General features: G+C 40.6%; 3 protein-coding genes across 6 annotated transcripts; 2 read left to right on the top strand and 1 right to left on the bottom strand.

The window, feature by feature from the left end:
• The first annotated feature begins 575 nt into the window (after nt 1-575).
• On the top strand, nt 576-8091 carry LOC117775486 (zinc finger protein 518A). 2 transcript variants are annotated; one of them, XM_034608681.1, is made up of 3 exons: nt 576-1203; nt 3464-5677; nt 5837-8091. In XM_034608681.1, exons 2-3 carry the CDS (start codon nt 3478-3480, stop codon nt 6520-6522), a joined length of 2886 nt encoding a protein of 961 aa, XP_034464572.1. In that variant the 5' UTR covers nt 576-1203; nt 3464-3477; the 3' UTR covers nt 6523-8091. The 2 variants fall into 2 exon arrangements, with proteins under 2 accessions (XP_034464572.1, XP_034464571.1); XM_034608680.1 differs by lacking the exon at nt 576-1203 and adding an exon at nt 1225-1667.
• On the bottom strand, nt 7886-28900 carry blnk (B cell linker). Of its 2 annotated transcripts, XM_034608682.1 has the most exons (24): nt 28666-28900; nt 28380-28442; nt 19706-19752; nt 16401-16466; nt 15862-15908; nt 14676-14719; nt 14473-14593; nt 13869-13972; nt 13623-13695; nt 13409-13489; nt 12575-12600; nt 12461-12489; nt 12293-12349; nt 12088-12115; nt 11935-11983; nt 11701-11761; nt 11568-11595; nt 11395-11425; nt 10573-10648; nt 10419-10447; nt 10202-10257; nt 10009-10092; nt 9743-9898; nt 7886-8397 (listed from the first exon to the last, which is right to left on the bottom strand). In XM_034608682.1, the coding sequence occupies exons 1-24, from the start codon at nt 28732-28734 to the stop codon at nt 8281-8283; spliced, it is 1542 nt and encodes a 513-aa protein (XP_034464573.1). In that variant the 5' UTR covers nt 28735-28900; the 3' UTR covers nt 7886-8280. The 2 variants fall into 2 exon arrangements, with proteins under 2 accessions (XP_034464573.1, XP_034464574.1); XM_034608683.1 differs by lacking the exons at nt 19706-19752; nt 28380-28442; nt 28666-28900 and adding an exon at nt 17709-17891.
• A 39-nt stretch (nt 28901-28939) lies between these two features.
• On the top strand, nt 28940-115602 carry dntt (deoxynucleotidyltransferase, terminal). Of its 2 annotated transcripts, none has more exons than XM_034608686.1 (11): nt 28940-28992; nt 37546-37720; nt 41055-41165; nt 53445-53615; nt 57963-58034; nt 58228-58351; nt 61284-61416; nt 71201-71303; nt 81532-81780; nt 82185-82268; nt 114566-115602. In XM_034608686.1, the coding sequence occupies exons 1-11, from the start codon at nt 28985-28987 to the stop codon at nt 114650-114652; spliced, it is 1317 nt and encodes a 438-aa protein (XP_034464577.1). In that variant the 5' UTR covers nt 28940-28984; the 3' UTR covers nt 114653-115602. The 2 variants fall into 2 exon arrangements, with proteins under 2 accessions (XP_034464577.1, XP_034464575.1); XM_034608684.1 differs by lacking the exon at nt 28940-28992 and adding an exon at nt 32664-32857 and having other exon boundaries at nt 82188-82268.
• Nucleotides 115603-144179: the final 28577 nt, after the last annotated feature.

Genomic DNA, 144179 nt, shown 5'->3' on the forward strand with positions numbered 1-144179 from the left:
TTTACTGAGATCAGGCCCAGTGGGCTTTTTTTTTTATGGCTGTTGAATAGTGGCACTTCATTGTGTGTTAATTTTTGAACTGCTGGACAGACCCAAAGGGCATCCTGCTTCTCTCAGACATACCAGAGGTACGATACAGCTTCACCTCCCATGTGTTGTGCAGGATAATGGGCTTTAAAATATACACTTTACCTGCCTGGGATTAATGGCAAGACAAACAAAAACACACACACACAAAAACAAGAAAAGTACATCAATTGCAAAAGATTTTTATATTGCAATGAATGAACGAATGAATGAAAATCCATATCAAAATAATTTTGTTTTGGGTTTCCTAATTTTCTATTAATGCAAGCTGCTTTCAAACATGAATCTAATCTAATCTAATCTGGACATTTTGTTCTGGAGTTCTATTCATTCATGGTCATAAATTTAGTTTTTAAGTATTTAATTATATAATACAGCTTTGTCCCTAAATATAAAATTTAAAACATACTCATAAGCAGGGGTGGATACAGGGTTGGGGCTGCTGAGATCTGATTGCCCCTGAAGTGCCCTTCTCCCGTTAATAGTATTTTTTCTTTTAAAAATAAATTAGTAAATTACTTACAATACCGACAATAATTATGACAATTTGGAAAGAAAAATGTATTCAATGATGTGTGGCTTTGCTAAAAGCTATCGAGTGAATGACTCAAATGTGCACCTTACCTTACTGATAGGAATTGTGCATGGATGTTGGATTTATAATTGTTGATCATCGCTCTGCACATTTACACACTGAAGTTTAATTTAACTGCGGGGGCCTTAACTAGCAGCATTTGTTTACATGCAAACACTGAATGCAGTTGACAATGACAGTTATTAATACATCAGTGCAGTAAAGGAATATAAGGCTACAAGCTGCTGTAGTCGGTCTCCACTGGAACTGGAGTAAAATGGGATTTTGACTGTATTTTAGTGGCGAGAGAAGTGAATGATCCACATGTGAATGAATGGCGACAACAATGCATTGAGATCAGTGTTTGCATGGGAAACAGCTCAATGTGTGTGAGCGTGTGTGTGTGTGTGTAGGCTCGGGACAGGACACACTCAGACAGAGGAACCAGGCTAAAGGCTAAAGAAGCTCAGAGGCTGTAATCCCCGGATGAAACCATCATGGCTGCCACTCGCTGAGCTGTCAAGCTCTCCACAAAAGAAAAGGTAAAAACCCGAGACAACTCTGAACTGCAGCCCGTGCGGTTTCTCCGCGGCTCCGCGGCGTTTGTAGCTGCTCCTCTCGCTCGATGCGAGGTGCGGGGAAAAGCGGGTTCGACGCAAACTTTGTCGCCATGCTTGTTTTAGTAATCTAAGTTATTTGGTCTTTGTAAGCTCTTGTGCGTCACGTTAATTCAAATCACTCCAGGGAGCAGCAGCAGCTAGCGCGGCTAACAAACAACAACATGTGTGTTTGTGTGGTAGAAAAGCAGCTTGTGGTGTTCTCACGGCGCCACACTCTTATCTTGAACTTCTCTGGTCCCGAAGGCTTTCGTCGCTCGCTGCGGAGCCAGTCTCATCACTTTGTTGTGGTCAAGTCAAACTGCACAATGGCCGCACGATTCTCTCGTTCATCTGCTGCTAAAACAACCGGCACCCGGCAGGATTGTAGTGTTTTTATTCGTGCATTTGTTAGTGTTGTTGTAGTTTTTTAATTGCACCACCTCCGCTCACTATAGCGGCTCTAGTTGTGTTTTTTAAGCAGCGTGTGAAGTTCACAACTGTGTGTGTGTGCGTGCAGGTGAGCAGCTCAGTGACCGATAACAATCTGAGTTCCTCCTTTCAAACGTGATCCTGGTGCGATGGATTAACATCTATCCACCGACACTGTGAACAATGGCCCGCAACAGGTGGACTTAAAGTGAAGCAGTCAGCAGAGGAGCAGCCTCTGTGTGTGGACTTGACATGAGACGGTGCAGGTCGCGGGCCACAGCCAATCCGTGAGGTGAAATGTATACTTTAGTGGTCACACTGTGGAGACTTGTCTTTGGCTCCACAGAAAAACATCAACAGATTATCAATAGAAACAAACAGTACATTGTGAGCGCTCCGAGTTTATCACAAACAGACAGATTACAAAAACAACAGAAATTCCACTGCCCTAGGTTTTTCTTTCTTTATCTTTTTCAAACAGTTCGGTGCCTAAATGATACCAAAAGTTTATTTCTTAAAAACACCCGGAAACTAAAATGAGGGTGAACAAGAAGAGAAGGTTTTTATTGCCAAGGCTATTGAACGTTGACATTTGAAAAACACGTTAACATTATTTTAGAATGTACTTAAATAAGTGTAAATAAATGCAAAGTGCAAAACTCTTCACATGATAAATAAAACCTAACACAACTACTATAATTTAAAACTAAATAACAATACACCAAAAATAGTCCAGCTCCAAACCCGTCATTACTTGTGTCCTCTCTGCCGGGGCCAGGGACGTCCACACTGCCGGCTGATGTGCTTGACCCCTTGTTCACGCAAACAGTCGGACAAGGAGCACCCCTCTGCTTTCAAATGTATCTCATGTATCGCCATGTGCTTTAAGTTTGTCGTGTTCCTCCCTTTAAACGGAATTGTTTTCAAACATTTGCTGCACGTCCCGGTGTTGGAATCCTTTCACATGAAATGCAGACACCCTTTTTTTTATTTGGTGGTCATGTCGACTCGAGTTTGAGGGAGCTACTTGCAATATGTAGCCTAATGTTATGTTCTGCCGGAGTCATGTAGAGAGAGTGTTTGTGATCAGAGTTAAATGTAATGTTAACTTGGCGCGTGGAAGCAGGGAAACTATATCAGCACAGAGCTCAGACAACGAAACCTGCATTGTGATCTTTTGTGTAATTCAGCTCCTACCCATCGCTTAGCTGCTATCTCTGGTCTCCATGTGGTTTTTCTCACCACATTTCTCACCCTTCACGGTTTCCCTTTACACTTGACATTCAACTATACTGTACCAAGGGACCATATTAAAAGAGGCTTCCCACCAGTTTCTTGTACACGATTTCAAGAGTGTTCTGACTCACCTTGAAGTCACTAAGCTTTCTGAGTGGGTATAATTTCTGCATAGGCATTTTATATACATATTCTGTGTTATCTATAAAATTACAGTGCCTATCTATATATTTCCTAAGTATTTTAAAACATCCAACCTTTTCAACAGGGTTACCTATGTTTTTTTTAAGGGGTGACATATGTCTGGCATGTAGTGTTTATTGTATATGATAATTTCTTTGGTCTTAGTAATATTTATCTCCAGGGCACTTGATTAAAACCAATTCTGAGTGATGTCACATGATCAAAGAGACACGAAGGCTGTTTTGAAAAAAATTCATAACAAGGGCTAAAGAAACAAGCACTTGTTGATTTGTTGCCTTTGTCTCGGAGCTGCATTAATTTTGAGCTGCTTCTTTGTGTCTTTCTGCCCTTTCAGAAAGCTGAAAACCCATGGATTCGATGGATCTTTCTGCAGCTACCTCCGCAGGAGATAAGAAACAGCGTTTCAGGAAGAAGGGCAGAAACAGGCGCAGAAGGCTCCCCCTCAGGAAGACTGCTGTTCAGCCCCAAACTATGCAAAGTGAAGATAAGTGTGGACCAAAGAAGATAGCAGAAGAGTGGGTGCAAAGCGAAGTGTGGCCTTCATCAAAGAAGACCTCCCAGGAAGCACAGCACAGCCAGCACGGGACAAACGACAGTGAGAAAACACTGAGGTTCACATGCTCTCAATGCAGCGACAACTTGGAATATGTTCCCAAAGACTTGGTGGGACACTTTGAGGACAAACACAGAGGGAGCCCGCCAGTCTTTTCCTGTCATACATGTACTTTTAAAACACATGAGTTCTCCTACCTACAGATTCATCTATTAAGCCACAAGGACACTTTTTCTTGTTGCAGCATTTGTAATGACGACGTTCAGCGCACATGGCCTGAATTCAGTGCACACTTGACTATGTGTCACTGCCAAAATGGCAAATATTCATGTCAGACGTGTCAGAGATTCTCCACAGGTGACGTTAAAGTATTTCTAGAACATATATATGCACATAATTTGGGCCTGGAAGGAGTGAACAGTGATATATCGCTGCGCACAAAAGACAAGAATCAGTTTGGGCCTAAACCAACCACTTTACGTTGTCAACACTGTGGCTATGAGGCATCTCAGAAATGGCTGATTACTAAGCACATTAAAGCTGTCCATGTTTGCCAGAATGGTAACCAGAGTCGGAGGAAAAAGGAGGAGGTTCATTCCATAGCAATGAAACCAAAAGACCCAATTCCAAAAATGAAGCCTAGATTAACAAGAAGTGCAGTTAAGGAAATGTGTTGGCTGACCCAGGACTGTCTGTCCCTGCCAGGCAGAGAGTTCCTGGATAAATACTGCCACCTTTCAGACCCACAAACAACACTAGAGGAGACTCAGCAGTTTTTGATGAAATCTGTCGCCAGGGAAACCGGTGACCAGAAATGGACCAAGGCTCTGAAAACCGTTTTGTCGAACGTCCCTCAAGACGTGACTCTTCATCCAAAGTCGGAGAATGGAATCATGTCGAACTCGTCTGACCTTACTGTCCTCACGGTCAAGAACAAGATAACTGTAGCACAGAACGGCGCCGCTTATGCCAAAAGGATGAGAAGGATGACGACATCAGATAAAGAGACCGTTTTCCCTGAAAGTGCTGCTGATGATGCTCGGTGTGCAGTGGACCAAAATGGGTGTCAGTCAAATTTGAATGACTGTCTACCTTGTCCGCAGACTGAAAGCAAACTCCACAACGACGTCTCGGTGTCAGCCCAGAGCGAGGCGTCAGGGTGCACGCAAATGCAGGAAAACAGAGAGAATCAGGAATTAAAGACTGATCAGGAAATGGAGGAACACGGGAGAAAACAGCAGGAGCCCATGCATGAGGATGTGATTAATATCTCCAGTGAGCTGAAGTTGACGAATGAGAGCGCGGAGCCGACATCCATCCGTAAAGTCCTACCAAAAAATAAGAGACGAATTCGAAGACGGAAAAGAAGGTCTAAAAAAGTGTATAAGAGATCCTCAGGACTGCCCTTGAAAATAGTGCTGAAGAAGAATCCCGTGAAGGAGAAGCAGTGGGTGTCACAAAGCTCTTTGTCTCCATCAGGAGGTGATCCCATGGATGACAATCATGGGCTGCCAACTCCTCATATAACAACAGAGAAGACAGCACAGGTTCTAACAGAGAAGAAATGGACCAGAGCTTCCAGGACTGATCTGCGTGAGCCAGCTGAAGCCATCACTTCAGATCCACAATCAAAGCCAGGAGAAGAGCTCAGCCCCAGTTGTGCTGCACAGCCAATGGGGTCTATAAATATGGACGTTGACGAGCCCGGCGTGCTCGTAAGCTCGTTGTCGATCCATCAAGAAATGCAAGATGATCCAGAGGAGTCGCTGCATTTCTCTGAAACAGATGTTGACGTGAGAAGTTCAGCTGGTAAATCAGGAGCTGTGGCAGAGACTGAGGTAGAGATGTGCCCCAAGAACTCACCGCTCCAAACATCAGGCAGTAGCGTGGACCGCCGTGAGCCAGACGATAAGACGATTTCAGCAGCTGATGGAGAGACTCAAAGCAGTTACACCAAGTCTTCCCCTGTTTCCCAACCGGCTATTACACCACAGGGTAAGACGGCAAATTATAGCTTCTACTCAGACATAGTGGTTAAAGATTAACACACGTTGGCTTTTTAACATTCAGTATATATTTAACATTCATGAACACCAGCATGTTGGTTTTTTTAAAGCATTTTTTAATAAGTATTGTCACCCTTTTTTCTTCCAGGTGAGGTAAACCTGGAAGACTCGAGCCTTGCTCTGTCTTCAGAGAAGAGTAACCATAGTGCTGAGGGGATGAGAGACAGAGAAGTGCCTGCAGACTCCTGCCCAGATCTCCTGCGCAGCACTCACTTGCCTGTGGGGAAAGCCATCCAACAGGAGCCCTCACCAGCCTCTGGGCACCGGTGTCAGCCGGCCCCTAAAACCCAGGAGAGGACCCTGAAGTTAGTAGCCATAAATCCATCTCAGTTGGTGAAGCGTCCGGCGAGAGACCAGCCTGTTGTGGTGCTAAATCACCCAGATGCCGACATCCCCGAGGTGACCAGGATCATGGAGGTCGTCAACCGGTACAGAGGAGAGGTGCAGAAGGTGGTGCTGTCCCGCAGGACTCTGAGTGCTCTGTCAGCCATAAACAGGGAGGCCCCTGAGACGTACGACCCACCAGAGGTCCAGTCTGACTCTGCGCGCCTCACGAAAAACTCTGTACAGGAGAGGTTTCTTTTGAGGTTGAAACTTCGCAGGTTGAGCAGAAAAAAGTATGAAGTAGTGGGCGCATTCTCTCCCAGCAGGAACGTCGCGACAAAGTTCCGCTGCTGGTTCTGCGGCAGGGTGTTTACAAGTCAGGAAATTTGGATTGACCATCGACAGCGACACCTGATAGAGTGGAAAAGGCCAAACTGTGAAAACTCTTGAATGTCACACACACTGGATGAAAAACACAACTAGTCTGGAAAAAAAGGATGACTTTGCAATACAACAAAACAATAACAGAAACTGTGATAGCCACTCTCCTTTTTAAGGTCTTAATGAGTGTTTCTTTTTATTTTATTTTTTTTGGAATCATTCTCACACTTCCTGGAAGGTTCACATTCTCAGGGTGATTAAAACATTTACCTTCGTCTCTCTCCCAGTATGAGTAGCTTGATGCAAACTCTTTGTAGATCAGTAATTATTTGTGCAGCCACAAGGACGTGGTGTCGACAACTTAGTTCTTTATATATTTTTGTTGTATAATGTCTACGCAATAGCTTTATTTAAGGTGATTTAAGTACACTGTCGTATGGAATCTTTTATAGAACACTGTAACATGTATATTTGCCATACCATCTGAGTTTTATGAATCAGTTTATGTACGGGTAGGCTATACAGTGTGGTAGCTATAATATTTATGTTTTTGGAATGGGATACAGAGACCCACAGGTTACTCAGATATACCAAAACTTTGTGTTAAAGAAAACAGACAATAAGCTGTTTTTATTCAACATTTATTTATGACGTTAGGTTTAGTCTTTTCATGCTTTTTCTCATTGCTTCTTGGGCCTTTGAAAAAAATCTGTTCATTTGTACAATTTTTGTATAATCTCAAAATTCTGTTATGGTTCAAATATGCTATTATCTTTTAAAAGTTATTTCCATGCATTATTCAGTTGGAGGATTTACTCCTAAAGACAGGATTAATTTAAAAGAGTGAACCATTGTTCTGTGACATCAATGAAATACTAACAAAATCGTTTCTTTTTGAAATCTGGATAATTTGCTCATGTGTTTGTTTTTCTCTCAACAAGTTTACTCTCTTTTGACTTGAAATGATCATCTTATCTTTTAATTGCACTATGAAAGGAGGATTTATATTCCCCGTTACCTCACCTTATCAGGCCTAAGCCTTTGACAATCTCGACCAGCGTCCCACTGTGGTGAAACATTTCCTTAAGCAGCCATGATCCCCGAGTATTCACAGCAAAGGGAACTATGGCTCGTCTTTATGTGTGTGACACTCAAGGAATAATTGGACAGATGTAAAATTTATTGTGCACGTACCCCCAGATCTGGAGTGTCAGTCACTCGCTGTGTGTGTACTCGCTGTTTTCCAATTTTGGTAAAAAAAATTATATTTGTATATAGTCCGGGAGGAGGTACTGTAAAATATTAGAATATAGAAGTTTCACAAAGTGCCTTGGCGTATCGTTATGCAACCAATGTGTATGAGTGTGACAACATTATTTGTTAAAAGGAGAATAAATCGGACTGTTTATTTTCTCATGACTGAAGACGTGAGTTGAGTTTTACAACACAAGAAAGAGTTTTATTAAAATCAAAAATATACAACCCTGTGCTTTTTGGCTTTCCGAAGTTCGGCTCTCGTAACTGAATTATGTGTCTACCTGCTTCCCTCTGCTACAGCAACACTGTCTCATTCCTTGCATTCATTTTGATACACTGTTTACTGACAGAGCATTACAAAAAAAACTTAATAAAACTTGAGTTAAAACGTCTTCTGAGTCAGTGCTGCTTTCAACTCTGCATGGCCAGCAGTGCAGGAAAGTTCAGTGCACGCTCCCAGCACCATGTGATTTTAATGGAGGAGGAGAGAAGCCTCACACAGCACTTCTGTAAACAGTCTGACAGTAAACACAGCGGGTTGGGATGTACAAGCCCGATCACTGGGACCTCTTAAGGCTTCATGGGGTAACGCAGCTTGGTGGCGTCTTTGCTGTTATTCTGGCCGTCGATCACCATCAGAGGATTCCTCTGGTGGTTCTCGATGATGTGGGAGATGCTGCTGAAATGCTGAGAACAACAAAACGAGGATGACTTAGTCCAAAGAGAAAAGTTTAAATTCCCTTCTCATGAAGTTAATAATCAGCTGAAATTTGTATCAAATGTTCTGGCATGACTTCTGGAAATGGTTGAGGTGATTAATGACAGTTATAAGGTCTGTGTTTGATGTCATCATTTTACATTAACAGATTAACTATAATTCTAATATACGATAAATAAGTAACTATATATTCAGCTGAATCTTTTAATTCAAACGCTGAATCATTTCCCAGCTTTACCAAGAGTTTCAGTCTTCCTACATTCTTTATCACCTGTGTTGTCTATTGGCTTGTTCCATTGTCAGGAAGAAACATATACAAAAATAATGTAGATTTGAAATGTAAACGTCACACCCCCAATTACAGCAGCCTTTCCATAAAGATTGTATATGAGCCCTTTTCACTGAAGACATTTTGACATGTCACTGGGAAAAGCATAGATGTCAATAAATCAATGACGGCTGATTTCATTTGCCCTTGTGGTTAAAAGGCTCAAGCACCATGAAGCTAAGGGACACAACTGATGACATGTCCCTAACAACCACTGGTGGTTAACTTATTAAACTCGTGTGGAAGACCTTCAAACGCACAAGAGAGAGACGTTCACTATCTTCTCCTATGTTTTAAACTAAAATGCCTGCCTCAGTTTTTTGGGTACTGTGGTATTGTGCGTGCTAAAATGACTATTTACTTTAATTTGTGTGTGCAAATTTAAAACTGTAAAATGTATGCTTGATATAAAACCTTAAAAAATGAGGTCAGCAGGACAAAAACAGGGTCCATGACACGTCTGATGTAATGCGTCATGTTTTGTGATTTTTACATTATGTGAAAATGACTGTTGTGAGACTCTACATCAGTGATGACGCAAGATGTGTCCAGCTATTGTCAAGGCCTGGGGACACATGGACAGACTAAAGTTATTAATTGGACATGTGCATTTCCTGCTATTATAAGTCAAAATGAAAAAAAAGGCCTATAACGCAGGTGAGGATATGATTTCAGCATAAAAAAGCATGTAGAAAAACTATACCTCGACTTTTAACGTTGTTACATTGACATTATTAAGTGTCTTGTGTTGCCTCGGTTATCTCAAGGCCCTTTCAAACTGCATATAATTAAATTCTGGACATTTTAAACATTATTTGGCAAAATAATATTGTTTGAGTCAAACAACAATGTGTCTTTGATTTACCTCAGCCACAGCCAGACTTTATTCCTAATTTTGTTTAAACATCATTATTCAGGAAAAGATCAACATGTCTACACAGACATAAAGAGTCTAAATGAGAGAAATGAAACGTCCTCCACTCTACCTCCTCTCCTTTCTTCTCTCTTCCCAGTGCATACTGCTGCATGTTTGCTATAAAGCGGATTGGTATGTTGTACACCCTGCCCTTGTAAAACACCACTAATGTGTAGGGCTGCTGTGCGTCATGACCGGAGCTCTTCCTCACCATAAACGCCCCGTCCTGAAACAGAGAGCACTCGCAGTCAAACCCAGCGGGGCATCATGGGAAATAATCCAAACACTGCTCGGTTGGATTAACAACATTGCTTTTCTAAGTAGGGGCTTTCTCACTTTATTTGAGTGAAGCAAAACCTCGTCAGCAGTCCTGCGGTCACAGGCGCCGGCGTACCAGGGCTTCTTACACATGTCTGCATCCTGAGGAGAAGTCAGCGGAAAAACAGAGGATATTTTAAAACACATTAAAAAAAAAAATTTGCTGAGTCATTTAAATCCTTTTAACAATGTCATGTTTCATGTGGATCACCTTATCTTCATCCTTTGACCGATTATCAGCAGAAACAATTCCTCTGTGAGTTAGTCCTGACACATCAGACACAAACACACACAGACACATTATGGTGTTTAGTTACAATGTATCTTTTATAGTAAGACCATTTTTTAAATAATAAAGCACCAAAATAAATATGGCACCATTTACAAGTATGTCTCGTATAGGAGACATAAGAAGAAGCTGTACTTACTGAGGGGGGTCAACTGGGGAAGAGGAATTCTGCAATAGAGACAACAAGTACAGCAGAATTGATTAAATCCACTGTTATCTAGTTCAACTTGAGTTTAAAAAGTGGACAGAGTCAGTATAATGCAAAGTGTAAACCTGCATGTTGCAGTTCTTACTTAGGGCGTATCAAGTCCAGTGTCAGAGCTTTTGGAGGAACTCGGTGGCCAGTTTGCATCACAGGCAGCGATTGGCCTGTGGAAATCCAGACAAACAGTGATTCAGAAATGTCTTAATAATATCAATAACTTAATTTAATAGCTTCATAAAATGAAGGAATGGCATGTTGTCTATATGCTTTCTATCCAATAGATCATTAAAAATATCACCTATAAATACGTGATTTTCAGTTGTTTTAAGAACAATGTCATTTATAATTGTAATATAAATTTCATCAATCACATTATAACAAAGATCAAACATATATCGAAATAATGCTTATGCCTTGTGCACAGTGAGGAGGTATAACACTTTTATATAACACAATATTGTTCTATCTTGGATGTCAAATGTTATGCTGTTTATCAAGTGTTTGTCATTTTTATAAAGAAAAGGTTAAAAAGAAAACCTTCATTCAGAAGCAAAAATCTGTTTTAAACTTATATAAAAAGTTATAATAAAGAAATTTATGAAAATAATAATGTGACATTTATGGAGATAATTATCTATAACTGCAACTACAACTGATCTGAAACAGTATATTTTGATTTGGTTTTTGGCCATCTCGTCTTTAGCTCATCTTGGGACACTACAACTGGTCATCATTCTTTACTAAAAGTCACTGAAATGTGTTCTGGTAACACATTAATGTGGGTTTCAGGGAAAGACATGAATTCCAGAAATAGATGTCGCTAACAGGTTATCGGCCAGTTAGTGCCATCTGTCTCCAGTTTGTAATAAAAAGTCTGTAACTAATGATGCAAATGAATGTGAACGCTTACTTTCAAACTGCCTTGGTCTTGAAGCCGGTTTCTGCAAAAGAAGTCATATTAAATGTTTTTCAGCATTATTCAACATCTTCATCAAATGGGAAAGTAAAATACAGTAAAACAAGGATGATCTATATGTACTATTATGTGGATTATTGTGGACTTGATAAAAAAAATATTCCTACCGGCTTTAAAGGTGGTTTTGGTGACCTCCTGTGAGAAAAACAATTAGATCAGATTATCAGCTTCATAACATTTAAACAGGTCTCCCTATATTTATATGTAATTAGAAACAAATGTGACATAAGTGATGCTTACTCTCTGGGCAGAGGTTTTGGCAAATGTGGAGGAGGACCCTCTGCAGCTTTATCCTTGGAACCTAAAAGAGCACATCGTCCAAATAAACAGGTGATCCACCACTTAGTATTCCAGTGCAGGGAAATTTATTACTCCCATGCCACTAATTTGCCTCCTGGTTTTGCACCTAGAATGATTCATGCTAGAAGTCTTAACACAAATCCAAAGGAAAACGAGGTTTAATTTAATACTCACAATCTGGATCACAAACTTCATATTCATCATCCTCTGTGACCTCCTGGACCTGCAAAATCATGAAACCCATAGTTTAATATCCTCCTAATTATGCAGCATATAATGTCACTGCAAAACATCTTTTGAATGTAATCTACATTTGTCATCACTTACAGGAGGCGGAGATCTACTCCTCTTCTGTCTAAAATCAAAAACAAATTATTATGAGTGTGGTAATAGCAAAGTAATGTAATGATTTCAACATTTGGATCTTTAATATTGAAACTATTCTAACAGACATAATAGAAATCAAGTAAAATTCACTTTGCAAGTGATCTCTTAGGTCTTTACATTAAATGACAGTGTTGCCAGTCAGTACCTGGGGCTGGGTTTTGGTGGTAAGGGGTGTAACTGTGTCTGAGACACTGGACACAGTCTGTAAAGTAAATACAAGGAGATTATTACTCTCAGATTCTATCGATAATTTCACTATCCAAGTTTATACAAAGGAATGATAGGACCTAAGTCAAGAGAGTATAAAACTGACCTGCTTGCTGGTGGAGGTAATGAGGTCTCCTGTAAAGATTCATTCAAATAAAATGTCATTCCACGTATAAAAGCACCTTAAAAATGCTTGTAAAGTCTGTTACAGCTTACTCACCTCTTTCTCTGGAACTTCATAAAAATCTGAAAAATAACCAAAGACTAAATTAGACACGTTTTCATGCGACAGTGGCTTTGGACATTTTCCGTGCTTGACTGTCTCTCGCTGTAGGATATTTGTAAAGGAAGCAGAAGTGGAGTTTACACAACAGAAGCTATTTCACAGATAGGTTATACACTGGAGTACGACTCCACAGAATAAAACTGTTGGAGGATTATTTGTCCTAAAGAAAGAAAAAAAATGAAACTTGAATATGTGACAGTTTTTGGTGAAAGGTATGAACGTTTGGCTCCTGTTCACATGTACAAGTTGTACAAGTGTACAAGTACACACTGGATACCACATTGTGCATTTTCAGTTATTATGGTAAGTATTATTACAGCGTGTGTGTGTGTGGGGGGGGGGGGGGGGGGGGGGGGGATATAGAGCTAAAGCTTCCTACTTCATTTGTACGAACATTCAGTGTGACATGTGGGAATTCTTTTCTTCTGGCATTGGCTGGAGATCAACTTTTTAGTTTTCAATTCATTGCATAACCACTTATTTCCAACTTTTGTTCCAACTTCTCAAGAAAAACAGCCTCGGAATCTCCCCCACAAAATCAAACTTGTGTAATTTGTCCCCCTGTCTTACATCACCATACTTGCAAATGGACTGTGATTCTAGAAGTATAGTGGGATCACAATGTTATATCACCCTTTGTTTCCGGATGGTGCATTCAGCACAGGGTTCGAAGGCATGGTATTTGAAGTGTTGATAAGGGATGATAATTATACAAATTGGCCCCTTGAGAACTTACAGCAGGTACAACATGTGTATTGTTGCACCTACCAGAACTGTGTTGATGCTCTGGGGGTGTTGGCAACATAGGGCGATCCATCCCTGTTCTGCGCCTACAAGGCATTATGGGATCTGAGGAGAGGCATAGAGAAGATATTTGTATTGTTATATATTTTTTGGAGTTGTTAGTCTTCACAGCAGCAGCATACATATCACGGGTTTTAGACTCCGTTCTTTTCTCTCTATAGGTTGTTGCGTGTCTTACTGGCAGGTTTATTCTCTTCAGGTTCTATGTAGTTGTCATCCTCGTTACTGCCGTCTGGACTGATGTAGTCTTCCTACAAAACAACATATTGTGAACAAAGGGCCACATCAGCTGTGCTCACTCAATTGATAGCACCAACACACAGGATATGGCAAAATTCTCCAAAGTCAATGTTGAGTGGAAGCCTCAGCAAGACACAGGCCTGCGCCAGAGTGTCTGTGAGAGCTTGAGTTCAGGTTGGTTTACTTCATCACTCCCAGTGGGGGTGGGTTCAGGGGGCAGTTGTTTGGAGGCTTTGGCCGGGCGGAGGGGCTTCCTGGGGGGCCGGGAGGGACGGTTACGACAGCTGTCTGGAAAGGAGAAGCAGAAGTAGAAACAGGATATCAACATTTGCATGAAGCACCAATCTGAAACATCCTGTGAATGATCAGTGCGTATCCACTGAAGGGCTTAATGTACCAACTCCATTCGGCAGAAATATGAATCACATGGAAACTAGTCTTCCATGTGAAAAGGACTCACCAAATTAAAGCTTTAAATCAAAGCTTATTCTACCTAATTCTGGTGTTTATTACTGTAATAGGTGGTCATGCCTAAATTTCTGTTACACATTTAGTGTTTTTAATTCGTTTATTAGTTCTTTAATATGTTTTATTCATGTTTTAGTATATTTGAAAAGCACTTTGTAACTTAGTTTTGAGACGTGCTATACGTAAATAAAGATATTATTATGTTATATTTGTTATTGTTATTATTAATAAAATCATACATAAAAAAGTTTCATTGTAAAAAAGCAGTGAATAACGTGCAGATATGAGCAGCTCTACAAGTCAAACAGCTGTTTACTGACCAATGTACTCCCCCCTTGGGAAGGAGGCAGAGGGAGTTGTGGTGAAGACTCTTTGGCCGGGAGGAGGCTCGTAGCTGCCGTCCTGGTCGTCACCTAGATCCTCATACATACAGTCGTTATCCTGGGAACGACATACTTCCAATGTTTCAAACAAATATATCAGACAAAAGAAATATTTTAACTACTAGCAATTTCCAACTCACGTAATCAGGTTCAGAGAGATGATCATCCAAATCCCCGTCATCATCTGTACACACAAACATTTACAGGGATGTAATTGCAAAGGGTGAAATATATGAACCAGAGATGGGAGATTTCTTATTTTGTGAATTCATTAAACCCGCAGTTGCATAAAAGATATTAAATACCAGCATTATATTAATCCAGGCAGATGTTCATTTTCTTATTTTAAATCAAAGCCTCATCTCTAGCCGAGCGTATCTCCTCCGGGTGTATATAGATATAGAGAAATAAATATGGCATATTTAATGTGGTATGTTGTGTTTCCCATTCACTTGAATAGGAGAGTGATTTCAGGCCTTTGGACCCCACTGTAAACTTGTTTCTAAAGCTCAGAAGCTCATAAGGCCAAGTTACTGACACGTCATTACAGGGTGATGAAATGAATGTGAAACAACGTGGGCTGAACCTGGTCAGATTCAGCAGCAAAAAGTAAACTGCAAAGTTTTAGGTATTATTCCATTAAGCAGCCGGCAGGTAAGAATTTACTCTGAGGCAGATGGTGAATTAAAAAGGATTAATTGTGTTAAAAGTGTTGTGAAAGAGAATAAACACCACTCCAGGTACAGAAGTTCTGCAAAGTTCAGTAACACGACGCGAGGGTCTGTGAAACCCACACAGTCTAATTCTAGTCTTGAGACATAATTGACACTTCTCAATACATACTGTCTATGTAGAGACTTCTCTGCTATCAGTCTTTTTCCAAATCTGTCTTGTTCACAGTTCTCATTTCTGCAGAAATTCACTCCAGGGTGAGCTGAAGTTGAAATGAGGCTTCAATAGTCGGACTTAGTCAAATCTTTCAGTTACAGTCCTTTTAGTGAGGAATTCCATTTTGTGTATCATGTTTCCTTGCTGAGTTTCGGTGTTTGGTGATATGAAGTGGGAATTTTGTTTAAAAAAAAAGTTGTAACTTTGCATAATATTCACTTGACATGGCAAATACTGTGAACCACTCACATATCAATAGTGCTCTTTGTGACCAGAGAGGTGGTCAGTAACTCATTCAATAAGGGCATTTGAGTGTTGTTACAAGACAGACATGAATAAAGAATAATTCCATGTGTCAATGTTGAATCAACAGATGGGGACTTCTTTACTTCATTAACACAGTTTCATTTGCAGCAGTGTAAAAGACACAGGCCTTACCTCTGTAATCTCTCTCAGGTACCTTTGGACTTGGTTTGTGTTTAAATCTGTAATGTAAAGAGATATTGTGATGCATTAAAGTGGAATTGTTTGACAAGTGATACTTTGTCTTGGTGCAGGACAAGTTTGCACTTAAATAAATATGGACCTCTCACACTTTTACAGCACTGTGCTGTAAAAGTGTGAGAGGTCCATATTTATTTAAGTGCACCTGGCTGACTGATGTGCATATTTTACAGAAAGGATGAGAACAAATACAAGTGTCGTTATAGTATCTATCCTTACACGTCAATAGAGGACTTATTTCAGGAAAGGAAAGTGAGAGAACAGACATCTGTTGAAGATATTTTGGGTTTGTGGGTTTTCTCTCTTTCTAACGCATGTGAAAGAGGAATTGACATCCTCCCCCCGATGCATATGTATATGCGAACAAACACACACACACAAGACATTGAGAATTTTTAGATCACCAAACTTCCCAGAGGTTTGTTTCCCATGTCACAATAAAAACATTTTTTTTGTTAGAATGCAGCACTGACCTTCTTAGTTTATTCAGAAAGCTGTCATCTTTTTTCTTGATGTCCTGAACGATCTTTTGAAGCTGCCTGGAAAACACATAAAATTGTATTGTTATTCAGAGACAAATCTTCAGATGTATGCAATATTTTAAATATTAGAAGATGAACAACATTTAAAAGTTAAAATATGGATATATTTTCAGTTTGCAAAGTTACAATCAAAACATTGGGGAGATAAATGCAGTATATCCACAAGACTGCTCTGTAATTTCCCAACTATATAAAATTGTTTATCATAATTTATAACATCTTTGTTATACCCAAATCAGGGGTAGGGAACATCTGGGCTGTATAAGGCCCGCAAAATAATTCTTAAATTAGAAAAGACACTCAGAAAAAAAAAAAGAACAGGAAAAATGATCTTGTGACAGCATTTTTTTCCTGCAATAAAAAAGCAACATGAACAGAAGACTAACATGTGGGACTAACAGGGAGGCTGGAAGTCTAACAGCTAGGACGCTGAAACCTCGTGCAGAAGGAGAAGTGGTAAGGGAGCCCTTTTGTTGCTGTGGAGTTGCTAAATCCAGAAGGAGGAAAACATTGAAGGACACAACAAGAAATATACATGTTGTTCATTTGTGTCCTGTGGTGAAACAACAGACATAACAAATATGGACTAACTTGCCATTTTTGTGATTGTTATCTCTGCAGAGTTTGATACCAGGAAAGATTTACTGACTTTATTTGCATTGAAGTACCAAAGGTGGGTATTTATTTGAACAAGCTGTTTTGGCTAAAACCAGCTAATGACTTCGGACTCCTCTCCAAACCGAAGCAGTTGCAGCCATCTCATCAGAGAGGTTAGTGTAATATATGTATTCAATAATTCAGTAAGGGCCTTGAAGGATGTTATAGAAATTGAGATTGGCCTTTGATAGGAAACATCTTCTCCACCCCTGCTCTTGATAAATCCCTACTTTAGACCTTTTTTACAGTAGCCATCTGGCATGGCACTTGGAAGAAACACTTGATTAGGCTAACGTGAATAATTAGTTACCTGCTACTTCATGTCATAATGACTTCATAATGACTTCTGAACATATTTTCTACAGTTTAAACCCCTTTGTCACTTTGTCAAAGAAAAAAAAAACATTTTTTTTACTGACGTTTTACCACAAAAGTCTTAATTAATTAAAAACATTCATTTTTGTCCAAGGTACCAAACATAGCAACAGTTTAGCAGATATTTGAAAGGATTTGCAAAAAGTGACAGCGTGTCATTGTCCACATACGTAGATACTAAAGTTCAAATAAAACTGGACCTCTTACCGAAACTTTGCCGCGGCCGGAGTGGTGAATTTACTTAACATATCCATATTCATGTTAAACCCGGCAGTTTACGTTTTTTGGCTGTTCATCCCTCTTGTGCATTAAGCCTGTGGTGTCAGTTTTTTTGCAGCAGCGTAAATGAATGCTGTTTGGCTAAAAGTCCCGTCTTTGTCATAGAGGGGAGGGAATGTGTTCATACCCGCATCTGTGAGAAAAATCACTTCTCTATTCCACTCCCTGCGTCACACACACACACACACACACACACACACACACACACACACACACACACACACACACACACACACACACACACACACACACACACACACACACACAAACCTCTTGCATCACATCTCACTCGACTCTAAATTCTACTTCCACCACTAACCCTAACCCAGACACTGCCATTTTAACTGCTACTCCCAACTAAATAGTGGCGTCCACTATCAAGTGGTCTCACACCTTTGGACCCCACTCTTTATACTGTATATCACCTGACCGAGGTCACTGGAGGAGGGCTTCGAGTCCATGTTTTGGAACCGTTTTGGTCTTTTTTCCATGTACAAAGAAAACTGCACAACTACATTTTAAAAGCTTCCTCTTTACAAAGGATCTTTGTCATTACTGATGTCACTACTGGGCACCAGGGCTGTTTTTAGTCTAGGTCTTTGGAAAAGGTCATGCTCGATGTGACATGGAAAGTACCATGTTGTAATCTTGAGTATTTTGTATATATAGAAGGGTCAATAAATGTGTGTTGATCCTTTCCTCATTCAGATGGCAGGAGGATGTGTGTGTGTGTGTGTGTGTGTGTGTGTGTGTGTCTGACCACCAAGGGGATTTTTTGCAAAATAAATGTCTGCTCTGCCTCTGATCACAGTGAACCACAGCAGAGAGGGATAAACCAAGACGCTGTCTGTGTTGAGAAATGTCCACAACTATTAAAGAATTAAAGAGACAACTCTGGATTTTTAAGGAAGCATTATGAGACAAAAAGCCATTTGTCACTATTCAGTCTGGAAATAAATGGGAAATTATTTGGAAAAACTACTGCACATGAGTCTTTACCAGCTTTCATACTGTAGCTTTGACCTGCACAGAAATGAATAAAAAACTAAATTCAAATTAAGTGAAATTTAATTTGCAAAGTTTGTTCAGGATATACATCAATAGTTTGATTAAAGTTTCACTTGCATGTTAACAAAATTCAGCTCATAATTTAAAACAAATGTATACTTTAAATATTTTTCAGTGGACTTGACAGAGAAATCCAACCTCACATGAATTTGAAAATGGATTAAAATAATTTTAATATGCATTAAACCATAAATAGAACCTTTCATTTTTTGCGATATAGACTTTCGAAGGAACAATGCTTTTTCAAACACAAATATCTGTAATTATGCACATATCAATTATAAATACTCAAATATATATAAAATAGATACATACATCACATAACTCTTTTTTATTTAATGGTCTCAGTTTATGTGAGACACACATGTCCACACCCACACAAGCGACACACACATGGGGATAAATGAAGAGGAACATATTTCACAAACATGAACACATGCTCACAAATGTGCAGGTGCAGTCAGACAGGCAGACCAACAATAACAAAATAACTGTATGCATGTACACCCACCTGTTAACTTATTTTATTTTAAGTATGAAGGTTTTTATATCTTATACACTGGCATAAATCACGTAACTTTTTGTCACCTGCTGTCATTTTGAATTCTTTACTTAAAAATGATCAAAACTGACTATCCCAATGGAGATGTATAGTATTGTGTATTTTGGCAATGACCTCAGTGCTCCTCCATGATGTTACACTAATGACAGTAGCAGCAGATGATTTAGGACACAGGTGCTTCGAATGATAGAGCGTGAAACATATGGAAAGAAAAGAACTGAAGGATGGAGAGAGGCTGAAGAGAAGTGGGTATGATGGAGGTGTGTGATGACTGATGTATTTAAGTGTTACTCACGGTTGGTGGATGAGACTAAACTTGCTCATGTCACTGTCAGACAGGTTCTGTGAAAGCATCAGAGAAATCAGTTTTAAACACATGAAAAACTGGAGACCACAGAGTTCACACTCGACTGTGATTCCTTGTAGCAGAGATGACCCTGCAACCTTGTCACTTCACTAAATACATGTGTTTGAGCAGAGGTGGTGGTACTTGTAGAAATGCAGTACCTCTCCGCTAACAGAAGAGGGCAGCATCTCACAAAGGGCCACTTTCTAATGTCACCTCATTTTATTTATGGAGAGCTAATAGTGAGATGCAGGGTCAGAAATTGTCACATACATCACAATCATGCATATATTATTATAATACCTTGCAGGACTTCACTTTCACACAGGCCATTATTCATGGCCAGATATTGCAGCACCTTTACAGAGACCTTGGAGGTTGGGTGCCTTGCTCAAGGGCTTACTGATGATATATATAGATGATATAAATATGTATATGGGGAACAGTAAGAACAGGAGCAGTAAGTCAAATCTTTTTATTTATGGACTGTTTGCCACTGATGTATTGCAACAATGACACCAAAAATATCCAAACACAGTGGGAGTCAATATCACGGAGAACGGAAAGGGCGGAGACTTAATCTCTTAAAAGAAAAGCACGGATACAAATGTGTGTTTTTTCCCCCATTACCCTGTTTCCCTCTTGCAAATATAAACTGTCAACTTTCAGGTGAAGAGCTTGTTCCTCTTTTCAAACAACACACTAACACCACAGTCACAGTTTTAATAAATCCACAAACCTTTAAAAAGTGTCCGACCTCTTGCTGCATTCAAATTTTTATTGCATTTTAGTGTCTGTGTTACAGTAAGACAATTGAGATTTGTAAATGAAAGGAAAATGATTACCATAAAATATGCAACAAATCCCACTAAATTATGTATCCCCCTCACCATTCATAATTCATCGCTCCAGGTCGTTACCAGCTCCGTCTCTCCTCTGTTTTATTATTATTGTAATGAAATGAAAATCCACGACAACAAACGTTTGTGAGAACGTGTGTATTGTTCTCCTGTGTTTGTAAGATATCAAATGAACAAATGGATAGAAGCTTGTTAGAAGGGGTTAATGTATGAGGTGTGGGTCTAACGTGGCTAGTTCATTTACACATGAGTAATGCATGGACGGCCCTTTATCTGCAGCGTCTCCTGTGGAACATGTGTAATGATGTACTGTTAATGCCCCTGCAGTTGATTGTGTGGTAGTTTTTCAAAGCTGCTTATAATGTATCCTAGACTTTCCACAGGGAGGGGCTTGAAAATGCAGCTCACAATACACCAGTGTGTGAAAATGGGCACTTCGGTGCAACAGAAACATGCATTATCTCTTTAAGCAGAGCTTTTGATTTAATCATTTGTAAATCAGAGAGTGAGATCACTTAATATGAAAGGCTTTACCTCCTTCAAAGAGCTGAACCTTGGCCTCACAGATACACTCTTGATCATCCCACTAGCTTACAGGGAAGAAAAAAAACCTGTCTGTATAAAATCAGACTTAGCCTTTTGACACCGAATAAAATATCAAATAGTCCGCCCCAGTGGATACTCTGGCATTGGTCCCACATTGAATTATTTATAGAATTGTCTGTGCTTGTTCGAATGAGACACAACAGTTTTACAAGCTGCAGCCTCTGTTTACTATAGACTCGAACCCTCACTCACAGTATAAAACACTCAGTCACATTTAAATTTGTACATGTTTTTATGTCTTATATTCAGTCCACAACAACAGAGATTCACTTCACTTCAAAGTCAGCTTTATTTCTTACTGGCAATGATCTGCATTTCAATTCATGAGCTGTAGATTATTTCTATATATGGTTTATTTGTCTATATTTTACATCTAAGATTTCTTTTAAAACCATCTTGTGTGAGATTTAAAAATGTTTGACTTGTGACACCATGTAAAAGTATAGTATTATATGGGTCTCTTCTGATGGGCAGGTGATGGATTTTAATAATATCTCTGCACTGAAATCAATCCCATTTGAGTGACTATATGGGTAATTTGTCATCCTCATCTCAATGGTAATTTCTGTCGTAATTACCAACTAGTCTTTTGGGGTATGTGCCAGTCCTCTAAAAACTTAAATCCTGTCTAGAGAAACATCTCTGCCTCCTAAAGTGAATATTTAACGTTCATTCCAAGTTTTTTCTCTACAGGGAAGAGTTGTTTTTTCTTCTACGTCTTTTTACAAAAATCGTCTCAGTGTGAAATTTGCCCTCATTTGCAGTCAAAAAAGTTTTTGCAAATCTGATAGACACATAGGCTGTTTAAGAACAAGCATGACAACGGATAACAAGGAAAGCCATCACAAACACCATGGAATCTGAAAATGTGTGCACCCTCTCTCTGGGAAAGTCGACTTTTCTCTCCACCTTGAGTGTGACTGTTTCAGTCAGATATAAAACTTTTGATTTCTGTCTTTTGATTTTCATGTGGTTACAAAACATGTATTATGAACTTACAGAGCCAAATACTTTCTCAAAGGCTACTGGAAATTGTTTTGCAGAAATACAGGATTTCTAAATTGTATGTTTTGGAAAATTGTCAATTTCGAACCCATCAGTTCAATAGCTGTTAACTAACTCCTAAGCTGTGAACTGACTGACCAACATTGCTACGTTGGGCTACGGATGTTCAGGATTATTTCTTTAGTTTAAAACCGATCACATCAGAGTAATTTATAAGATGCTATAATCCTATAAAAACTCTACACATAGCAGCTTCAAATAATGGTAGAAAATCCGCTTGTGACCACCCGAGGGCCTCAATTTAAGAATGTGTTCTTAAAATGAGGTGTGGTCAGATGCATTGTTGGTGCACTGTTGTCTTCAGGCAGCGGAAAATTATTTCACAACCAAAATCCCGGTCAGAAGTCAGTGACACATTGTTATTTTTAGGACGCATCATCAAGATAGTGCCTATGTAGGCAAGTGCACAACACATGTACACTCTGCGTGTTACACACACACTGGTGGTCTGCTCATGCTGGTTTTCACTTGCCTTTCACTTGTCTGCAGAGAATTGTTCTCTCTTATTACCTGGCAAGTCTGCTTTTATAATGGCGAGTGTAAGCACATCTGGCTTTTAATGGGAGATGGCATCCTGTGTATTGCAGGATACAACCAAAACACAGGCATACTATTATTAAGAAACAAAGTACAAGCCTTTAGAACCATGCACCTGGCACAGTGTCTTTTTCCTATACACTGTAGATTCAGTAGATTTTACAAAAATCTCCTGATAAAGCACATATCATTTGTATTTCAGTATTCCACAGCAGGTGTTTGATACCAACAACAAAGTCATCATGTGATACAAGTTGCCATAGATGTGTGCATAGGCTCCCCTCGTTGAGTGGCCTTTGTTTGTAGTGTGGATGTCAAACACACAAGTTGAAAGTGACTTCTTCAACCAGCCACAGTGTCACAGAGATGGAGGCTGACAGTTCTTTTGATCCACTACACACCTCTTTTAATCTGTCTACCAGTGTGATCGAACAGGCATCAAAAAGATGGAGATTACCTTTATCTGAGCTTAGCTGGCTCACTGTCATTCCCATCCACACTGTAGTACACTGTTGTGTATTGCCAGCCACCTCTCAACCAGAATGACCTATTTCTCCATTCATTCTTAACAAATGATGAGGAGATATTGTAGGTGTAAGGTGAAGAAGATGCATCCCAGGCAGAGCGTGGTGTTTTCCTCTGACAGCAGTTTAAAGCTGTGCTGCCTACTAACTTGTATCTACTGATTTTATGACCTTTGCTCCATCTACTGTATAAACTTCATATAAATATGCAAAGTAAGTCAAAGGCAAAGTTCAGGAGCGACACACTGGCTGCATGACATTCAGACCCTCTCTGCCCTTAGCACATAATGACCTTAGTACGTGATGACTCAATCCTCCTTTTCCCGCTGCAATTCAGCAGGCATAAGGTTTACAAATGTTTGTGATCATGCATGTATATGAAACTCACAGCAACATGTCTTAATCTTGCAGAAACATACAGTATTATATTTATGCATTTTTAGATATAATAGGTGAATGAACACTGGAGGTTTCAACATCAGACTTGTGTAGGTTCCATACTAGGGTTGGGCAATTGGAGGAATTTGTCGTCTACCTGCGAGTGGCTTAGCCCATCATCTGTATTTTGGGGGAGGGGGGATTTGGTTAATTTATTTTGTGGCCTGCCTCCTCAAAAATTCCTTCAACTCTATAGATAATTGACCGAGGAACTGGTACTTACTACAGTCATTCATTCAGTCCTTCATGACTCTATCCGCTCCTACTTGCAGATACAGCTGTCCTTTCCTGAAATGCTACAGCTTCTCAGTGTCCATACGATTTCTTTTGTGGCCACGTCACAATATCATCATTGATCACCACTTAATGGTCAATACTTTTCTTTAATGGGTCAGACTGTGAAAAACTAATTATTATACTTGTGTAAGAATCTTTTGCTACACTACACATTTACTAATTCGACATCTTACTTCTGTTAGGTTCTTCAGCTTGCCAGTTGTGTCAGTGTTATTATGCCAAAAATAATCACATCTCACTCGACTCTAAATTCTACTTCCACCACTAACCCTAACCCAGACACTGCCATTTTAACTGCTACTCCCAACTAAATAATGGCGTCCACTATCAAGTGGTCTCACACCTTTGGACCCCACTCTATATACTGTATATCACCTGACCGAGGTCACTGGAGGAGGCCTTCGAGTTAGTGCATGTATGTTTTGGAACCGTTTTGGTCTTTTTTCATGTACAAAGAAAACTGCACAACTACGTTTTAAAAGCTTCCTCTTTACAAAGGATCTTGGTCATTACTGATGTCACTGCTGGGCACCAGGGCTGTTTTTAGTCTAGGTCTATGGAAAAGGTCATGCTCGATTTGACATGGTACCATGTTGTAATCCTGAGTATTTTCTACATATGGAAGGGTCAATATGCCAAAATAGTCACAAACAGTCAAATTTATATTCTTCTTTGCAAAGAGCTCTTCCATGAACTTGTTGATACTGGCATGGACCCTTGTGCATGTGGGCCACACGCACACAAACACAAATTTGCAAATATATCGATTTGTGGGCTGGGTCTGGAACAGAAAGTGAAATTTCACTTCCAGATTCCACTGCAAAAGAGGAACTGGATATTTACAAAGAGCGACACTGAAGGTAAAAGCACCACCTACTGAGATACTGAGATAAATTGTGTCTCATATCTTCAGAGTAATGAATTTCGGAGATAAAAATGTCAAAACAAAAATCTGCGAAAATGCAGATTGAATATTAAGACTACATTATTATTACACACAAGTGAGCTGTGTGACAGAGACAAAATACAAGGTCACACAAGGACAGGACAAAACATGATTTATATTCAAAGTGTGTTTTTTCAGTTCAACTGTATATTTATACATTAATGTTTACCTCCACTTAATCTCTCACTATAATATACCATTTATACAAAGGCTTTTCCATCTTGTAGTTGTATTGATAATAATTTATGTTACTAATTGTACAATAAAATAGCGATGAATACATTACTTTGTAAACGATTGTATTATTCTGTAAAAATAGATCACATAAAAAAGTAATTAATCATTTGAAAATGCAATGGGGAATAAAAAAGAGGACTTTGAATTGATATATTAATATTAATGAATAAATATGAATTAAAAACAAATAAATAAATTCAGTCATTGAATTAAAAATGCAGATTTTAATTAAACATTGAAAAGGTCCATTTCCTTTCCCATTTGCATTCCAATTTCTCCTCTGTGTTTCCTTTTCTAATTAACTGTTTGATTTTCTTAGTTATTTGAGTTCTTCTCTTCTGTCTCCCCATGACACTTTTTGCTGACAGCTATCCGTAAACCCACGCTGTTATTGTGGCTACAAACAAACAGAAATTAGGTTGCCATTATGTCTGTAGTGTTGACTGAATAGGTTATACGCCACCCTGGGGAGGCATAGAGTCACTGCATCGTGGGGCTTGGATGAGGATAGTAAAATACGGAGTGAAACTAAGTTGATTTATTGATGGCAAAAAAAACAGTATTTTGCTGATGCTCTCATTAGTTTGTTTCAGCCGGTGAACTGCAATGTCCTGAAGTCTGAATTTCACCACTCTGCAGAGGGATTTTGATTGGTAATGACAGATACAGGAAGCAGAGTCATGTGACGACTCCCTGCTGCAAGATGAGAGAGGGAGGGGAAGAAGAGAAAAATAGAGAGAAGACAGAGGTGGAATTAACCAGCTAACACTAAGTCAGATCGATTTTTTCATAACCTAATACTCCTATCAATGCGTACTAGCACAGTGACCACCCATGAAATCAAACTGATAGAGTGTGACTAGGAAGAATTGTTAGAGCAAAGGTGTGTGTAGACCATTGTGAGGCCATGATGAAATATACTTGTTTAATACGGGCCTGTGTGTACCTGAGTTTAATAGAGCTCTGGTGCACTGGTTTAGCTATGGGATCTATTAGACAATACACCTACTATATATATATGTATTTTTCAGATCTGCACTGGTAACCTGCATGAAAGTCTCTGCTCTGAAACATTGATCAGTCTGACTGATACAAATCCACAGGGAGCATATTTTAGGTGGTGAATAATCTGTGGGACTTTGTGGGAGTACAGTATTTTAGTGGTGCATTATCCCACCTGAGATGGAATAAGTTCAGGGTCAGTGAATAATGAATAGAAGAGTAGATCCTTGCTCTCAGGAAGTGGCCAATAAAAAGATGCATATGAATGAATGAATGCTTTGAGTGGCAGTGCACAGGACGTATTACTGAGGTATTAATAGGATCCTCAAAATACCAAATATTAGGAAGTTATAAACCCATGCTTAAGTTATTTCACTGCATAAAATCCTCTTCCCCCTCATGACTGAGGCAGATTAAATGATACTTAACTTAAATAAGTAGGGATCACAGCTTTAATAGCCTAGTGACTCATTTCACAGTTCTTACTTTCTGTGAAAATGAGACGCTGACAGTTTTCTCCTGCACTCACTGTGGCAGTGTGCTTCTCAGAAGTATCAGAGGCCCCTCAGAGACTGTCCACATGTGGATCATGGTGTCTAACAGAGGTGTAGTGCTATTTGTTTAAGTACCAGAGTGCACCTATGATGCGAGTGCATCCGTGCGTGGGCACGGTTAAATTGTAGCTCATTACGTAACTAGTGTTCCTATGGTGGCAACTTTACCTAGATTGTATAAGTATATCTGAGACCTTAGACAGACATTTATCACACTGGGAATATTACCTGGCAGTCAGCCAAGCATCTTGAATATACAGTGGCTGTAGCAGGTTGTAATTAGCGTGGCATTAAGCAATAGAGGAGAATGAACACAATGTGCCTGGTTGAAACACAAGTGTAATAGGCTGGCTTTGTAATTTATTCTTACTAATGCATCATAGATAAACAGTCAGAAGAGGGGATGATGAATGAAAGGATGTTTTACTGCTGTAACAGCTTTATTAGTTAACATTACCTTGGTAAAGACGATCCTGTCATGAGTCACAACAGTTGCAATGCTCAGTAATCACTATTACAATATGGGTTGAGTACTCAGTAATAATTACTACATTATTAGATGAGGACTCAGTAATACTACATTATTAGATGAGTACTTAGTAATACTACACTATTAGCTGAGTACTCAGTAATCTAATTGGTTTCTAATCCTGACCTTAAAACCAAGTCTTAACCCTTAAACAGCCCTTTGAAGAAGTGACGACCGGCCAAAATGTCCTCACTTTCCAAAAATGTCCTCACTCTGTAGATTACAGGAACACACACCCACACAGACACCACACACAGACACCACACACACACACACACACACACACACAGACTTATAAGGTGAAAACAATACCAGCCCCACCGTCGTGACTGGTAAAAATAATTACATTCACTGTGCCACTACAGGCACAAATATTGTGATTCCACTGTTCTGATGTGCTCCTGCAGTTCTACACCTATGGTGACAAAAGTAGCGAGAGTGAGAGTCCTTTCAAAGCAGAAGTTCCAACTGACTCACTCACTTCCAGGTCAGAAGGCCCCTCATTACAAACTGTGTGTGGGAAGTCATGCAAGCAAGTTTACATGGGTACGTTTCATATCCTGCAAACTCTCCTTTGCGTTTCAACTGTGACAATTTCTTGGGTTGTTTAACATTTTAAGTTAACTTTATTCCTCAATTTATTCAAGAAATATCAATTAAAAGGTTCAGGATTTAGAAACACTTGTAGCTGAACAAGAGGGAAAAAAGTCCAAACTGCTGCAAACATATTTGACCTTAAAATAAGAGTGAAACATGTTTTTTAAGTAAATTCATTTTTTTCATTTTTAGCAAAATGGGCACAAATCAATAAAACTAATTGTCCTGCTGTTTTTAATACGGTTATCATAATAATGATAATGATTGCTTGGAAGGATTTGTCCATTTGAATGTAATTAGAATAATAAACTAAACACAACTACAACCACGATATTCTCCTTAACAGATTAGTAGAATTTGAAACTTGAAGAGGGACAGAGTATTTTCTGAGAAAGCAGGTCAAATATGAAAAATGTGAGGGATTAACTCACCAGGAATCGTTGTCCATTAATCCTCAGCTTTCTTACGGTGGTAGCACATTCTTGCATTTTGTTCTGAGGGCAGTAAACATTGATTTTAGTTTCTGAATTTACATGTAAACAGAGATCACTTGTCTTTATGATCCCTCTGTCTTAACATTTGCTTGAGCTGTGTATAGTTTGCATGAAGAGAAATTGTCAAACATGACATGATCCACTGTAGGTCAACTAACCTCATTTAGTATCCACTGGTTTTCTGCCAGTGCTTTATTTTTTCTCCTGTTTTTCTTGTACTCACCTGGCACATGAAGAGGGCTACCTGTCCCGGGTCCCAGCCCTCACACTCCTCTCTGGACGGAACGTTCATTTCTGTCTCAACAGGAAACCTCTGAGCGGGACTGTGCGTTTGAAAGTACAGTAATAGACTGACCCGTCGGCACGGAACGACACACCATCCAGCTTCAGCAGGGAGAAGTACACATGGGGAGGTCACCTCATTAGAGCCCAGACATATTATCCGTCTCTAAAAAAATCTAGCTTCTACTGTTATTACATTGAGGCATAGACAAAAGGGAAGGAAGGACTTCCCCAAAATCGTTCTATATAGAAGTGTCATAATGGTCAGGTAGGTTGTGTAATTTCTTAAACATTTATTAGTTTTGTTCTTGATTGGAAGTCATATGTATAGAGTTTGTGTTCATTTGAAGACTGTCATCTCAGATACAATACATATAAATGTGTCCATCTATGTCAAAAGCCAATACACCTGCAAGATCTAAACCTATGATAAACAACTTTTTATAATATTGATTTTTGCTGTTTTATCAGAGAGTCATACAGTGTTGGAGATGAAGATGACAAATTTTTCCGCATGATGTCCAACTCAAGAAGCTTATTACGCCACTTAAAACTTTTCTTTGTTCCTCAAATGTTTTTTTTTATGAAAAAATCCGCTCAGGACCTAAAAATGGCTTAAATGTTATACACTTTCCTTCCCCTTCCCCTTCCCCTAATTTTGTAACTGGAATATGATAATGTGGCCCCACCGTTGCTCCCTGTCACCCCAACCTCACATCTCACTTCAAGTTGAGGAGCCTACTGAGCTCCACCCACCCAAGTCTCTTTTTTGTTTGGTTTCTTAGTTTTGTGACATCAAAAACATTGTCTGCATCTCTTCTTCTTAGACCGGCATTTTGTTAAGTGCAGTGTTTATGTGGAAATAACTCAGCTGTGGAGTTATTTTGCTGAAAATTTTCCCTTTTATCATAATATGCCTGTTCACATATTTAAAAACTGGTCTATATAGAAGACTACAATTACTTGTTTTTACTTTTAGCATCTGTTTACTATTGCCGTCATGTTTATTTCCAGGGGTTTGCAGTAACACTGTAGGTGATTCTCAGATTCCTCAGATAATGACTACAACATAAAACACAGTCATATACCTCAATTCATAACAAATTCATGAAGACAAATACAAAAAAGGGAACTGTTACTTCTTTGTTAATGACTGATTTGTTAGAGGTGTGTTCCTCCTACACTGTCTTTTATTTTGTTACAAAGCATCCTCAACCTCAAATATTGATGATACAAAGCAGTAACTGTTCAGCAAGAAAACTGGATAATATGACTCACCTTCAGGCAGAGTTGTTCTCTCTTTTGATGCTCTGTTGGCTATTGATTTGAACATATTTAATGCAAGAAGCCTACTGGAGCTGGCTCTTTTTGACACCATATGGCAACAGACAAAAGAAAACAGTACTGTCAAAACAATGCTGTATCGCTCCAAGCATCGAGTCTTTGTTAGATCATATTTCATCCACCTAGCTATCTCTCCATCTATCCTTCCTTCCTTCCTTAAAGACTAAGCGCTCCTAATTCAACATTTAAAGAACACGTCTAAAGCACATAAAGTGAGGGGAAAGTTCCTGCAACAGGCACATTGGTTGAAAAGGGTTGATGTGAGTGCTGAAGGGTCCTTGGGTAGGATACTGAGCCTGGTGGTTGTGCTGGCAGTGATGTGTGATAGAGAAAGTGCTGCACATAGATGTGTGTGTAAACGGGTGAATGGCAAAATTGAACTGTAAAGCACTGTAAGTGATCATCAAAACTAGAAAAGTGCAACATAAATACCATTTACTGAGTCTTAATTAATCATGGGTGTTTTTTTGGCAAAACATTCAGTAAACTAATCAGAGTGCCATCTTTCATTCCATTTAGAAGCAGGTGCACACTGTGGTAGATTAGTGGCAGAGTTGCCAGGGAGTGACAGACAGGGCGTCTCTGCACAGGAGTGAAAGCACACAAACCAACCATCTGTGTGTGTAACAAGCAGAGTGTATGCTCTCTGTGCACCCCGTAATGAAGGTGCATAGAACCTTCTTGATGATGTGTCCTTAAAATAACAGTAGAATTTGCCACTGACTTTGGCTGGGAAAATTACAACCATGTTAGTCTAAAACTAGCAAAGACACCTTGGGTCACACTTGGTCCTGATTTGCATTGGGAGTAAGATACTGTAGGGCCGAAATGTGACCAATCACTCAACTCTCCCTGCAGGACACAGCTGCGTTATGAACGCTGTGACTAAGATAGATATGAGAATTAAATATGAGAATGACTCATTTATGCTTAACTTTACATATGCATACAGTAATGAATGGAGCCTTTTGTCCATACTCTGCATTCATTTTGTCTGTATTTGTGTTTGTCCTTTTAAAGCTTAAAGACGGATAAAACAGACAAAATGGAGCTGTGCCACTGGAAATAGCTGGGGGCAGTGTAACAAAGAAGTTATGAAGTGAGATGACTATAGGACACGAAGAAGACATTTCAACTATCAGTGGTCGTTTAGTAAAGGCAGCATTAATGAGTAAGGTTAACAGCCTTAAACACAAACATTCAAATACAAATATCACAAGATTGTAGCATCATTTTGTACAGAGTTCATGACATATTTAGTATCTTAGAGAATTTTTACATAAAAAATAAAGTCCTGTGGTTTTTACTAAAATTAAAGTCGAGCCGAGTTTGGCTCACGGTCTCACTCACTGCCACATTTTGCTTTTTAACCAAACTGAATATGTATGATAATTTTAATTATAAGATCATTCTATCATGCACTCACATATGAAGCTAGATGAGAAATTAGATTCATTTTCCTCGCTGGGATTTCTCCTGGCAGTGTTAGAGCCATTTGTCATAGTGATGTTAGGATTTCATCGGTCACTGTTTGGACGGGGGCCAGGACCCTCATATACATATATGATAAGGTGGTAAATCGTCAAACAATTAGTCGCATCTGCCCTGTGACACCCGTTAACCCCAGCAACTCTGTGCTAATGAGAGCTGTGTAATATTTTGTGTGTAGCAGACAGAAGCAGAGTGTGCTTATTAAACCGAAGAGAAGAACAGAGTGGTAATTAGATTTAGTCTAATCAAGAACTATAATTATGTATTTTTTTCATCTTCGTTTGAATCTACAAATCATTCCTTCTTGGTGAAGTGATACAGATGCATTGTGTGGTGCTTATCTCTTTGTAAACAAAAGTAAAAGTGCAATCCATTTCCTGTTTATGTACGATAGTTCTGCATATACAGTGCTTTACCTGTTCACACTGGCTTACATGTATCTGTGCAGAGGCCGCATGAGTTTGTGGGGTCTTAGGGGAAATGCCCACAAAGACTCTTATTTTAGGCAGTAAGCTAATTAAAGTGGTGGAGCAGATGGTGCAGACTTGGTCCAGACATAATGAGACGGTGAGTAGCGAGACGAACTGGACATGGCAGGACAGCTGTGAGGTGTTTCTCGAAGTGACCAGAATTCAGGCATCTCCCAAGAGTGAGGCTTTACCCGAGCCAAGAGAGTGGAGTTAAAACTGCATGGAAACTTCTGAGTCACTTGGAGCCATGTTTACTTCCTCCAGAACATGCAGAACAACTTTTACTGGAAGTGAATAATGCCATGCCAACAGTTTTTTTTTAATCTTTTGTTTTCTTCACATCCGCAATCATTCGATCTTGGCAGGTGTTTTTTGGTAAACACCAAATCCTCAACACCTGTTGCCAGAAGCTTTTCCTGTCTGCCAACTCTCACCAACCCTGCTTCAACTGACACTCTCAGCCCCACCATGGGCAAAAAAAGCTACAACTGTCAAATAAACAACTGTGGCCTTATCAAAGTGGGTGTTTTTCTTAGGTGTTTTTTCTTAAGTAACACACGATTGCAAAAAAGGCTCACAACACCAGAAATTCCAAGTGGTTCAAGAATACTTTGGACACCTTGTCTTAAAAGAGATGTTCCAAGCTCCCATTGTGCTTCGTGTGAGGAAAAGGCAGAAGCTGGTGGAAGACAAGGTTTCCAGGCCTGAAAAGGTGAAGTTTCAGGATGTAAGACTGTATCTGGTGGAGAGGAAAATGGGAAACAGCAGGAGAAGCTTTCTGACCCAACTGGCCAGGTCAAAGGGCTTTATTGTGGAGGACGTCCTCAGGTTCGAAAAAAGCTTTCCATTTTATTGTTAACTGACTGAGCAGGGCTTGGCTCCTAAAAGCTTTTGAATGTGAAGCTCAAAGAACCACACTAATGTAGAGTTCAGAGGGATGCAGGGGGAGTTGGAGTATTTTCCGGCCTTTGTGTTTTTTTGCTCTGGTACCAGCCGGAATGGTTTGATCTTGGTTTTCAAGCACTTATTGTTACCATAGTGAAATGGAAGGTCGCAATACCGTTTAAAAGCCTGTTTTGAGCATGGCTGTGATTTCAGGTAAAATTAAGACTCGGTTTTTGGAGCTCAAATAAACATTAAATTTGTTTTCGGTAGATTCGAAGCAGAAAAAATTTGTTGCATTATCAATCATATTTCAGATATCAATGTCGAACCCTCTAAATGACTGTTCTCCTTGAAACATTTTCAATGTCAATGTACTTTGCGACATTTTCTTAAACTTTCATTTCTTTTTATGAAGTTAAGGTTCAATTTGCTAATTAAAGAGCAACTGTTGTCTCATGAATACTTGATTAAACATGGTTAGGGCATCCATCCTGCCTCTGCTACACCTTAGTGGATTTTCCCCCTGAGCCATAACTCAGCTCCTACATAAATACGTTTAGCTGGGGAGGAAATGGGCTGAACCAGCTACAGCTTGTTGGCAGTGAGAAAACGAAAACATTGGAAGACAGGCAACAGAGCCCACACAAACTTTTTTTAATGAGTTGGTTGAAAGTTTTCTGTTAAGTTGCACTTAAGAAAAGATTTTTTGCAAGCTTGTTTCTTACGATGATGAAATATCTATTGTGTGGTAATTATGGAAGCAGCGTCTCCATCAGTTTTTCTGTCCCTAATTGAAAGTATCTCTTAAAACCCAAACTGTGGACGTAGCAGAGGCCCTCTGCTTGACGTCCACAGCGCTTCAGAGGAAGGTTCATTTGAGGATAGATTTACTGTTGATGCCCACCTTCCATTTTTTTTAAATCTCCTCCTCGGGCAACTTAAATGTAGACTTATAGAGCCCTTCTGGTGAGCAGATGTTTGTGTATGAATGTATTTTTACTTTTACTTTTAAACATTCAGTGAGGTCATTTTTTTCTAAATTAAACTTCCCTTAAGATGAAATGAACAAGTGTTTATATGTAGTCAATAACGGGTCCTCTTGAGTGTAGTATGCCCAACAGGTGTGTGTGTGTGTGAGTGTTTAAATGCATGTCTAAGTGTTCCTGCCAGCCGTGCACCAGCTTGGCCGTGGCAGCATTCCCAGAAACACAGCTTGGTCGCTCCTATGGTTACACTTGGCTTGTTACAATTGTTTGAAACCAACGACAGGAAGTAGAGCGTGCCAGCCTCAAACTGTCATGAATTCTGCAAGCCGACAAAACTGATATCAGCTGCAGTTTGATAACAACACCTCCCCTATCTAGCCTCACACAAATTATAGGCACACTGCCTTGAGCATATGGTCTGATGCACTGTGTGCATTCCTCCGTGCATGAAGGAATGTGCTCGAGCACATGCACACGCCAGTCGCCCCTTGTCCTAATTTCGAGTCTGATGCACATGAACTTGGATCCAGATATCGACATGTTTATCCTGGCTGATTGATGAGCTGCAATAAATGCTCTTTCACACACACACACACACACACACACACACACACACACACACACACACACACACACACACACACACACACACACACACACACACACACACAGGATATCATAATTAACCATTTCTAAGCCCTGTCCCCTATAGTTAAATATAAGAAGCTTTTAGTTGTCAGACAGCATATACAGCATGTACTTCACAGTGGGGGGGTTAATTTACTGGTCTAAATTTGTAGCTATACTTAAACCTTTGATTTCAGATGGTCACAGACAAAAGTAGACTTCTCATTTGCAGCTGACCTTTTTAAACGACAACCCTGCAAAAGTATCTCAACCATGCACATGATTTCTATATTATGCTTAACCAACAGGTCCCAAACATAGACTGTAAACAAAGAGGGACGAATGAGGCTCCCCAAAAGTGAAGCTAAAGCGTCTCACTCACCCCCTGTTGGCTGGCTGCCGTATAGGTCATAAACCCAGCTGCTTTCATGTTAGTGGATGGCTCATGGGCTAAACTATTAAGTCAAAATACATCCAATTTTTGGTAGTTTTTATCACACAGTTTTTTTTCGTAAGTTTGTTTTTAATTAGTTATTGTATGCTAAGAAAACAGGGTGAAACTTCTTGATTGGCATCGGCAGTATCTCGATCCCCTGAACACTACTGGACAGACTCTAACTCAAACTGACATCATCGGCACAAGATGGCAGCGGTCATATCCGGGATATTTATGCTTAATTTCTGGATAGTGGGAGGAAGTGGATACGTGTCTGACATTTTTATGAACAGTCCTTGTTCCCAAGCCAAACAGCATTCCTACCAAAGACGTGAAAACAAAAAAACCCCATTTCTATTGTGTTGCAGTGTACAGTTACTTAGTCCTAGTACTATTAGTCTCAGGGAAAATTGTTCAAAGTGTTGCATAATTCTAATGCAGCATACATACATAATATGCAGTGGACGTAAACGCTCAATCTAATTAAAGTCACAAAGGTATTTGTAAATTTAAAGAATTGTATCTACCTTCTTACAGTGATTGTGTAGCCAATAATTAGATGTTGTCTTACAGGAGCAGCTGTTAAAGACAAACAAATGAAACCTCGCTATGGTGTAAAAATCTGTTATGGACACACTCAGTCTTTGATTTGTTTGTTGTTTTTCCCTTTTGGAAGGGACAGGCGGGTAGCTGCTGACAGGAAAAGGGCAGACAGATGAGATCGAGAGAGTTCTCCATATCAAAGCCCATCGACTTTAGCTTGTCCTTGTGTCTGGGCTGAGTCCCACTGATTCAATCTGGTGCTGGGCTTGCATTCTACCTCATTTGCATGTCAATCTGCCATTTTACATTCTGTGTGGCTACGCATTAAGATAATGATTCAAATGTTATATCTTGGTAAACATGACACGAGCAAAGAGTGCTTTTCCCCCCTTAGATCTTCAATCTTGTTCCAGCATAGCAACTCAACCCCTTAGCAGTTTTAGATGAAATCATCCCTTTAGCCAAATATCTATTACTGTGGTCAGACAATTGAATTTTAAGCTTTTGTGTCCCCTAAATCCCTCAAACTGTCTGTTGGAGAAATCCATGTATTTGTCAATTTCTTTGTACCGTGATTATAAAAATAAAGAAACATGGAGCATCAGCGGCCTGACTGATATGCCAAGCAGATAGAGGATTAGTTTTGTCAGTGATTTGGTCAATTAGGCCTCAGCCTGAGCTCTGCTGGGACCTCCCCTTAAGGAGTCTTTCCGCTGATTTACCCACGGCAGGAGAGAGGAAGAGGAGGAGTGTGCAGAGGGTAATTATGCACGGCTGGGCGCTCTGATTGGGTACGGTACTTAGACACTGTTGAAGGAAGCAGAGGGGAGGAGGCCATGATAAAGAGTCTGTTGAAAGCCTCGCCGGAGCTATAGAAGGCACTGGTTGAATGAGTTGAGCGCTCAGCTATCAGACAGTTGAGAGAGACACTGAGGATCTGTGCTGATTGTTCACCCAGTGTTGTTCCCCAAAAAGCATGAGTAAGATCATGATACTGAGATCTGAGCTTTCAAAATCGCACTTGAACATTTTCACTCTCTAAAGGTTTCTAAGGCCAAAACAGGAAAGGTATTAGTTACGAAACCAAACAGTGAAGCAAACAATTCATGGTATCCTGTCAATCAGTAAAAGTGGAATCGAGGTTTTTTAGCTGCTTATGTTTTGCATGAAGAGAAATTACTTCAGGCCCTGGAAACACATATCAGGTTATTTGCTTGTGCATATAAACAAAATGTAATGCTGGAAGAGTTTTTGTTCTTTCACATGGGAGTGCTTCTGTGCTAACCCTAACCCTCACTGCTTTTGGAATAGGATGCCTTGATGTAACATGCCTGTGTGCACCAATGAGAATTAGTTGTTCTCATTGGCTGCTGTCAGTCAGATCTAATTAAACAGTTGTTACCTCCTGATAAATATTAGACAAGAATGTTTTGATCAAAACTCAAATTCTAATCCTCACTTATTGGTTGTCATTAAATATCTTAGAGAAACATGTGACACCAAACTATCAGGGGTGTTTAAGCTGCTTACATAATCATAATGTTTGTATTGACAGTTGATCACATGACTTCTTGGAAAAGAGTCACTCATGGAATCAAATGCACAAAGAATTATCACATAACTAAACCAAAACAGAGCTATAAGGAGAGTAAATATTAAAGTTAAATTCAATTAAATGTTACAGAATCCAATAAGCTGATGTTTTTCGCTGTCTACTTGACGTGCAAGTAAGCAACATTTTGCTAAAAAGTGAACTCTCCCGACCTAAAAGGTAAAAACTATGTTGGTGTTCACAGCTTTTTCCTGCTGCCGACAGGAAAAAAAAGTTCTTTCAATCGTTTTTTCGTTTCTAGATTTTTTGTACTACACTGTGAGTGGCTTAGTGCAAGACTTTTAAAGATCTTTTTTGGTTCCATAAAAATGGCACTTGAACTTAAAAGTGTCTGTATTAGCCTTAATAATGGAGCTTTGACTGACCTGAACAAGAGCACAAACTGAAGCGTGACCCTTCTGACAGGCCTTGTCTCCTCTCTCCTCAGCGATACGGTCACTCATGTTGTGTCAGAGAACAGCCAGGCTTTGTCACTGTGGACATGGCTGAAGGGCTGCGATCTGAAGGATCTACCCAGCGTGCACGTGTTGGACATCAGCTGGTTCACTGACAGCATGAGAGAGGGGAGACCTGTTGCTGTGGAGACCAGACATCTTGTTCAGGTTAGTAGTATCTATGCAGATATAGGGTTAGCAATATGGCAGGATTTATTTAATTGGAAATGTCAGATAGACATGCAAAATGTCATTATTTGAGGAACGAATCATTTATAACTTCTGTACAGGAAATGCATATTCTGAAGTTATTCCTCCATATAATTTATGTCTATATGTAATAAGCTACTTCTTTTCACCCTAAAAAACCATGATATCTAATGTGTAATGTCAGCTCCCTGACAGGGAGAACAAATTTAACTTCCCTCTGTCTCTTTCATGGTTCTACAGTTCACCTTGCTGATAGCAACAGAAACTGCCCCCATATTGCATGGGAGTGTCAAATAAAGCCATCAGCTGGATGTCAGGGTTCCGAGCAGCCCACTAACTGAAACACATTGAAACACACATTTTCCCCTGTGGATGGCACTATGAGGCATATGGATCCACAGTAAAGAAATATATATCTCCTTTTCCTCCCACAGTGGAAAGAGGAAAATACTCAACTCCCGGAGTTATGCTTGCCTGAGATGGCCTTAACGGTCACAATGACATTCACTGTGTATGGGACTGCGAAAATACCCCACAAGTGTTTTTGTCTTGCAATGGCATTGTTTCCACATTAGCACGCGAGCGTGGCACATCAGTGGCATGCTTCTAGTTGACTGCATCATTAAGTGACGAGGCTAACGAGGCCATGCTGGCATTTATTGACCCATCTCCCCGGGAAACCAAAAGCCCACTTCTCTGCTTGTTTTGTGATGCTGTTCCTCTTCGAAGCCAACAAGGTAATGCGCGGTGGCATTTATCTGCGTGGCGCTTCTAGGAGATTGTTTTTTATGAGGGATGAATCCATTTAAGGAGCTATAGAGATAAAATGTTCCCCATACAAGCTACTTCTCGGCCACATTTGCCTGCAGCTCCTTTTGACAGTCTGGAAATTCAATGTGTTTCCTTGTCAAAAATATTCTATAGGAATTCAGGGAGGAATGTTAAGCTTTAAATGTATTGAAATGTAACATGTGCCATTACTTCTTGGCTTGCAGAGAAGATGTTTAACCTATTTAAGTGGAGAGGTGGGAAGATGGAAGAATATGCTGTTAAAGGAAATAAGTGGAAATCTTTGCCAAGGATTTAGTTTGCATGTAGCTTGGGAACATGTGTATGCCTTCACTCATTGGTTAGATGACATAAGCATGCACCTACACTAACTCAAAGCCTCTCTGAATCAGCTATGTCTTGAGTACATTTTTAAAACTGTCAACAAAGCTTGAAACTGTTCCGGTTGTGCCGCAGTATTGAGCATACATTGGTTGCAAAAGACGGTTTCTCAACTCGTTTTGTGAGCCTTCAAAGAAACAAAAGTACCAGTATCAGTTAATGTAAGGGCTTTTATTGTTTTATAAGCGGCGGAAGTGTTTGAAATGAACTAAGGTGTTATATCATAAATTAAAATGAATAAAAGAGCTTTGGATTTGGGTAAAAGGATTAAAATTCAATATAAATTGAGGGGCCAGTACAGTGCAGCCTAAACAAGAGGAATGGCAGCTCTTTTAGAGGACCCTTGAAGAGATCATCTTAACAACATTGTGCATGTGGAGGAATGATGTTGTGATCACTTTGCGACTATGGCCTCCAAAGTTCAGAGTCCAGAGTGACACCAGGGACATGTTCAGAGCTGGCATTGACATCAATCTCGTGTGATCCGATCACAAGTGGACAGCTCTGTGTAGGTGTGAACGCAGCTGAGTGCATCTACGCAGCCACGTGAAAACAACTGTGTCCTAGGCCTCATTGAAGGACCGCCCACTCAGCTGACGGCCTCTAGCTCACTAATGTCATAATGATCTGAAATTATTTTTCACATTTCTCAGTGTTTCCCATGCATTTATCTAATTGTGGTGACTTGCCACAATATCAACATTGACTGCCACATATAGATTTTTTTGTACCCTTTCAGATTAGTTAAATCCTTTTATTGCAGCACATTGATTCTTTCAGATCTGATGCAAGCAGAGAAAATGGCAGAGGTCCAGGTGTAGGTTTGTGTGTGCAGTGACAAGTAGTCTCCCTTTAGAAGTGGAGCCTCTGTGACCTTTGACCTGCTCAGCAGCCCAGGAGGATTTCATCTACCCACCTGACTGCACTCTGCATGACAGCCATTATCATGGATGGCGTGGAGTGCCTCTGGTTTACAGGAGGGTGCAGGAGTGGGCGAGGTCCTGCAACGCTTACAGTTGTTACCATTTCATCTCGACAGATGGTATGTGGAGAAATGAAGCTGCGGCATGTAGACTGCACATATTAGTTACATCTAAGTCGTACAGCAAAGGTGGAGAGGACACTGGAGAGGAGGCCAGGAGGGGATTCACTGCCTATCTGATCGGTCTTAGAGCTTCCGCAGAGTTATGGGCCTGTATAATAACCCAGGCCAGATGGGAAAAGCTACTTCTGCATGCTGATGCACAGACGTTTGTCTCCATGGATGCACAATCCCATATTGGATTAAACAAACTGCAGCTGAGGTGGAAAAGTGAGGGAGAACCTCCTGTTGTATTTACAAGCAGCGCAGTTAGGGAGTTTCCAGGGCAGTTTTACTTTTGATTGGCAGAAAAATTGTACCGTGAAATATATCCAGTTATTCTGTTTTTTTTTGTGGAGAACAGGAAGGGCTCCTGGCAGAGAATAAATGATGAACATTTTATGAATCCCTTACTGATTGATTCAGCCCAGCTCTGTGAGAGGTACCAGCTCTTTTCATTATCTTTTTGAGACACTCCTGTTCCCTCTGCAGCATCGATCCCAGTCAACACGGTGTGGCGGCAATCGCTCCATCTTCCTCTTCCTCCTCTTCCTCCCCTTTTTGTATCATTCTCCCACCTATTCCATGGGCAATTTTATGGACACAATGTTCTCTTTTGTGAGTTCTAATTGTCTGCAAGAATATTAATATTACATTGGTAATCCTTTTGACACATATATTACAAATGGGGAACCATTTCTTCATAGAATGAAAAGGCAATTTACAGGAGGCAAATTGGATGATGGCAAGCAGATTTGTAATGCCACGGGTTAGGTAGTGTAATGGATTTGGATGCCACCAGACTGTGAGATGAGTGTCATTAGCCTGTTGCCCTGGAGACACACAGTCATAAAAATAACTTCTCCAAGGCAAATGGCTACATTTTTATGTAATTCAATTTGAATGCTCGGCTTCGGCAATAGTCAGGAAAAACCGTACACACATTTAGCCTGTCAACAATTTGCAAAGGCTCAGAAATAATGACAATATATGACTGTGTATGTATGTGTTCATCAGTCTGTGATTATTTTTTTTACACAGGAAACCGTGCCCGCATTTCCAGAAGGTTCTACACCCACTCCTGAGGTCAAAGTTTCCCGATACGCCTGCCAGAGACGGACAAACACGGAAAACTACAACACGACTTTCACAGTAAGAAACTGTTTTCTAACCTCACTCTGGACACAACTGCACCTTTTATATGTTCAACCACCTGCGGCTGTAGCTCCAGCTGTGCAAAATATAAAAAGCCCCCTAATCTGTTCTGCTCTAATTGGATGGCTGGCTTGCTTCACTCAGCAGCGCTCTGACACAACTCCCCCCAAAATACATTAACCTGCAAATGAGTAGCATCTGCAGCTGTGGCAATCGGAGGTGCAACAGCTGACATGCCCATGATCCCTGGCACTGGGGCTGGCACGGACACGCCCTGAGGCGCTGCGCCAAGATGGGTGACAGACGTGACACTCCTCACAAGCAATGATGGATTTGTCCCTCTGCCATCTGGTGGAAAGCATCGGGAGAGGAGGGGGTGGTTGAGGTGAGCCGCTGAGGAAGAGACACTCAGGTTCGTGCACGGTTCGTGCATGGAGATGGGGAAGTGGTTAATTGGCTGATTGGCTTAGATGTTGATGAGCCTGAGAGAAAGAGGATATGATGGCAATGAAACTGCAGGTGCACAGTGAGAGACCAGAAAATAGGAAGTAGCCCATAGTACGTGCAGACAGTGTATTAATCACACAAACAATAAACCACCACACAGTGGTTTTGAGAGGTACTGCTGAAAAGACTTGACCTACATTTCTACAAAGGGATGAATCAAAAAGAGCATTTATTGTGCATTAATGACAAACTGTTGTAGTTTCCATCTTCATCGGTGTGAGCCTTTGCTCCCTTTCCTGTTTTTTTTTTTTAAATACACCGTTTGGGTTTTGGTCTGTTAGTTGAAAGAAAACAATTAATTAGGAAAAGTCACTTTGGCCTCTGAGAAATTATGAGAGACATTTTCAGTATTTTCTAATATTTTAAAACGAAGCAATCATCTTGAAAATAATGAATGCTCAAATAATTGACAGATGAATCTATTATGAAAACAGTAATTACTTTAAAATTGAATAGCACTGATTAAAAGAAGAAATTAAAACAGATAAACACATCAACATTGGTTTACTCTTTGTATTCCATTCATTTTTCATTTTGTTTTTTATAGAACGTGAACTCTGAAGACTAAGTGAGTGTGTGTGTGTGTTTAAGAGCGTGGAGACCTGCTGATGAGCCTCTCTAAGCCTCTCTTCTGCTTTATTATGACTTTGTATTTCCCAGTGATAGTAATAATGAATGCAAACACAAAAAATGTTCACCCGTGCACGTGAAGGCATGTATTGAAACTCAGACGCATGCACTCACATGTTTGTTCACGTGGACACATACAGATGGGAACACTCACACACGTCTCACCTGCGCAGGGCCTTATTCTTTCTTTCTTTCCACAGCATTAACTCCATAATTAGCGATCCCACTCAATTTGTCTATCCCCATGATTAACTCATTTTCTCACACAAAGCTACATCGAAGATGACTTCAATGAGAGAGAGAGTTTGCACCAGATGTGGTCTTTTGAAAGCCACAGGTAAAACACTCAAAAAATGTATTTTCCTCGGACCTCAATAATAAAGCAAGTCTCTCTGTAGAGATAAGCAACAGCAAATCACATGATGTACTGTTCCGTTACAGTGATTATAAGGACAAAGTGATTAATACACAAAATGAAATCCTTGATCTGTCCTCCTGCCTGCTGGAATGCAAAGAACAATGATGGTGAATGCATGTGTAATGAAAAATCTTTTGAAGGTGCCCAGAGATATTTTGAAATGTTTGTATGTGTCTGTATTTGTGATCATGTTTATTAATATAGTTTAGTGGTTATTTAGTATGCCTCCATGGCTTTGTGATGTAAGCTGCTTTCAGACATGCGCTGAACTCCTATCTCCTGAAATTAGCATGGGAGAACGTAAATGTCAGAGTCAGAGGCTCCGGACAATCGCCAAAGCTTTTCCTGCCAGCCCTCTAAAAACTCTAGATGATGTCGGAATTAGCCGATGTGATAGGGGTCCTCATGATCTTTGCTGCCTCTGGCCCCATCTTCTGTGCTGGTGATGACTATAGGGTCCTCATGATGAGCCCCAGTCACCTGGCTCTCTCCCTGGATCTGGCCCTTCCAGCTCTCAATGACCCTGAACAGTCTCCTAGAAGAGAAAAAAGGTGTTTTCCATACTCATAACTACACAGTTCAACACAACAACAGGACTAATGTCTTTACTTTTTACAAGTCTAAATACAAGAGGGCTTTTACGTCATAACTTGGAGACAAAAACTAACAAACTTACCTGAGAGTCTTTGCCTCTGTCTGACTGTCCTTGCCTGTCTGTGCTCAGCTCCTCTCTCTGAGTTGCCTTTGCCTGATGACACATTTGTGGAACATTTCCATAAGCATTTCATTACTGTCTTATATAAATTAGCATTTGATATCACTGGGGTCCTCATACTTGTTGTTTTGGTGCAGTGGGAAAAAAAAGTGGACCAAATCAATGTGAGTCAAGGAGAGGGATTCAATCAAAGCTTAAGGATGCTTCATTTTGCATCTATAATTAGCGAGCATGTGTTCAGTGCATATTGTATTATTATTTCAAATTATCATTGCTTATGTTTGCAATGATATTGAGGGGGAAGACTCTCTGGAAGGGTGTCCCCCCCCTGGATAAAAATAAGTTCCATACACCTATAAATAATAAATCTCATTAGTTTGTGTAATTCTTCAGGTTCTTTATTTCATAATTGAGATTTCATGATACTGGAATCACATTTATTCTGTAATTATGCCATCATTAGTTGTTTGTGTGTTATGCTGTCAAGTCATGGATGTCACAGTGTTTGAAAGTGGCTAAATATAGATGACAGCAGATTGTTGTGATAACATGTTCTTAAGAAAGTTCACTGTCTCTCATTAGCTTTTTAGCTGTCAGTTGACAGCACTGTAGTGACGAGTGTTGTCAGAGGAGAAACATGTCTGATGGCAGAGGTGATGGACCCTGGTGAGATTTGTTTTTGTGTATTGGTAACAAAAGTGATGTTCATATGCCAGAAAAATAGAGACATTCTTAAATACCCTCACTTTAATAAACAAAATGGATACAGTATTCTCTGGCTCAGTCCCACAATAGTATGGTTCAGTGTGTGGCCAAAAAGTAGTTTTGGAACATGCTTTGCTGTCACCTAGCAACAACAACTATTACTACTACTACTAATTAGTTGATGTGAATACTTAATTAATGAGTACAGAGTATTCCTGTAGCTGGTGTGATCCCATCACAAGGTAGTTTGCAGTTTTATAATTTTTTGAGCTGTCTTCGTAGAAGAAAAAGAAGTCAATCCAACACAACACTAGACTCTTAAAGGAGACATGTTATACTTCACATAATGTAATATGTTTTTTTGTAAATGTAAAAGGTCTGCAATGTTAAAAAGCCCAAAGTCCACAGTAAAGGGAGCTATTCTGCCTGACATGAAACACTGCTCATGATGAGGCTCCTGAAACACCTCGTCAGTGGCCCGGCCGATACGTCCATCATCCTGCTGTCACGTGACGTTGCGATGACCCACATTTGCTTTATGCACTCCTAGTGGCAAGTCCAGGATGTCCATGAACAAAGCCAGCTAAAATAAGAGCGGAAGACGCCATTTCCTGCACATGTTGGAAGTATTTGATCAATCACAATAGAGTGGGCCAGATCGCCAATCGGACCTGACTGGGCTTTTACAGGAGGGGGTCTTAAAGAGACAGGAGCTAAAACTAAAGGTTCCTGAGAGAGGCTGAAAAGAGGACCTGCAGTCATGAACAGTCTGAGGGAAGTGATGCTTTTTCTGACCATTAGAGCATGTGAACCTTTTCAAGTAATAACCCAAATTAGAATTATCAACCTGAATATACATGATATGTTTCCTTTAAATTCTGGACTCTGCTATGGCAACACAACACATAACATACAAATAAGATTGTGTGTACATTTTGTACGTACAATTTGTACGTACTGAAATTGGCATGATTTTAGATACAGATTTGTGTGGCTTTGAAGCTTTTACCAGTATAATTTCAAACTGGATGACCTTGATGTCTCCTCTATATCACTAATGTAACTTACTTAGGATCAAAACCAGGTCACTCAGCTTAGTTAAATGAAGCTCTGTTGATTCGTTTGTCATTGCTTTACAAGTGCAGTGGCTAATATATGTCATACAGAATTTTGTTTTCTTTACATTGCTGTGTACTTTTCCATAACTAACAAGGCAGCTATTCTGTTGCATGATTTTGTGACAAATCCTCAAAACAGTTTCATGTTGTCTTTTGATACATTTTTAATGAATAAATATTTACTGTAGCCACATTCAAATGCAAAGATAGAAAGATCTGGTCAATCAAGTACACACCATGGAAATTATAACATATATAATTAAGAAACAAAGATGTACAGCAGAAATAAGATGGAGAAAATGTACTGAATACTGCGATTACAAATTAAAATAAACCTCTTCTCTGATCCCACAGGGAAGTTGACTTGCATATTAATTTGTTTTAACATGCATGTATGTGCATTTGTAAGAATGTATGTATATGTGCATATGTATATGTGTTTAGATATTTATATGTATGTATATGTGTATATATGTATATGCACACTTTTCCTCTTTCGTTTCTTTTTCCTTTTTCTTTTTATAATCAGCAATGTTTTTTCTTTAAAGGATGCATGGGCCATGGAAGTCTCTTTGTTTAACTCTCACATATTGTAAGACAAAATGTTCATGTATTAATGAGAACAAGGTACAAGCATGGAAGAATATATTTGATAAAAGTAAAAAAAGAGAATCTAGCGGATGACAGGATGTGCCAACGGGATCCTGGCTCTGTAGTAACTGCAGTAACAAGAATTGTTGTGGGAAAACACTTCTTACCTCACTTTCTTGGAGAGAATTGCGTGACAAATTGATAGCACTCTCATATCTGTGCATTAATTATGGCGTTTAAGCCAGGAGATGATTCGCTCAACACTAACATTTCAAGTGGAATTCAATGCTTGATTTGGAAGTCTTACCCAGAGACAAACAATGAGCACATACAATTTTAACCTCATCCCAAAAAACTATTCATTCAATCAACCACAACAATTCATTTCACAAAGACACAATGTAGGAAGGAAAATACCACATACTCGGGGGCTTTAAATGATATGTGAGTATCAACGTGCACTGCTGTGTTTGCGCACACAAAAGGAGGAAACAGCCTGTAATGATTTCAGGATGTAGAGGAGGAGAGGAGCTTCCAGGGCAACAGGGTGTGCTGGAGGAATAGGAGGAAGTAGGTGGTGCAGGGAGGTGTCAGGATCAGGAAGAGAGGATGAGCATCATCTCAGAAACAGCACCCCAGTGAGGTGTCAATCACACACTGGCAGCAAACGGCCCTTCATCCCAAAGCCATGCACTATTGATTTATTCCTCCCTGCTCCCTCTTTATCCCTCATCCCTCACCATCTCTGCCTCGCACTCTTTCACTCCTGTACCGCTTGTCCCTGCCATTCACACTGTGCGCTCTCTCACTTTGGTTGTCTCTTGCTGTCTTGCTCTCGCTGCGACTGAAAAATCCACACCGTCTTTGCGCGAGTACACACAGAAGTCAAGCTTCCTCCCTCGACATTTTTTTTTATCTGCTTAGCCTTGAGACTTCTGCTGTCATTATTTTACCATAAGCCTAGTGCATGCCGACACAAAAATTGACATTTGTGTCTCGGCTGATTGACACGCAGCATTGAATTCCTTTTCTCTGATAGCAACAAACACACACATGCGCATAGACACACAGAAGTGTGCCAGAAAGACACAACATACAGTTTGCTGGACTAATGAGGGGAGGAAAAGAAAGTCAGTGGAAGAAAGAGGTGTAGAGAGAAAAAGGCTTAATATTGTGAATTCGCTTCCCTGCAGCACAAGGCCGCCAATGCAGTGATAGCAGACATGCCACGGATGGGGAGATGTGTGGATGGGGTATTGGAGCACTGAACCTTAAAGGCATCCCCCAGTGGCGTTAACATTCACAACTTAAAGAACCAACAAACAAAAAGATACAAAGATCAGAAATGTCTCACGTTGCTGCTTCTTCTGTACTTGTTTGACTTAAGTGTTTCAATATTATACTGCTGACCACATCTTGGTAAATTCCATGTTAAAATGCAGTTAACTTTTCTTTGAAGGTGTTTTTCAAATCAAATGAGCTACCCCCAGTTTCTTCATTTGAGATAAATCATTACATTACATGAAGGAAAAGAAAGAAAAAAAATCCCATTTATGTCCTCACATTCATCAGATAAGTGATGGATAATATTCATCTCCTAGCTGTTAATCTTATTAAAAATCTTCTCTGTGGGTTCTCTGACCTCCTTTCATGGTTTCATTTTGCACATGCGGTGAGACTGGCTGCTGTGCGAACATGACTCGCAGGCATGTCCGTGATATCCGATGGCAGGGGGTAAATCGGCGTGCTACATCAACGTCCCTACGCACCAAGTCCCACTACCAGCCTTAACTCCTCATTAATTAGATAAATGCATATACAGAGTGAGTTTCCAGCCCGGAGCGCAGAATTCATGCAGTTGCTACGACAACTTGACAGTTAACAGACTGGCTGCAGAGTGTGTGTGTGTGTGTGTGTGTGGGTGTGGGTGGGTGTGGGTGTGTGTGGTGTCGGGTCTTAAAACCTTTGTTACAACATTTTTACAGGTCAGGTGATTAGCATAATTTGTAGGGTTGGGTATTGGTTGGGTTTTTGGGGGTTTAACTAGGCTTGTGCTGATTATGTTGCCTGTAAGCACAGCAACTATTTCACAACAGAGCTCAGGCACCAAAATCGGCATTGTGATTCGATTTGGTTGGTTGGTTGTAGGAACCTCAATGCCCAAACCCATTCATTTGGTGTTTGCTTGCTTCCAAGCTTTAATAATTTCAACTACTTTCTTGACCAGTATTAAACAGACACCGTAACTTGATGAAATCCCTCGTTTAGTATCAGTGAAATACATTCTGATTCAAACATAAATACCATCAATAAGTTGTTCCAAGAGATATTAAACTTAAAATTCCAAAGTTTTTAAAAATGTTTTATATCCTGTCTTATATATAGTTTTCAGATTTTATACTACTCATCTATATAGGTATATCTATGTATAGCTGAGGTCAAAGACAGGGATGGAATGCTAATAATTGTTTTGTCCTCCATAGAGAACCATGTACTGGCTTCACACTGCCAGAGATTCTTGTTATTGTGTATTATGTACCAGATCATCTTTTTTTGATAATCCACAGTTTACCCTCTGGTTTTTATTAGTGTGGCTTCCAGACAGACTTTTTGCAACACACTCTGCACACTACACACTTGAAACTACACAAGCACGCCCTATCACCTATCCAGTTGTAAGCCTGCTTCTCCTATTTGTATCGTGGTGTGAGGAGAACCCCACTGGGTGTGTGTGCTTGTGTATCTGTGTATGTGTGTGCATGTGTGTAATTGTATGCGAGTGTGTGTGTGCGTGTGCTGGGATGTAAAGGGTCGCTCTCATTCTTTGTGCTGCTGAAAACGGGTCAGTGCGTCTCCTGGGTGAGCCGGACTGGAGTCTGCTGCTCACTGACCTGAGGCTGCATGTCTGCACAGGACTGTGGCTGGTGCAATGACCTCAGATTGTGTCTCTGCGAGAGGAGAGGAAACAGAGGCATGAATATGTCTGAGTTTGTCCTGAGCATTGGTCACACTGGGCTGCACCAAGTCCACGTCATGGATCTAGACATTTTAGTCCCAGTAGTGGCCTTTCACTATTTGTCCTTCAGGCACTTGTGCCATGGCAGAGTGGTTCATTAACTGTATGGTATTTCACTGATGTGAATTTCGAGTTTTGCAATTATTGTTCTGAAACATAACTAATTCATGCATTACATCCAGGGCAGAGTAGCATCATGCTAGGGTTGGCATTATATGAAATGCTGACCCAAATGTCATACTTGATTACCGACTAGAATGTTTTAGAGATGATACTACACACTTTGTTGTACAATGTGTTGTTATTAATGTTGAATTAAATGTGAAACATCAGTGGTAGTGTCAACCCTGCTGAGAATCAAAATGGTCTCCTTTGGCTGCATCGTGACAACAGAGCATTAGAAACACCTGCAATTTTCCATTGCTATCTATTTACTAAAATGGCTTTTAGACGTGCACTGAACTGTGGATGTGGCTGAATGTGAGAACGCAAATGTCTGAGTCAGTTGCTGTGGAAATTCTGCAGAGTTTTTTTCTGCCAGCTCCCTGGTGAAAGAATCCTGAGAATGAGGATTCACTTTGAGTGAGTGGGCACGTTGATTACGTTTCTAACCCACGACGGATGCAAAACTGAGAAAAACAAAAGTAAAAGATGCCAACAAAGATGTCAAAGATGGAAAGAGAACGAGATTCGCGAGCTTGTCGACGTGCTGTAAACAAAAACACATCTAAGCGTGTTCCGCAGCAGAATTTAAACGTAATGTCCTGCCTCCTGCTTGCTCTACCAAGACATCAATCCCCACCTGAATGCTTTTCCTGATGTTGTGTTGTCTGCAGAGTCCTGGCATTGTGCATTTTGATTCACTGTCACACCGTCATGGCTCACACGACGCTCAGTAACCTATATTTTTCAGACTTTTAAGTCAAACTGTCTTGTGTGAATAATGACTACTGTGCGATACCTTTCCAGCCTGAAAAGATGGTTCGATTATAAGTGAAGGTCTCCAAGGGAATCAAACATTAGCGCCCTGTATAATTTCTCAGAAATTGTTGGACCAAACAGAACATAAATCAAACTTCAATGTTTGTTCACTTCAAAGTGTGTTTATCAGTGTTGGTTGTTGCTGAAGTCTACATGTTTGAAGATGGGAGAAAAAAAGGGTGTAGCATTAGACTGAAGTGAGCTGACCCGACCTCCTCATCTCAGTGGCTCCAGGCTGCAGTAGCTATTAGTGGTTAAGTTTCATTGTGGATAATAAAGGCACTGAGTTTTAACAAAGGAAGAATGAGATATTGTTTCTGACAGTTTTAGTAAAAGGAAAAAGCGAACAACATTAATCTAAAAGGGACAAATGTCATGCAGTAATGCAACTTTTCTCTCAAGCTTGTTCTTAACACAACTGTTGTCACTTTTTGTGCACATAAACAAGTGCATAACTATATCTCCCAGCAGAGAGTGAATGTGTGCTCTTTTGATTCCATATTTATGTTATATTTCTTATTAATTATTGTATCTCACCTCTCTCTATGATGGCACAGGTTTTCAGCCGCCCTTTGAAAGTGGCCGTTCTGAACAGCTATTCAGAACAGCTTTGAACACATTTGCCCATGTGGTCGGATGAAACATCTTTCTATCATCGTGTGGCTTGTATATCTCGAGAACCATTCATCTTATCAGCTTCACACTTGTCATGTTTATTGTTAAGTGCCCAGAGAAGTGTAGTGTTGAATTTGTTGCGATTTGCACACAAGTCAATATTAATAACCTTTGAAAGGCAACCAGCCCTGGGACTCCTGAACGGAAGTGATATTGTTGATCACAACAACAGTACGTTCACGACAACAGTGCTTTCATGGCACGGCAATGAAAACTCATTCCTCAGTTTTGGGTTCTGTTTTCTGAGTCAAGCTTTGCTGAACTTTGAATGAGCAGGTGAACAGCTGAACAGCTAGAAAAAAAATCTGCAACCAGCATTACCACAAGCCAAGCAAACAGACCATTCCAAACAGGCAGGTTTATAACTGGCACTGCACTAGTTCCAATAATTACATTTCCACAAGCAGCCAAACTTTCAGTACACTAATGTTGCCGTGTGAATAATCAACTAAAATACAGGTATGTATACTCTATGAAGGTGCTATTGCTGCAAGATTGCTGTGTAATGATTTTATATTTTTTTGACCTTTTGTAGAAAGAACAGGTGGTCTTAAAGGTTCAGTGTGTAGAATATACTGACATCTAGTGGTGAATTTGCATGTTGCAGCTGAATACCCCTCATCTCATCCTCCACTTCCAAACATGAAAGAGAACTAGTGGTAGCCTTCAGTTGTCATGAAAGGTCTTTAGTGTGTCCAGATTGGACACTGTAAAAAACATGCCGGCCTCCGTAGAGAGGACCCGCTCCCGATGTAAATATAAAGTATTTAAATATTAAAGAAACAGTTGGTACAATTTAGATGAAACACACTTGTGAAAACATCACTAGGATTATTTTATATTCAATTCCTGCCGATAGATCCTTTTAAATCGTACACACTGAACCTTTAAATATCAAATCACCTCTGAACATTTGCAAAAGTATTTGTTGCACAAAACAAAAATGTATGTAAGAAGCAGCTTGGCATCATTACTATTGTTGCATTTAAAGTGACTCAATAGACATAATATTACATATCTATAAACAGCATCTGAATAAAGAAGGTAGAAAGAAGTAAAATTATTGATTTACAATAACCATTAGAAAAAGAAGGCAAGTGGCAGGATGGCACTTTGGTTATTAATAAAACTTGTGGGTTGGGGAAGAATCTTTGTAGGTTCAAAGTGAAAAAGCCAAATTAAAACAAGAAAGTGAGATAGCACATACATTTTTAGTTCAGTTCTCACAATTCTCTCATTCAGAGAAGCAATTAAACACACAATGCTTTGGCAACAAGAACACGTTTTCATGGAGTGACACAACAGACATTTGTGTAATAAAATTGTGTAAATGTTCTTAGTCAAATGAGTCAAATGTTATAATCGTTAGATAATTCTTTTTTGATAAGCTCAGGTACATCTATCCCATACTGTACTGACAGTTTTTATCAACTGTTAATTTTGAATGCCTTTTTTGTTAATGTCTAATGCTAAGCTAAAGGCTAAAAAACATCTTGGTTGTTTCAGTTAGGATTTCATATTCTTGCTTCAATAAAAACCAGCTTGTATTTTTCAGTAAAGTTCTATAGAAGCGATGGAAGTTCTCCTCATACCTGCAGCTCTTCACCTCTCACTGCACCAACCTGCTCCCGTCTCAGAGACACTCAGACAGCAATCTCATTTCAAATGTTTTTTCATAACCCACATACAAATATTATACCTGGCTAATGAATGGCAGTACTGATGATCCAGCTCTCCTGTGGTGACATGTTTTCCTCCACTTCGTTCCGCAACAGTAGCTCATCTCTTCAGCGGCAGCAAACCGTGAAGCGGCCGAGCTGAACACGGCGCCACATGTTCAGCTGCATGCCAATGTTAGAGTGACAGTCAAGTTGTTTCTCGACAACAGGAATCCATTGCTTAAAATGTGAATGTAAATGATGTGGAATGGTCCCCAGTAGTAAGGTTTTGGTCAAATTTGGGCAGTGGAAGCAAGCTATTAAAAATATAGACATATCTCCCTATTTGGTTGATTAGGAATGAAATGATCAATTACTTTTCCTATTGATATATATGTAGATAAATAGTTTTGATTAATTGATTCAAGTTAATTGCATTAAAAGTGCCATCACAACGTTTTTCATCCTCTCTTCAAATGCTTCATTCACAAAACTCAGTGGAAGGACGGGACATGGGCCATGAAAGAACACATTTCATTTTGGCATGGGTCTGGACATGGATTTAATATTTTTTTCTTTGATATATTTTTGTACATTTCACCAATTTCACAGGAAATAGTTCATGGATCTTGAACAATATGAAAATAACCAGGCACAGTGAGTGGACAGATATTTATTAATGTATGCAATTTGGTGCACATACATTTCTGAACCTAGCTAATTTAAATCTGGTTTTATAAGGGGACTGTTGGGCCTTGGCGGAGGTTTGCGCTCCAGTTTGATATAGAAAACTTTTGAACACGTGGCCTTCGTAAGGGTAAAGTCAACGCCTGTTACTCTGGGGAGCCTGTTGTGAACAAGTGGAAAATGACAGGTTCCAGTTTGGTGTTCACCTGCTTCAAGTGTCTGCCCGGTCATCCAGAAGAAAACAACATGCAGCAGCAGGTCCTACTGTACGGTGACAGCAACAGGGACAGGAACAGGGATAGAGAGGGGGGATCGAGGAGGGAGGACGCAACTGGAGGGAGTTCTGTTCCTGTCTGGTTTCCTGTCCGGGTCACTGCATCTCACATGTGAATGCACACCTGACACATTTTTGCTCAGTCTGTCTTCAGTTGCTTGGCTTTTTCTGCCTTTCCTTTGTGTGCAAATACTCCAAAGAATTGATGACTCATAAAATAATGTGTATTTTTGCTTTTAGCTGCTCTCTTCTATTATTCTTCTACATCCCTTCACATGTCCTTGCCTGCCTCTCCCAATAGGATGCGTTTGAAGTCATGGCACAGAGCTATGAATTCAGCGAGATTGAAGGTTCATGTCTGGCCTTCAGGAGAGCTGCTTCAGTGCTGAAGAGTCTGCCCAGTGCGGTGCGCTGTCTGGGGGAGGTTCAGGATCTGCCCTGCCTCGGAGAACATACTATGGCGGTCATAGAGGTAAGGCCTAGAGCACTGACAGCCAATCCATCCATATTATGTGTTGCTGAAACAATTGTGTTTATTAACCATATGAAATGCTTTTTTAATGCATTAAAGTGCTAAACTCTTATCAGCCTCTCACAGCATTCATGAATGCAAATTTGTGTTGTCCTCTGGGTTTGATTTTTGTAATGGAAATATTATGGTTATTTTACTTTTTTCATTTAGTATTTTTGGAGCCTCTCTAATCCATGATCACAGCACTTTGGGCCTGATCTACTAAAGGTTTGCGCGTGTAAAACGTGTGCATACTTGATCACACCCGCAAAAAAACATGCAAGCTGATCAACTAACGGTGCGCATTGAGGATTGCGTGCAGAATAACACGCACTGTCTATTTAGTACTTTCGCCTCAATGAATATGCATTATCGGGCGTTTCTACCCGAGTGCGCAAAATATTGGGAGGAGTAGATGCAAGTACTTTAATAAAGCAGACACAAGGTGATTTACAAAGCCTGAAAATAATTGCGGTGATTGTGACTGCGTCTTTATTAATACATTTGAAAGGTAGGTGCTAATCGGCACAGTGTTGCACACAGATGGCTGCAGTTATTTTGGTGAGGAGGAGGCGGCAGGAAGAAGACAGAGAGAACGGATTTTTTCAGAAAGTGAACTGCACCTGCTGCTCAATATTGGTCAGAAGCATCTCTTCCACCGGCCCCCCCAACTGTTTAATTTGCCTTCCATCTTCTCTTAATTTGATCGTTTTACCCACAGCATTTACTTTCTCCCTGATACTCTCCCATTTTGCGTTTCTTTGAGTTATATTAATATTTCTTTGCTGTAGGGATCTTAGTAGATCAGGCCCATTGAGTAAAGTCAGAAGAAGAGTATCTCATCCACCACATATTTGTATTAGAATACTGAGTCCCCTCTTCTCTATTGCAGTATGCGTTGGACCCAAGGTTTTGTTAGAGAGCTAGATGGATTACAAATGGAGGATGGTAAATAGTATCTCTGCAAGAGGGCCACATGAAGACTGATGTCATGGGGCAACAATGACGTAGTGAGATTATAATAGTTATTATGCAAGGACAGCACAGTTGTCAACTTTCAGTACGACTTATCCCAAATGCATCCTGTATTGAGAATTGATACTTCCACTTAAGACATCATCCTGCTCCGGAAAAAACATAATTCCTTCACTCTGCAAGATTTCTCTTACAATGTTCTGACAACATACCTTGTGACTGTAACAAGTTCAGGAGTTGACAGGATTTATAAACAAGGAGAGTTCTTAAATCAGCTCCTGTTTGCAAACAATAAGTGATGCTGTGTTTACTGTATGGATTACCTCTCTCACCACACAACCTTCTGGTCTCTTGGACTTTATTTTCACACTGTTGTGAAACTATCTAAAGTCAGAGCCTGCCTTGAAGGGAGAAAGCCAATCTCAATAGTTTCAGAAAAATCGCATTGTCAGCAGTAATGCTAAATGTAGGTGATGCGATTATTGAGCTAAACAGTAAAAACTATAGAGATGGCTGTTTAATGTAGCAGTTAACCATGACCTTTATGGACTTTTATTACAGAGTGATATGAAGAGCTGCAACACTGACAGACCTGACTAACTTCACTGTGAAATAATAAAACTGACCACTTAGCAGTTTGTTAAAGCCCTTTGCACACATACATGTCATATTGACCCCCTTAATACAATTAAACAACAGTATATCAACAACCCTTACCAATATACTTCTATAATTATTATCTTTTTTTACAGAGTAATTTTGTTTTAAAAATTACAGTTCTGTAAAACTAATGTACCTATTTATATAATCATCAGAAAGTAAGTTAGAAAGTACTAAGTTTCTTTATGGTAGTTAGTTGAACAGTAAGAGAAACCATTGTTAAATATTGTAAATCCAATGGACTTGTAAATGCGAGGGAAATGGGTGTTTGGAACACATTTAACATATATGTTATGACACAAAACATAAAACATGGAAATAACAAATTTTAAATCGCATGGACTTCACTGCAAAAGACCTTTAAAGTTCACTGAGAGTGAGTAAGCCTTTATAACTGACTTGTACACTCTGTGGACTCGAGCAGTGGACAACTACAAATAAACAATGTCCAGGTATGTCAGAAGCCAAACATGAGAAGAGAGGGAGTAGCAAAGCTTGCTACATGTAGCAACCAGTTCTTTCGCTGCTCTAAGCCCAACTAATAGTGCTGGAATGTTTTCAGGTCAAGCAAAGCCCAATTTTGTCAAGTAATTCACAATGAGTTCAACAGGCAATATAGGCACCTTGATGTCACACACCTTGGAGAGGTTAGAGACAACTGTCCTCCAGAATCCAAACTCTGCTGCCCACTCCCAGAACATAGGAAAACAACTACCAGTTGCTTTGACAAAGAGTATGAGAGGGGCCAGAGATTGTTTTTATTGAGTAAAGCCTCCGATGTGTTGGATACACGCGTGTGATATGTTAACCCAAACTTCGGGCTTAGATCTGGGACATCTGTCCTCCACAGAGCATCTAATGTCAGGGGTCTGTGAGAGTGTTGTAACAGGAGACCAAGCCCCTTGTGCCACTAGTATGTGTCCCTGAAACTGCTCTTGAAGTCAAACTTAGTTGCAATAAAAGAAAAAGTAACTATTTGGCAGGTCGTACTTAGCACATATGACATTGATACATTTTTTGAGAGACTTTTTTGATATTTTGATGGAGCAGTATTGCTTTAAATTGTGCTTGTTAGTTTGTTTTTCTGTCAAGAAGATTGTAGCTGAATCTTTCTGAATCAGCACAAATATGCTCTCTGGACATTGAAGTGGAATTTCATCTTACAAAACTCATTTGCCATGAGCTACTAAAGGTAAAAAAAAAAAAAATATGACATAGCATTCAATCTTTCAAAAAGATATTAAGAATAGTTTCAAAAGTCCCGCACAGACACACAAACTTGCCACACTCGATGCTCACACATGAGCACGCATACTGACAGGCATCACGCAAATTTACTTCATCTTAAAGCATCTTATTGGGTCGCTGGGCAATCATCCCATCACCTACAGTGGAGCTCAGGGCAGGCGTCATGGCAGGTTGTCAGGGAAAGTGTCGAAAAATGTTTGCTCGGAGAGAACGGTGAATCCCTGTAGGAGAACAAGGTGAGCCCTGCAGTCTAACTCACTGACACATTAAACCTAACATACACACAGCGGTTCTCGGAGCAGGCTTCAAAGTCACATCTCTCACCACAGAGGCTGATTTACTCGTCAAAATAACATAAATGTACCAGAGAGGCCAAATTAGACTGCCTGTGAGTGACCTCTCCCTCTTGTTGTTCTTACACGACTCAGACGTACGCCCGGCGGTGAGGTTTTTTTGGGTTTGTTTGTTTTTTTGTGGTTAGGTTGTCTCTTTGAACAGATCGCGGTATCAAAACAAGAAGATGACATGACACGAAAAACAAAGTGAAACCAAACAGAGTAAAAACAAAACGCCTGATGTGCCTTTGAACATCGGAGTGACACTGTCAGCAGCGACTGAACCGCTCGCTGCTTATTGAGCATCCAAAGTGGGGAAAAGATATAAACCTACTGACATGAAAGTCTGGGAGCACTGAGGCAGAGTTGGTGATGAATAGATAGTATGTATTTTCTGTGTGTATGCGTGCGTGTGCGTGAGAGGGAGCATTGTGCACGTGAAGAAGTGCATCTCCCGCGGAGCAGGGAGTGTGTTGAAGAATTATCCTTGTGTTTGAGGTTGGCCTTAGCTGGAGGGTTGAAAAGCCGAGGTGGACGGGTGGATGCATCATCGAGCACTGCAGGCTGCTTTAATCTGCACTGTACTCACAGTCTAGATCTTAGGTTCACTGGTTCATTGAAACTAGATGCCATCACTCCATGCACAAGCTTGAAATGCACATGTATTCTTATTGTAAAACACAAAGATGCAGGCTCATTAACCAGCGAACTGCTGTCTGAGTTTACACCTTCACACAATGAAGACAGTTAAAATGTGACCAGCAAATTACTTGTGCTCCGCTCAGTAAGGGAGACAATTAAACGCAGGACATAGTTGTTTCATAGCAAACAATAAAAGCTGGGGAAAACATTACCCTGGGCCTTTTATGAATGCTATAAAATCAGTATTAATCCCAGGTTTCACAACAGCAAAGTCATTATTTCTTCAAAAGAAATGGAAATGAGGAAACCTGATTTAAGTGGAAACTGCTTTAAAATGTCCAGCAATTTGGGCCAATTGTTAATCGCTGATGGAACAGAAACAAAGTGGAAAACAAGCAGATGCTGATACCACCAGTGTTTTCACATCATTTACTTTTATATGTTGCAGGATATTCTTCAATATGGCCGTTCGTTTGAAGTGGAGAAAACACTGTCTGATGAAAGGTATCAAACACTGAAGGTCAGTAGATGAAAAATAACGTTTGTTTGCTTTTTCTATTCTGGTGCTTTCAAATCGCTGTGATGATCGACATTTGCTGTCTCTTCAGGACATAAAGCTCTTGAAAAACTTTAAAAGCTTACTCCTTCTGAGGAGAGCCTGTCATTTCAGAGCATGTCTTCTTGATTATGCCCCTTACCTCGTTTCCTGCCAGCTGTTCACAAGTGTGTTTGGGGTTGGACCGAAGACGGCGGAGAAGTGGTACCGCAGAGGGCTGCGCTCATTCGGCGGCATTCTGACAGACCCCAGCATCCAACTAAACCAGATGCAACAAACTGGTAAATCAACATTTCGCCCTCTCCACTCTGACACTCCACAAACGATAGACTGAAAAAAACAACTTGAATTTGCTTCTTAGAAAAGGCCTACATCTCATTCAGAGCTTCTTTTTTTGTTGGTGCTTTTCGCTCCCATAGGAGGTTACTTATGTGATTTGTTAGCTGTAATGTGTTTCCTCTAAAAGTGAGATGAGATGTGACCAGCAGGGAGTTTACAGTGAAAACATAATGCAAAAGGCAGCAGGGGTATTTTTAATAAAAATCAATGAATAGTGACTATGAAGTGGAATGCCTGCTGTGGAATTAGCACTCATCAATCAGCTGGGCAGAGCGCGAACCAGAGCACGCCATGAACGCCAAGTCTATGTGAGGCTGCTCACAGTGTTATAACTCGTATAGCATGTTAATGGTACACGTAACGCAGGGGTGGGGAAACTTTTTCCTGCCAAATGCTATTTCGATTATCACATATTTATTCTAACAGCCTTCATGGGCTATACTAAGTTATTAATTACATTTTTGAAAAAGTATCGCACTAACCTCTGATGTGATGGTTGTAACTTTTTGTCTTTGGTGAAGGATCTGATGTACGATGGTAGTGATGATGGTGATACTTGAAACTGGTTTTCACTGGTTTTAGAACAAATCTGCACCTTTGGTTGTGTCATGCTAGTAAAGTCAGTAATTCCTTCCATCAGTCATCTAGTGAGTTGGTCTGTATTTGTTATCTGTTATTTCATCACAGGTCAGAGAGAAAAACTGGAATTTTTTTTGTGTGCAGTATCCAGTTGTTTTTCGGTATCTTCAGTATCATTCTAGCAGCTCCACAGCTGCAACAAGGCTCCTTCAAAAATGTTACTTCTGAATGAGGTTTAAGCTTATTTGATATGATCTCACTTCGAAGCTATCAGCTTGGTCACCACCAAACTTGCCTGTCAAACTGCTAGTTCCCCACAAATTGGCATCACCAGTTTGTTGTTTACTTCAATGAAAAACTAGGTTGGTAATCCATTTCAATTAGAAACCGTGCTACTTGGATCCAGACTGAAATGTCACAACTATTATTGGCTGTGATGAAACTTTGTACAAATGTTCAAAACTTTGTACAAATTATCTCCAGAGGCCAAAAACTAATTTACTTTGAAAATCCCCTGAGTTTTACAGTTGTACCAACCAAAAGGTCAAAAGTGTTACTCATACTGGTATAAACATCTAGTTGGTGGATTGGCATAAAAGTTTGTAAAGACATTCATAACCCCTGAGGATGCACTCTGCTGACTTTGGTGACCTCCTGACCTACCATCATCAGGAAGTCACCCTTCAGGATGAATCGCAGTAACTCTGTCTGCATCCCTTCACTTTAATCTTGCACCATCTTCAGGTCAGAATTTAAATGTATCCAGTAATTTGGTTTATGACCGAATACCGTAGAATCTAATGTCATTCCCATCAGCCTCAGCTGTACTTTGAATTAAGTGCTGTTAGTTAGCATTTAGCTCAAAGCACTGTTGTGATGTGCAGTCCAGCCTCTCAGAGCTGCTATCATGGCTGGGGACTCTTAATCTTGTTTCCTAACATTGAAGCGTATAATTATGCTACTAGCTGTCATTTCTGTTTCACATCAGTCCATGTTCCAGGTGAAAATATAATTAACTCTGAAAGTATATGGACTTGAATCAAAGTGTTAGTCACTTAATATATGACCTAGTGATGGCGCTAGCTGTTAAGTGAGGGGGCAATAACAAAAGTCCACAGAGATTGTTAATGTCTGCACCAAATAGCATCAGTCCAATGTCTATTGAGACACTTCACTCTGAAGCACACACTTCAAATTGCTGGTGTCACTAGAGGATCTTCAGAGTCATTGTGCTTCAATGTCTGTTAACCATGAATACAGTAATTACAGTAATACCTGAAATAGGTGTTGAGATAGTGCAACTTGGAGCAAAGGCGTGGACAGGCGATTACACTGATGTTTCTATACCTACAGACATGAGACTACCGTTGCTAAAGACATATGAATTAATCGATTGATTCAAAAACAGGATGGAGATTAAAGGAAATGCAGAACAAGGAGTTAAATTGGCAGTGATTATTCTCTGAGGTGATGTAATGCTCAAATCAGAAAGGAACAACTGAGTGAACCAAAAAATTGTGATACAGGAGCAACGAGACATGCAGAAAACATCAGCTTCAAATCTGATAGAAATCAGCCTTTAACATACAGTATGTGGTTAAATGCCTCAAAGGAAACAATAACAATTTTTTCCTTTTTCTGCATCATTTCTTTGCTGCTGCTGAGGAAGTTGCTGGAGGTATATACTATGCACGTGGTGGTTATTCAAAACATTATACTGCAGGTTCCCATTCACTTTGAAACTCCATCCAATATAGTATTAGGCTGACAGACATCTTCATCAAACTGGTCATAATCCATCATTCGGAACGGTGCAGTCCCCGCTCCATGCAGAGAAATAATGCAATTCTTTAGACATGGAAAATGTGTTTGTACCCTGATCTCGCCACTGTGTTCTGTAAATCTTAAAAGAGCAAAAACATGAATCATCCCATTTGTTTTATTGCACTACAGACAGAAATATCATGGCGGTGTAGCTTTGTCTGTCTTAAAGGAAAGACAAGGAAATTGATGCTTTTTATGTCGCCCAGAAAAATGAAAAAAACACAAAGTAAGATGCATGAAATCAACAAGATACCCATCAATCCATAAATCAGAATTTAGCTCTGTCTGTCTGCAGTGGCTGTAATCCTCCTGTGTGTGCAGCAGGCGTGCACCGGGAGTCGCCTCCTATCTGCCAGCACATCACACTTTACCTTACTTTTAATTCACCATGACTCTCCACTTCCCCAGGGCAAATGGCTATGATTGATGGCTGACTGCCAGACTAATAAGCACATGGTCTTTTCCCTGCAGGTTTTCTGCACTATGAAGACATCTCCAGGGCTGTCAGTAAGGCAGAGGCCCGAGCCCTTGGGAACATTATTGACGAAGCTGTCCATGCGATCACATCGGACGCCATAACGGCGCTGACAGGTGGCTTTCGAAGGTACAAAACTTGTCTCCTCCTTTCAGTGTTTATATGGGGCTTGAAACAGAACAGAATTTTCTTTTCCACTGTTGTTAACCTCATATTGGTTATGCACGGGGAAATGCAAAGATATAAAAAAAGTCTCAGGAGGTCTGCTTAAATCCCATGTGGCTACTCCTTATTACTTACTACAGTCACAGCATGGATGTCACCGTGTGTGTGTGTGTGTGTGTGTGTGTGTGTGTGTGTGTGTGTGTGTGTGTGTGTGTGTGTGTGTGTGTGTGTGTGTGGTTGGGTAGATGCCTTAAAGCAGTTGGTGATAAATGCATCCTCCTGTTGTTAATAATTACTAAATAAAATTAATTTATTTGACTTTTAGAATTGCATATTATCACAGGCTCTTGGTCCTCAATCATAAAAAATAGAAACATGAGTGCACAGGTCATTCGTGTTTTTCATTAGGACGCTGAGATGCATTTCATTGTCAATCTCAGAGTGCATGGTGAGTGCTCTTGTAAAGCTACCTACTGAGTGTGACTGTTTGTTCACAGCCGGGGCCTCCCTCCATCGCCAGCTCTTTGTGTTGCTCTTTTTTTTAATGTGCAGTGCTTTGAGTGAGTTTGGGGCACTCTGCTGTGTGGTGTTGTAGAGATCCAGCCATGACCAGTGGCGTGTGCGGTAAATAATTCAAAAGCAGTCTGGCAGTAAGGACAGGCGCTTGCCTCTCAGCAGGGGTGACAGAGCTGCCTCAGCTCAGCTCGCAGTCTTTAATAGCGCCTGGGCTACAAGCTTTATGTGTTGGAAGGGGAAAAATCTCTTTTCTCTCTAAAAACCTTATAAATGTTTCACTTGACTGTGTTTGTTGTTTTCTAACATTTTCTATTTCATTGAATTTTGGTACAAAATGATCATAGACTGACTTTTCAAAGTAATTTGGATTTAAATATGGAGCCCGGTGGATTTGAGCTGAACAGCAATTTAGCGAAAGCAAACATTTTAAGCTTTCATAACATTTAAACAAGTGGAGATGTGTCATTGTCTGTTCCATTTATATACTGATTACAGTATTAAAAATGACATTACATGTTATTTAGCTGACGCTTTTATCCACAGCGACTTTCAATTATTGCATTCAACATCTATGAGGGGACATTCATGGTTCAGCATCTTGCCCAAGGACACTTCGGCATGGGCTGGGATCCGATCTGCCGACCTAAGTAAATAGAACAGTACCATACACTAATGCATAGTACTGTATACTTTTTATACAGCTATTCTATGTTGCCAGTAGTACACAGGTTATAATGAGCAACCCCTGGTGGTTAAGGTGTGAAGGTATTAGTTTGATATTAGATCCAAACTGGGCCAAAACGGGGGTATAGTGGTTAGCACTCACAGCAAGAAGGTTCCTGGTTTGAATCCTAGCTTGTCTTTGTGGAGTTTGTCAGAGTGCAACTGCTTGTGGTAGTTATCAAAGGTGCAGAGCAGACTCACCTCATTCCAGAACCCGACACAATGCAACTCAAACACACAATATAAATCCCAGGAAAAATCAAAGAAATCATTGAATGTTGAATAAAGTTAGCAGGCAGCAATGACAGGAGCTCTCCTCCCACAAGGAGCAGGCCGCCCTTGCCTCTGGGCCTGTGGTGTGCAAAAAAAAAGAAGAAAACAAAGAAATGTCAGAGCGCAGAGCAAGTACACAATGTCCCATACAAATATATACAGAGATAATCCTCACAAACTGATTTGAATGGTGTGTAGTAGTGTTGGGAAACTTGCTTGAAAAATATAATTTACTCATATTATGTATTAAAAAAACATGGCTTTACTTAATACAAAATGCAACTCTGCAACTAAAATCAGAGGATTCCAGAAAGTACGCATACCAGTGGGTAATGTTAGCGAGAACATCCAATCTCAACAGTTACATGGTCGAACTTCAGTGTCTTGATGCTGGGGTATACATTAATTAGTGTCTGTGGTTATAGGTCCAGTAAGTAACGATGGGATTTAAACAACACAAGGAAAGAAAAATCTAAGCACAAACGGCAGCTGCAATGATATCTCATTATGTAAATAACTGCTTCTCAAGAGGAAAATGTGGTAATGTGTTAAAAGATGAGGAATGAGATTAGAGCATTGTGGATAGTTAACATCGAGAATGAAGGGGAGGAACTGTGCAAGATTTATGTGCCAGGAGTGTGCTGCAAAGTGTAAAGGGCCTGTGAGACAGCCTTTATAGCAAACTCAGTGCGACGAGGCAGACATTTACTTCATCTCATGTTTGGTGCAGGCTCGGGGAATATTATGTGAGACCTAATTGGATTCATGTGGGGCTATAATTGAAGAATGATGACTTGAACATTATCAGTCAGTAATTTACTTTTATCGTGTTGAAAAGCTGATTCTCCAGACGTGGTTTTAAACATAGTGGGAGGCGTGGCAAGGCCTATTAAAAAGTGCAAACAAAAAGTGCATTTGCTCTCTGAGATGCCAGCAGCACCACTAATAACCCATTAATTCTCTTCAGGGTGACATATTTGAAAATGTTCACTTCTAAAGTCCTGTCAAAGCTCGATTTAATTACCTATAATTTCCAGCGTGATGCCGAGGCTTTTATTAGCTTCATCTTTCCAGCCGATAGCCCTTGTCAAAAATGGGAATACACATACAGTATATTCTATACCTCTTTAAATAGACATACTCGGCTCTGGCTAATCTTTCATCTTCTGGATAACATACACAAAAAAATAACTCCCAAAAGTTTCATGAAATAAGCAGCGTTTTGGAATAAACTCAGGCTGTCATCCACTTCAGAGGAAACAACATGGCGAGGATTTGTTGATGCCGCTGACATTATCCTCATTGAAAGGACAGCTGTGGAGGGCGGGTGACAATTATTAAAGCGGTTTTGTTGGGGAGGATGGGGGGGGGGATTAAAAATAGATTAGTCTTGAAAACGCAGCTTCTGTCACCGCTGTGTGTGAAAGGCTCACACGGTGTCAGCGGAGCACTGTATTTATTTCAGTGTGAAGTCCCCGCTGCGCCTGCTATTTAACATCTGATCGTCTGGAATACGCCTCAAACTGACACTGATGAGGGGCCTGATGGTGTCAGCCTTCACATCCTCGAACTGGGGCTGAGTCCCCCTGCACTGTTTCTTCCATGAACAACAATTGAGATAAGTAATCCTTGTCAGTTTGGTTCAGGGTGTCATGGTTTTTCTAAACTAACTCTATTATCAGCTTGCAGGCGAAAGCACAAAAACATGCCGTCAGATAATGAGATTAAGCCCATGTCGACTTTGCACACACTGCTTGTTCTCGAATATCACCTGGTTCTTCTCCATTAGCAAACTTTGGTAACAAGCGAGATGGAAGGTGAAATGCATCACTACAAATGGAGCTGTTTCTTTTCCCTGATCAGCTTGTATCTGCTCTCGCACTCCGTCCCTCCTGCAGATGAATGCATTCAGTGAAATTTCCAGCCGCAGCAACACTCCCCACATCTGTATTATTCATACATGTCGCACTGTCGTCCACACAAATTTGTAAATAGCCATGTATATTTTATGGGCTTTGTGGAGAAGTATTTAATAATTTAACATTTTCTCTCGCACAATAAAAGAGCAGACTGCTTAAGTTCACACCAGGCGTTTATAGATCTACTGCTCTGCTCTGCTTTGCACTTAATTAGAATTTTAAAAAAACACTGGAAGTGTAGTGTTGCTGTACACAGTCCATCAGAGCTAACAATTTCTGCTGAATCTCTCTCAGCCATATCGCCCGCTGACAGAAGTGGGATGCCAAATGCTGAATAAAAACAGTGTTGTGAAGGTGCACCGTTAGAGGCTAGAGATGATGAAAAACACCCTCTTTGCTGGAGAGAATGTGCCTGACACGGTGTCGTCTAATTTCCGCTGAAGGGGGTTGAATTAGAGGAGGCACAGACCCGACACATACTAATGCTGCTGTGTGGTGCACTCAGGAAAGAGCTGAAAAGTGTAAAACTGCGTGTCTTCACCTCAAACAACCACCGATTCCCATGTCAGCCCCTCACAAGCAGCCGTGCTTCGATAAAGTCAGGTTGTTTTTAATGCTGATTGGAGGTAAACTGAATTTATGCTGATGGTCTCTTTGTCTCTCTCCCGCTGAGGTTTTTTGCTATTCATGGCACACATATATGCGGTGCACTCGAGTGAGTTTTGCCAGCGCAGCAGAGGCTAGCGGCGAGATTCACTCAACAACTTGAGTGCCCTGTATGCACTGGAAGTGTTGTAGAATCTCGGCTTCGCCAGTTAGTAGTGTTGGAGGAAAGCTGCTCATTCAGCAGATGGGAGTCTGTGATGCATTCTCAAATAGCTGTGTCAACCAGTCAACTGATTAAAGAAGTGTAAACTTTTCACATAAAGGCCGACATGAAAACCACTGAGTATGAGGACAAGTGAGATACATGATATACAGTCACAGAGCAAATTAAATGACTGTGACTCAAGCACCATCTGCTGAGTGAACCTGTAAGCCAGGGACAGTCCGTCAGTGCCACAGGGGTACATGCTCTTTGCCACTATCGCTAACCATTAACATTATCATGCCTTGTGGAGCTCTAATGGCTGTTCTTTTTAATACTTCCTTGCTCCCTGAATTAGCCACGGTGACCTTTGAAGCTTCCCCACAAGCCATTCACGCCTCCTTCCACTCCTTTAATCTCTCTCTCTCTCTCTCTCTCTCTCTCTCTCTCTCTCTCTCTCTCTCTCTCTCTCTCTCTCTCTCTCGCTGCCTTCACTCATTTGTTCGAGGCGGCAACGCAACATCAAACATGGAGCTTCGCAGCCGCCGAGGTTTCTTCTGAGCCGTATCACCCACGACGTTTATAGTCATTTTGCTTTGTGGTTAGGTGTGACACTTAGCGTCTGCATTATTTCTGCAATTGTTTATCAAACTGTTTGTGTGTGTTTGAGTGGGCGGTGGAAGGTGATCACGCTGAAATGATGCCTGGGCTTTTGGTAGTGCTGAAATAGGTTTAGCCTTGCAAGGGCAAGATTGAGCCATTAGAACTGAGACTTTGGAAATGCTGCTGGCCCCGTCCAGGGCTGCATTTTAGCCTGGACGAGCAGAAACTGAGATGTTTCAAAACGATGTTGTAGTCACTCACAACCGCTTGCTGATTGTGTCTTTTCGGTGATGACCTAGCCTTTGCTGATTCTTCATGCACTTATTACATGACCCCCTTCCAGAAGAAAACAAACTGCATCTGCTTTGGCTACCAGTGTAGAACACAACATGGATAATCCATTACAAGTGTTGTTGACCATGTTGTCTTTGTCATTCTACAATGATACAACTACTTACAACTGTAGGAGATAAGCTATTATTCGAGCAATTCGTGTTCACAACGAAACGCAGACCCAGTGACATACTAGTGGACGGGGAGCCAGTATGCCTGTGTGGACAGAGATTATTGTAGTTTTAGTTCGCTGTTTTGGATGTAGTGTGTATCATCTGAGGGGTAACTTCTGCTCTGGGTGTTTGTGTCTGTTGTAAAACTGCCATATGAGACTGTGTTAGCAGGTTACTATAATCCCAGGAACCCACTGTCACTTTTCATCATTCCATCTGACTGCTGCTTGAGTCATCCTGCGGAGCCTGTCTTCTTGAGTGAAAGACAGGTGGCCAGTCGATCACAGGACTCACTTACAGACATATTCACTGTCATATTTACTCATTTTGACTTACATGTGTTTATCACCGCTTTACTTTAAGACATAATGGTCCTGATATCTTGCTCAAATGCCAAAGAGCACATCAGACTACAAAATAAAGCCTGTGGAGCGTTTCTGTGATGATTTGAATTATTGAGACTTCATAGAAAACTTCTACAAACTTTACTGTGTTTTCATGAATGTGTGTGTCGGCAGGAATACACGGTGTGCAGACACAGGTGGGTGTGGCCAACTGCTGTTCTGCAATTGTGCTGACAGGAGGTGCACGTGTACAATCCTGGCACAGCACCGACCAGTCTGGAGAAGTGGCTGGAACTTGATGAATATAGCTAGTAGGAGGAATACATTATCAGGAGGAGGAGTTTGAGCCGGCTTCAGTGACAGCCAATCAGATCAGCTCCTCTTATGACCTTCAAAGCACAAGTTTGTTCGTGGTTTTTTGCAACTAAACATTCTTTTGTAAAAAATTAAAGCTGTAATGACTGGACAATGGCTGTGAAAGGTTAGAAAAAAAGCCAGTTTTATTATAACAGCGATTGAGCGATATTACCTCCGCCAACAAGGCTTTGTTGTTGTTTGTTAGTTAGCATGATTCCTGTGGGAATTGAATATTGTAATTTCAGTTTTTTACTTGGAAATGTATTGATTTTCTGTGATCTTTATGTCACATGATGCCGATGTTATCTTTAGGGGCTTAGTCAGATGATGTCTGTGTGATACTCATTCATGCTGTCAAATAGCCAGATGACAATCAACTGAGTGGTAACATGAAAGGACCATTGTACTCAGGAGGGCCTTGTTAATACCTGGATGACCTGGCCAATTTGATCAACATGTAATGAGTCTGCAACTGTTCTTCTGAGGGTACATAAGACAAGACAATCTGAAATTCTGTCAGACAACAATCGTGTGGGTCTTCTCTCAATGCTGCATGATGTAAAGAGAATTGATCCATCACATCATGTCTGTAATTCTTCAGAGAATTAACAACTCTCAACATTCGAGAAGAATTTCTTCGACATTACACAAAAATTACTGGACAGATAACCATGAAACTTGGTGGAAGGATGGAAAAGAACCCATCACATTTTGTCATGTATCTGGATGATGGGGCGTCTATTCTAAATATACACACAGTACATTAAAAAAAATGTAGAAGTCCACTGAGCAGAAGAATCAGGCTTCATGCAAAAATGTGAGTCTGTACTACTTCATTTCTTTCACCTTTAGAGGGTCAGCCATATGTACAAGAGAGAAGTATCCAGAGTCTCTGCAAATGGCTTATGATTACCACCCTGTGGCGTTCTATTCTTCAAAGCTGCCTCCTGTAGTGCAGGAGATGCCAGCTTGTTAACGGGCTGTTGCTGCCACAAGTATCAAAAGCAGCTTTCAGACATGCACTGGACTCCACAGTTCCTGAGTATTTTCTCCGGAGGAGGTACATGTGTGAATTGTCGGAGTGAGATGCTCCGTAGTTTCTGCAGACTTTATCTGCCTAACCTCCTCGTATAAGGTCCAGGGTTCCCCGCTGGATTCACTGTGAGTAAGTGGGGGGGTTGATGATGCTTCCAAAACGCCACAGATGCAAAATTTAAAATTAAAAAACAAAACAAATATCTCCCAGTGAAAAAGCAGTGTCATACAGGTAGAAGACACCGACAAAGATGTCAAGAGAGTTTGTGGTGATAAGAGCTGACGACGGTTACTTGGTGCTGTAAACACGATCACGTGATCTCGGCAGCGGAGTTAATACGTCACTTCCTGCCTCTGCCTGCTGCACACGGCTGCTCCACCTCTCGCATGAATATTGAGGAGGATGTGTTGCTGTTGTGAAAGCGTCTGTGCAGAAAACCTCCCGCTGTGTTGTGCATGTGTGAAAGGCAATAACCGGGTAAATTCCGCAGCCAATTCTCCTGATTTTACCTGCAGGTCTTGTCTGAAAACGGCTTTAGATGAAAAGTCTATTCCTATCTTAATGGATGTAAAGTTTAGCATTTTTGCAGCAGCTGATCATAGATCTATGAAGGGACTTTTCTCCCCAACTCTAATATTTCTGTTCATAGGTATTCATCTTAAATCCCTCAGCACTGGCCCCATTGCTCGAATCAGATGATCATGTACTGTAGTTGCACTTGACTGCAAAACAGTGTTGGCTATCGTAAAAATGTGCTGCTCACAGAGTTAATATTGATTCTGTGTCCTAAGATACCATATTAGTGGACATTGCTGCAAAACAATCTGTGCTTATCCCGTCCTCTATTGTAGCCGACTACAGTGCTTGTGTTTGCAGCCTCGTGTTCTTTCATGTTGTCTCACTTGATGGTGTAGTTCTGCGCCGATGGTCATGTGGATCAAGTTGGACACGGATCTGCACATGTGGGAAAAGGAGGAATAAATGATGTGATTGCAGCCCAATAGTTCGCCCCAGGTACAACTGCCTGGTATAACAGCATTAAAGGCATTAAGCCGGTCATCGATTATTTTCTTGAACAGGGTCTTTTATTTCCAGCATTTGTTAAAACAAGGCAATTCAAATTGCTTCCAACAAAACACACAATGCATTAAGACAATATAAAAGACAAATTTAAATAGGATTTAAAAGAATAAGAATAAATAAAAGAAAGAAAAAACCTGAAATAGATTCAAAGAGATAAAGAAGAGGCAAAACCACAACGAAACACTTTGAGTTTGAGTTTAACTTGATAAATTACAGATACAAACAGAAAAGTCTTAAGCTCTGATGCACCCATTATACTGATCCTGCCGACGATGCCAAATTAATGAATAAAACAAAGTGGTCAGTCGCCATTGATTTAAATTACAGTATTTATTCTGGTAACAGACTCCATACATGATAAAGAGTATAGAATCTGCTTAACCCTTCCCAGGCTATTGTACCAAACTCCAATGAGGACAAGGTCGTAGTTTGTCTCCTGTCTGAATAACAATATAAGGACAGTCAGAACACTTTACCGAGAGAATATCTCAGACACTGGAACTCTATATTTTTCATGAGTGAACAGTCTGGCATCAAAGGTCACAGCAGCATGAGTTATTACAAAAGTCGGTCTAACAGTGATACAGTAGCTTCATATACACTCATTTCAAATAAAGTCTACCTCACTGGTGACAGCCAGTGTCCAGGCACATCATGGTTTTGGGTCCTCCGTCAGTCCCATTCTTGTGAACACAATATCTCAATAACGTTTTGAGGGAACTTCTTCACATTTAGTATGTTCAGTTGGAGTCAAGGACTCATTGATTTAATTCTAGTGGTCAAAGGTCAATGTCACTGTGACCTCACGAAACACATTTTGGTGCAGTGAATGCAACATCTCAAGGACTTCAGGGGATTTCTTCAAATTTGGTACAAATGTTCACTGAGACTCATGGATGAACGGATTAGATTTGGGTGGTCAAAGGTCATGGTGGACTCATCATTGTGAATGCAACATATCAGGAACACCTGATGAGACTGAACCTGCACAGCTACTAAAGGCATACAACCGCAATGTGGTCATTCCAGTCGTAACAAATTCGAAGTCAGTCATTATTAAATCTGCTTTAACCAAGTCATATTATTCAAAGCATGCTGCATTTTCAGAGAGTCAGTGTTCTCAAAAACAGCAGTTTTTTGAAAGCCGTGCAACTGATTCAGCGGGATGATTCCAGACAAAATCTTTGATATGTTGTTTGTGTACATCTCCTCTTCACATACACAGGTTCCCTGCAGAGCTCTTGGTTGAACCTGTACTTGCATGATAATCACTTACAGAACTGGAACACCCTGTGCCTGCAGTTGAGCTGACAGCGACAATAGATTGTTTCAGGTTGAATATGGCTCGACAATGCTTCAAGTAAAAAAATGAAGATGACTGTGATAAAAGTTCTGACAGCTGAGACAACAAGCAGTAAGCAATGACTTGTCTGAATAATGAAAAGTGTTATTAGCTTAGCTTGTGCTTTTAATAGCTCTGTTTGCCTCCTTCCCTCTTCATCAGTTAGGGACTGTGAATGAATGATTAGTGTTCTCATTGTCACAGTGAGTAATTCTCAGTGCTATGTTTTCATCTCCAGGGGGAAGGAGTTTGGTCATGATGTTGACATCATTGTGACCACACCAGAGCCGGGGAGGGAGAGGACTCTCTTACCAGACATCGTCGACAGATTCAAACAACAAGTAAGTATGCTCTTAGTTGTGTTTTATTCACTCAAGGTAAGTAATGAGGATGTTGAACACGCTTTTGTCAATAAAATTTAGTGTTTTTCTCACAATTTGTAAAATGAGTGTCTTCATATGGGTTTGAATCCACACATTTTTGTGGATTAAGTTATTTTAGGCCAATAAGCTAAATATAAAGGCACAATTGGGTGGACAAAATAACAGTATATACTGCTATAGTGCTAAAGTGTTTCTTTATACTGCTTTACATTCAAAATTAAAATGCCATTTGTGTTTTCATACCCTGTCCTATCAGATTTCTTATAATTTGTAATTTAACGTTAGGTGCTAGATAGTTACATGCACAGTCAGTTATTAATTATTCTATTGATCATGGAACTTAAATTGGAATTTTCAATTTGCTCTTCAAAGAAGTGCAGACGATACATACAGAATATAGCGTGACAACCTGTCCCATCGGGGTCATCGGTGAAAAATCAAAACCCCTATTTGGGCTCATGTTGGGCTCACGTTGGGCTCGGTCACTACTCAGAAGGACTCGTGGTGGGTGATGGAAAAATTTAGAAATTATGTTCAGGTTGGTCTCGTCTACCAAAGAATTGTTAGACAGCGAACATCTTAACTTTGATTTACGAATTAGGATTGGCTTTCCTAATTAACATGGTGCTTTAACTTCTTTTGCGATTAATGTCAAGTTAACGGCACTCCTATTTTCACAGTTTCAGTTTATGATTTATAATTAGTTAAGTAAGCAAAAGCTGCAATTGTTCAACACAGAACAACTGTGGCTTTCTGTATGTGTGTTAAACCAAACAATCTACCCAAAACAATCCCTTTTGATGGTCTTGGCCATTTTGATGGTGCTCAGTCTGCTCACACATGTGTAACCAACGTAAGCAGGCAAGCTGTAACCATGGTAACAAGAATTGCATGACAGTCAGGGACAGGGAAGCAAAAAGTCGGTGTGTCAGGCTGGACTCAGTTTGGCACAAAAAGAAAAAAAAATGCCTGTCTGGATCGGTCACTGAATTTGTAAATAAGTGGGCCGAGAACCAGAAGACACAAAATCTACCTCCACTAGCGTCCGGCGGTGTAATTGCAGCGCAACTCACACACACACACATGTATGCACAACTATGAATGCTCGGCCTCATGCGTACCTACGGCGTAGCTTCGATGCAGAAGCATGAATTGTGTTTAATTGAGCTGTCATACATCACAGTGATTGAGTGATATGATTGGCTGACGATATTCACCTCTTTAGCCCTTTTCTCTGCTGCACCCAGCAGATTGATTTACATGTGTCTAACTGCTAAATATACATGACCGGACACCATAGGCATCCATGCTGTGCTATAATTTTTTAATGTTCTGAATAAATGACAAAAAGACAGAAAAAGTACATCCCGGTGGTCACTGTGTATTCTGTGATCTAGAATTTAAAGAACTGTAAAAGCCTCATTAATCTGAAAGTCACTCTTCTTTTCATTTTTCGCTGTCGGACACTGGAGGATTTTCCAGAGATAAAAATATGAAGAACTGACGATACTTTTTGCCTTAAGGACATACTGTGTTTCTGACTTCACTGCATGCTGCATGTTTCGCTGATAAGTCATTAAATGGGGTTTGACACTTTTCCATCATCCAGAACTGTGTCCTTGCAGCCATATCATAAAACTTAGAAATGTGGTCCGGCCTCTGATTGTATGGAAGGAGACTGTGAAAAGGTGAACGAACAAGTAAAAGAGAAATAGTACAATTTAGCAGGTTTCTTTAAAAAAAACTTTAGCAGGTCTGTCAAGGACCATGGGCAGCACTGGAGACCCCTTAATGGAAAATGGATCCTTTAATGGTACATGGTTGGGAAAAATAGAAGAGGTGGGAGAGAGACGAGAAAAGGAGGAGGATGGCAGCTGGTTGAAGGAAGTAGGAAATGAGAAGCGAGAGTAAATGTGTGAACAAGAGATAAAACAGAAATAGACGATGTTAATGGCAAGCTTTGTTTACATACAGCTAATGGTTTAATTATTGGCTGTACTCAATTATTTGCTGCTAATATCAAAGTAATTTGGCAAATGTCAATGCTCTGCAGAAGTGTCTAATTAAAACCCAACGTTTGTATACACATTTATCTAATTATGTTAAACTAAGGTCTTAATCACAATATTGCAAATAGAAGTCCAGTGCGATCATGTTTGTAAATGTTTTACCGCTTTTACCTCATCCAGCATTTAGGTTTTACAAGATTATTCACAATTCATTAACCGCACAGTTTGCATTTAAAGGGGAAAAAAAGAGAGTAAAAATAGTTGTTGTATGCCCCTGAGAGGAGAAAATAACAAGTTCTCCAAGTTCAGTTTTAAACTCATTAATTGGAAGTTTAGTTAAATAACTGGCAAATATGAATCAGAAGCAAATAAGCAAAGTTTTGGAATTATAACATAAATAGACATGGTTGTTTTCCCTTAATGAATAACGACTTGTGATCTTTGCAGAAGTATAAAGCAGTTAAACTGTGAAAAGAATTTCACAGCCACATTCAGGACACATTTTTATTGCATTTTTTAGGAAGCAGAATTTTATTAAAAAATAATCAAGAAGAACCTGAACTTCATATTTTCTCATTAGTTTGTTGTGAACATGTAGAATGCAAATTTGACTTTTCTGAAACTGCCAGAGGTTTTACATACACGAGACAAAAGGCTCCTCTTTCACACTGAGAGTGCACCGTTTTCTTCTCTATTAAAAATGTCTATTTATTTATACTTTACATTATCAGATCAAGAGCTGTATTTAATAGTTGTTCACAGCAGAGATTTTGACACAGACACTGATTCCGTTCATTAATTATTGCAGTGCTATGCAGCAAATAATCATGTTATTAGCTACGCCTATATTTATCAACTTTGAAAAGCTCTATTCATCTGGGGCTCTCCAAAAATACATGGACTCTAAGACATTTTTCTCAGTTAATGAAAAATTTCAAAGACACACTGTTTTCACAAGAAACTGCTGCATACATTGAAAGAGTCGTGGGTCACTGCAATTATTCCTCCTCTCTTCTGTGCTGTACAAGATGGCCTAAATCCAGAGTTCTGTAAAAAAAATGTAATGTCAATTTTAGCCAAAAATAGTATGAAGCCTCAGCAGGCTGGAGTAGCCACATTGAGTATTATTGCAGTTGTTTTTTTCCTGGTCATACACGGTCCATAATAAAACAAATAGTAAATTATGGAAGAGACTCGTGTGATTTGGCTGACACAGACTGCTGAAGGGTCATTTAATTTCAGTTCAAATGTACATTATTCTTTCATAACAGGCTTCTATTATGTTCTTACTACGTGAAGGAGAGGAGGAATGATCCCATGTTCAACAATCAATCATTTTAATGTCTCCCTATGGATTGTATAAAGACATTCTAAAAAAAATCCAAACCTAAACTTTAAACTAACTTCACTGAGAAGGGGAGTGTACGAGACGCCTTGAGGGACTGCAACAGACTGAAATGACAGATGGGAAACTACTGTAACAAACACATAAAAACAATCTGTTTATGAAGAAATGGTCACAATATTTGCAAACTTACACCTGTGAAATAATAATGTTCTAACTGCCAGAGTCTGCAATCGGAGTATGGAGCCACAGTAGCATGGTCCTGCTGATAAATGTGACCAATCTTGAGTCAGTCTCAGCTGTCAACCTAAAATGAGAAAAAACATGTTTGAGACAAATAAATTGTCCTTTTTAGTTTGGCCCATGTCCCATCCACTAACATGGAGGAGGCCTATACTGCAGACAGCCTCCAGGTGGCCATCGAGACGTTTTGCCTTCACCTTTTGTGAGCAGTCATGTTGCCCACCTTTATTTACAGTCTGTCGAACAGTGACGATTTTAAATTATGTGTAAAGTTAATTAAAAAGGTGATAAATTGTTTGGTTTACAGTTCAAAGAAGACAAAACTCATTATTAGTAATTAATTCCTAATGAAATGTGTCCACTGTAACATTTTACTAAAACACAAACTCATAAAACATTGTCAGACCTACAGCCAATGAGTCAACATTGTGATATTTGGTTACACGACCTTAGTTCATAGTTGTCTCCTGAGAGTCTGGGCAGTGGGTCAGGGAATTATACACATATACAAATACATAATACCTTATTATCATCGAGACAGCTCAGTTTCCACTGAACATATATGTTCCAAATGAAGCCAAATGAAAATACATTATGGACAGTATCCCTTACAGAAAATACACAGGTCATGTGGATGTGGAAGGACTTCTCTTCTCTCTCAGATTAATGCGTAGCAGGAGACAGTCATGAGAGGAGACAGGGGTTTGATGAAGAGCAGAACCACGCTGTGGAGTCTAGCTGCCGGCTGGTTTTTGTCATCGCCGGGTTTAAAAATATCCTCCGTCCTCCGCCCCCTTCTCCATCTACCGCTCCACTCCCCCTTCCGCTCCTTCAGAGGTCCATCCTGATGATAATTACCTCCTACGCTATCGCGGGAAGCTCGCACCTATTGCAGCCCCTGGCAGCCTCTCGCAGCCACTTTGATTCACCATGGGAGGAGAGAACGAGGGGACGGTGTGAAAGTGTAGGAGAATGTGCGGGGCCGAGGTATAATGGATGTGAGACAGTGAATTAGGCAGGTAGGGCAGGTGTTAAAAAGGCTTTAGGAGCATAAGAAGGGTAGTGTGAAACAACCAGAAGCTTTCAGGCTGATAGAATAGGGATGGAGAGGGGACTGGTCTGCAGGGATGAGGACACAGGAGACAGTGATTAAGTGGAGGTAGCAGAGGTTGACTCTTAAGTCGTGTGACCTTGTCATCTGCAATCAAGGCCCTGGGGCCCCCCCAACATGTCTCCACTCAGGCCTAATATCATGGGCACCCCTGCCATCCCCCACCAACTCATTCAGCACCCTTCTTCCGCCTGCAGGGAGTTAAAAATACATCCATCTAGAAACGTCCTTGTAAAATCGGGTTCATCATTTCATTCCTCCCCCCCTCCCTTCCTCCTGCTGATATTCTGAAAGCATAACTTGGGGGCAGAGGCAAGGTCAGTCCCCAGCTTCTGTGGCAGACAGATGAGATTCAGCTTGGCCCTGGTAATAGCAATGGGAACGACAGAGAGAGCGATGTTTCATCCTCTATCCATCTGTCATCTCTGTCTCTAAATACTGTATAAGTTCTTCTTTCTGAAGGCTGAGCTGTGTATGCAGTGCGATGCCATTCAGCTCCGGCTTTATTGTTCTGCTTTCCGAGTCATTGCGGTTAAGAATTGGAGAGCTTCCCCTTTAGCTTGAGTAAGTGATTCAGACAGAGCTGCCCATACAGCTGAGGTTATTTTGCAGTCACACAGAGTTAGTCACTTTGAGATCTAAATAAAATCTGAGCAGTGAGGGCTACTTTGACTGGCAGCGAGAGGACGCACAAACACACACACAAACCACTGCACTTTAATTCCGGCAATCAGGCTCTTTCATTCTGTCGAAGCTGTGAATCAAAGTCAAAGCGCCGTTCAAATGGTCCTGGCTAACGCGTGGTAATCTGCAACTTGAAGGCAGGTTTTGAAGTCTCTCTCTGCGAGTCAAAGAGAATGCGAGATGAGATCGGAGCGCCTTTCGCTCGTCCTCTGCAGATGCAGGTGGCTGCCTTGGCCCCTGTGACCGCTCATCACAATCTCTCAAAAAGAAGAGCCTGAGTAAATAATCAAAGAGGAAAAAAGGCCCAGCTTTCAGTTCACAATTTCAAAAGTCATGTTCACTTGACTTTTTTCTTTTTTCAGCACTCAGAGGCGAAGCTTTAGGGGAGAGATTATCTTCCCGCTGTCCTCCTCTGTAATTCCCTCTGTAAACAGTTTTGGTGGAATCAGCTTACTCTCAGATGCTTGCTGACATTACCTGCTGTGTGCGAGATGATTACAGAGCGCTATTGGGCTAAACAGCCCCCGGCGATGCTGAGACTGGAAACTTCACGACGTCCTGTTTTTATGGTAGATTTATGTGCGTCAGACAGAACAAGAGAGAGTGAGAGATAAAGCAGCGTTACAATACTGCATGCACAGGGGCAAGAAAACCTCATCAATCGAAAGGCATCCATATTCAGGTACTTAATGGTCTGTGCAACTATCACCTTATTATATGAATACTTTTCTCTGAAGGCATCTATACGGTTCCAGAAAGAAACGCACTGCTAGGAGCAACCAAAAAATACAGTATGTGCTGGAATAGTGGAATATGAAGTGACCTACATTTGCAGCCTTATGCATGAGATGGGTTACGGACCTTCTCCCACAACTTGTCTGAAGTGTGGCTCGGGGGGATTTTAATTTCAGATTAGTCGGTGTTTAAGTGCTTTTATGCTGTCATTCTGGCCTCATTATCTAAGTGGGAGCTGTCACTGCCTTTAGCTAAGCCATTACAGAATGTAAAGGGAACTTCAAGAATCCCTCTCCCTGCCCATTATCGAAAGGTGAATGGTTATCTGTAATTGCAGAGGGAGAGTGGTCCATGGGTGCAGCAGAGGGTGACATCAAGAATCTTTGCCTGCAATTGCGCGACAAACGTGTCCACCCCTGAGGATAATGAGATGAGGGAAAGTGAGGTGGGGGCCGGTGGTTTCTTTGAGATCAGCTCCCTCTGTGTGTCACTCAAAGTTTTCGCCGTCCCCACCTTGGATTCCTCGCTATCTCCCTCCATCAGTGCCCTCTGGGAAACGCTGTCCTCGTCTGATAACTTGTGCGGTTTGACGGTCAGGCAGGGATGTTTGGTGGCGGCGACTCCGGCCACGCTGACAAGGTTGTTAATGTTTTGCAATCAACCTAAGTCATCGGCTGGACAGGCAGAGTGGCTGCTCACTGCGTTCGCTTCTGCAATTATTGCTCTTTAAGGATTGTGTGGCAGATTTATGGCCATTGAGAGGGGAGTAGTATCCCAACAATTACGCTGGGCGCTGGGATTAAATTGACAATTTGTAATCTTAATCGTTTTAACACTCCTGCATCCAGAGAGAAACATAATCAGCCAGGGCGAGGCCTGGAGGAAATCAATTCACACACACAGTCCTTTTCCCCCCTCTCCCCTTTTCTGTCTTTCCCGCTATCCACTCATCCACCTACTCCTTACTTTCTCTTACAGGTTGAACGCTTTATTCTCTAACTCTCCTACACTCACTCCATTTCCCTCTTCTCTACACTGACGGCTTTGTTTCTCATCAGTGGCCCTCTCTCCTTCTTTCCTTCACACACTGACATCTCACTTGGCAGAGATTTCCATTATCTAAGGAGTGGACCCATTTACCACGGAATCGGCTTCAGCCATCGACTATGGCTGACTGGAGGCCTGTCTCTCTATTGGATCTTACACTCAACCATCCTCCTTTTCTCACCACTCCGGGCTCAAATTAGACTGGTGACAAGTCTCAGCAGATGTTCACAGAGTCCTTTTACTGGCATAGCTTTGTTGTTTTGTCAATCAGAAAAGGACGATTTTTATATCTGGTCTTTGCTCTTGATTAAGTCACAGAGCAGATTTCATTCATGCATCAACATGATATACTGTAACATGATTGTTTTAGATTGCAACATCACCAACAAGATCATTCAGTTTTTTATGAAAATACACAAACAGTGGCATTAAGTTGCAAAAAAACTGAAAGCAGTGACATGTCTGAGACAAAGTGGAAACAAGACTAAAGAGTTTACAGCACTGGTTTAGCTGTGGGCCAGTTGTTATTCTCTTAGCAATAAAACAAACATTCATCTTGCTGATGTAGTATTGTATCTCAGGGCAAGTCATTTTTCCCATAATGGCTTAAAGAAGCAAAGTTTCTCCTGACTTGGAAAAAGAAAAATGCAAAATGTATGCTTTGAGTTACACTACATGACTCGAAATGCATTTGATAGGTTCGGCACATTTAAAAAGTTTTGTTGTTTCTGCCATATTGTTTCATAGTATGCTGTTTCCATTTGACTGCCACCTGATTAAGTTTGAAATGTAGTTCAGTGATTATTATTAGATGCTCCAGTTTCATGTTCATTGGTGTTTATATGCCTTCTATTTGCATCTTTACTCAGAGGAGATTGAAGAACACTTTAGAGAAGAAGCCACAATTTGTCCTCCACTGGTTTACAGCCATGCTAGCAGTGCTATACTTGTCAGCATGCTAACATGCTCGCATGGTGATGTTCAGCAGGTGCAATATTTTGGACGATCACCATGTTAGGTTAGTTATTTAAGCATGATAACAGTAGTTAATCAGGACAAAGTACTGATTAGGTTGAAGGGAGTGTCCTTAGTTTTGCAGGAATTTGGTGATAAACCGAAGGATTCAACAAATACAAATTTTGACCTGATTTTTTCAGGGAATTACTAGTTGCTTTTACAAATTATCCTTAGAGAACCACAAATACCAATATAAATGCTAAATTAAAAATCTGACATTCACCAATGTCATTGGAGTTCATTGTCTGGGGACCATGAATGTGTGCACCGAATTTCATGGCACAGCAGTTTTAATATTTCAGTCTTGGCCCCAGTGGGTGCACCAACTGACTGAGGGACTACTATGCAACTATTAAAAACCATAGCGCTATCATGTCTAAAAAGTGAAAATAAATAACAATCAATTAATAAAGTAATTCATAAAGGTACGATAAATAACATCATCTATAGCACCACCACCAGACATCTTTCTCAGAATGTTTCTCTTATATTTCCTCTCACAATTGTAAGATTGGAAAAAAAACACTTTGCTCAGTGAAACATAACCTTAACACAACAATTTTCAATACCTCAAGGCCTGTATCTAAACTTTCTTATCATCAAGATTAAGAAGTGTCTGATTTTAAAGACAGCTGCAGTGCTCATGGACAGAAATAACAGTTTGTAAGACTTGCAGCTCTGAAAGCAGAATTACAGCATTGAAACTGTGTGTGATTATGAATGATCTTATAATGAATCAAGAAACAGGGTTGTGCTTTGTGAAGGCTCTTGCAGTTAAGGGCAAGTTAAAGTTAAGTTTTTAGTTTCAAAGACAGGGCTGTTCCAATAAAACTCAAATATAGGCCTACATTAATGAAAAATACTTTAGAATGGATGTATAGGACTGATTTTGACAATATTCACTACAGCCAATCTATGACAAGAAGTTGTTTTGTTTTCCAAGAACACATAGCAAAAGACATCAAGCCATACAGTGAGACTTTTTTACTGTAATTGTGCTTTTCAGTGTAAACATTGAACAGGCTTCAAGTAATTGAGTCGTTTAAATGCAAACCTATCTAAAAGTAAAAGCTTGGGCAAAGTGTTGTACCCCATAGGTTACCTGATGATCTGGTTTAGAGCGGCGTGATGAGCCGGTTTCTTTACACTCAGTTTAAATGAGTTGATGATTTGATGAGAAAAAGATGGAATGCAGACAAATGGATACACAAACACAGAAAAAGAAAATTGGGACAAACAATAATGTTTGTAGTGAAGATTTAATGACTTAAATAGGTGCAATTTTTACTTTTGCTACATCGAAACTATGAAGAAACTTAAAAACTACTTTCGGTGGCAGAGAGAACTTGCATACCTGCTTATACTGGTATACATGTATTTTCTCATAATTAGCTGAGGACTTTTTGAGTTATTGCCAAAAACATGTTTTCCAAGGTCACGTTTATCTTGACCTTTGACCACCAAATTCTGTAAAGTGAATGTTTGTGCCTAATCCTTTTGACCTCATCACTTCAAATGTGGCATCCTTACTTTAGTTTCAGCTTTGGAATAAATTCAAGATCAACGTCGGGATCAACACCTTGCAGCTTTCAGACTGTGATCGTCAGCTGGGTTTGTGGCTGCCCTGATGACCAGGGTTTTTTGCTGTCAGGGTTCCTGGATGCTCCCTTGAAGCTTGATCGAGTGGCAGTCCTTCTTAAACTCACTCACCTAAACCCATGAAAGCATTTTCCTAATTCTAGTTGCATGAAGTTAAAGAAAGTAAAGTTTGGATTTATCCAACAAGTATGCCTGTACTTTAATTGTTATAGATAGACTAGTTTGTGATTTATGTGTCCAACTGAGAGGCTGATGTTTTCGGAGAAGCAAGAATCTATAAAGGGAAAACCTGCATTGATAAAGTTATTAATAGGATATATAAACCCTGCAGTAGACATAAATCTATAACCTAACAGATGTTCATGCTATTAAACTTAGTTTTTCTCTCTTCACCAGGGCATTTTGCTGTATTGTGATTACCAGGCCTCCACCTTTGAATGGTCCAAGCTTCCCAGCCTCAAGTTTGAGGCTATGGATCAATTTGCAAAGTGCTTCCTGATCTTGAGGCTGAAGGCAAGCAAAGTGGAGGGAGGTCTCAACTGTGCAGAGGAAGACAACAGGGGCTGGAGGGCTGTGCGTGTGGACCTGGTGTCACCGCCTCTGGATAGTTTCGCTTATGCACTGCTGGGCTGGACCGGCTCCAGGGTATGAAGGATTATAGAGACTGAATGACAGTGAGGTAGCCTCAGGGGCAATCAATGATTAGAACAACAGCAAAAAGTACAAGTTGCTGTGATGATTGATAATTCATTGTCCGGCCAACACCATGTGATAAAATGTTGCCCGGGCACAAGAACAACCTCAAGGACAGAAAACTAAATCACCTTGATAGAAACTTGATATATTGAAAATGTATACAAAGTCATGCAAGTGTATAATATTATAAACAAGTGCCTGCCATATCCAAATACCTTCTTGTTGATGATGTAAAAAGCTAAAAACTCCCACAGGAAGACAAAATACATTCAGCTTCTTTCCTTTCAGTTCCATATAAACAGACAAATAAAACAGATATTTGATTTCTGACTATTGATCCTTCTCTTCCACAGCAGTTTGAGAGAGACCTGAGGAGTTTTGCTCGATTCGAGCGGCGGATGCGTTTGGACAACCACACCCTGTACGACAAAACTAAGGTACCCAGTGCATCATTAGATACACAACAACAAACTGTTTTCGCTCAGTCACTGAATACTGAACAAAAGTTTAGCAAAGATTTATTGGATAACATTTAAACTAGTGGTTTAAACAAATGCCTAAATGTATATGTTTGAACTATTTGGTTAAGACAGAAATAGCTTAACACATGCTGATGAAATGTGATAGAGACATCCATACCTCAACTGTAACAATGATTTACACAAAAACATTTCAACTTCAGATTTCGTCTCCATTCTCCGACATACTCCACTTCCCTGCTCGGCCCTCCATATGCACAATGTGTTCCAAACTCGCATGTTAACAGCTCATCATACAAGCTGCAAATAGTAACAATGGAGTGTTTACCCACATTTGGGCATCTTTAGCTGAAACATGTTCGGGATTAGATATCTAATTTTAATCTTAATTATTTATCACATGTTTGCCACGGGCCACCACTGCCAGCAGGAGGCATCATGATCAATATGGAGTCACCAAATACCAGATTTTACAGAAAGGGATGAGAAGGAGCAGATGTGTTTGGTTCGGCAGATTATTTGATTTCCACTTCCTATAAGTGTGAGACATTTTCATCTCCGTGAGTACACACAACAGTTCAGGCAAAAACAGGAAAGTAAAAGCACCATTTCAGTTTGTGGGGATTGGACTTTTCTTGCATCCAGGTTCCGACAGCTAAGATAAGTGTTTTTACACAAAGGTGTTTCCCAGGACATGTTGAAGTATTGAGTGGGTTTTTTCAGCATATACAGTGATTTAAAGTGTTGATCACATTGTGCTGGTTGCAGTTGCCAAGTGTGTATTTTAATCTCGACCAAAGGAATAATTAGATTTAAGAGTTATTGTCTTTGAGAATTGTTGTCCACAGCTTGCAAAATCCTGTACAGCTGAATTGTCAGTTTTTATATTTCTAATGAATGTAGCTGGGTAGCTAGCAAGGTATTTAGGTAAGGACGATAATGTCTGTGAAAGATTATCAAAGGACTATCAAAGTGATCAAAATGACTTATTTTAATGACTGATGTTATTGTTGGATTAAATGTGGCCTTTTGTCAGTATGATATAAGTGGAATAGTACCATCTAAATTTACATGGTTATGATTGAAATGGACTCCACAAAGTCAAAGCACCATCGTAGACTCAACTGTTTTTGAATCACTGAAGAAACCAAACCACTCTTTTTAGGCTGGTCTCAAAGAGCATGCAAGCAAAAATGCTCTGCTCTTTAAAATAAACTATAAAATATACTACTCTCTATAAAACACAGATAAACATAGAAATGGAGTGTGAGATGGAGTGTGAATCAAAATCCACCAGCAGTGAGTGCAAAGGCAATCACATCAGCGTTTTCCACAGAGTTGTGCTTTGCCACATTTCCCCACTGACTGTGTGTTTATGAACAGGCAGAGTGAATAACTGCCAAAGCACTGGTCCTTAAAGGTATAGGGATTAGGGCCTGCGTGACTGAAGGCCCCAGCACGAGAAAAGTTTGACAAATTATCTCAAATGTTTCGGTGCGATACATGTTTCCACTCTGAGCGAGCAGCAACCATGTTTAATTAAATCACAGTGTTTAGTGGGAGGTGGGCATGGTTTAGCATGCTCTCTCTCTCACACACACACACACACACACACACACACACACACACACACACAGCTGAATGAACAAAACCGTCTCAATGTTTCAATATGTGAGGGCACAAGCTTATAAATGTGAAGATAATTGCAACAGGAAGTTAACTTCCACATTTCCAAATTAAATAAACCCCATCTTACCTTACACAATTATATAAATACACACAGTAAAGGCGGGTAAACATATTTACACAATAACTCGTGAAATTTAATAACCAATTATCGCTTTGCTTGCCTACGGTGCTGGCGCTAATTAGGTTTTGTCTGGGTACACCTCACCTTTGTTGGAATCATGTACTTAATTGGCTTCAGGAGGGGAGAAACAGTGGTTTGGTGTGTTTTCATGTAGTTGTTGAAAGGCTCATGCAGTGGTGGTAATAGTGCTATGTTAAGATGGGCTGTCGTAAACGCTAACCTATGACAAAGTCGGGCCGTCACTCATAGCACACCTGGTATTTTTAGCCATGCGGAAAAGTCATTTTTCCATGTGTGAAAAATCCATTTTGACAACAGGTGAGATGAGCTCGGAGGCAGGGGTGACAGATGGCTGTGATTTTTTAACACTTTCCATGCAGAGAACAGCGAGTAAGAGCGTTTTAGTAGCATGTGATACAATTAAGACGTAAATTAAAAGTGTAGACATTTGTTTTACATGTTTTTATCAATATTGAAACTTGCAATCTTTGCATTATATCAAGTTGTTTATGTCATATATCAACTGGAATTGAATAAACTCTTTCTATTCCTCACAACTTACCCAATCAGAACCTTTTCCACCACACAGACCCGTGGACGCTAAAGCAAAGTCTCATTTGGAGAATATGTGTTTGTGTTTCCACTACATCAAAAAACAACTTGAAAATGGGCAAAGTAGAGCATTGAAACAGGATAAAGTGCCGCCTTTGTTTGCAAGGTAATGTATACAGCCGTCACCTTCTTTTTTCTGGTACTTCATTGATGTTCCATTGTGAGATACAGAGATGCAGAGACCGAAAACTTTCAAAAAGAAAGATTCCCTGCTGTCTTTATGGTTCTTTTCTAGTAAACATAACACACAGTTCCTACAGAGCTCCATTTATTCAATTGACAGAGCGTTCATTTGATGAGATTTTGACAGTGAATTACTTAAGCAATTTATAAAGCCAAAATTCAAAATCCCAAATTTACATAGTGGCATTGTGGCATTTTAAAGTATAAATGAGGAATTCATATTTTTAGCCATGCAGAGAAGTCATTTTCCTATCATAAGTTTTGACATCAGGTGTGATGAGTCTGGAGGCAGGGGTGACAGATGGCTGTGATTTTTACTTTCCATGCAGCGAGCAACAACTAAGGAGATTTGAATAGCATGTAATACAAGTCGGATATAGCTAACAGCAGACCAAACAAATGCAAGTTTTAGTTTGATATTTTTTGATCAATGGAGCCTTTGTATTAAATCTCATTTGTATGTCGTACATCAGCTGTTATAGCACAACCTCAGCTTTCTTTTATCCTCACCACTCTGACAGTGAGGAGTCGATAGATACACTGCTGAAAGTGCCTGCGTGTAAACTTATAAAAAGACTGACATGACTCTTCAGCAGAAGAACTCAATTATTCAGCAGGGAAAAGTTTATAGTACTGGCAAGACAACAACAAATTCCAGGGAACCATCAATCTTTGTGACAGGCATCTCCGAGGCTCGAGTTTATCCCATCCTTCTGACTATTCATTGCATCCTGTAAGGCAGCCCTGCCTCATTTCCAATGCATAGGGCAGAGTGGCAAGGCGTTTGAGTTGTGAGTGGACTGGGACAAGGGTGTAAGGCGTATCATTGCATGGATCGACAGGAGAAGACACGCTGTCTCCGTGATGTCCCAACGCTGGCTCCCCGGGGGCAGAGGTCAGAGTTTCTGGGATCACTGGGTGGCAGCTGCCTGACAGATATTATACACAAGCAGCCAACTCAGATGGTGTTTATTAAAATGCAAGGGCAGAGCGAGTCTTGCTGACAGTGCAGGCATCCATAAAGTGGAGTGGACAGGGGGAAACCACACACAAACACACACACATTCCCACAGAAATGTTGCATGTGTTTGTCGGAGTGTGATGTTTTCAGATAGTACACCAAGTGGTATATTCTTTAACTTCTAACGAGGCAGGAAACATGAGATTATCAGGAGATTGAAACAGATTATCAGTTTGTAAGGATGTTGAGGATTTAAAAATGCAGTAAAACAGCTTAAACATTTATGCACTCACTCCCGCTCACTTAAGCGATATGCAACATCACTTCGCAGGCTAGTTTCAAGGTCATCAGAAAGCTTAAAGTGGTTCATTCAGACAGAATCGCACAACAGTGTGACCCGTTTTTCATTCCTCGCTCCATATCACCTCTGTAATTAACATAATGAAGACCCATTAAGTGTCCCAGTGTCCGTCCTGCCACCGCCTTCACACAAAGCTGACTGTTCACCTTGAAGAGGAGGAGTGCCCCCTACTTTTTGGTCGTCATTTAAGGGATCAAATGTATCGCTTAGGACGGTGCGCTAATGGCGTTTTGAACTTTTCCGTGTCCCTTCTAATTGCCCGGTGGTTTTGCAGAAACTGTGCGCCGCTCATGGTACTGGTGTCAGAGAAACGGGAGTGATGTCTACTTGAAGCGGAGACATCTCAGTTAAGGACCAAAGGCGGTCATTTAGAGGACTTAAATCTTGTGGGCTTCAGACAGGCTCTCAACGGGAACAAGTTGGTCCGCTTCTTATTATAAAATGTTTAAAAAAAGATCAGAGGGCTACACTCACACTAATGATCTCTCCTCCCAATTAAGAACAGACTCAGGAGGAATCCTTGAATCGCTGTGGGAGGGGGCCGTCACACATCTGTCACAGCAACAATGACTTAAGGTTCACGCACAACAGACACATTTCTACTTTGAAGCATTTGCTGTGATTCAGTTTACTTTCAAAGGAGAAAGATACTAACATTCAAGACCCAAAAACTAGTGAAATGGCTGAAGATGCAGGTTCTGGTCCGTAGCGAGAACATACTGTATAATACAAACCAATTACAGGGAATGGCCCCACAACACAAGGCTTTACGAGTATCAGGAGACGGGTGATGGCAGCTGGAGTTCCTCGCTCATAAAGCCACGCATAGCGAAATGAGCAGGCTATACCCTGTGTGAGATAATGGCCTGAGGAGCACTGTTCCCAGCTCTTTGAAAGTAAACACAGCTATAATCTGATGCCATTTTGTTTGGCGTCCACCCTTTTCTCCTCTGCTTTTCCTCCTGCTGCCAACCATGTTGAAAAATTACCAAAACTTCAGATCCATATTCACCAGACAGTCCAAGACGCCCTGAAGAAGGAGCTCAATGAGGAATTTATGGTTTCTCGTTTTTTCTTGGCTTTTTGTGGTTTGAGTTGTGACAGTTTTTACACACAGCAACAACACTTGCCACAGTGGTGTTCTTTCAAATTTTTATGTTGTGACATAAAAAGTTGGAGAAGGAAACTGAGTGTAGTGCGAATAGTTTGTCATAACACATTTCTGCTTTTTACGGCTCCACTTAGTAATGAAACAATTAGATGATTAATTTAATAATCGTTAAACAAAGAGGGCTTTGAGCAATTTGGATTGTCAAAATAATTAACATACAAAAATGTCTCTGTTTCTCTTTGGGTTTTGTGTGGTTGGCCAGACAAAACACACAATGTGAGGAAATGTCATCTGGGGCTTTGGAAAATATGTCACAGGTTTTCCCTAGTTTTTGACATTTTATAGTCCGAACAGTTATTGTGAGTCCAATATTTATTGTCTTTTAGGCTGTTTTTGACCTCTGAGGAAAGTCTCTGGCACTTAAGTAAATGCTCCACCATGTTCAGCTGCTAGTCGCTAGCTCTGTCAGGGATTTTTTAAGAGCTTTTTCTTTAGTGTTAAAAAATGACGCTGTGAGAGCAGTGAGAGTGGAGGGAGGCTTGACAGCTTAAAACTGAACTCAAAGTCATTGTTAAGCTGATGGGAGCTGCACATTAAGGTTGTAATTATGTATTGTCACTGTGACTTGATTATCTGATGAATTTTTATTGGAAAAATATTAATTACAGATGCCTCAATTCTATGTTTTTTTATTGCTGACAAAATATGTTATCAGTTGTATCCTGATTTAAACCAACAGTCATACTGGCAGCTATAGTGATTGCCCACTGCGTGAATGAATGCTGTATGCAAGTTGACCAAAGTACGTCTTCACAGCATACATGGGACGCAGCTGTGTCTCAAGAGGTAGAGCGGGTCGTCCACCAGAAGGTCGGCAGTTCAATTTCCAGCACTTCCAGTCTACATCCTGTATTGACAAGGGCAAAATAATGCAACCCAAATTATTCCTGATGGCTGTGCTGACAGTGTATGAACGGTGTTTGATAGAAATAGAGTGTGTTTCAGTGGGTGAATGTGACTTGTACTGTAAAGTGCTTTGAGTGGTCGACTAGAAAAGTGCCATATAAATACAGACCATTTACATTTTGACTTGTCTTAGTAGGAAAAGCACCGGTCTCACTGATATCATTAAGGACTCTCCTCTTTTCAATCATCCCAGTAAGCCATGGTAGTGTGACAGGGAACATGTACAATATCAGGATCTGAAAACCACAGCAGCCAAATTGAATTCAGTCTCCGTTAATGTTGTTATTCACACCTTTCTTACTGTGACATGTCAATATGTCTTCTACGAAAATGTCCTCCATCCTCACATTTTCTGGGTGATGCGAACCCTGAGGTCTTTCACAACGATCAGATCTAGTTTAATAGTTTACACTCTCAGTTGAAATTTGAATAATAGATTTGTCACCATTTAATTTTAAGTGGTGAGTGGCAACTCTTGCTGAGTGCCGCAGTTGAAATTGCGCAGGTCTACTGCATCATGTCAGACTGTGATGTTTACTACCTGTAGCTGCGACTGGACAACTTCAGTCTTCTTGTGTTTGATTTTTTGTCCAAATATTGTTATGATAAAATTGACTCTGAAAAATGGTTGGGGAGCCCCGAAGTCGAACACAAGGGGCAACACAGCCCCCACAGCGGCAGACACCAAGATCGATCATGGAGACAACAGTAATGTTACCATGAGCAGAGTCGGGTGTCTGAATACATACCCAATGCTTCTATACAACTACGTTTTGGGACCACTACAGAACAGTACTATTGTTCAGATGTGAATTTTATGGCTTGTTATGCTCTAATCTTTCAATAGGTGGTAGTATTTCCTCTGGGGATCTGTGTTCACATCCTGTTAAGACCATAGACTGTGAATAATGGTAGACGATATGACAGCTTCCCAAAAGTGAAGCCAGCTGGCTGCAGTAAAGGCCATAAAGCCCACCTCCTCCATGTTAGTGGATGGAAAGTTAGAAAGTCCTTATCATTGTTCAAATACACATTTTTTGTTGTTGTGTTGCTTTAAGAAATGGGCTGAAATGTCACAATTCACAGCTGAGAATGACTCATGATTGGTCAAGCGTGCTCCTGCGCAGACTCTGGCTCCAAATGTGGAAAATGGCAACATTCGCATCTGATGTATTTTGACTATTATCTGTCATCTCAAAAGTTTGTGAAAGGAACATCATGCTGTATTTACTAAATACTGTTTGCAACCTTTTCCTGACAAAAGTGTTTGTAGCTGTAAGGTAATGGAACAATAATCCGTTCTTGAATTTGAAAAAAGCTCTAGTGCGCCTTCATTCATTTCTGTGGCTCAGGAACCAAATTCAGACCCTTGTTCCTCTTGCTTCAAGTTCCCGCTGTGATAAAGGGCTATTTTTATCAATAAAGAAGCTACTGTGTCAGTATGGTTTTCTTGTTACTGGTGACTGTGAAACAGAATTGACAAAATGCAACCCAGGAAAGCTTTTGCACCATGGCGTGATTGATGACCGAGCCTCCACCGTCAAGTTTGGGTTGGGACGCCCTGCTGGCAGTAACTGACATCTAGGCGTCCTCTGGAAATACTCTGCTGACCAGCATCAGTATCTGACTTCCACAGTTGAATTTTAACTGAAGTGTAGGTCTGACAGAGTGGTGTCGGTGAGGGAGAGAGGGAGGGTCTGTGTGTGTGTGTGTGTGTGTGTGTGTGTGTGTGTGTGTGTGTGTGTGTGTGTGTGTGTGTGTTCCTGTGTCCTCTGCTGTAAGTCTGAGGGTTTGTAATAATTAATATGTGTAGAGAGCTTGATGAATGAGGACAGGTGGAGAATTTCATCATGCCTAGACAGACTGACTCCCTCCCCAGGCATGAGGCATTCATGACCCGCCCAACACCTTGAAAAAACCCACCCCTGTATGTGTGGCAGGGTCTACCCTTGAAACTCACTGTGTGTGTGTGTGTGTGTGTGTGTGCGTGTGCGTGTGTGTGTGCGTGTGTGTGTGTGGTATTTCAGCTCAGGAACTCACAGGCTGCAAAACAAAGTACACCTGTTAAAAATGTGTTTTGTTTAAATGCATTTCACTGTCCATTGTTTCCTGCAAATTTATACATACTTCCATATGCCGTGAGTTGAAAGTGTGTTATATATTGTGAGTGTGTGTTTCGATGTGTCTCTCCTAGAGGGTAATTACTCTATGTCATGTTGTAGGAGTGTGATTAATGAGGTTCTGGTCAAAAGGCTTTGAGCAGCGATGGCCTGGCTTTAGTCCTGAAGCACAGTTACAGATATGAGAGGACCTTTTATATTCTCGCTCTACCTGACACCTCTTCTCTGCACTTCAACTAACCGAGTGTTAATCAAATTACAACACTGTTATGACAAAAGGAAACCTACTCTGCACCGTAAACTTTAAAGAATTTAAGTCTTACCATTTTAAAATCTACAGCTTGACTAGAAATGTCCTATTTTTCTTCTCATTCTTTTTTGCACTTCAACATTAGTCTCATTATAAAATATTTACTTGCATACACCAAAGAAAACACAGCCTGTATTTACCAAACAAAGAAAATCCGGCAACAAGCTTCCAGCAAGCATTAAGAGCAGCTCTCAAGTGATCACATGATTAATCGCTTTAAACTCACAGCAGGAATAGCTGGTCAGAGATGAAAAAGGAATCCCCAATTTCTTATTTAGTGAATAAGTGCTGAAACAACAGTTGTTTTAAATTCTTAATATTTCCAGTGGCAGTATCATGGGAAATTAATAATAAACAATAACATAGCAAACAAATAGGTAATTGGCTGAAATTAAAAAAAGAAGAAAATCCTGTTACCTACCACAGGGCAATGACATGCAGGTTAGGTTGATTGTTGACTTTTAATTGCAGGTAGGTGGTTGTTTCTGGGTGTATTTTAGGGACTTAATGACATTTGTAGTAGTTAAAGTCACTACACAGTGCTGTATTTAAAATGTACCTCGTCGAACTGATCTATTTGTACGAATGAGGGCTTTCCTACAGTTTGCAGTGAATGTTTTATTTTACTTATATTCTGACTTAAGTGTATTATTTTTTGAGAAAAAAAAATACACCTAGTTTAAAGTAAGTAAGGCCATGAATAATTTCTTTTGAGCAGTGATTTTATTGCAAATAAAACATTAACTGGGACATCTAGGAAAGCCCACATTCATACAAAAGACCTCAAGGAGTAGATTGGAGTAGATTTTGAGGTAGTGCTAATTTTAGATTCCTGCAGGATATATGTAAAAAGGGTTCTGATCGCTTGTGTGCACAAATGTGAGACACACATTAGTAAGAAGGACGACAGGAAATTCCTTTAAAGACTGAATATTCTTCAGCTTGCCCCCCTACTTCCCAGAAAAGCAAAATATGTTTTATTCATTTTTTTTTAGAGTAGATACGTTTATTATCCACAATGTGCTCTACACCTCTTCCCTGTCTGCATCTATCCTCCGGGGTAACAGCAGAAGTTAATACGAAGCATACATGTCCAATTACAATATTTTGGATGTAGAGTGCTCACAGCTCTTCCGACCCCCCACTCTCTTTCAGCCTCTGAGCAGTGGATGAGTGGACAATAACAGGGCAATTGCACTGGGCTTTGGGGAGTGGTGGTTTCCAATGCTCGCCGGGCTTCAGTGCTCACACAGGCAGTGTTTGTCGCCTGGAAGCAGGATGGGAGCCGGCTGGAAGGAGGCCGGCTCTCTGCGAGCAGAGGAATGGGCGGAGAAGTTTAATTTAGCGGATGGTGGCACAGGGACCCTCAGGGCGTCACACACTGTAACACACACACACCTGAGCATACGCTGTGACAGACACACAAGCGTAGGAAGGTGCGGTCTCTGTCCTCCAAACATCCTGGTGGCGTACTGGGAGAATTGGAAAAATTGGCGTTTAAAGATGGAGTGCTGTGCGAGGTAGTAGAAGTGTGTGTGTGTGTGTGTTTGTTCACAAAGCATGCACATTTGCAAATGCTTCTTGTCGACCTTGGCGGTGCGTCTGCTCTTATGGATTTTAATTAACAGAGGTGGATAAATAGACGTGGTGTCGCTGCGTGTGAAAGAGGAGCGATGCATTGTGATCCTTTTCTCAAGGTCAGAAGTTGATCGAGTTCATTCAGTGCTTCGTGGGTGACGACTGGCTTTCAACCAAAGTTAATTAGTTTGCGTTTGGTGCCATAGTGGAAGTATTTGTGTTTACTGGTGATGAGGGAGAAGGGGTTCATACAAAATTAAAAAAGGAAATCCTTGAAATGTGTTACTTCACCTACGTACACACGTGGCTGCCAAATCGTGCACTCACACATGAGCTCCTCTACAGTTTCTTTCCTCAGCTTGTAAACGACATGTTAGGGGCACCTCTCTCCAGAATTAATGAGAATTATATATGAAGGTAGCATCACCACCAACCCCTCTGCCCATGATTATGAAAGAGCAAATATGATCCCTTACCAATTAAAAGCTTGCAGCAATTTCATGCTACTTTATCACCATTTGTGTTTCCATTATAGACCTTAGGCAGTTTTAATCCAGTGCTGTTTATAAAAAGCAATAAAAAAACCTTAATTTTTCCAGTTCATTGCCCACATTCTACGCAACCAATAGCAGGGATTGCAAGGAATCAGTCAGCTAAAGTAAGACATTCTGTTGTGTGTCCTCATATTAACATACAATGTAAGTGAGGAGGGAGGTACGTTTTTTTTCTCACTCGCACTAAAACAAACAGGACAAAGCACAATAAGTGGATTACAAGTTGAACTATCGTCACTGTATTACTGTTGCGGAAGTGAAGTATTCCAGGAACATTACACTGGTAATTGCTACACTGGGTGTCTGTTCTCAGGTACAGAAATTGAATTCTTATTTTCTTTCTTTCCTCCCTCCCTCTAATCCTCCTCCTGGTTTGTGGATGGTCGGTTTTATTATTAGGCTGCGTGTGGTTTGTTAGTTGTTAATTTTGCACTCGGTATTGGATTGTTCTCGCTTTTTGCCATATTTAGACACATAAACTGGCCAAGAACATGTAGAGTGCATCATAGAGTGTTTAAAAAAAAGCATGTGGGTGCTACAGCTTCAGTCTGAATCTCATTTACACCTCGTTAGGAATTTAAATGACCTGAATAAGACATAGTGTGTTTAAGGTGTGAATGCACACTTTGATGAATATGTAAATGTGTTACAGCTTTAAGTGGGGATCAGGACTAGTATATTTAGTAGGTTGCAACAATGTTGTGTAGCTGTGGCTGATACAATTGTTTATTCATGTATTTGCTAACAACTGTACTTCCACTGTGAGTGGAGGCTGTTATATATAAAGGCCGTTATGTTAAATAAAAAACTAATTTTGTATATCACAGTTATACAATTTATTCATAGTATTGTTAACAAATACAGCACATTTATAAACTTTTATGAACAAAGTCAATTGTTCTGAATTTGGTTCCTAAATGTGAAGACTTGGTTTCAGCTACAGATGTCTCTCACTCTGCAGGGGTAGTAGTTGCATACTTTCCATGTCTTTGGAAATTAGTTTTTTACAAATTGTTTATGGCACAAAAAATCAATGTTCACATTAAACACGTTACATATTTCATTGGCTAAATATTAGTTTTGATCATGTTATTTAGACACAAATTTTATTTTATAGTTGATTTCTGTGTCATATTTAATTCATCATCAATAATTCAGATTCAGACATTATGATTAATGAACCTAAGAGAAAATTGCAAGCACATTAAACTGAATTGAATACCACATGGTCTCATGAATGACACATATATACCACCCGAGGACATTTTCGTAAGCTCCCTCTGGAGCTGCAAAATACTTTTTACAACTTTTTTAAAGTAAAACCAGTCGAGTTACAAATGATTATTGCAAATAATGTCCCAATTAGTAAACATCAATATGGTCAAAATAACTTTAGTTTGAAATATATCATTTTTAAGATAGGGTGTTTGTTCTTTATTGTTAAGATAGAGTTAAAGGTGGGTTAAGCGATTGTGGGGAGTGACTGTTATTTGAACTTAACCTTACAACCTCTTCATCCTTTTTCACCCATTTCAACTCCTGGTAATCTTTCCAGCGTTAAAATGCTCATCAATGTTCGCGCTGGTCTTTGTCCTTTCGTTATGTCGTTAACTTCTTGAGGTTAGCTGTAGTCTGTGGTGATTCATTCACAGCGCTACTGTGAAAATGATTGTAGTTATAACTTGCTTTGAGATTTACTGTGACTTTTTGGACTCATCTGGACGAGTTAAGGACTTTTCTTAAGACCTTTTCCACAAAGCAGGAGAAAAATATTTGGTGATGCTGCTTTCAGCCATTATGCTCCGAGGCGATGAAACAGCTTCTCAGAAGATCTGAGATGAGCTGAAAATATAGATGTTTTTAAACGTAAACTAAAAACCTATGGTATTTTATAATTTCATTCTTATTATTATTAATTCTGTCTTTTTATTAACGTTTACTGTTTTATCATCATCTACTTTGTAATCCTTTACAATGTATGGGTGCATTGGTTTCTAAACACATTAATCCTTTTTTTAACATTTTGTCAATTGCTTGTTAAACGCTTTGAACTGCAATTGATTTGTTTGAAAGTTGCTATAAAATAAAGATTAACTGATGATTGATTTACAAGACTATTTGCAAGACCTGCGCACACCAGGTGGGGTCTCAGCCTGACAGCCACACCAAGAAGCAATTCATAGCTTGCTTAAGTGAGGATCCATCATAACGACAAGTTACATTGTCATCCTTGTTTGGAGTCATAGCATTAAACCATTTCATTGTCGGGGAATGTAATGCAGATGTGTGGTCATAGCTTGAAACGTCCTCACTGTGGGTAGAGTAGTTATCACTGTGGGTGCAAATATTATCACTGCAGATAGAAATGTCACCACCATGGGTATCAATGTCATCACTGCAGGTAGAAACGTCATCTCGTCATTAAAGATTATAACACACTCATTATGTCCCCTACTACTAGTCACATAACTTAAATGGCTGATTATCATCCACAGAGCCAACAAGAAACTGACAAACACAACACCCTGTGATGTGACAGCAGTGTCTGGGTAAAACTGCGCAGTTAGAATAATAGACCCACATACTGCATGGAGATATGTGGGAGCAGAGCAGAGATGGATGGGGAGTAGTTTCTTAAGCTTGGATCAGAGTGCAGGATTTAAAGAATCTCAACATATCTCATATTTACAGGCTGTCCGCTCTGGGTTACTCTCGTAAAACCTTGTCTTAGGTTTCAAGAGAAGCTCCCACCCAGGCGGGAGATAAGGACGGGGAATTACAGATTACAAGATTCATTTGGATTTGTAAATAGGATTTGTAAAATTGGACCATTTTAAATGTTGCCAACAGGTGCTTTCTAGGAACACCAGGCAACAAACTCAAAACAAGCAGGGAGCTTCGCCAGCAGTAAAATCCCGCTGCAGTCATAATTTGTGGAAGGGAGAGTAAAGTGGGGAAACATGTGGATAGACAGAAGGGCTCTGCAGGTGTGGAAACCAGGAGGTTTGGGTTTTGCAGGACGAGCTGGAGGCATTCTTATTATTTACTGTTGAGACAATCAGCTTTTCTATTAGACCTGTTGTTCACTTTTGTTGCTCTGATATTTTTCTTCAGTTTTGTTTTTGTTCTGCCTCCCAATGCTTTTGCTATAGTTGAGGCCAGTGTGTGCTTGTACTAAAGAGTAGTTCAACCATGTATGAACAGTTCTGTGAAGCTGAAGTAAAAGACTGTTTGCAAAATATAAATATGTATTCAGGTTGTGATGCATGCATTCGTAAAATTGTTTTACATGTTTTCAGGCTGCTTGGTATTTGTGTGTGGTTTGGAAAAAGTATTTTCACACAAAATAATGCAAAAAATCGCTGCACATGATTGTGAATCTTATTTTTCATTTGTAGATAATGTACACATTAGCAAATGTGGTAGTACACTACACTACAGGTTAATGCAACAACGTGTGACATTTGCACAAACTGCTAAAGAAACAATTACTGTAGGTTTATGGCCTGATCTGGCAGATGAAGACTTAGGCCCAATCCCATTTCACCCCTTCTCCCTACCCCTACCCCTTGTGTTCGAGGGTTATCTTGCCCCATGAAACGGACTCACAAGGGGTAGACAGCCCTTCAAGAAGCCATTACATCATCAGTAGTCGTCGCGGAAACCCAGAAAAACATCATCAGTACTTGTCGATGATGAACAGATGAGACAAAAAGTTTTGCCTGGGATGTCATTGTAACAACATTGTTGAGATCTTAAATAAACCAGTGCTGTTGTTTGCAGTTACTAAAGTGACAAACCTATAATATCCAAATGACATCGATGCTAATGCAAGTGAATCAATCCTCTCAGGATGCTTTGTTATTAGAGGAGCAGTTCAGTTCAGTAACATCGCTGCTATAAGCAGGTTCCAATCAAGTGCATCGTGCGATATGAAATTAGGTGAAAATATGGGATTATCATGCAAAAAAAAGATTGCTATCATGCTAACGCTAGCGCGCTAGCAATAGTACATTGAAACAATATTATACTAAGATATTACAATCACTATATCATAATTTTTTAATCCGTATTAATGGAGAAATTGCTACATTTGTGGGTCTCTCTCCCAGCTTGCCTGTGGTTTGCAAGGCATTCTGGGAAATTTCCATACCCCCTTGGGCCTAACTAGTCAGAAAGGTGATTCTGAATGTCACAACATGTGCAGAGCTGCTTGGAGTGGCGATCTCACGATGTTAGTTTTAAGGGAGGCTGCCACTGGAAGATGAACATGATAGATGTTGGGTGGCTCAGGTCATAAGAAGTAAGATAATATCACAATTCAGTTGTGGGATATAACTGGCAATTTGCCTCAGCCACCACAATCTCCTGATGTCGGTCCCTTGGATTGTTACACACACACAGCAAGGAAGTAGCATCCACCCATCACCTCTGATGTCTGCATGGTGTGTCGAAACAATGGGGCTCTGCAGGTCCCTTTCCGAGTCGCTGCCTTGATGTATGTCAGGACCAAATGTAGTCAAAAGTGGAAGTGAGTGGGTTTTGTTTTTCCGCTCACAAGTTATTTGGACACTCCACACATTCCCATACATTCTTTACGTGTTGACAATGATGACCATGGTACAAACAAAGCCTCTTGTAAGTAAAGTTTTTCTGCTCAGAACCTTTTCACCTGCCTCTCTGTGCTCATCCAAAGCAGCATCTAATCAATAAGGACTACAGAAAACACAGATAACGGCAAATACTATCAGCCAGTTCATTATCTGGATGTTCCAGATTTTGTTATTGGGGTGTAAATGAGGTCATTGCACACGAGCCAAGAAAACTGTTTCACTGCTTTGTTTAAGGCAAGTGTTTCAAATGGAAACCTTACTGGTTTGTTTATTTATCGCGACACTTTCTGCTGCATGTTATCTTTGATCGATAGTCACTTCCTTCCAGTCTATGGGCAGGTGACTATATTAGCTTGAGACTGTTTTATAGACTGTTTACATGTTTGTTGTTATTTGCATGTCATTTGCTACTGGATTTAAATAAAAAATTCCGCTGGATTAAAAAACAATTTCATGGTTAGTTTTTAAGATTTCACACTTACATTTATGAACATTTTACCCGCAGGGGTCGCCAAGTTGTTTGTTTCGTCCGTTCGTAAAGCATTGGGGGAGCGTCTACCCCTTCGTTATTAGGTGGTCCTGAATACACTTAGGTTGAAGGGATGTTTGAAGGGCTAGATGGCCACTGCCCCTACATCACATAGGGAAATGGAACAACACGAGCACTTTACGGCCATCCGCAAAACCAAAGGGTTGGGCCAAGTAATGCTAAGGGGTGAATTGGGACAGGGTTTAACAAGCCAGGACTACTCAGTCCTCAGCAGAGAGGTTTTCTACTGGTTTTTATTCAGAAACAGCAATATAACCAAATGCTATGGGGTTGGTCTGGTGTGTAGTCTGTTAACTCACAGGGGAGAATACCTGCTCAGATGGTCCCAGATTAAATTAACCAGATTATCCAATTAAGTAAACAATTAATTGGTCGAAATTATTATTGTCAGTTCATGTTTTAAACGGTCAACAATGAGAATACCTAGTCGGAATCACCCCTGCATGCCTGCAATGTCTTTGTCAGTTCTGTGTCCATGTTAATGCCGTACTCACGAAAAAGGCCTGACTGTCTTCTTGCATTTATTCTGATTAAAAACGCCGCTCTACTCTTAGGGAGCTGCCACTCAGCATTACAAAGACAGGAGTTTTTCATTTGCCATAAATACCTGCACATATTTCCTTCTTTTTTCTTCTGCCAGTCAAAAATGGTTCAAGGAATTTTCAATTTCAGGGATTTGCTTTGATCACGACAGTTTGGACGTTTTCTCTGCTATGTCCCCGAGTTGGTCTTGAAAGGCTCTGACTGTAAGATGGAAGCCAAGTGGAATTCTGGCAGACAGGTAAATCAGCGTGGATGCCTGATGGATTATACAGTGACAGCATTCATTGAGTTAACTGTGAAGGTGTTTGCTGCAGTGACGTCTAATTCCACTCCGGAAGGTTTCCTGAACAATCCCTTGTCATACTTTGTGCTCTACTGTTGCTTTGAAAAAATACCTCATCAACACCAGATGCAACAATTTCCTCTGCTTTGGCTTATTTTATTAGAAGTTTTCTGTTTTTGCAAAATGTTTCAAATGTCAGTTGTCTCTGAAAAATCTAGTTATTTGCACAAATTTGTGAGAACCGCTCTTTTGTCCTCCCCTCCCCTGAAACAAGACGCCTGTTTGCTCCAATTACCAAAGTAATGAGGCCCCCATGACAGGTGAACAATGCAAATATGCACATTCACTTCAGGATACAGTTGCCATGTAACTGGGTCGTTCCACATAGAGGTCAGAGAAACAATTAATGGACTTCAATGGGAATAATAGGGTAGTGTGAAGTGGGAGGGCTGCTGCAGTAATGGTGCACAGTGCTGTGGTAAGCCAAGTGTCACACAACCAGTCAATAAATGGTCCACTAGCTTTTGGTTTTATACTGATTGACTTTCATGGTTATAGTCTTTGTCACTTTTTCCTCTTTGAGTTTCAAAAAGAGAATAGGGGGAACAGGGGTAAAGGAGAAAAATGCTTTAAGACATGCACTGATTCTCTGCACTCTGTGTAAGAGGTGAATGAATGAACGCAAATGTCAGAATGAGAGCCTCCGGTTTATCTGCGAACTTTCTCCCTGCCTGGCCCCCTAGTATAAAGTCCTAAGAGATTCAGGAGAATCCGATGTGAGAACACATCCCCGGCTGGATTCACAGCAAGCAAGTGGGAGGTTAATGATGCTTCTAACACGCGACAGACACAAACAAAAAGAACAATATCTCCTGTTGAAAATACGGTGTCATACACATAGAGCCGACAACATTGTCTGTGTGTTGTAAAGAAATTCTTGTGATCTCCGCATTGGAGTTAATAAGTTACTTCCTGCCTCTGCCTGCTGCACCCGGCTGCTCCACCTCCCGCCTGAATAACGCAGAGGATTTGTTGCTGTTGTGAACGCATCTGTGCAGAAAACCTCCCACTGTGTTGTGCATGTGTAAAAAGCTAACTGCAGGTAAAGTCCGGACCCAATTTTCTGTACTAAATCTACAGGTCATGTCTGAAAATGGCTGTGGTGCTCACAGTGACAATGTTAGCGTGTTTAACAGGCAAAATGTTGATCTTGTTCTGGAGAGGGCATCCACTGTACATGCCGGTTTTAAGGCTGTTTGGTAACATCTGGTGCCAAAGAGATAGCAAAGCGAAAACAGGTAAAAAACAACAACAAAATAATGGTGCTGAATTCCATTGTCTGCGGAGAGAGTGTTTCTCACTTTTTTTCACCTAACAGTTTTTACTTCTTCAATTCTTCTCGTACTTCTTTACTCTCTGTAGGTGGAGAATATTTCGTTCATTGCTGACACAGCAGTTTTTCTGGGTCAAATGGGGCAAATCTACACCATCACCGCGAAGTGGGATACATTTTAAAACACGGCCGCAAATTGTCATTTATGTTGACAGCACAAGTATATTTTTTCCGTGAAATGGCTGCCTAGTGAAGCCTAAGAGGACGGTATGTCTATTGGAATGTGCTACGGGAAGGGAAACGGTAGTGACAATAAATCAAGGGGGAGATGAAGATGGACAGAGCGACGAATAAAGAGAAAGAAAGAGACAGGGTGGCTCTGTCGCCGCTCCCGCCGACTGTTATCCCTGATGAGGCTGTATCAGCAGGATGGTCATCTAATCAGCCTTCACAGTGGGACAACTACATCAGTTAGCATCAATGATAAATCATATTGACAGCTATTCCCTGACAGAAAGAGGGTAATGATAGAGGAGGGTGTGTGGAACGGTTGAAAAATAGACTGAAATGAAGCAGGAAAAAAGAGTGGTGGACACATTTAGGGGAAGGAATATTTTGAATAGAAAGGAGGCACATAATTGCATGAATATTATCTTTTCATTTACTGTTCTTCTACCACCCCCCCCTTTCTCCCTGTCACAGTTTCACGACTATCTCACCCACTGTACCTTGGCCACTTTTTCAAGCTCTCATCCACCCACTCAGTTCCTGTTACTAGCTCCTAATGAGTAGAAGTCATAGATTCTTAGAGATAAAAACTTTTTATTCAATAGACCAACCATATACATTCCGAGTCCTGCAAACTGCAATCTTATAGTTATGGAATTACAGTGTAAAGAGCAGAAATTTGACGATTTTGTGAACTTGTAAGATGGAAGGAGAGGCCAAAGAAGGGTTGAAGGGAATGTTGGAGGTTGGGGTAGCTGGACTGAACCAGGGTCTCGACTCACTCAGGAGATGGATCCTGCTTTATTATTGATGAAAGTGAATGGCAGAAGGTTTCAGGAAGGCCCAGTTTTGGGCCATGTCTGCTTGTCGTGCAACATTAATTGACACAGCCTTTGCGGTGGCACAGGCACCGGCCTGTCCGAGGCTCCCATTTCAGGTTGCCCCATGATTTATTTACAGGGACACTCGATGGAACAACCATGGGGTGATTCAGGCTTATCTTGCGGTCTGTGTGCTGCAGTGCCCTCTAAAAGGCATAGGTTAAAGGTTGATCATGTTCTTTAGAGGTGTTAAGTACATGTATGAACTAATCTTTAGGATCTAATCTTTAAACTGAACTGACTACATGAATAACCTTTGCTACTGATCAAGGCAGTAGCATTTAGCAGCAGAGCTCCCCAGACATGTTGTCTGTTTAAACTTGACTACTTCCTGGTTAAACGTCCTCCAAACTAATTAACAAAATGTAAATGATTTGTCCATGCCATAGACTGAATATAAAGAAGAATGACGTGTCTCCTAGTCCACCCAATATCCAGAAATGAAGCGAAAATATATGAAAGTTGCAATCTTACCCCTGTGTAGAAGCAATTGGGTACATGTAATCGAGTCATTTTTATACAATCAAATAACTAATTAAAACAATAAATGCTGTGGAATAAACATCAGTATGATAAGATCTACGTAAAATGTCAATAATCATCCTTGAGAAAATACATTTGGACATGTACTTTGACTTTTTAGTTTGGCCCATTTGCTAACATGGAGGATGTGACAGGTTGATCAAGACACTGTTATGGAAGTTTCTGGAAGCTGGTGAAAGGAGAACTCAGGCAGCAGCTGATGTCTTGTGCAGAAGGTTTTAATGTAGACTTGATGCATCAAGGAGACCAGAAGGTGGAACAATGTACAAACGCTAACAGAGTAACATTAGTGTCACCCCCAAGTCTGAAGATGTCTCCCACAGCATCCCAGTATATCTTCCTCTACTTGCGTCACCCATGAATGGCTAGAATTGCTGTCACTCTCTATGTTACATGTAGGTGTTTGCATCCTATTGGATGGTTAAGCCTAAAGTATGCATTCCTAAATCACATTGTGTCCTTACGTGTTGCCACTGGTGATATACACAAAAGGGATGAATTTGGCGAGAGTTGAAGTTGGTGCCTCTCTGTCTGGTGCATCTGAGTTAGATATGAAAGTCCCTGAGCGTAGACACTACAATGTGCTGTTGGCTGGTCCTTTTATCCAGAACCTGACCTTGGGTACTGCTTAAAGAGAGAAGGGAGTATCTGTGGAATTAGACAGGCACTATTCTCCTGTACAGATATAATATACAATATACATAATATATGTACAGGCACTATTCTCCTGTAAAGATATAATATACAATATACATAATATAGTGGCATATACAGTAATGTGTGAGGATGGTCAAAAATTCATCAACAGACACCATGGCTTTACTTTCGAGGAGCTGATTGACTTTCGGCAATCTTCATATGTCTATAATTCATGCTGAACCACTTACTGATCTCACCCTCTTTTGGCAATAGTTCCACTTTCAATTGCCTGTGCCTTCTAAAACTTACAAATCACTGTTAAAATAAATCAGCTTTTTGATGCTATGGTTGTGGTTTGAGTTAAGATAAGTACTTTGTAAATGTTTACATTTATCAACACTGCCACAATAACTTGTAATTCACATCTTTAGTAGTAATCGTGGTCTATGTAGATGTGTAAACATGATATATACAGTCATAAAATCTTGTCTTTTTTAATGCAATTGTTTTGTAAAATGACATTTAGCACTGCTGTAGTCAGGTGATGCCTTAGCGTTAGGATTCAGCCATGTAGCCAGTTCTTGAAAGGTTGTACATGAGCTATTCTTAACACAGTTTACTGATCAGAGCCTTCCTATGCAGAGGTGATTCACTTTCTGTTTGCGGAAACAACTGTGTGTTCGTTTGGACTAAATATGATACGGCAAAGCAAAGATAAGAAGCTGCGGTTCATCCCTGGCTCTATTTCTGTAATGATGCCGGCGCAGAGGATGTGGCAACTTATTTTTCGTCACCTTGTGGCCACAGTGTCTTGGAACCAGGGTGTGATTAGGAGGAATACATTAATCAGCCAGTGGAGGCTCTGACATGAGCCATGACATATCGCGTCACTTCTTTTCATCTCCTTTAAAAGCAGACTGCTCTGAGCGACCATGTTCTGATGGAGAGAAGAGTTCAGAGCAAAAATCCACCACAACAGTGTCCCAATGGGACTCTGAAGTGATTATATGGTACCTTAAATAACATTTGTGTGGGAGGAGATATCACATTTGGCTACATGTTCCTGGATCCTAAGAGAGCCATTTCACAATGTCGGAAAGTGTTCAGTGATATTGAGGATGGATGGCATTTGCCAGCGTTTTAACTCATGACGCATATTGGCACTTCTGTCATGGATGATAATCATTAAAAGCACAGCCAGCAGGATAAAGTGGTTGGAGAGAAAATCCTTTATTATTTAGGAATCTCTCGATATGTTTGTTAAATCAATGAAAATATCATGCTTCCTCTAACATTATACTCGGACCAAGTCTCTCTGTGACACATTCCGGCACCAAAATAACCTTGCACTGCTCCATTATTACTGAAAAGTACTATACTGCACTTTTGACTCCCTACTGGCACATTCACCATCACAGTGAGTTACCAAAATACAAAATGAGTGCTGTCAAGAAACAAAAGCTTGTTCATCTAGCAAAATGCCTCATGAAAGCCCACCAGTGCTGTCATAGAAATAGAACGCTGGGCTCACTGAGAGGCAAACCTGCTGCTTTATATATGTGCTGTGCTCACACCACTTCCAATGCTGTGGTTACAGAGTCACACTGAGCTAATTCACTGACAGTGGAGGCACAGATTTGGAGCGTAACAGCGACTGCCTTCTTTTAGAACAGCTATGGTTCCGGAGGATTTACCGTTTAAAAAGAATTGTGAGCATGGAATCAGGCCGACCGGCTACAAGATGAATTGTGACCATAAAACCTTTGATTTTATGCAAAGGAAAAATTTGGAAAATGGAAAAAAAATGCATCCCATAAACCATTGAGAATTATCCCTTAACAATGACTTCCAGCGCCTCTTTTTGAATTGAACCTTGTTGCAGTGATTTTCAGCCCTTTACACTCCATTGCTCATCTCTAAATAACCGCAGCATGTTAGAAAGAGAAATCATGGTTGCCCTGTGATAAACATAACGTGTCATAGGACCATCAGATCGTAGCTGACTTTTGCAGTTATGGTAAACATTCCCATGGCAACAGCAAGCTCCACCAATCAGAGACATAACTATTGCACCTCATGATAGTGGGTGGTGTAGTTCTTCCCCTTCAGATTGTGAATGAAACACGTTTTTCTTAACAGTTTCTTTCACAGTTGATGTCATATGGACTGTTCCTTGAGCTCATTATCAAAATCTCTGTTGAGCTCTATTTAGGCTGATGACAGTCACCCCCTCTGACTGATGAACTTTGTCCTTGTAAATACGTAAACTTTACCTTCAGAAACCTGACATATAAGTTCTGTATTCAAACCCATATTATCATAAACTTGATTTCAGTGGTATTTTGTTGACTATATTTTCATCATATAAAAGGTTCCACAAGATCTTAGTAATAAGCAGTGGAAAGGTAAAAAAACTTGCATATATAATCCCGCCTCCATGTTTTGGGATGGAACATGGACCAGACTAAAAAGTCAAAGTACACGTCAAATGAATTTTTCTCAAAGATGGTTTCTGTCATTTTAAGTAATTAATAATACACGTTTGTCCAAGTGTTCATTTTTCTGTAAATCTGGTTTTTATTTGTAGGTATAGAAATGGGGTGAAACATCATGATTGACAGCTGAGACTGACTCACAATTGGTTGACTGCATGTAGAAGCGGGACCTCACTACCACGGCTTTATCATACTGTGCAGACTCCAAATACACAAGATGGCAGCGTTTGTATGTGGAGTTAATTTGGCTTTATATCTGGATAAAGGAGATGCTTCTTTATAAACAGTGTGTGGTCTAACCTTATAGCACATTTCTTCCCCATCCCATGATTGGCGGCCTCTCCCATGTTGAGACTCAAAATGACTCAGAAGATCCTGGCTCATTTCAGTATGAAGTCGTGACGTAAATATTCTGACGTAAACGAAGCTCATATTTTACCGATGTGTTTTTTTTTACATTAAGCAGAATGAAAGAAATGCTGTGACAGCAGCATCCGATCACACTGCAGGAAACAAATCGGTCATGCAAAACCAGCTCCTCTTTAACGAACCAATTAATTATTTATGGGCTTCAATGGAGCAGAGAAAGTTAATTTATTGTTATCATTAGAAGAGTGTTCTGTTTGGGTCCATGTGGGGAAGAGTCAAGGTACAATTACAGGCTGTGCAGATAAGGGAGAGCTTCATCTAGTCACTCTCACACATCCCAAGTTCACAAGACGCCTCCGGACTTGGGTGATGAACTTCAGGAGGATTACAGGCTAATAAATGCATATTAAAGTCATGGCAACAAAATCACATCTTGTCAAGGCAATTGTCCAATTGGAAAATGTTGCATTTCAGGGGGAAAATACAAAAAGTATACATTTTAAGTTAATAAATCAACTTAAAATGTATACTTTTTATTTTACCACTGCTCTGTTACCACGTGTCTTGGTGTAGGGACCCTCCCTGGATTAATGCAACAAGTTCAGCCACTTGAGGTCAGCACATAAAATAATATAAGCTGCTGTAAAATTGCTCTTTAAGCTCTTTAAACTATCTGTAATTAACAATTTTGGAAAGTTACAACGGTATTCATGAGCTTTAAAGCAACTATAGATTCTTTGCTGAGCAGCGCTCACTGTGCTGACATGTGGTAATTGTGACATAATGTATTTTTAATGGTAACACAAGAGGCGTTAAGTCACAAAACTGACTATAATGTAACTTTCAGTGTAAAATCTCTGTAAACTTACATGATACAGTACACAATACCAGCCACAATTAATAACTACCAGGTCAAGTAAGACTATTCCTTTTATATGTTTTATATATATATATATAAATAAAGTTACATAGTCTGAAATATATTGGTATTTTTACTATATTGTTATTTTATGTCTGCAGTTGAACCGGCTCCTTCTCCAAACCTGAGAAATGTAAATTGTCAGGTTTCACTGGTTAACAAAGCCAATGTGTGCTTACTTAATGACTTTAGTAAATAGAACATTTATTACACATTCATTTGATGACATTCTTCTTGTTTGCAGCAGTTCAGAGTGGATGGATTTTTAAACTGTAGACACTGTTAGTTTTTATTTCTAACCAATGATCAGCATTCTGTCTCGTAATATTGACCATGATTATTCTATAACAACCACCAGCACCAGAAGAGCTGATGGGTCAGGGAAGAGGAAGATTGATCACGACGATGTGTCGCCTCACAAGAGAAACTCTCTTCCCTGGTCAGATAGTAACAGAAGGTTCCAGGGAAACTGTGACTACAACAGCAGAAGGGAATATGAGAGGAAAAGAAGACGAAATTACTTTTCAGGCACATCCACCTGCATCAGCAGACATGATTCTTGGCACACTCGCCATCATCAGTCAGTGTAGAGGACCAGGCCTGCTGATCATCACCACCACCACAGCACAGGGGCCTAAGGCCCAATCCCATTTCACCCCTTGACCCTACCCCTTTCTTTTTGCGCGTTCACGTGTAGGGGTAGGCTGTCCCAATACCTGTTGGGACGGAGGGGTAGGGCTCTATACCCCTCCAAACGGAGATTTTTCAGACCCTCACTTCAAACGAGAGGGTACATCGGCGAAACACCGGCAAGCTGGGAGAGAGACCCACAAATGTAGTATTTTCTCCATTAAAAAGGATTAAATAATTTCGATAATGATTGTAATATCTTAGTTTAATATCATTTCAATGTATTATGGTCACTTTTTTGCAGGATAATGCTAGCAACCTGTATGCTTTGATGAAATAATGCAGAGCAGCCAAGCTTTTCAATTTCCAATGTCATTGATTCACCTGCATTAGCATAGATGTTATTTGGTTATTATAGGTTTGTAACTATAATAACTGCAAACAATATCATTGGTTTATTTAAGATCCCAACAATGTTATAACAATGACATCCCCGGCAAAACTGTCTCGTATGTCAGGTTTTCGCGACGACTAATGATGATGTAACAGCTTCTTGAAGGCTTGTCCCAATTCGTAGGGGATGATTTCAACTGATGATTTCAACCACTACCCCTTGTGAGTCCGTTTCAAAGGGAAAGATAACCTTCGAGGGGTAGGGGTGGGGCCTCGGGCCTAAGAGTCAGGCTCGGTCAGAATAGAAAAGGGCAGAAGGATCATGAGGATGTGTGGCCTATAGCAAGAGGAAATCTGTTCCCTGGACAGCGGAAAACAGGTCTTAGCAGCACGGTGGTCCAGCAGTGTTCGAACCCCCGGCACAGCAGCTGTCTCCTTTGTGTGCTTGTGAGAGAGGGAGAGAAGGAAAGGATGGGGAACGTCTTTAATGGTAGACAATGTGGTGGTTCAGGGGTTTAGTTTCAGCATTGATTTGAAAATTAGCGCAGGTTTCCATATTCCTTCTCACGAGTTGTCGCTGTCTCACGAGTTGTCGCTATCCGACTATACCTTGAATAAAAGTTTAAACGAACAATTTAGTAGCACTTAAATGGCACTTACTTATAGCTCTTTGTAGTTTGGCTTTCTTGAAGAAATAGTACTTTCTTGATTCTTGTTGTTCTGGGTTTTGTACCCTCATGGTTGAGTGCACTTATTGTAAGTCGCTTTGGATAAAAGCGTCAGCTAAATGAAATGTAATGGTGGGGGAGGCCCCTCCATAGAGGGTGTTCACTTTTACAAATATATATAAAGTAGTACAGTATCTGGTCCTAAAGCTGCCTGTTCAAATGGTCTGTTTGCTTGACCTTTGTTAATGCTCTACAGCTACTTCAGAATTATTTTATCAGCAATTACTTATCAGCAAAGAAGCTTTTATAGTCACTGTTTCATAAAATTTTACTTAATTGCCCTTTTTACTACTCACATGTCTTTTAGATAAGTTTGAATTATTTACAAAGCTGCTGTTATCCCCCCCCCCCCTCACCTGTGACAGAGTGCTGGTCGTCTGTTTATTAAATGTTTATTAACATTGAACCTATTGCACGTCCTTATCTTACACTGCACTTCCTCGAACCAGTTTAAATGCACACGTTGAGTGTGAAGCCGATGAGATGAACAGCTTGCGAGATATGCCTTCCACATACAGAAAGACGTTACTGGAATGGAATGGAAAAAGTAGTTAGAGGATTGATCTATAACCATTTATTTTTCAACAATGATGCTCCTGTATCTGAAGGTGAAGAAAATTATCTGTAATTTTGTTAAGTAGAACTTAAGGCCATTTGAAAGCTGTTATTTAAAGTAATAAATCAACTGTGATTATAAATATGAATCTAAAATGTGCCAACAACGAGGAACTTTCTGTTAATTCACGGTGAGCTAGAAACACACCACAATATATACGACATATTTTACTGAAAACACATGGGATAAATTGACATTACTTTCAGAGTCAAAGTAGAACACTCAAAGATATTAGAGTTATAAGGAATAACCATCAAGCTTTTATGACACTTCTCTCAGACGTGTTACTGTATCTGTTCATTACCTTCGGCCAGCCTAATCAACTGAATAACTTTGATTTGCAAATGTTTACTCCTCCACACAAGCAAAGAGCCATAACACCAGGGACGTCAGGGGAGGATCCCATTGTTTCTGATTAGGAATTCATTATTCGTGAGCCGTCTGCCTCTCTGCCCAATGCACAGGCTGATTAGCAAGCCAAGGAAAGATAGGTAATGACGATAACACTAAACTCAATAGCTGTTTTATAGGCGGCGGTGCTTTATGGCGCTTGCACTAATTGCTGGTGTGATTAGTGAGGTGTCTGTGCCCTCTCTGGTAACTCGGTGTGTCCTCTGAACTGAGCTCCTGCAGACAGGAGCACAGGGGAAGTGTGGGCGTGCGGTGGATCGTTACAGCAGGAAGACACACGGACATAATCGATTTCCCACTTTTTTTTCTGCCCCTGTCAGCCCTTTCCTGCGAGCCGCAATAAAGACAAATTAACTTAGAGGCAATCAGATGATTTTTTTTTTTTCTTGATCTCTTGGCAGCAAAGTAATCTATTTCTAACTGTCAGAGGAAGATTGTCCAAAAAAAAGGAAACAGAACATTAGCTGATTTGATAACCTGCAATGTATTTTTCTCTAAACATCACCTTCCTGTCTGCTTTCGAGTGCGTCTCCTCTGTTGGAAGCTTAACTTAGACTCCTTATATAAAGGTGTATGTCCTCAGCTGTTAGACCTGTGGATAAGAAAAGCATTCACCTCAGCAGCATGGTGAAACCCATGCTTTTGAAAGCTTTATTGGCGTCTGCCATTCAGTTTGACCTCTGCACTCCAGCTCTTGATACGAGGTAATTGGTTGATGTAGCCGAGCAGAGAGTCACAGCAGAAAGTGAAATGATAGCACACTCACAGAGGTTTTTGTTCAAATACATTTTCCTACCAGTGAGTTTGTGTAAGTGAATTTGCATAGATTTCAGGTTGTGTTTGCATACTTCTCCGTGTGTGACCTTTAGCTTGGTTCTCTCCTGTATTCCTCTGTGCGTTTCATAAGACATAACTCCCTAATGTTGCAGTGTTTATATAAGATTATCCCTTATATTTTATTTCTTTTTCTCTGGTTTAATCTTTTAAAAGTCTACATTATCAAGTCGAATTTTAAATAGATGGATGTTGACTACAGTACAATACAGTAAAATATGTTTTAAAAATGATCTGCATTAAGTGGTTTTGACCACTTGGGGCAGTGTAGCAAGCTTACATATTTTCATCTCATGATGTATAAATGTAAAAGTCTAAGCAAACACAGACTAATAGCATACGATACATTTGGAGTCGTGATTCATGTGAACTTGTGTTTCCACACTAAGATGGTTAAATCTATTCCCCTCCATCCCTCTGGTGCCATTAACCTGTAAGTTGATTTTGTCAGACGGCGTTGTGAACATTAAATAATGATAAGGTCAGCTGGGCCGTCTGCACCAGATGCAAACAGTAGACATGTAGGTCTTTACAAAAATGACCTGGAAACGCTAATATAGATACGAATGATTTTCACATGTGTTAAAAAATATACAGTTTAATGCAGATTCCACAGAAAATATTTCTGCCCCATGTTTGGCACATCTATTGCCGAAGTCTATTTTCTCCTCTTTCATGTGTTTAATAATAAACACATTGTCTTTTAGGTGTTTGGTGCTGGACATAGGATTTCTTACATTAATCAACAATTTGATTCATTACTAAATTACATATTGTTCAACTTTACTTAAAACAGGTTCTGTTGCTTCTGAACTAAACTTTACTGAACTGTTCAACATGCAGATTTTCATTTACCTCATACCCAAGTTCTAATGGCTGCGGATGCAGGATGATCTAATAGCTCCTGAACACATGTAAGAACCATCTTGAGTTGTGAAGTCTGAGAAAATATTTTGGACATCCAGGGTCTGTCTGGGAAAATAAGTGCTCTCCACTGCCAAGTGGCTGGCACTTTATTTTAAATGGATTTGAAACTCACTGTTGTATTAAGGCTTTTTTATACTCAATGTTAGATATGTGTTGGGGCTGCTCTGGCTCAGGAGGTAGAACGGGTTGTCCACTAACCAGCAGGTTGGCGGTCAGTCTCCCCCATTCTTTGGGCAAGAAACTGAACTCCAAATTGCTCCTGATAGCTGTGCTTTTAATGGTCATAAAGACTAAAGTGCATATAAATACACACCATTTACCATCTTCTGTGTGGGTGGACGCAGTCTGAGTTCAACAATAATCAGGGTGACAACGTATCAAATATATTTTTAACAGACAATGAAACAAATGATTTTGCGTTGCCAGCTTGAAATAGTAAAAAAAAAGTTTATGTATCCACATTGAGCTGATAGTATAACACATATGGATTCTATTAAATCCAGTATGATGTTTTAGTTTGGTGGTGAAAATCCTCATTTCGTTTGCTAGTGAGCGCCCTCTGTGTTTCTGTCCTTCACATGCTTGCTGGCAGGTTGGCTGATCGGGTTGAGCAGCTCTCCAGGTTTGTCCCTCCATCTCTTTATCTCTCCGTCTCCCTCCCTCTCTCTCTCTTTGATGTGTCAGTTGAGTCGGGTTGGAGTCGGGCGGGCAGCCATGTCCATCAGCTCCATCCGTCAAGCGGTGGGCCGGGTGGCAGAGAGAGGATGACGGGCAGCAGAGAAGGGGCAGATGTTTTGCAGGAACTGATATGTGTTCACGTCCATGAGGGATGTCATTACGTGGCGGACAGAGAAACATGGAGCTGATTAGCAGCTTATTAAGTCAAGGACACTGGCTCGCAGTAAAACACACCTCTTCCATTCTGGCTTGTGGTGCGGATGGCTTTTCCGGTCACTGAGCACGTGAGCATCTCAGATGGATAACCTCTCTCTCTCTAATTACCTGCTGCTCTATTGCTGAACTCTAAGCTCCTTTTGATAAAACCAAAACGCTCCAAAAAGAATAAAAGCCGCTTTTCCCATTTCCAGTGCAGTTTCCCTGAAGGCGAGAACTCAGAGGTACATAAGGTTTGTGGATTTATCTCTCTGAGAGTCCACACTGTGTTGTGCTAAGTAAATAAAGCAGCATCTCCCGGAGGGCATGTGAGGATTGCAGGAATTGAGGAAAGTGGACAGTGCAGCGGAGAGAGGGCTTTACCCCTGATCCAGGACAATGGCTGAAATGGTAATGTTGAGAATCTCATCTGTGCCCTGTGTTCTCCCCTTTAGTTGGATCTCCAGAGTTTCCTCTGAACAGTAAGCCCTGACATGTGCTGTAAGAAATCGGGATTTACTACAAATCACATCAGCCTTATCCAGCACTCTCCTCTCTTTCCGGTTTTCTCCCTCTTCCACTGCCTCCACTTTTCATCTCTGCATATTTTTTATATCTGTTTAATAGAGAGTAGCTTACCGCACCATAAATTGCAGCTATGTGTGTGTCTGTATTTCATGTGTTTTGAGTGGTTAGAGCAATAAATGGGCTCAGGGTTATGAGAACAGTGAAAAACTACAGGCAGTGGTGGACAACTTTAATAGGCTTTGATAGTTTCACTCAAAAATAATACAGTTTCGCCAAAAATATACTGTTATGTTCCCCAAGACAGCAATGATAAACGTTTTTGTGTGCAAGAGAAAATGAGTGATGGAAATAGTTCCACAGAACAGACTCCCCAGATGTTCAGAAGTGAACAACTTGGGTCTCATTTTTGTATTTTGGGGCATAATTCCCCAGCATAACATCCCCAAGGTATTTCAACATAAAGTTTGGAAGAGCAACGTGCACAAGCATTTAGTTGATGATGAAGAGTTCCACTCTTATCTGGTATCCTTTCTTTTCATAAGCATATCACAACAAACCTCCTTAAATCCACTTATAAATCATTAAAAGATACTCATAATAGATATTATCTAATAATCATCATGGTTATATGTTTCAGTGTTTATTATCATTTATCTAGACTGCGACAGCCCACCATATTCAAATTTGTCCTGCCACAGTTTCATAATGTACCAAGAAATGTTTACACTTCTCACAACAACATAATAACATAAGAGATCTCTATCTTGGTGTTTACATAAAATGAACAAACAATCTGTATCTTACAATAGCAGATGGGTCCAATCGTCAATATGTTTGCTGCATGCATTTCTACAAGGAAATTACACTTTTGAAATCGTGTAAAAAAAAAAAAAGGAAATGAAAAAGGAAAATAAATATGTCAGTGTTGATATTTATGGACACCGTAAATAAATTAATGTTTGGAAAACACTCAGACGTTTAAACATTTTTTGGCTCATAATGAATTTGTAGCGGGTTGGAGGGCGTCAGCTGACAGCTGTCTTTGCGGCCCAGGACACGTTTTTGTTCACACTGCTAAAAGGATGTGGCAGAACACCTACCACCTGTTTTTAAAGCTGTCCACTTGTGATGGGAATCACCCGAGATGGATGACTGACGGCACGGTGAGAGGAGGACAGGAGGCAAGGACACTTGGAGCAGCAACAATATGTCAATCAAATCAAATGCTCCATGGAGGAAACCAACTTAATTTGATTTCTGCAACTTTGTGTTTCTGTTTCATCTGGACATTGAATGGAGTTCTTTTACAGACACATTTATCTTTTACCTTGCTGTTAATTTCCCTGTCTGCAGTCGCATGTCATGTTGTAAAGAGCTGATGGTTACTCATAAACATCTCTCCAGGAGAAATCTACCAATGTTTTTCTAATCTCTTGACTGTAACTCCATTTTACCTCATTTACATTTTAAAGACCTTTTTTCTTGTCCTCATTTTTTGGCCTGTCAGACTTTGCTGTAACAACTTTCTCCACGCTCCCAGGTCTCAGCAATTACTTTGTTCAATGTCACCGTAAGTGAAAGAAATAATGGACAAAACTACAAACAACAGCCAGAAATGTGCTTTAGCCCAAATTAGACTATAAAAAGATGAAACGAGCATCATGCATTGTGCATGTAAACCTCCCTGTCACATGGCCAACCTGTCATTTGCATTATAAAAAACAAGCCAGTGTGGGGGGAGACTTGCCTTGTAGTGTTTTCCCCTCTCTCTCACTGCCTACTAGTTGCTCTCAGTTATCTCAGTCCGCTGGCAGCGGGAGCTGACGTGCTCTTGGTTTTTCTGCCTTCTCTTCGCGACGTGTCAGGTCCAGTTTAACACTTGAGGGCAGGATGTGTCAGAATCACAGTCCTCTTTCTCTCCCTCTCTCTCCGGGCTGTCTCACTCCCAAGGTGAGTCAGGCCTCGTCATCACTCCAACAGAGAAATAACCCATCACATGGCGTTGGTCGACGGCCAGCCGTTAATAGCCCTGTCGTGATTTGTCAGGGAAAATACTCATCTGCTGAAAAGTGCGATCACTTAGAGCAAGGTTAAAGTGTTTATGGGTCGGGAGCGAGGTGGACGGTCAAATGTAAATCTGCACAGTCACGGCATGCGTGGGCCTTGGCGCGAAGTGTGCGAATAAAGTCCTAAATCGAAATTGACAGCTTGAAGAAGTTGAGGTTGTGAGAACATGTACATCGTGAGGAATAGTGAAGCCTGAAGCTGAGAATCTGTGGATCTGCTCTGGTGACAAATTCCAGCACATTTCTCCACAAGTCCATGACTTTCTGTTTGTTTGTCCTCTCTCTAGAACAAGTTCCTGGCAGCTACGACTGAAAAGGACATCTTTGCCCATCTGGGTCTCGAGTACATCGAGCCTTGGCAGAGAAATGCGTAGGCTCTGCTCCTCCCTGACTGGATGATACACGCCGCGTACATCAGTGTTTGTCCTGTCTGCTTGCTCTGCTGGGATACGCTTTCAAACAGCTTTTTAATTCCATACAGTTATGTCTTATTGTTGCCTTTACATTCGTTGTTGTCGTATGGATTACATGCCGCTGTATGATTCATAATTCCTTATTCACTATTGTCTGTTTGCGAGTAAACACTCCTTCACCATTCTCGTCTTGCCTGTCTGTGTAAGTGTTGTAATCATGGTCAGGGCACAAAGACAAATCAGACAAGAGTATGAATCGTCTTGGGAGCCTGCGAGGTGCAGGAGAGAGAGGAATAGCGTGCAAGAAACACAGAGGGAAGCAAAAGAGGGTGACCACGGACAGAGAGGAGGGAGAAGACAGGAAGCTATGAGGAAAGTGGGGGGGAGGGGAGCTTTTGTAGAGCAAAATGTTGTAATCACCCTCCTCCTGGCAGGAAAGTGCTCGGCGTGAAGCTGAGCCAGGTCTCCGGGGAATTGAGAGGCGGGTAATGAGCTTCAGATAGAGGAGCGTTTGGCGTCGCCATTTAGCCTCCATTTAAACCTACGTCCACTGGAGATCATTTAGCTGGCATTCTGCTATCCAAAGACCCATAGCCTCCACTCTTGTTCCACAATGAGTCCCCTTCCCCAGATGCTCGGCTGAAATTAGAGGCACTCAGCTGCACCGGGAAATTAGGAAGAATTCAGACGGAAGGTAAATGAGTCCACTAACCACACGGATGGATCTTGGCATTCAAAGCGACTCTGGCTCCAGTGCATAAAACATCCATTATCTTATTGCTTTGACTTTGGCTCATGTTTTATGTATGAAGGTTGTTTATCAGGATTCGTGTCCTTATTTTTCAAAAGTATGGTGGCTCTGTAGGACAAAAGTCTACAACTGAAAAAACGTAACTGATCCTTGTGGGCAATTCGGGGAAGTCTGACAGTACATCCACACCACCACATTGTAGGTGTTAACGGAGATGTTTGAAAATGATAACTCAGTCACCTGTATTCCTAATTGGTTCTTACTCGCCATGACTTTACCAATACAATACCAATACATTAGACTTATGCTGTTACCACAAGCTGTGAATATTAGTCTGTTCTCCTCTGGAAAAGAGGAGAGGTGGACTACTGGCTGAAGGGAATACAATTGCTGCATGTACCTGTTGTGGAAATGCTGGGGAAGCCAGCACTGTCCAGTGGACGTAGGTTTAATTGGAGGATAAATGGCCAAACACTCCATTATCTTAGCTCAATATGCAAATGTTGCAACCAATGTGTCACGCTGTTCGTGTTGTCCCGTGCTAGTGATGCAAAATGTGTGTCTCTTCGCGGCTTTGCAGTGACTTTGTATGTCATTTTATTGCTTCTCGGTTGGTGTGAATGCACCATTACAGACAGGAAATCCCTGCTCTCACTTTTTACAATTGTTTTTTCTTGTTCGCAGTATTTGCTGTCTCGAAGCAATTAACTGCAGTGTAGACAATCTGCTTCCTGTTCACACCAGCATGCATATGAGCAGTGTATGTGAATGGTCATGTGACATTTGTTTAAAGGTGTGTCGATTTGGACAGGGATTGTTACTCATATGGAGCTAAAACATTTTTGTGGACGGAGATCGTTTTGGTTTTAAAACAAGAAAGTATTGCTATGGATGTAGCCTGACTCATGTCTCCAGTGATGACACGGCCTGTCCTGAGGTCCACACACCCAACCCACTTTCCCATCAGCCCCTGGTTTATCCCAGGGTTCCTCAATGAGAGCAGAGATAGATGAGAGCAAGCCATTCTAGTGGAATACCCTATTTAAAGATCTTTAAGTAGAACAGTCCAGCACTTTGAGGACTTGACCCAGGCCTCCTCCCTTTATCCTCTCTTCTTTCCCCCTCTCGCTCTTTGTCTTCCGCCGTGCTGCTCTCTCAACCTTGCTGGCACAAAACAATCTTTAAAGGTTCTGCGTTGCGGTGTTAACCAGATGGAGCGGACTCTGGAACCCTTCTCTCCTGGGTTATCCAGTGTTTTCACTCAACGGAGATTAACTTTTTTTTTTTCGCCAAAAAATAGGAGATCTCTCCAGAGTAAAACAAAATAAAGCTGACCTAAATAAATTTACATTTGTCCTGCTCTCTTTTTCCTAATTGTTTTTCAAGTGCAAATGGGATTTCTTTTTTACTTTCACATTAAATATTCACTAGTGTAAGGGGATTTAAAGGCTGTAGCATTCAATTTAGGAATTCACACATTGTTGTTTAGGACTTAGATTGCCTTAAACTGTTTGTAAAGCTGAAATGCAAAGAAGTTAGTGCAGAGAGGCAAAGCTATCTGCTCCAAAGTCCTCCATCTCATTCCTAATACAATTCATTTACAAGATATCACAGATTAAGTGAGGTCATCGTTTCTGTTTGCTGCTTTATCTGGCTGTACTGCAGGATATAACTGTGACTGCCTAACGATAAAGTTGATTATACTGGAGTACTTCATCGTTTAACCTCACTGAACTGTGGTAAGTACTCATTGTAATACAGACAATTTATTTCTGTACAGGCATTTTTACTCCTGTAACACACTTTCTGTGTTTGTGCTGAATAAACATGAGTCGAAATTGGTATAGATGAAAGGGACATAAGGCCACAAATGCTAGAGTGCTGCTGCATGGTCCTTATCAGTGTAAATGAACTTGTCACTGTAACTTTTCTTAATGTGACTCCATGTTGAGTTCAATGCAGAGCTGCCAGGTTTGGTGTTTTCTATAAAAACTGGTCTTCTTTTAAGACACATGAGATGCTTGACCAGATGATGAGCAGTGGCACTAGATGAGTTGGTGCTCCTGTGAGCTGGCATTAGCACGGCTGGCATCTTTAGTGTAGCCACACTGTGCTGGTTGTAGCCATTTACTATGTAAAAAGGACGACATGACTGCCCACCCCCCAAAGTGAAGCCAAGCCTTCCTGTTCACCCCCTGGTGGCTGGCTGCAGTATAGGTCATATATCCAGCCTTCTCCAGGTTAGTGGATGGAATATGGGCCGAACAGAGTACATGTCAAAACAAAATTTCTCAAAGATATTTTGGGTCATTTTCTTTAGTTCTTATCACACTGATGTATGCTCAAGTGTTAATTTTTCCCAGTAAGTTAGTTAGTTCCAAGTAAGTTGGTTTGTAATTATTTATCTGATGATGTGAAAACGTGATGAGACAGATGAGACTCATGATTGGTCGAGCGCATGTATATGGAACCTCAATACAGTGGCTCCATCCCCCGATCACTTCTTTACAGACTCTGGCTACAAATACACCAGATAGCAGTGTTCGTATCCACGATATTTAGGCTTCATTTCTGGTGAGCTGGAGGAAGTGGAGATGCGTCATCCATGCGATATGTGTGTAGCCCATCAACTGTATAAAAATGAGGTGTAGCTCTGGTGTTTCTGGTCTTACAGCACTGTGGTGTTTTTGTATCTCAGAAAGACATCACAGTACAGGAGATGCAAGAAACTTAGCATGACCACTCCATGGATATATATTTGGGGGATAAAACTGTTTAACAAATTATTATTATTATTATTATTATTATTATTATTATTATTATTATTATTATTATTATTATTATTATTACATTGTTATTATTACCTATCATCTAACTCTGATTCAACCCTGTGACAATGTAGACACAAACCAGACACTAGCAGATGTGTCCAGTGTGACGGGGGTTTACTGAAAGAAAGACAGAATCTCTGGTGAGGTTTTAAAATGGCTCAGAACAAACAATCAAGCTTTTTTTTATGTATGTAGCTATGGAAGAGAAAAATAAATAGAACGCAAATTCAGAAATACATAACTGTGCATATTGCTCTAACAAAAAAAAAGTCCTTTCTTTGGTTTAAAAACAAATCTATTCCCATTAAAACAACCCACTGATTTTAGTAGAATTTGTCAAACACTAAAACGGTTCCAGGAGTGTTTACCAGTCCATGTTGGTCTACAAAGACCAACTATTTGTTGGATAAAAAGATTTAATAAATTCTATTCATTCATTTAGTCATTACTGCCCAAATTCCAGCTTCACCAAGAGATCAACTTTTAGCTGAAGTTCAACTCCAAACACTCAGATCATTTGCTTATTCATCACTTTCAGCCAATCACAGGTGGCCATTCTCTATGCAAATCATTGCCTTTAGCTCCTTGCAGTCTGGCAAACACTCCCTTTTTACATGCTGGATTTCTGAGGTCTGACTGAGATGACAGATGTGTGAATGTTTGAAAAATTGCTTGCAGTAATTTGCATAAAGGTGCTCCATTTGCTGACAAAAAAAATGTATTTTGCCTCCCAATCAGTTTTCATTTCTACCTATGCAATCATTTCCAATCCCCAGGTTTCTCTCATTGACATTCCAATGCCAAATGCCTTCAATCATCGCCGTCTGACACCTTTTCCTTTAACTCGGCCGGATCCATCATGGCACAGGAGCTTTATATTGACGTCTCAATGGAATATAGCAGCCAGGTCTCCCTCACTCTGTGTCTCACAGCAGCACAGCCCAACTCCTGACCTTTTAACAAGCATGTGCGTCTATGGAGGGATTACTGAATAGGTCTACTGTGCCCAGGCTCAGAGGCCCCCTGACACCCTCTGGGCCAGTGCCCGGCACACACATTCAGTAATTCAGTAATCCATAAATGTATGTAGAGCATCTGTTTACAGTGACTGTTACAATTTTGTATTTGCAAGTCAACAAAACCACCGCATAAAGACACTAAATGACCACAGAGGGACACAAAATGACCAGGGAGACAGTTAACGGCCACACAGAGATGTAAAACGACCCAAAGAGACGTGGTCGTTTTGTCACAAAGTTTTGCAAAGTGACCACAAAGAGACCCAAATGAAACACAAAATGCCGTCCCCTGATCTTTGTAGTCTCTCAGGGGTCACATCATGTCAGCTGGGACCACTTGTGATCGCAGTGTGATGTGACTTCCACAATCTGTAAACACAAAATTTCTGTCCGTTAAGACCAAATTACACACTTTGTGCTCAAAGATGTTTCTGTTTAGTTTGTGTGTGTTCGTATGAAAACTCGTTTATGCTGCCTTCATGTACGCAAAGAGATACGACAGTTTCAAACGATGTAACCGTCACTGCTCACATACTACCATGCACACTTTGGCTGTCAAGCAACACATTCACTAGAGGGCGGTGCAGAGACAGAGAGTTTCTGACAGCAGCACACATGGTGGAGGAGGTTATGATAATGTGCCTCTTAAGAAAGAGGCAAAAGCGGCTGTTGTTGAAAGTTCTTCCTCTTTGTGTCTTATGGTCGTCTTGCTTGAACTGGTAGCTACACTGCCCCCCCACGATTTCCGGTGGTAATGCTCCATTTCATCTGTTTTGTTGATATCTGTAACCTTTAGAAGAGGAAATCAACGCAGAGGGCAATCAGAGGCTGCGTCCGTTTCCACGTACGTATTCAACATTGTGCATAAATGAGCCGTGAGAATGGCCACGTGCATCCCAGACCACCTCTGAATGTGGACTGAGGGATCTGATCTCAAATGCGTCTTCTATGCGTTTTTGGTGCATTCACACCTGTAAAGCTGTCCATTTGTGATATGGTTATTCAGGATGGATGTTAATACAAAATATGAACAGTGTCTTTCAGTGTGATGGTGCCGAGTTCCTTTGAAATAGGAGGTGGGGGGGGGGGGGGGGTGGGGGGGGGGGGGGGGGGGGGGGGGGGGGGGGGGGGCTTTTGCTGCCTCTGTGCCCATGAGCTCATTGTCTCACAACTCGTTAGTGGATACACCGCAACGGAAAAAATGGCGTAAGGTCATTGTGCAGCACTGACAATTTGTCACTGCAGATATTATGAGGTAGATTGAGAGAGCTGATGATACGTGGCGGGTTTGCATTGATAGGAAGTGCTCAAAGATTAATGGGTGACTCTTTGAGGAGGACACATGTACCTGAGGAAACATACATCAGCCGTAAAGCTTCCCTGGAGACGTTCTGAAGATAGAATGTGAAGTGTCACTTTTCCCCCTCAAAATCATGTGACAAAAGGACATGATGAACGATGAGCGAGGGAGTGTGTGATGTGAACATGAGTGTGAACACGTGCCGCAGAGGTGAGAGCAAGCGTCTGTGAATGAAAATGCTAAAAATGAGCAGAGCAGACGCACAAAACTGTTTCAGTTTGATTACTATCCAAACCATCAGTGCAGCGGAGAACATCACAGTTTTCATCACAGTTGGAGCCACTGGCACATCTATCCTTTCATGTCAGACATCCAGCCACTGAAAAGGAGAGGACCGAAATAGATTGGGACCAAACGCGGATCATGTCTGAGCCGAGCTCCTTGGGCAAACTTTTTCTTTGTATTGTATCAGAAGACAGTGATTTATTGGCTGTGCTGTAGGGGCTTGAATGCATGTGTTGGGGCCAGTCAAAGCCAATGGGGGAAGGTGACAGAATAAGGACACTGCGTATCTATGCCTCTCAAGGCTTGTCACATCGTCAACTCAGCCGGAGAGAAGTGAAGCAGATGCGTGGCTTCTGTTGCAGAGTGTCTGCACAACACGAGTCTCTTTAATTTGCCTGCAAAAAAGAAAAAGAAGAAGAAACTGAGGATTTGTGTGATCAGTGAAGATGTTAAATACGTATGTTGGAGATGATTCACTCACAAAGACAAACTCCCCTCCCACCAGTGTCACTGTGACTTTCAGACTCCTTCGGTCTGACGTGTACGGAGGGACGTGTGAGTGTGAGAAAAATCACGTGCACACGCACACACACGCAGCAAACTTAGATTTGAGGTGACCTGCTCCGTGATAAATGAACTGCATCCTTGATTTCGGGGAGGGCGGACGGTTTCAGAGATGGCGTGTCCTCCTCCACAGGTGGCCGAGGAATGAGAGGAAGAGGGGGGGGGGGATGAGAAGGTGGAGACGCACCATCTGCTGCAACATGTCACAACACTCTTCCCTCCGCTTTCTGCTTTGTGGCACGCAGGCAGGGGAAGAGAATCTGATCCGTTTGTCTTTGTGGGGATGTGTGTGTGTGTAGAGCCTCTGCGTGAGCCTGCATTCATTGGTTGGTTATGATTAAACTTTAAAGACATCGAAAGCTAGGCCTATGTACAACTCACACTCTTTGCCAATTAGATGATTGGCCATACGTCTCTCACAGGACCCCACAGGCATTCCAAGTTGTTTGTAATATCACTCATCTGTTTTGCAATAGAGTTCAACAATGTGGTTCCGGAATAAAAATCCCATTTCTTTTCTGAATAGAGATTTTGATCATCGGCCATAATGTTATGAGACAAGCTTTGGGACTGTGAAACAATGTTATATGCTCCTGTAGAAGCCACAAATTCACATGATGTCAACAGCGTTTTAAGAAAAACTTGCAATGTCAAGGAGAATGACTACACTACCCATAATCCTCAGGTGTAATCGTGACATCTCTAGTTTGCTTTACCATGGAAATGTTTACCATCACCTTCAAAATCATGTCAGCTGTTCTTGGCTACAATGGATCGTTCAGCGTTACTTCACTAGGTTTATACACTTTATGAAACACTATATATACATATGAGGTACAATATGTTGCAACAGTATATTAACAAAATTAAATTCAAAAAATTGCAATGGTTTATGGGATGCATAGTTTCTTCACTCTTTATGATCACAGTCTTGTACCTTTACCTTTTTCAGTAATCATTTCGCTCCAAATCAAATCTTTCATGGTCACGATTCATCTGTCAGCTGGTCGACCTGGTTCCAGGCTTAAAACTCTAAAACGTCAATGGAGAATGTCAATGGGAAATTTACCTCTGAAACCAGAGCTGTTCTAAAAGCGGGGGGGGTCACTGTTGCACTCATTCATTTTAATTAATTAGAGTGTCATTTTTCAGAGATTTGAAATGAAGCACATCTCACAGTGTCCACATGCATTATGCAGGTTTGAGTTTTTGTCTCTGCGCAGTGTGTTGGTGTCAGTCTTTTCTCTGATTCTGACATTGTCTCTGACTGTTACAGTATCAGAGAGCATTGGTGTGTTTCACAATCTGTGTCCACTCGCTAGTGTAACAGTGTGTGTGTGTCCTGTTGTCAGTCTGTTCATCTATCAGCTATTCCTTCCCCCTCGCTTTGTGCTGATTCCCAGTCTCTCCGCCCGCTATTCCAGATGGACCTACTTCCATACCAGGCTGCTAATGAGGCAGCGCTGTTCATTCTGCGGCTCTTTGAATCCAGGGTCAACCATTTAACCCCACCAAGCAACCCCACCTGACCCCGTGTATTTTTAGGCTTCACCTCATTTCATGCTGAATAAACACCCACCCTCCAGGGCCAAGCCACATGCCATCCCGATGGATCGATTAAAAGAAATGAAACGTAAAGCAGTGCCGGTGGACAATATTTCAGCGGAGTGCTACCTTTAGCTTCTTTTTTTTAGCAAGAGCTCAAGAAAAAGAAGAAGACAGTTCTATGCTGAGATCTGGATGGAAGGAAAGTTTTCAAATATAAAGAATGCAGGGGGAGATTGTCTGGGTCAGACTCGTTCACTACAATCGGAATATATCCAGAGCGTTGTTCAGCACAACCAGTTGAACTTGGGCAGGTAAGATGATAGTGGTGTGTAAGTGAAAGAGGTGGAAGGAGACAGAATACCAGACCAGGCAGACACAGAAATACACACAGAGAGACAATCTGGGGACAATAACACACCCCAATGAGGGGGTGCATTAGAAACACAAGGGAAAGCTTAAAGATTCGTATCATGTCACATCTTGCATATCAAAGGTGGTGTGGTGGAGTTTTATCAGTAAATCATAATTTTTAGGTTAATCACTGTAAACTGGGACCATTGTCAAGATGCCTGGCAGCATCTCTGCAGTTAATTTTGCTCTGTGGAAGGAGAGTAGGTGTGAAATCTGCTGCATTACTTTGGTCCACAAAATGGCAACAGCTTTGGTTTGATTAATGTAAAACCCGGTTTCATTCCCACTGCCATCATTGCATCATTTTTACATGGGCTTAAAATTGCGTGTTGATCGTTGTGAAGAGCTGCTGCAAACTCCTTGCTCCTCTTCAACAAAGGGAGATTGTCCTCACCGGAAAACTGCAGCATTGAAGGTTTGGTGCGACATTTCAAACAGCCTGTATTTACTGAAACCGGAGGGGTCATTCTTGACCTTTGGAACAGGATTTAAGTTTGTTAACCCAACGTTGGCTTTACTAGATTTGTCACAGCTTTCACGGCTGTTGAGAACATTACACAGGAAAGACAACAAGGACGTCAGACAAGAGAGGAGTCATTGAACAACTGAAAAAAAAAGGTTTGATTCTGAAACGATCCGAACAAAGATGGGGCTGCATTCTCTGGGAGAACTCTTAAAATTTGTATTGCTCCACGCTATTAGGTGTTATGTTTCGGGTTGTCTGTTCATCCGTCTGTTGGTACGTACATACGTCCCATTCTTGTTAACACAATATCTCAGGAACGCTTCCAGGGAATCCTTTCAAATTAAGTAGAAATGTTCCCACATCACAGATGAACTTGTGGAGTTTGGTGGCTCAAAGCCAGAGGTCAAGGTGACAGTAGGCTCGTGTTTTTGTACACATGATACATCAGGAAACCAACAGGGAATTTCAACTGATAAGAAATTAGAGGTCAAAGGTCAAGGTCGCAGCGAACTCACAACCCCTTTTTTCCCCTTGTGAACCCCTCGTTGGATACTTGAGAGAAATGTTTATGGATTAACAAACTGGATTTGGCTGGTCAAAGGTTCAAGGCCACAGTGGCCTCTCGAAACGTGTTTCTAGCCTCTTCAACCTGGCATCTCAAGTCTGCCTTTAGCAATTTTCATGAAAGTTTTACCAGTTTTTATTTGGACTCAAATATTAACTGATTACATTTCAGTGGTCAAAAATAAAGTTCACCGTGACCTTCTATCAGTGTGGAAATAAAAAAAAATGATGCATCCTGAAACTGTACTAGTTGGAGGAGGCATACAACCACAGGGCGGTAGGTTTCTTTTAGGGGGGGGGGGGGGCGTCAAACATTTTCTTACATTACATTTCATTTGGCTGACGCTTTTATCCAAAGTGCATTCAACCATGAGGGTACAAACCCAGAACAACAAGAATAGAGAAAGTACACTTTTGGTTTTGTGAATAATGACCATCGGTCCTGAAATACAAAGGTTACAGTAGCAAGATGTTTTCCCACTACAAAGCCTTGGGTAGAGAGGATGTTTTCGTCTCTGACTGACATGAGAGACCAGTGTTTCCATCTCTACCAACTGTCAGCAATGGTTTTGTTACCTTGACCATGATGTTTCCCTGACCTTAGACCACGAACCACTCCCCATTAAGGTGTTTTCTGATCTGTTGCTCCTATCATCAAGATTACAGTTTGTCACTGCCTTCCAAAATCCATATGACCATTACACATATCATATTTGAGGTTTGTTTCAGTTTAGGCGAGCTAGACTCTTGTAAAATACATGTAATATTCATTTACCGTATCGCAGTTGAGTGCTTCTGTGATTTAAAAAAGAACCCACAGCTGAGTGAGAGCATCTCAAGGACTGAAAGGCTAATTGAACAAGACCTAACTGTACATAAGCTTTATGTGCAGTGTCATGTGAGAAGCCAACTCGTCGACAATAAATCCTTGTGTGCAGCTTCTGACTCCTTGAACACTGAATATTCGGTCTCTTGCTGAGAGGGAGATGTTCTTACAGTGTGAAGCTTCAGCCAGCAGGGGGTTAGCTTAGCATAGCACATAAGTAGGGGGACACAGCCTGGCTCCACATATAGGCAATGGTGATGGCAAGACTGCAGGAAGTCCCTATTCCCCATCTGTTTATGGTCCTCATGCTAAGACAAGCTAAAGCCGTTTTCAGACATGACCTGCGGGTAAAATACAAAGAATTGGCTACGGAGTTTACCAGGGTTTGCCTTTCACACATTCACAACACAGCGGGGTTGGTTTCTACACAGACACATTCACAACAGCAACAAATCCTCCGCATTATTCAGGAGAGAGGTGGAGCAGCTGGGTGCAGCAGACAGAAACACAAAGTGACAACACACAGAACCTGGCGTTGGATGTTATCACCACAAACTCTCTTACACATCAAATTCTCCTGAATTTCTACAGACTTTATACTGGGAGGCCAGGCGGAGAAAGTCCGCAGAAACTGTTGGATATTTGCATTCACGCATGCACCTCTGAAAAGCAGCTTAACTGGGTGCAGCCTAATATTAAATGGACAGACATCTCATCAAACTCTCAAAGCCTCAGAGGGACTAAGCATATTTCCCAAAATGTCAAAGTATTCCTTTAAAGGAGGCCGTCCAAGCTAAATTATTGAACAGTGTTGAGGTTGTTACTGAAGCAGACGTGTCATGTGATCTCCCTTTTTTTACACCGAGCACTCATTGTGTCAATCTGGATGATTGCTCCTGTTTAATGGATTCAAATGAGGAAATGGATGCTATCACTGGGTGAATCCCAAGGCATCTTTAATTGTCAGTCTGGCACAAAACGAGTCCCTGTCCTAATTTATTTGACTTCATTTATCAACACGCTGCCTTTTCATTCACACGAGAGCTCGCTGCAGTAACAGATTTCTGTGCCTTTCTTTTACACAGGCTGACAAAGGGTGATACGGTAAATTGTAGGTGGTAAAATAATGTCTGAGCTGTGAAAATGTGGGAAACAAATGTCCTCTTTCCGTCAGCGTTGTTTGTCCTCCAAAAAGCTCTACAATAGACCTACTTTACTCATTTTAAACCACTTATGTTTTAAGTTTTAAGTTTTAACGATCGTGTTGTTTGGAGAGCTATTCTCTTTTTAATGCTAATGCCTCCTGAGGTTTGACAAGACGACTCTACGGGCTACATTTCCTGCATTTAAACACAGATCACAGGGTAAACCAACATATTGTCCATCAACTACAAAAAAGCAGGTGTACGGCTCGTTGACAAGGCTGCAATCACACAGGGAGCGTGGAGAGGATCAGAGAGCCGGCTGCAATCAGTCTCCTGCACACTTTATTCTTCTCATCCCTTCCTTCTCATTTTCTTTCTTCTTGTCTGAGTCTCCTCTCATTTAATTGCTGCTACTGACGAGCACAGCAGCAACAACTGATGTTATTTATTTTAATGACGAGTCCTAATGTTATCTTTGAAGCATTGCAAAATGCCTCACATTTCCTAATGGCAGTGTTTATAACCCATCTCTCTCCACACCGCCAACTGAATGCACCCTTGAAACAGGAAGGGAAGTGATGAGGGGTGGGATTAACAGCGACTCGATGCTGCCTCTCATATTGCAGCCTTTTCTTATCCGCATGGAATTCAGCAGCTCAACACACCACAGGAGACACAGACACACACCGTGTGATGAAAGGGATTTTAATTCGCACTTCCCTGCACACTTCGTCACTGTCTTATTGTTAACCCCGTGATGATCAGTGAAAACGAAGGGAATGGAAGTCAGTGCGTCATGTTACCTGTCCAAACAACACTGGATTGATCAATAACATATTTGTTTAAGTGGTGACAACATTTCTAAACAAGTAATCGACTGTACATGGATGAAGATGGCTATTTAAAAAAAAAAGTAGTGTCTAGCTATAGCTTATTTGCTGCTAGTTACCGGCAACATAGTTAAACACCACTGGTGATAAGTGAGGGGAAAACATTTAAAATAAAGAACTACGCTTTTTACCCTTTTAACCAGCAGTGTCATGGCAAGAAGAAGATGATATAGAAGCTATACAGGTAAACTCACTGAAACTCATGCTGCGATAGTTCAATGTTCAGAAAGTACAATTAATACAATTCCAGAAAGGGTAACAGTAAATACGATCCATCCATTATGGGGAGCTGGAGCCGATCAGCCGGCATTGGGCGAGAGGTGGCACACAGGCTGGACAGGTTGCTAGAGTATTGCAGAGACATGAAACAGAAACAAACACCTACAGACATTAAGTCTCCAGTTAACCTAATCCCAGTCTGCATGTTGGATTATGGGAGGAAGCTGGAGAACCTGTCTTTGTACCATGTTGTGTAATTACTATAAGTAACACAGGACAACAACTACACCTCTGATCTAAACAACCTGGACCTCCTCCTATCATATATGAGTTTTAAAGAAAATCATGCAGTCCTGTCAGTGACATGTATTTTTCTACAAACATCATTTTGTTTAAATTTGATTTAAGATGAAAGTCATATGTCATTATTGATGTAATTCAGGTACATGGTTAAAATATTATTTTGTCAGCAGTTTGCATAAATCTCAGTTGAAAACAAGATAAAATAAACTCACTTTTGGTATAATACTCATATTTTTGGAGCATAAACAGATACAGATAGTTTTGAGTGACATTCCTTTATAACCTTAGCAGTATTTGAGAAATAACAGCGCTCTGGAGCTTTCCAGTACTGTTATAGGTGCTACCACATGTTACCAGGGTCAATATGTTTGCGCAATAACAATAAAAAATATATTTTTCTCAGAGGCAGAAACTTTTCCCCGCCATAACCATAACAGTGTTTCCTTTACAAAGGCCCAATGTGCTTTTCTTGACTTCCCCCTGTCATTTTAAGTGTCAACAATGCTTTGAACATTACAGGCCCTTGAGTCCGGGTCTGCAGGCTACACGCTGACAGCTGGAGGTAATTCACTTTGCTTCATTTTGCTCACTGTTAACGGCTCATGGGAAGATAACAGCAGCGCAAAAGCTTTAATCATATTCCTCTGCCTTCAAGAGAGATATTGCTTTTTCTCCCAGTTTATTGAGCGGCTAGGGGAGAGGGCGAGTGTGCCTGTGTGTGTGTGAGGCTGGAAGGTGTCATGGGTGGCCGGAGGACATGTATCATCAATCTGCTAGTTGGAGCTTCCTGAACATGGGGCGGCGTTAAAATGAGCCACGGCACTTTCCTGGGCTAATACCGGTGATATTGAGATATCACACCGCTTTTTTTTCCTTCCAGGCACTGAGGGGGTGGGGGGGGCCACACGAGCCGAGTTTAAACAAACAAGACAGGAGGAGAGAGTTCTTCCACAGGGGCTGAGGGGATAATCTAATAGGGACATTTCTTTTTGTTCCCTGCTCATGCCTCGGTCCTCACTTCCTCTCTCCTCTTCGAGCTCGAAAACAAAAGCCGAGGGGGCCCCGCTGCCGCCGCCGCCGTCACTGTGGCGTATAAATAACAGTCGCGCAACAGCAAAACAAGTGTAACACACACCATCTGGCCCTCCACCAGTGTCTGCCTCAGTCACAGAAATGGGCAGGAGCGGTGTATAGAGCGGGAGGAGGAGGGGATCAGATGAACAAAATGACATCTCCCACCTCACCTCAAGAGCGAAGCTGTGTGGAAGCCAAAAATGAATCTCATTGTTCCTCACTTATAAATAACAATTTGATAATAAATAGCAATTCATTGTGCGATTGCAGCAATATTGGCAGAATTTTATGTGCCGCATCGAGTTTATCTGAAGGTACAGCATGCAGTATCTGCTATACGTATAATCCCTTCTGGCTACAAATCAAATGAGTCATTATGAATCCGTCAACAAGCTGCATGTGGGCTGGAAGCTAAGCTGCCCACATACAGTAGGTTTTCATCACTGCTAACGTGTGACTGGTGCTTATTTTGTATCTGTCCTGTTATCTGTGTTTCCGCTCCGTCATCTTTGGATGTGTGGAGAAGGCAGGAGCTCTTTGGCCCCCACCCCCTTGCGATTGTTCTCTAATTCATTTCTCTGATATCAGCCAGATGGTTTTTCATCACTTGCATGAACTCTGATTGATTCTTTGAGCAAAGCATGTTCCATTACCAAGAATTACTCATCCGTCGATGGGCACGGGAGAGAGGGATATTAATCAGTGTAACCTTTGTAACTAACAACCTTGTTATTCTTTCAAAGCCAAACACACTGAGAATTTGGCTTCGTCTGAGGCTCATTATTAAGAGCGGTGCAGAGCAGATATTATACATTGCTATTGATCATGTGTGAAGACAGGCCTGCACAGTCAATACCCACAGCCAATGAAAAATTGTGTTTTTTTTTAATGATTGCAAACTGCAGAGAAAAACTGGCTCTCTTTGTAATGTGTCCTCTTTGTGAGAGCTGTTGCTCTCCGCACACCTCTCTCTCTGACGTTACACAATCCTGAGAACCTTTGGTCAGAGATGGAGAACATCAACACTTATTTCCTCAAGTACAGTTCGAGGTGATTAACAGGAAACTTGTTTTCTTCTCTATTCTCATCTGACACTTGTAACTACGGTGGCCGAGTGAAAACCTGGACAAATCAGTTTAAAATGAGATGCTTGTCTACTTGAGTTGTTACGGTACAGGTGCCTGGAGCATCCAAAAAGTAAGAACGCACCTGTACTGTAATATCTCAAATAGACAAGCATCTCATTTTGAGCAGTGTCACTCCCATTGTCACTCACATCCGTTGTGGTTGTGTTTCAGTTGTGTGGCTTTAGCATTTGTGTTGTAGCTTTTGCATTTGTGTGTGTGTGTGTGTGTGTGTGTGTGTGTGTGTGTGTGTGTGTGTGTGTGTGTGTGTGTGTGTGTGTGTGTGTGTGTGTGTGTTTCTCTCACCTCGTAGCCATTTCATCTTGTTCCTCTGTGATGTGTGTTCCAGCCTTTTCTATTTTCCAAGTGTTTTTCCCTGTATTGATTATTTAGACAATGATTTTTCACCCTTCTTTTTGCCTCATGACAACGTACAAAGGTACAGGTCCTGCACATACACTCCCTGTTGGTTAGCACTCCTGTGTGCTGAACCTTCCGATACTTTTTCCTGGAACTGAGAGTTTGTCCGTTCCTGGATGTGATGATTCCCAAGTTGCATATATTGTATGAAACAGTGTATAAAGATAAACGACCTGCCTCCACGTCCTGCCACTATCAGATGTGAAGCCAAAATATCCTGGATACGAACTCTGCCAGGATCTTGCACAGTTGGAGCCAGAGTCTGTGCTATCGGAGGGTTGAAGCTGCGGTATGTAGGTCCTGCAAATACACACACTCAACCAATTGTGAGTCAGTCTTTGTTTCACCCTGTTTTTATAGCGTCAAATAACTAATTAAAACCAAGCTGACAACTCTAACAATGGGAGAAGTACTACTACGTGAAATGACCAAGAAACGATTTTTAAGAAAAATCTGTTTCTGTGTGACTAATATACCGTACACATATCATCAGGCTGCAGTGGTCTTCTCTCACCTCTGGGATAACTTCCACCCAAGTTGCCCACCTTAATAAAACTGCATCTAGGGGTTTGGGGCTTTGGTTGAAACCTAATGATTGTTTCAATTATGTGAATGATATCAACTGTTGTCATTACAAAATACAGTGGAAACCATGCATCACATTATTTTATCTTTTGCACACTAATGAGGTAAATTAGGTACATTACAGTAGGCACAACACATTCTCATCCTGGAAGACGGCCACATGATATGGTGATTCGTTCCTTTTTAAAGGTCGTCCTGCTTGATGGTTGAGTTGTTAAATCTTATAAAATAAATGAAGGTTAATGACCTGTGAGTGAGGTCAGACGTGAGCAGTGAGGGCAAGTGCACAAGATATTAACATAATGCAAGAAAAGCCTCAGTAATTAGGAGTAGCTATTTTTAGGGCCTCTTAGGTGACTTGTGGCAGCTGATGACTATGAGTTTTTACTTTGAGCAAATATGAGGTCGACATTACTGCTTGAATGTAGAAATTATGAAATCATCTACGATCTATTATATTTTAGAATAAGACTTGAACATTTGAACGTTTATTTGCCAATACACAAATATATGGATTCATTTAACGAGAATATGAAAACAGAGCAGAGGTGCGAAACGACTTTCTTGCCTTGGAGTAATAGGTTAGCGCTCTCATCACATCATTATACCTGATCCATCACTTAGTCTGTGACGGATCTTTCACAGATGATACTGGAAATATGAATGATAACTGCGGCACTGATAATCATTTCAATATTGTACTGGGAATTCACATCAGTGAAACAGATGGATTGTTACAAAGGGTGTAAAACATGCTAAGATTTATTTTCAACGGCGTGAAAATCAGATAACATCCAATGAGCTTCTCCTGTCTGATTCCATTGGGATTGCATGTATCCAATTAATACTGCTCTGGTGTCTGTGCTAATGAACGACATCTCTGCTGCTAAAGTGTTAATCAAACCACACCCACATGCTGTCTACACACACACACACACACACACACACACACACACACATGCCCCTGCAGACACACACTTTAAAAATACACCAAGTCCTACAGAGTGAATATGACAACTCTAGCACATAGAGGTGTGTTTACACAGTTGTATTTATGGAATAGGAGAGCCCACTGAGAGGCTGACTGATGAGGTGTCTGCACAAATGAATGATGGACATATCAGGTGCCTCATTTATAACCAACACTGAGCCAGACAGAGGCGTTGGAAGGCTGGAATCTATACAAACAAGCTCTGCCCCATTTGTATGGGCATTTTAAGGACAGGGGGAAATTGTCAATGCAGAACTCCTGTGTGTGGGAGTGTAACATAATGAGAGGGTGGGGGAACGTAAGAAAGTTTTTCGTATCTTTTGCTAATATTTTGCAAGAATATTCCATTTCACCTCAAACACATTAACTGTCACTTATAAATCCAAGATATCATCATACAACATTAAAGTGTTACAGTGTCAATAGTTTTTGATACTATCTTCTAATACTACATCACTAATTGGATTTTAGTTTTCATAACCTATATGTTTTTAGATTTATTTACTATAGATTGATGTGTAAACTGCTCAGTGAACAGAGGCTGTCAGGTGCACTGGAGACACAGCCGTGGCCAGATGTGTAGGACTCTTTGTTTAACCAGCTGTGGTCCATGCGAATGTGCACAGTTAAGTTGTGACTTTTTCCAAAGATTACATAACTTTGTTTTTACAAGTCGACTATATCTGAATATTTAATAGGAGCCATGTGACCGTCATGTGACGGTTGTCATGTGATTGTCATGTGACCCCATTTTGGGCCTTTGTGTGCACGTACACCTTTATCATGGATCCCACGCACTGTTTTGTAAATGAGGTCCCTGAAGGGTGGAGGAAGACAAGACCTTGCCCATGGACTGTTTGGTAAAACAAACTCATAATCTTCAACAAACAGTGCAAACACAGAGAGTCAAATATTTATCCCTAATACCCTCACGCCTCTGCTCCATCTGGTGTGCACACTGCTGTGGATAAATAAGCTCTGAGGTAGAACTGTTGATAAAGGCTAATGACATGAAGGTCAGTTCATAACTGGATCTAATAATAACCTACCAGCCCTGAACCTCTCAGGATGTCCATTGCACTGCTGCACTTTAGACTTGTTCAGCTCGGTCGGGACGGGACTCCTGTTTGGTTCATCTGCTGATCTGTTCATGTTTGTCTTCGACTGCGTGAAGAGCAACTCAATGGCGAATGTCTCCTGATCCGTGTCTCAGTCTGTGACCCATCAAGAAAACGTTTGCTTAAAGAAGAACAATTATGACTTTTTTGTCGTTGTGCAGGGTTTGTGTATCTAAAAAGTTCTGCAAAGTTAAAAAGCCCAAAGTCGGTGATAAAGGGATCTCCTCTCCCCCCACAGAAAACAGCCCCTGAAACACCTCGTCACTAATCTGACCGATACTACTGGGCCATCGTGACGTCATGTGACATCACTGTGCCCCTCATTTGCATAATGCAAACCTAGTGGCCCGCATGCGACCCAACAAAGTCAGGTTAAGCAAGAGCGGAGGCCAACATTTCCAACACACAATAGAAGCAGTTGGTCTATCACAACAGTGTTATTTATTGGGATGGAGCCTTGAAGAGACAGGAGCTAAAACAACGTGTTTCAGACAGAGGCTGAAAAGAGGAGCTGCAGCAATGGACAGTATTAAGGAAAGTGATGCGTTTTCTAAACATTAAAGTATAAAGACCTTTTTGTGTATTATCCCAAATTAAAATGATGGTTCAGAGTATGAGCACATCATGTCTCCTTTAAGAAAATGTATTCTCCACAAAAAGCTGTGTAACTGATGGTGTCCAATAACATCAATAGTGAAGTTTCATCCCATTTTGATAGCACGAAATAACCAATTAAAACCAAATTCATCAAAAGATTAACACTTGGACATACATCAGTGTGATAAGAACGATCTAAAATGACATAAACCATTGTTGTGAAAAATGTATTTAACGTGAAGTTTGACTTTTCAGTTTGGTTTGGTGATCAAGTGGTTTTGGCTTCACTCTCGGGAGCTGTCATATCATCCATCTTTACATATGGTCTGTGGTTGCTATATGAGCAGACACTCTCATATTAGTTTTTTTAATGATGCACTGTATGTTGATTTCAAATATTTCCTCATTATGCTAATAAAACATAATTCATGTGGTGTTTTAATACTTGATGTATGCTGTACTTACCAAGTTCTGGCTATGAATGTAATATTTTAATTGTATCTACAAGTTGTATTTCTATGTTCTACTTTTACAAGAACACAGTTGCAAAAGACAATAGCTGCCACAAGCTCCTTTTTCTCTGTGGGATTTGATTTGCTTTGGTCTTTTTTAGAAAATGATATACAGCGAGTAGCATTTTTCCAACATCCACTTCCGCCACATACTATACCACAGAGACAGATTCAACCTGTGGAAAACAACAGAAAATACAATAGTGACATTAGTGTTGCCAGATTTGTTTATTGTGATTTTACCATAAAGGTTGATGCATTACACCACATTGTATAAACAGTGTAACTCAAATGATGCTTTTAAAGACGAAGGCCACTCAAATGATCGAAACCTGGCCAGACATATTCCTGCACTTGAGGCTTTCCAGAGTATTTTTAGTGAATTTGATCACTGAGTGAAATAGATTCAGGAGAATGACTGTAATTCTATTGCTGCTGACGCACAGCCTCCCAGAGGAGGGACTGATAAACAGCACTAACCTCCTCTGCTCTGTCTCTCACTGTATTTATCTGATCTTAATGCGTGACAGGAAGGCCTCTCCAGTCGTCATTCGCTGTTATGACTTTAATTTGACTGCAATATGCTATGTAAGTGGAATAATTACATCTTTGGCTCCCAGTCTGGCAGGTGCTAAGCTGTCCATAGTCATTTGTTAGGCCTCTTCTGGGCCTTTCCATAGCAGCTCAAATTAAAGCGAGGGGATGGCAGGGATTTTTTAATAACAAGCATATCTGTTTACTGAAGAGTCACTACATTGTGTAGATAGCAGCATGAGATTAAATAGCTTCAGAGCTCTTAAAGGTCCCCTGCTTGCTTTGAATTGAACTTGATCAAATTGCTGTCTCGACTCATTAAAATCGCTGAAGTAATTCTGTTCCTTCTGAGACTCAACTTTGGAGTATGACATGGGCCAAATTGATGCATGCAAAGTGGAAATTGAAAAAAATAATGGGCCTCAGAAATATTTAATTCCACTTTTAAGTGCTTCATCATATTAACGCAGGGCTGTGCACGTGCAGCTTTGTCAGCTGTTTTAAGGGGTTTCAGACTTAAAGCAAACATGGAGATCATCCACTTCCCCCCATGGATTATTAGAAGTGCAGTGTAAGTTAGTGTATGTCGGTTATATGTACATATATGTCTGTACAGTGTATGTGATAAATCCCTTTGAAAATACTTCCCATATTTTCCCATTTGTATTGAAACTTTATTTTGCAGAACCAGTTCTGGAGTTACATGCTTTTGTGTTTTCTCTTTTTTTATGGAAAGACAAGCAAGTTCATTTGTTTTGCACATTTCCACAAAAAGGCAATTCAAAGTAAAATATAAAAGACAACATGACAAATTTTAAAAGCAACATAAGACTTTACAAAAAGAAGCATTTTAAAAGAAATTAAAAAGAGTAACATAGAGAATGAAAAACTAAGGTAAGAAATAAAAGAGTGCAGTGTAATAAATAAAGGCCTTGGCAAACTGGAAAGTCTTCAGCATTTTTTTTTTTTAAAAAGTAAAAGTTGCAGGAGACCTGCAGTTCTCGTGGAGCTTGTTCCACATATGTGGAGCATAAAAGCTGAACGCTGCTTCTCCATGATTAGTTTGGAATCTGTGGACAGAAATCAGACCTGTTCCAGACGAGGGATGGATGGTTCACAGCGTAGCAGTAGATCAGAGATGTAATAAGCTGTGTTAAAACGGTATAATTCCAGTCATCCAGATTTCATATTTCATGCAGTTCTGATCTGCAATTCTGATCCCTACAAGATATTTCTAACAAGTTTCCACGATCGTGATCATGACTGCTGTTTGCCTCAGTAGGAAGTAGAGACAGTTTCATGACCTTGACACCGAGCAGGACTTTTAGAGGCAGAATGGGCGTAAGCTTCTTAAAACACATATTAAATGGTCTGTTCTCCCAGGTTACAAAAAATACTTCTCTATAGAGCAAGAAGTCAGTGCCAGGTCGGAGTGGAGACTTTGGTCCTGCTCTCTCTTTGTGCTGATCCCTGCTGCCAACAGCAATTTAAGCTGAGGTCCGGATGGTCCACTACCATACTGAAGCAGCGCTTTCCCAAAGGAAATGACACAATGTTTGGCAATAGTCTCAGAGATGTCAGTTTGTAGTGGACTTCTATTTCCTCAGGTTATTTTCACTGGATATCATAAAGATAGTTACTGGGGGACAGAGAGGTTTCTGGTGTGGACATAAGCGATCAATGAAAGTGACAGACGGCAGATTCAGACAGGATGGAAAATGCAGACTGTCTGTGGTAATGATTGCGTCAGCCCACCTCTACCTGCTCAACTAATCCGGTGACGAGCGCAGCACCAAGTGAAGGCTTTCCAGGAATTACAAGGCAGTTAGTTATAGAGTTAGTTTTACACCTAATTTTAATCCCTCTTGATTTACATTAGTACTAACAGATGGCGTGTGATGATTCTATTAAACATGGAATAAATATTGTACACAGTGAATAAAGATAAGTACATCTCTGGATCTCATTAGTTTCCATTAGATTCAATCAGCGGTTAAGATTAGTTTAATCCGTCATTTTCTAAATCTGTTTAAAGAACTGATTCCATTAATCGAGCTGTAATTTTGGTTCCGTTCCCATCAGCTCCATTTCCGTGTCGACTGTCCTGATGAAGACATAGCAGCTGTGGCCAGTGATAAAATACAACGTATCTGCAGAACTAATGGGACCAAAGCTACACACACGAGCATAAATACACAACACCGTCAGCTGCACACAGTGTGCTGGTAAGTAGCATTGTCACTCAGGCATTATAGTGCTGCCAGAAAATTACTTTCCTACTTCTTAGGTGAGTAACGACAACAATAATACAAATATTTTATCTATTTACTAATTCCACCAACATTTCTGTGTTTCTAGATCGTTCGATCGTTTGAGTCGACTGGATCTGGATCTTTACCGGCCTCATTTTAATTGAACTGTTTAGCATTTTGTTATGATATGATTTTGTCGGATGCTTTATGCATTCACAGTACATGCATGGTGTCAGGCATCTACCTACCAGTTCCCCAAAAGCCTGTTGTCTGTCTTTATGTCTGTCTGTGGAACCCATATCTCACAAACCACTCATCTAATCAGCTTCACACTTCTGTGTGTGTCTACTGTAAATTACGCAGGGAAGCGGATAAACCAGACACGATTCTCTGCCCCACAGTTATAAAAAGCTTGGCACACAACGTTCAGCACACAGTCAAAAAGTGACAAGTATATTGTGGAACTGTTTGAGGAGGACTCACTAATGACAAGGAATATTTCTGAAGTAGTACCGGAGCATAAACACAGGACAAGTAAACGGACCAGCCCATACAGGCACGATAATAATAATTATAAATATTAAGGTTTATTTCTAGGGTGCTCCCTGCCATCGATTTTTTCCTGCTGCATTCTTTTACTAAAGTCCTCTAACCTGAGTCTCCCTACCCTCTATCTCAAAAGAGCATCTCCTGAAATAGCCCCTCTTATGTTTACAATAAAAAACATGCCGAATGTGCTGAACCTCTGTTGCCATGGTTACAATAATAAACATGCAGTCTAGCTTTTGAAAGGGTTTGGTTATATCTGCTTGGATAGGTTTACAAAAATATCTTGGTTTGGATACAAATCATAGACTGTATCATAGAATGGACGACATAACAGCTCCTTAAAAGTGAAGCCAAAGTGCCTTGATAATTCTTATCACACCAATGTATTAATATGTCTGGGCAGTTTGGTCTTAATTAGTTATTTGATGCTATGAAATGGGTGAAACGTCATGATTGACAGCTGAGAGTGACTCGTGATTGGTTGAGCGCGTGTACCACATCCCCCAATCTCCAATGCACCGACTGATGTCATAAAAGCAAGATGGCAGCTTTTGTATCCGGGATAGAGTTAATTTTTGGATTGTTGGAGTCAATGGAGACTGTCAGGGACCCAGCAGGAAGACCAGAGAGCCACAGATAGTTTCTTTGAACAACCGGTCTTTTAATCTGGGTTCCGTTAACAAAAATGCCAAAAAGACAAATTTCACAACCAGTAAAAAGGTCAATTAACCAAACTAGCCTCCAGTAACAGATGGAGACCAGTTAACAGCCTAAAGAAAAAAAAACTCCCCCTCAACTGACCCAGGGGAACATATATGGTGGCTGGTCAAGCCACTCAAAACAACAAAGGGGGATAGACTTAGACATACTAACATTGAAAACAAACTACAGCCACAACATAACACTCCAGTATAAGACCATATAATATTAATTAAGGGAAATTAATTAAATATAAATAGCAAACAATAATCAAAGATTAACAACTAACAATCGAAATAAGGAAATAATGTCCCTCCCCATGATTACACGAGACATGGTGCAGTCCAATTAGTGCTCAACGCCATTTAAGGTTGTCTGCTGCAGCTGGGCCTCCTTTTGATGAATGGCCAGATGACTCCAGCAGCAACCCCCAGGAGCTGGTAACTCAAAGAAAACTTAATTAATTATCAGAGAAGAAAGATTTAATAAATAAAAGTATGTTGTATGAAACCAAAATATGTCCAGTTATTTGATAAATGAAGTGGGTGCGTGTGCAAAAAGAAACAAACTCAGCAAATTAGGAATCAAGAGAGGTTACCACCATGTTACCGAGTTTCAGTGTGTGTGGTTGCTGGTGCGGCCATCACAGAGACACATGGTTCATCTCTATATAAAGTCTGATTAAAACACTGATTATTGGTGTGACATTAGAAATGAACAGCAGCCAAACCTCCCCCTTCCACAGACTATGGTGCTCTTTATACGACGTCACCTCCTTTGCTCCTGTCATTATGACTACAGGCGCTAGAGGTCACCCCACAGTAAAATGTTAGTATGGGTCGTAATAAGCTGCACAGACCAGCTATTAGGAAGGTCTTGCTTGCTGCAGGTGTCAATTGCTTTTTTTAAATTCAGGAACCATTTAAGTTCACTGGTCTGGTATTTAATGACAATTCATACAAAACCATCTCCATCCATCTCCTGCTTCCTGAGAAAAATGCTGAGAAGAACCAAGCGACTTGTCATTTTAGCATGTTTGTGTGCCTGTGTTAACTTGTGTGTTGTTGTGTTGTTCAAATTCAAGGGACCATCACATGAAACAAAGAATCCTTCTCCAAGTGGCACTAGCACAGAACTGTAGCTGCCCATTAATGTCCTTGAAATTACTGTTATTGTGGTGACAACTGGATCAACTGCGAGTACTTTGTTCTTTTAGAATAATTATAAAAAATAATTATGCTTTCAGAATAAGTATAAGTACAAAGACACATTTAAATACAAAACTAGACAATGAAATCAGTGGCTGAAACAGCAACTTACTGAAATTTGCATTTTGAACACTTCACTAAGGCCGCTTAGACTCTTATTCGCCAATACTGTAGATGCTACAAATATACTGAAACTGCAATTTCCCATAATGCCATCTTCCATCCGACAGCCTGATGTGACGTTACATAGTTTTTAAATAGTCTGTGCAGTATTTCCGGTGAAATTGGTAAAAATTATCCTAAAACAACCAAAACTGAGTGTAAATGTCCATAATTAATTATTTTTATGTTGGCATTAAACCCTGTTATTATCCAGTGGTTTGCTTCAAGCGTGTAGTATCCAAAGTGTTTGCATGCTGTCGCTGAACGTTGAAATGAGTGCGCCTGCTCAGCGAAACTCTCTAAATGTAATAAAGAAGATTTCTCAAGGGTAATGGCTGAAATGAGCTCATCACAGTTGTAAAAAGAAGGGGCTCACACTATTAGGTCTATCTCCACTTCCTGCCTAATGTACTGTGGAAGAGGCTCATGCAAATGCAGTGTAAATCCAGAGCTACGTTGAGTTCAGCCCCTGCTCTCCCTCCACACTGCTGCCTGTGCACACAGAACAGGCATATACACCGTATTCTGCTGTTACAACCTGTGTAGGGCTTTAAATACAGAAAACCACCTAATACCTCAAACACTTGGACGTGGTTTTACTTCTCCGTGGGATTTTCCCGTGCACCGTGTTTACTAAACTTGTCAGGGACGAACATGAGCCAAACCTGAAGGAAATTAGTCCCAGCGAGGAATTATTGATGCCGCTTTGATGTAAACACTCCTCTCTGAAGGAGTTTCCTGATTGTTTTCAGAATTCACCGACAGCTATTTCCTCAGTGCATCAGCTGAAATTGAGTGTAATTATATGGTTTCTCCACCTCATTGACAGGAGGAAAGATAAACAACGTCGGAATTAAAGATGCATTTTGCTCGCGGCTCTCACCCCTGTGATCTTAGGACCGCTCCCCAGCACAACACACACACACACACACACACACACAGACACACACTCTCTCATCAAAACACTGGTATCCTCAGCCAGTCTTGTTAGATATTCTGCTGCAGTCCTGATTCAGGCAGGACATGGCATCTCGACTGACCAGCATCCATCCACAATGATGCACACATCATTAAATCTTCAAAATATAATGTATGAATTATTCAACAACATGTCATTTTTATTATATGTGTGTCTGTACACTGTGTATTTGTGAGTACACTTGTTGTTGGGGGGTAGAACATAAAGGTTTTTTTATTTTTACACTGCATCATAGAAACCATATATTTGAATGCATGTGTTGGAGCAGCCACGATGACAGTGTCTGCACCAGGAGAACACTACATAATATTACATTTACCTCAATAATAAGACATAGAGGCTAAAGTCAGAGCTATCAATGAATAAAATTTGCCTTTGTTCAAATTTTTAGACATGAACTCTGGAAAATGTCTGGGAAATTGGCTCCAGACATTTTCCAGAGTTGACGTTTCACGTATATATCACTTGTATATTTGTGATTTTGTTGATGTGTTCAGCTACACGTGGCATCTATTGCACTTCTGTCTGTCCTGGGAGCAGGATCCCTCACATGTGGCTCTCTCTGAGGCTTCGACGCTTTTTCCCCTGTTAATATTTTTTTTTTTAGTTTTTCTTTACGCTTGTTAAAAATAACAGAAAAAAGACATAACATGCCTCCATACATCTCGTGTGGTGTCATCCGAGTGTCCGCAAACCCCCGACATTCATATTCGACTCAAAGCGGCGTCATTTACACCGTGTTTTAAGCCTAAAAGTCAGCTAGCTTAGCCACTTCTGGTGGACGTTTAGGCTTAAAGCATGGTGTAAATGATCTCGTTTCAAATGGAATATGAATGTCGGGGCTTACGGACACTTGGATGACACCACAGGATCAGTATGGAGGCATGTTATTTTTTTTACGTTTTATTTACGTCTGAAGATAAGTCGCTAATATCTTCAGTTGTATTGGATTCGGCTGCAACACTGTTTACCCCTGAAACTCCAAAAGTGTTTTGTGGACTCAAACACTTCACCCACCCCTCGATCGGCATAGTGCTGAATAGATAATGAGGGACTTTTCATTTCTGGGTGAACTATCCCTTTGAGGGCAGAGGATGTCACACCTTGCCAAGCCCTATGAGACAAATTGTGATTTGTGAATATGGGCTATACATAATGGGATTTGATTGATTGATTGATATGAACATAGCAGGAGATTCTCTGGTCAGACACGTTCACAACAACAAAGACTTCTCTGGAATAGACAGGTGAAGGGTGGCACAGGAGGCAGGACGTTGGCTCTCATCACCTGTCTTTGCCGGTGTCTTCTACATGTATGGCACTGCTTATTTGTATTCTTTTGGCTTTTTCAGTTTTGCGACTGTCATGTGCTACACAATTTCATCATCGCGCCCACTCGCTCGTGGGGAATGCTGCAGTTGATCGCCTGCTGTGTTCTTACATGTGCTCAATCGGACTCTGAGTTTTCCCTCAGGGGGCTGGCACGAGAAACTCCGGAGAAAGTGGAGAGCGTCTCACTTTGAGTTCTCAAATACAGCCCCTCCAGGAGGGCCGATTTTGTCTGCGTCATTCATGTGAATCTTCCTGCTGCATAGTCACATGGGCTCACTTGCACATTTTACCAGGGAGCTGGGAGGAAAAGTCCTGAAAATGTCCAGAGCAAATGACTCAGACATTTAGCACATACATACAGCACCTCTGGAAAATTTCAATAAAATGTTGATCTTCACCAGGTCACACATGGCCAAAGTTCCACAGCCCAATTGAAACACATAAAGCTTAGTAGAAGGAAATGTTGGTGTTTGCTTATTTTTACTGTTTACTGTTTTCACTCCTGCACCACAGATAAAACTGTGTTTGGGAGGCGAGCAAACACTTATTTGTCTCCGAGAACATTACAGAATTAATCAGCGCACAATGTTGTGACAGTTCTCGCCCTGATCTACTGGTTTGTCACTGACAATACAGAAATGAACAATTGTTAGAGATCTTCATCTGAGTGACACCAAGTTAACTTGGCTGTGGGACATTTTAACAATTGGAACAAAGCAAAGCTGCTGCAGCCGTCTCTGTTACATCTCAGCCACAGTTGTCACTTAGCAACTACATTTTTTAAAGCCTTTAACCAGCGAGCGTTCGCTTAGCGCATGTGCCTTAAATAGAAACGAGAGGGAGAGGTGCAGATATTTAACTCGGACCTGTTGTGGCTCTGCTCGTCTCCTCTTTTCACTGAATCCAAGGATCCATTCATATTTAATGGAAGGCCTTCAAAAAGAAAAGAAAGAAAAATGTCTTTCTGTCTTCCTCTCTTTTTTTCAATGGCAGGCAACAGTGAAGCAGGAAGATATGAATAAATTATCTGTAGGAATTGATTTTCTCCCGGGAATAGCAATAAGGAAAGTGTTTATGCTGAGTTGGATGCATTAAAAATGTTTTTATTAGAGCAGGACATTCAGAAATACATATTATAATAAAAACAATTTCTGTTATTCTTATTGCACAGTGGTAATAGTAGTGGCATGGCTGTATTGACACACGCAGGAATTCAGTGTCTTATTTCTGTGTTATTCATATTTTTCAAGGTTGCAGGTTATTGGGGCATAGCAGCTGGGCAGACGACAGGGTTACGGGCCAGACAGTGTTACTGAGCTAATACAAATATTCGCTATAACCCCTTTTCATATGATACGTACATGTTGGTCTCATTTTTGTCATATTTTTGCCATTGAGTTGATGATGATATGAGAGAAAGCAGCCTGCTTTCTGGAAGATGGTTTGAGGTTTTTGTGTGAATGTATGTATCTGCATGCACAATGCATCTAATTGTGTGTGCCTTGTGCCTGTGAATGTTAACTCAATGCCTCAATATTTATTAACACACACACACACACGATTGTGTTTTGTGTTCATATTTTCGGATTAAAATGCAAAAACTGTAAATACATAACAGAGTTTGTTAATGGTATAGGTAGGTTAATGGTAGTTAGGTGGGTAGGTTGGTAGGCAGGTACACAAAGAACAACATATTCACACTTTTACTTTTGCATTCAAATGCTGCCATTTGTTATCAGAGCAAAACGACTGCCTGACACCAACAATTGCACATACATGTGGGATTCATGTTTATTGGATCAACTAGCAGACAGCATGTGTCTGACTGCGGCCAGCTCTCACACCTGGTGACAAAACCCCTCACATTTCAAACACAAATCAGGTTTGTGATTGCAGATGAAATGACAAAGGCTTCTTATGTAACACTCTTGACTCTGCCAGTGGCTGCAAAAGCGTGATTTATCCTTGGATATTCTTGCTTCTGTGGAAAGCCAATACGTGCATACATGCTTTTAGAGAGCACAGTGTCATTTAGACCTTCCTCTGCATGAATAATTCAGGGCTTCACTCTGATAACTCAAAAAATAATTTCCTGTACTCAGCATTGCAAAAACCATTAGTCTAAAAATGTCTACATCCCAAAAATCAAGAGGAGACTTATTGGACAAAACATGTTCTCACACAGACACAGCATGTGGATATATTAGGAGGCAGGTTAGAGCAATTATTA

The sequence above is a fragment of the Hippoglossus hippoglossus genome, chromosome 15 (genome assembly GCF_009819705.1).
Source record: "Hippoglossus hippoglossus isolate fHipHip1 chromosome 15, fHipHip1.pri, whole genome shotgun sequence".
Classification (NCBI taxonomy): domain Eukaryota; kingdom Metazoa; phylum Chordata; class Actinopteri; order Pleuronectiformes; family Pleuronectidae; genus Hippoglossus; species Hippoglossus hippoglossus.

Coding starts and splice junctions, on each gene's coding strand:
- LOC117775486 (XM_034608681.1), top strand. CDS start 3,478: ATGGATTCGATGGATCTTTCTGCAGCTACCTCCGCAGGAGATAAGAAA. Junction 5,678..5,836: donor ACCGGCTATTACACCACAGG/GTAAGACGGCAA, acceptor TTTTTCTTCCAG/GTGAGGTAAACCTGGAAGAC.
- blnk (XM_034608682.1), bottom strand. CDS start 28,734: ATGAACGTTCCGTCCAGAGAGGAGTGTGAGGGCTGGGACCCGGGACAG. Junction 19,753..28,379: donor TTAATGGACAACGATTCCTG/GTGAGTTAATCC, acceptor ATGCTTTCACAG/AACCTGTCTGACAGTGACAT. Junction 12,490..12,574: donor ATGAAGTTCCAGAGAAAGAG/GTGAGTAAGCTG, acceptor GAATCTTTACAG/GAGACCTCATTACCTCCACC.
- dntt (XM_034608684.1), top strand. CDS start 32,664: ATGTTCCAAGCTCCCATTGTGCTTCGTGTGAGGAAAAGGCAGAAGCTG. Junction 37,721..41,054: donor AGACCAGACATCTTGTTCAG/GTTAGTAGTATC, acceptor TTTTTTACACAG/GAAACCGTGCCCGCATTTCC. Junction 58,352..61,283: donor AAACCAGATGCAACAAACTG/GTAAATCAACAT, acceptor TTTTCCCTGCAG/GTTTTCTGCACTATGAAGAC.